Genomic DNA, 144,179 nt, shown 5'->3' on the forward strand with positions numbered 1-144,179 from the left:
TGTCTATAAAAAATAAACATTAAATAAAATGAAACTAAATTTTATCTACTTAGAGATACTGCTGCCTACATTTAAAGAGAGGTAGGGAGGAGTGCCTGGCTGGCTCAGTCTGAGCATGTAACTCTTGATCTCAGGGTTGTGGTTCGAACCCCACATTAGGTATAGAGATTACTTAAATTTTTTTTTGAAAAATAGGAAAGACTCAAATGACAAGCCAATGTGCTGGCATGTCAATCTTTTATTTTCTAACCTATAACGGATACTAGTCTTTAAATGGGAGAAAGTTGAGGACTCCTCTATAATGTACCTGTGATCCCTGACCTTGTGTGGTTTTTGTTTTTTGGCTTTGTTTTCATAGGCAAGAAGGGAAGGTAACTCTCTTTACAATGTAGTGAAAAAGAGAAGATAAGCTTGTTTGTGATGTAAGTGTGAAGTTTTCAGAAACTACTGAAAGTGCAGTGAGACCATATGGGGAGTGTGGGGGTGGTTCTTACCTGGCTGCACACTGGAATCACCTGGAAAGCTTGGCATTTCTCTGGCATCACCCCTGGAGTTTCAGATGATAGTTTTAGAACTCCTGCCTGCCCCCCCCCCAGGAGATTCTAAGGTGTAGTCAGGGTTGAGAACCACTAATCTAGAGACTCTGTACATTAGTACAGAGCAAAACTGTGTGTACTGACTTGCAACCTTTGCACGTAATGATTATTTGGCAAACAAAACTACCATCTCTCCTTCAGGGGAAGGCAGAACTGCCTAGTTATAGTCGTGGTCCTAGAAGCAGCAGCATTCTAATGGGATGATAATTCCATGGAAAATCTAGCAAGACCACAATTTACCTCAACCTTCATAAGCAAGAATAGAATAAGGTTTTAAGAAAAATTGGTCATGTTTACTGCATGGTCAAAGTTTTAAACTGTGGGTTCTGTGCTACCCTGAATGCTGTGGGCAGCCCTCCTGTACCACTAGAACTGTATGTTGTTTGCTATGTGCCCTCATTTATTCATCCAGGATAACCTCTTGGGAACCCATCCCCACTTACACAACCTGATGCCTAGGAGACTGAGCTTTACCACTACCCTAGCTGGGTAGAACAGGGCTAAGCACTGATCGATAGCTTACCTATAGGCAAATGACTTGAGTTTGCATAAAAATCAGCTTGGGCAGTGAAATTCTGTATAGAAAAATCCAAATTAGGGAGCAACAATTAAAGTAAGCTAGTCTGTTTTATGAAGGGAGTACAGGAGACTGCAGCGAGGAGCAGAGGTATGATGAGAGCGATCCTTTGTGTCTAGGGGAGTTGATAGGATAGTACTGATCTCTAGAACAGCCGCCAGCTTTCTTCTTCAAAACCCTAAGTGGCCTTTCGGTGAACTCCCTTTATTTTGAGGTAATTTGAGTTTCCAGTCCTTGCAACCCAAAAAAATCACAGAAGGTGTCAGTATGTTTTTAATATTTAAAGGAAACCAAATATATCAGAAGATTACAAGTAAGCCACTGCAAGTCAAATCAATAATTTTGATAGTGTAACAACATCCCCTCCACAAGTGAAAACTGTGTATATTAATCCTTAAAAGAAGGTAGTGGATTCTCACTAGGTGTGTGGACATAGAGGGTGGGTCTCCCTAGGGAGGTAGTTCTTGCCTGGCTGTATGTTCAAATCACCTGGAAAGCTTAACAGTTCTGCCTTGGCATCACCCCCAGAATTTCAGATGATAGTTTTAGAACGCTCCACACCCCCAGATTTTAGGATGTAGTTAGGGTTGAGAACCACTAGAGACTAATGGTATATTAGTCTGGACATGGAAGTGAGAACTGAATGTTTTCTTGGTGAATCTTTGTTCCAGTTAGTTGAGTATTTTAAGGATTTTTTTTTTTTCTCTAAAGTGAATCCTCATCCGAGGACTTTTATGCGTGTGTGTATTTAAGAAAAAATACCCAACGTGCTAGTTTGTGAATGGTTTGAGGGTGTTGTATTGCACTCAGCCTTCAACACTTTAGGAATAATTGCCCGGGTGTGATCTATTTAGAAATATTGTTTGACAGCACTAACTTCACTTCATCTTACTTTGTTCTAGTTATTTAAATTTAATGAGTTTTATGGGTTACAGGTAGGAGACTTAATTATTACCTTCATTTGGTTTAGGACATACATGACTTATGCTCAGTCTTAAAGCATTTTTACAAATGAACAATCACGTAGCTTTTATTTTTTAAGACTAGGCCCCAAAACTATTTTTTAATGAACTAATTTATTATTTTTTGAGAGTGCACACGAGAGCAAGTGGGGGAGGGGCAGAGAGAGAAGGAGAGAGAATCAATCCTAAGCTGATGGCACAGAGCCTCACGCTGGGCTTGAACTCACCAACCATGAGATCATGACCTGAGCTGAATCAAGAGTCGGATGCTTGGGGCACCTGGGTAGCTCAGTCGGTTAAGCGTTAAGCGTCCGACTTCAGCTCAGGTCATGATCTCACAGCCCATGAGCTTGCCAAGCCCCACGTTGGGCTCTGTGCTGACAGCTCAGAGCCTGGAGCCTGCTTCGGATTCTGTGCCTCCCTCTCTCTCTGCCCCTCCCCTGCTCATGCTCTGTCTCTTTCTGTCTCAAAAATAAATAAACACACACACACACAAAAGAGTCGGATGCTTAACCAACTGAGCCACCCAACGACCCTGGCCCCAAAACTATTTCTATTCACATAGTTTGCTACAAGGTGAGAAAAGCATGGTTTTCTTGGAGCAGCCACTAGTCCAGCACCAAGATAAGCATGGTCCCTGCTACCTGTGATGGAGGGAGATGAAGCTCTAAAACAAGCTTGTTTTAGCATGAATTTTTTTTTGAAAAATTTATTGTCAAGTTGGCTCACATACATTATAGTCTTGAATTCAGGAGTAGATAGATTTCTGTGATTCATCACTTACATACAACACCCAGCTGTCATCCCAAAAAGTGCCTTCAATGTCCAGCACCCATCAACCTTCCCCACCCCCCTCCCATCAACCCTCAGTTTTCTCTGTAGTTAAGAGTCTCTTATGGTTTGCCTCCCTCTCTGTAACTTATTTTTCCTTCCCTTCCCCTATGGTCTTCTGTTAAGTTTCTCAAGTTACACATTTGAGTGAAAACGTGATAATTGTCTTTCTCTGACTTCACTCAGCAGAATACCCTCCAGTTCCATCCACATTTTTGCAAATGGCAAGATTTCATTCTTTTATCATTGCCAAGTAGTATTCCATTGTATAATATATACCACATTTCCTTTATCCATTCAAGCATGATATTTTTTCCCTTCTAAAACACAGTTCATAAAACACCCAAAGTCCTTACTGTTTCTGTACCTACACCAAGTGGAACCCTCATGGAAACTGCCCCCTGCCTGGTGTCTTTTCAGGACTGAAGTCTTGCTTTTCCTATGGACAAGTGTGGCATCCGCTTGGATAAAAGAGATGACCTCAAAACCAAAGTGAGTCTGTGCCATTAAAGTGAGGCTTGGCTACCTAGGTGGTGGGCGTGACGTTTTGTTTGTTTGTTTGTTTCTTAACAGCCCAAATTGGAGGGGGATGATAAATTATGTGCACCTAGAAGACATGATGGTAATGTTTAAATTTGAAAACCCGGGCGGGGAAGGCTTTGAATGAGGTTGTGAATGAGCGGCCTATCGCTTTCTTTCACTTGACAGACTCCGTGCCAGCTCTACCACGCGTTCCTCTCCCGTCTTACACTCTCTCAGAGGCGCCCGCCGTTCTGTACGGAAACATGGCGCCGCCCGCCGTGGGGCGGGCACCTCCAGGTCCCGAGCCACCGCCCACTGTGCCCCCTCCGCAGACCCGGAGCCCACCTCTCGCATCTACATACGGAAACAGGGCGCCTCCTAGACTGAACCACCTCTCACTAAGCACCTTGGGTCCGGACAGGGCCGCGCCTCCCGCCTTTCCGTACAGAAACATGGCGCCGCCCTGCGTGGGGCGGGCGCCTCCCGGCTAAAAGGCTGCCTCCCCCTTCCCGACGCTTGAGGAACGGCCGCTTTGGCCGCTACCCACCGGAGTCGGGTAGGGAGGACGGCCCTCAGCGCGGCGAGGGATGCGGCCTCGGAAGGACAGAGGCTGAAGCGTCCCGTGCTCGCCGCTCATCGCTCCGCGCCTCCTCCCGTCTCATTCCCGGCCGGAGCGGCAGGAGGGAGCACGCCGACTCCGCGGCAGGTGAGGGAAGCGGGCGCGGAGGCTGGCAGCCCTGCGGGGCCCGCACGGGAGGCGTGAGGTGGAAACCACAGGCATTTCTTCGCCTCCTCCGGGGAGGTCGGGTCCCGGTGCTGTCGGGTGGAGGCGACGGAGTGGCAGGGACGGCGGCGTGTTGCGGCGTAGGACGGCCTTTGTCCCACCCCTCGAGGCCGTGCTCAAAGCGCACCCCGCTTCCATCGCTTGCTGCTGGCCCGCCGCCACTCCCTCGCCGGCCTGAACAGTTGTTTACAACGGAATCTGGACGCTGAGAGTGAGTGACACTGGGTGCCAGAGGAAGCGGTTCCCGGCATCGGTGGACAGACCCTCTTTACTTTGCTGAAAGACCCTTTCTGGTGGGGAGTCTCTTGTGGCAGCTGGGGCCCGGCATGTAGCTCGGATAGAAGGTCTCTAGGGCAAGTGCGAGAATGCTCCTACCCTCGGTTCCCTTCTGAGGCGGAGCAGGAGTTAGTGATTGTTGAATGAATGAGCACGCTGTAAGCAATAAATGGTTCCTTGCTGCATCCTGTAGCCCTATAAATATAGCTTCCATTTGTGGAAAGCTTGTAGTGTGCCAGCTGCTGTTATGCACGTTCTGTCGTCTGATCTTCCCCCAAATCGAAGAAGTGGGTAGCTGCGTTTTACAGATGAGGAAACTGAAGTTTCACAGTTAGTAAAGAGCCAGAATTGGAACCCAGGTATGTTGAGGCCAACGCCCATCCTTCCCACAAACGCTGACATCACAGAGATGACACAGCTGTCAACAAACACTTACTGGGTATCTGTTTGGAAGATATACGGATGGAGCATATGTGGGAAATATGGTTGGTCTTGGGCATTAAGAAGTTAAAAATCTAGGTGAAGAGTTTTGTTGTTGTTGTTTTTTTTAATAAAACTAGCAATTTTCCAATCTTGCCCCAACTCATCTTTCCCTCTTCATCACCTGCCACTTGTTCTTCTGTTTATTTTCGTGTGCCTTCACGTGTGCCCTTTGAGTGACATGCCTCCCTTTTCACCTTTTCTCTCCCACTCCGGACATATTTTAATTGGACGAAATCCTGCTCTTTCCAAAAAAAAAAAACAGCTCAAATGTCACCTTTTCCGGGAAGGTTATCCCAACTCCTTACAGGCAGAATTAGTTTCTCCCTCTACTATGTTCCCGTAGTGGTTTCATAATGCCATCAAGGCTTCAGTTTCGCTCTATTTCTTTGTAAGCATGTCTCCCCCTCCAGACCTATTTAAATAAGTATATTTTGAATTGGATCTAAGGCTATGGTGCATGCTAGACACGCAGCAACTAGCCCTACAAGAGTTCAGAGAAAGGTGCAAACACTGTGGGGAAGTGTCCTAAGAGGAGTAGGACTTGAGCAGAATCTTAAAAGGATGGGGTTAGTTTACTGAGCTGAGTATTAGAGACCCAGAAAGCGTGCCTTCCTCCTCACCGTGCAGAATGAGTTACTTCATCCTTTCTGAGCTCATTCTCAGCATGTGAAGAGGATAAAATTAGAAGTGTATTTGTTTGTCCTTTCTCAGAGAATATGCTGGCAATGTTGTCTTTTGGATCTTGGAGCATTTCCAGAGCCTGATAGGATTTAGGACAGAGGAGATGGGTGTCTGGGGTGGGATGTTGGAAGGTAAGAGGGAACTGTATTAAAGAAACCTTCATATTAATAATACAGGCCTAAAAAAAATAATACAGGCCTGGAAATGTCAATTCCAGTAACTTCATTCTATTTAATGGAGGGATCTGAAATTTTAGATAATTATATCAAATGATTCTTCTCTGTCTAATGGGCAAAAGAGAGTCTGCCAGACCTTTTCGAAGCTGCCAACATTTCTTTTGATCCCTGGATTACCCTCCAGGTGTATAATAAAGTCTAATTAGCGTTTATGAAAATGTTTTGTGATCTCCAAGTGTTGATGATACAAATGCTAATTATTTTCAGTATTCTTGTGAATGCAGAAACATTGTGTCTGTCTTCTCCCTTAATTAGGAACACCTTAGGAAGAGAAAACTCTAGGAAAAAAAACTCGGGGAGAAAAGAACTTGACAAAAACTTGTATGGTAAAAAGAGGCTAGTATTCCAGGCCTTTTTTAACTGGCCCAAACCAACACGTTAAGTATTATTCCTGTTCTAACCAGCAACTAAAAAAATTAAAACCCCACCCAACCCCATACATCGTGGTTGTTTGCAACTTCCTACTTACCATCTTTTCCTGCCGGCTGACAAGTTAATAAAAATATTGGCCCCATACATTATTCCTAAATGCTTCATATGCTTCTACCTTCTATGTGTCAGCCCCCAGTATCTTATCCACATAACAGGATCAGAGAACCAGCTCCATGGTCCAGTGTATTCAACTGGAAGCCCAAGTTAAAAGCATGATTTCCAAAGGCTTTTCCTCTCCGCTCTCAGGAAAGAAAGGAAAGAATTGAAGAATTGAATCACTCTTTGATCAAAATAGAAGCAGGCAGTTTATAGTGTTATCTTCCAACAGTGTAAGATCCTGGTTTTGACTTAGGAGTGGGACAAAAATACTCAAACCTGTCACTCTATCTGAGGTACAGGTCCATGAATTTGATAAATTGTAAGTGTCATTTTACAGGTATCTGTTTAATCATTGAGGTAGAATATGATAGCTGGATAAGATCTTTGCAAGCCCACTCATTATTACACATGAGAAATGGAAACCCAAAGAGAATAAATGATTTGCCCAAAGTCAACTGCCAGTTAGTAACAGAGCTAGAACATTTTGGTTCACTTTTTTTTTTCTTTCCTAGGAAAGTGAATAAACTTAATTGAGAATGTCTGAAAACCCTGACAAGCCCAATATAAATGAAGCAGGAGAGTCAAAATCAAGTGATTCTGAACAAGGCCTTGAAGATGCTGTGGAAGGTTCTGATGAAGCTTTACAGAAAAATATAAAGTCGGGCTCTCCCAGCACCCAAAGAATGCAAAGACCTCACTGTAAGCAAATTTAACTTTGGTTAGAAGGAATATTATCATTGTTTTTCAGGTGATATTTTGGTTAGGCTTCCTTATACTTGTGACCCTGAGCTGGGTTCTTATCATATGAGAACATTGCCAATAACCAGCATTTAAGAATAGCAAGTTTCTCAACTGGCAGCCTAGTCACTTGTGGGTTTTCAGTTGCTTGAGAAATTAAAGTTTTAGAATAATGTCCAGAATATTTCTGTCTTCCTCTAGTGTCAGTGACCTTCCACTTTCTCTGAATTGCTTTGAGAACTAGGAGGGTGGAGTGCAAATTGTAGCTTTAATTAAAAAAGCATTTGAAAAGTCTCAGGCAGGTTCCAGCCAGGACTGTGCTCGTGCAGGCTAAAAAAGGTTTTGAATGTGAGTGAGGTCACCACACCCTAACTTCACTGCCTGGGGGCTTAGTTCCCACGAGGTTGAGGGGATTCAGTTTGCGGAATGTATGGTGAAGTCATTTCAGATCCCTGACTGGGAGCGGGCCTCACTGATGAAAGGGTGGCAATTTCCACAAGTATTCCCAGCAGTTGCCCCAACTCCTGTCTTTTATTAAGAATACTTAAGCTTTTTGAAGTGGGTCCAAAAAATGAAAGTTTTAAGAGGGAGTGTCATAGTCTAAGAATGTCAGTGCTGATGTTATCTCTTTAAAGTGTAGATGATGGGTAGTTCTGCATATTTGAAAGAAGTATGAACATTTTTTGGGTTTGAGGTGTGTTTCTTTTAAAATGTTCAAAGCCCTTCTCAGGTAATTTATTAGTCCCCATAATATTCTTTTCACTTTTATTATTTTTTTAAATTAAGTACGCTTAATTACTTAACGTGGGGCTTGAACTCCGACTCGGAGAACAAGAATTACATGCTCTGCTGACTGAGCCAGCCGGGTGCCCCTTAACATAGTATTCTTATAGCAAACATTAGTAGGCCCCATTTTATTGTGGCTTAGTATCACATAGATTTTGATGGATGTATATCTAGGTTCATCCCAGCACACAAAGTATACAAAGACCTCAGTACAAGCAAATACGACCTTTGGTCCTCTTGGTCTCCAATATGTATACTTAGAAAGCTTCTCGGGGCGCCTGGGTGGCTCAGTCGGTTAAGCATCCGACTTCAGCTCAGGTCATGATCTCGTAGTTTGTGAGTTCAAGCCCCGCGTCAGGCTCTGTGCTGACAGCTCAGAGCCTGGAGCCTGTTTCAGATTCTGTGTCTCCCTCTCTCTCTCTGACCCTCCCCCATTCATGCTCTGTCTCTCTCTGTCTCAAAAATAAATAAACGTTAAAAAAAAAGCTTCTGTTTTCCCATTTTTACTTATTTTTTTATTTTTTTACTTTTTATTTATTTGTTTTTAAGATTTTATCTTTAAGTAACCTCTATACCCGATGTGGGACTCAAACTTACAACTCCGAGATCAAGAGTTGTATGCTGTACTGACTGAGCCAGCCAGGCATCTCTGTTTGTTTGTTTGTTTGTTTATTGCTTATTATTTATTATTTTTTAAGTAGGCTCCAGGCCCAATGTGGGGCTTGAACTCGCAACTCTGAGATCAAGAGTCACATGCTCTACTGACTGAGCCAGTCAGCCTCCCCTGTTTTCTCATTTTTAAAATGAGGAAAATACACTTATCTCTTAGATGGTTGTAAAGATTAAATGAATTCATGTAAAGCACTTAGAACAATGCTTGGCATCTAATAAATGTTCAATAAATATTGTTAATACTACATGTCATCTGTTGCATTTAAAGATACCAGGACTGATTGCTGTAATATAGATGAAGATGGCCAACATGATGGTTTTATCACTACAGTTCCTGATAAAGGAGGACCTTTGGTTTAGATCTTTAGTCATTCTTTAATTGATGGCTTTGCCTTTGGCATCCTTTCAGTCTAATGGCATGACTCCAAATTAATATCAAGTCAACACTAGACTACATTCATTATCTTTGACTGTATGTAGGTATGTCCTTAAGGCAAGAGTCCTTACGCTGGGACCCATGATAAGTGTTAGGGGATCCAGGAACAGCCAAAAAAGTTTATCAATATTTGTGTGCATATGCATTTTTCTAGGAAGAAGGTTATGGAAGATTTAATTAAATTCTCAAAGAAGTCCATACCAAAACAGAATATAAAATCAGTGCCGTAAAATATTCCTCTGGCTTCCTTGCTCTTTCTCCTTATAATAATAGGTAGGCACAGGGCTGTGGTAAAGCTCAGGCCCCACAGCCTGGGGGCCACATCAAGAAGCATCACTGTACATATACAGCATAAATAAGAATTTATAAAGTATGAAATCATCTCTGCAGACTTTTTTTTCCAAACTGTGTAAATGAGTAGCTACTGAGTTTCTAGTAACTCTAAAATCCCTTCTGGAATTCTACAAATTAAAATGTAAATAGCAAAGAGACAACCTTTAGTCTTGCAAGTTATAATAGAGTAATATTTTAAGGGTAGAATTGCTATTGGTAACTATGATATTGTGATTAATAATAAGAAATATATTTGGTCTTTGTCCAGTTTCTGGCATAGAGCGCCTTTGGAATTTCCTAAGTGCTATAAGCGTGTCTTTTGTTATGTTAATGAGGCGACTTTTGGAAAGCACCTAGGTAACCTAATGATGGGGGCTGGTTGCCAGGGGACCCAGCCCTGTGATTAGAGGGTTGGAACTTTCAGTCCCATCCCCCAGCCTTCAGCATGGGGAGAGGAGGGGGTTGGAGGTCGAATCAATTGCCCCTGGCCAGTGATTTAATCAATCATGCCTATATAATGAAGCCTCCATAAAAACCCAAAAGGACTGTGTTTGGAGAGCTTCCAGGTTGGTGAATACACAGTGGGTGGTGCTGGGAGAGCGGTGCGCACCCTCAGGGCAGGGAAGCCCTGCACCCTTTCCCCATACTTTGCCCTTATGCATCTCTTCATCTGGCTGCTTCTGAGTTAATATCTTTTTATACTAAACCAGTAAACCTGGTAAGTAGAATGTTTCTCTGAGTTCTGGGAGCCACTCTAGCAAATCAAACCCAAGGAGGGAGTCATCAGAACCTCTGGTCTATAGCACCCATGACCGCCTGGACTTGCAACTAGGGCAGTTTTGTAGAACTGAACCCTTAACCTGTGGGGTCTCACAGTATCTCCAGGTAGATAGTGTCAAAACTCAATTGAATTGTAGGACACCCAGCTGGTTTCTGACAACTGTTTGGTAGTGTTGGGGGGAAGCACCTCACCCCGCCCCTGTACACATTGGGATTTGGGTGCAGAACCTTCAGTAAGTGATACAGAATATTGAAAAAGGACCAGTGGCTTCCTTGTAGGAATTGGCTGGCACTAGTCCGAGGTGGTGCTTTGATTCTAAAAGATAATCTGTTCTGTAAACATAGAGATGTTTACATCTCTAAAAGTAAAGATCAGTCAGCTGCAAATTAATGTCTCCCCTGAGATTCTCTACTTCCATATACTCTGCTCACAAAGCCTGTTCTGTTCTGGTGTTTAATCACCTTTTGACCAGTAGAAGATGCTGTATTCAGATGAAAAACTTCACATTGTTATCCCAGTTAATATTTGCCATTTAGCATTTTGGTTTATTAAATCAGGTCTTTGTGAGTTTAATTAGTATATCCCAGTCATCCTTAGATAAATGGATGGCACAAGTTCTTAATTTTTTTTTAAGCCTATTTATTTAGGTACTCTCCACACTCAGTATGGGGCTTGATCTCGCAACCCCGAGCCAGCCAGCTGCCCGTAAGTTATTACATTTTTTTTAAATGTTTATTTGTGAGAGAGAGAGAGAGATAGATAGTGGGAGCAGGGGAAGGGCAGAGAGAGAGACACACACAGAGAATCCGAAGCAGGCTCCTGGCTCTGAGCTGTTAGTACAGAGCTTTACACAGGGCTCGAACTCACGAGTGGTGAGATCATGACCTGAGCCGAAGTCGTACATTTAACCGACTGAGCCACCCAGGTGCCCCTAAGTTCCTATATTTTTAAAGCTCATGACTAGACTTTGAGTTATAGTGTCTCTGTGTTTAGTCAGTGAGTCAGTATTTATTGAATGCGGGGCGCCCGGATGGCTCACTCGGCTCTTGATTTCAGCTCAGGTAATGATCCCAGGGTGGTGAGATTGAGCCCCGCATCAGGCTCCTTGCTGGGCAGTGCTGGGCATGGAGCCTGCTTAAGATTCTCTCTCTCTGCCTGCCCCTCTGCCCTTCCTCCACTTGCGCTCTCTCTCTTTCTCTCAAAAACAGTATTTTTTTCTATTGAATGAATATTATGTATCAGGGATACAGCAGTGAGTCAGGCCTGCAAGGTCTCTTACCTCATGGAGCTTGCAGTGTAGTGAAGAAGACAAAATAACAAGCAATTTCTACAGCACAGTAAGTTCTGTGGATAAACTTTACCCTTGCTTCACTATGCTCCCTCTATAGTAGTTTTGGGTGATATTTGCCATCTGCCATCCATAAATGTCCAACCACTTGTCTGACTAGAAGTGTATCTTTAGAGTGTATGGACTTCTCAGATTACAGAACAACTCAGTAAGGAAAGGTAGAGAGTAGGAACATTCTGAATTAGGTTTTCATTTTATTTTGAATCTATTCACCAGCTTCCCAAAGGGCATGTTTACTTGGTTTGGTTTTCAGTTTCTTTAACAGGGTATCAGTGCACAAATGCTATAAGGGAATCAGCAGCAGCTTTAGCTTTATATTGCATAGTAAAATAAATTCCAGGGTAAAATACATGTGACCTTACCATTTTTTATGGCTCTTATTACAACTCTTCACAGGTTCTCTTCACAAGTTGAAATGAAACCATGTTGTCCACTAAATTGTATATTTGTGTTCTCATGAAATTGGTAAATTTGAGAATTCTGAAAACAAAACAAAAAATCCCACCCACAACCCTGTAATTAGTATGCAGTGACCAGTTTCTGTGTATGTAGACCTGTAACCTATCCTGATCCTATCTTAGAATTGTAGCTTTTAGCTTTTTTGATCAGGTATCCTTCATTAATAAGTTTGATTAAGTAGTCTCTAACTTGGACAGCTCTGTAAATTTTCTTCTTCCTGGTGTCTCATGTTCTTAGCACTTGGTACAAGCTGTTTTATCCCAAGTGTGCCCCAAATCATGAGAACACACTTGTGTATAATTTGGAAGAGTCTCATCTTCTATGGGACATTCCTTTGGTTTTACTGTCTTCTTTTTGCATATTAGGAAATAATGGCTGTGGAAGATTTAAAATGACTTGTTCAAGGTCACATTCAAGAGTCTGGAGGGAGCTGAAATTCTTCCTTCCTCTCTCCCTTGTGTTTCATGACTAGGTAGCATAAAAACACTGTGTATTTATCATTACCCAAATTCCCTAAGTTGTTGAAAAATGGTAAATTAATTGTCAAAACTTGGCGTGTTTCTATTATTTTCATAAATTTAAGATGATTAGACATTTGAAGATTTTTGCAAAAACCAGGGTCAAAACCAAACTTGGAAGCCCTGATGATGGGGCTTTTTTTTTTTTTTAATGTTTATTTATTTTTGAGAGAAAGAGAGAGATCCCTAGAGGGGGAGGGGCAGGGAGAGGGGGACAGAGGATCCAAAGGGGTCTCTGGGCTGACAGCAGTGAGCCCGATACAGGGCTTCAACTTATGAACTGTGAAATCATGACCTGAGCTGAAGTTGGACGCTCAACCGACTGAGCTACCCAGGTGGTCCTTCTGAATCTTTTTTTTTTTTAATTTTTTTTTTAATGTTTATTCATTTTTGAGACAGAGACAAAGCATGAACGGGGGAAGGTCAGAGAGAGAGGGAGACACAGAATCTGAAACAGGCTCCAGGCTCTGAGCTGTCAGCACAGAGCCTGACGTGGGGCTCGAACTCACGGACCTCGAGATCATGACCTGAGCCGAAGTCGGACACCCAACTGACTGAGCCACCCAGGTGCCCCTGAATCTCTTTTTAAGAGATAAGAACTTGGCATGCCTGGCTTGCTCAGTTGGTGGAGTGCATTACTCATGATTTCAAGGTTGTGAGTTTGAGCCCCACATTGGGTGTAGCAATTACTTTAAAAAAAAAAAAAATCTTAAAAGGGATAAGAACTCTATGTAGTTTAATAATTCCTGACGTTTGATGTTGATATATCACAGTGAAAGTTCCATTTTCTGATACATGGTAACAGAAAATATTAGCTTGAATAAATTTAATAGTATATATATATATATATATATATATATATATATCAAATTCCTGCTAAATGTCTTTGAATTTTTTTTAGTTTATCTATTAAATTTTTTTTAATGTTTATTTATTTTTGAGATAGAGAACATGATCAGGGGAGGGGTAGCGAGGGAGAGAGAGAGAGAATCCCAAGCAGGCTCTGTGCTGTCTGTGCAGAGCCTGATGTGGAACTGAAATCCGAAGCTTAACTGGCTGAGCCACTCAGCCTCCCCTGAATTTTTTTTAAGTTTATTTTTTGAGAGAGGGCACAAGCAGAGCAAAAGCCGAGAGGGAGAGAGAGTGAATGCCAAGAAGGCTCTGCACCACCAGCGTAGAGCTCAACGCGGGGCCTGAACTCACAAACCGTGTGATCATGACCTGAGCCAAAACCAGGAATCCGATGGTCAACCAAGTAAGCCTCCAAGTGCCCCCCGCCTTTGAATTTTTAATCAATTTTATTGAGGTAGAATTTATATATAATAAAATTCCATTTTAAGCATGTAATTTGAGTTTTGACAAATGCATTTACAGTTGTGTCACTACTACCACAGTCCTGCCCCTTGACAGTGAATCTTTCCCACTGTCTTCTGGCCTTTGGCAGCCACTTACTTTCTATCTCTATAATTTTGCCCTTTTTATGATTTCAAATAAATGGAATCATACTGTATATAGTCTCTTATCTGACTCTTTAACTTGGGATAATGCTTTTAAGATTCATCTGTGTTTTTGCATGTTGCAACTGGGATTGCTGGGTCATGTGATAAGTGTATGTTTTACTCTATAAGAAACCAAGAGATTGTTTTCCAAAGTGACTGTACCATTTTTTATTTCTACTGTTTGAGACTTCCAACTGCTCTGCCGCTAGGTCAAGACTTGGTTATGATCAGTCTCTTTAATTTTGGCCATTCTATTATGTATGTAGTGGTATCTCAGTGTGGGTATTTTTTTTTTTTTAATGTTTGTTTATTTTTGAGAGAGACAGAGTGTGAGCCGGGGGAGGGGCAGAGAGAGAGGGAGACAGAATCTGAAGCTGGCTCCAGGCTTTGAGCTGTCAGCACAGAGCCTGACACAGGGCTCAAACTCAAGAACCATGAGATCATGACCCGAGCTGTCAGATGCTTAACTGAGCCACCCAGGTGCCCCTCAATGTGGTTTTAATTTGCATTTCCCTGATTATAAAATAAAAGGAAAAACCTACAATGTTCCACCTGTGTGGGGCAAAACCCAGTCCTTCCTCCTGTGTTTTTCTCCCGGGTGCCTGTGTCTCTTTAGTATTCACATAGGTGGGGTGATTTTCCCCCACCAAGTAATTTCCTGTGATACTACCTGAATTCCTATAATTCAACTCAATTCTGACACTATTTATGCAGAGATAACATCAGATCTCACAGGTGAAGGGCTTAGTCCCACACCCATCCCTCCACTTTGGACAATAGTCACAAATCTAGGTTATTACCTGTGCTTTTGACCAACCAGCTATAGATTGGAGATTCTAGCGTCCCTTTCATAAATTCTATTAATTTACTAGAGTGGCTCACAGAACTCAGGGAAACACTTATGTATATCAGTTTATTAAAAGATAAATAAAAATGAACAGCTAGATGAAGAAATATATAGGGTGAGGTCTGGGAGGGTCCTGAGTGCAGGAGCTTCTGACCCTATGGAGTTGGGGTGCATCACCCTCCTGGTATGGATGTGTTGGACAACCTGGAAGCTCTCTGAACCTTCTACTATTGGGACTTTATGGAGGCTTCCTCATGTAGGCATGATCAATTATTAACTCCATTTTCAGCCCTAAGTATGGAATCCTCTCTGGAGGATAGGGCTGAAAATTCCAACCTTCTAATCATGGCTTGGTCTTTCTAGTGACCCACCCCCATCCAGAAGCCATCCAGGAGCTCAGAGTCATCTCAGGAGAACAAAATATGCTGCTAGTGCTTATCGCTTAGGGATTAAGAAAGGTTTTAGGAGCCCAGTGTTAGGGAGGGGGTCAAAAGCCAAATATTAAAACAAGAGATGCACCTAGTGTTCTTATCACTTAGGAAATTATAAGGGTTCTAGGAGTTTTGTGCCAGGAACCAGGGTCAGAGAACAATATGTATATTTTCTGTTATCTCTCACTGATGACTAATGATGTTGAGCATCTGTTCTTGGCCTGTTGTGTATCTATCTGCTTGAGAGAAATGTCCAGACTTTTTGTCTACTTTTTGCTGGTTGTCTATTATTATAAGAGTTCTTAATATGTTCTGGATACAAGTCCTTTATCAGATTTGTGTTTTGCATATATTTTCTCCTATCTGGCATGCCTTTTATATTCTTTTTAGGAGTCTTACACAGAACAAAAGTTTTAAATTTTGGTAAAGCACAATTTATCAATTTTTTTCTCTTTTATGTTGAGTTTTTTGTATCTTACTCTAAGAAATTTTGCCTAACTCAAGGTAGATTTCACCTGTGCTTTCTCCTAGAAGTTTTACAGGTTTAGCTCTTGTATTTAGGTCTGTGGTCCATTTTGAATTTGTTTTTTACTTATCTTGTTCAGTAAGGGTTGAGGATCATTCTTTTCCATACAGATAGCTAATTGTGTCAACACCATTTCTTGCTTATTGACCACATGTACACGTATGTGTGTATGTATGTATGTATCAGTCTATTTCTAGGTCCTCTGTTCACTTGCTCTGTATATCTGTCTTCATGCCAGAAACACACGGTCTCAATTGTTGCAGTTTTATCGTTAAGTCTCGAAATTAGTTTAAGTCCTGCAACTTTATTCTTTTTTCAAAAAAGTTTCCACTTGTCTAGGTCCTGTGCATTTCCATGTAAATTTGAGAATCAGTTTGGCATTTTTTTATTAAGGTTACTTTATTTTGAGAGAGACAGTGAGAGGAGGAGAGAGAGAATCCCAAGCAGGCTCCACACTGTTAGCACAGAGCCCGATGTGGGGCTTGAACTCATGAACTGTGAGATGACCTGAACTGAAACCAAGAGTCTGATGCTTAAGCAACTGAGCTACCCAGACGCCCCTCAGTTTGGCATTTTCAACAAAAAACCTGCTGGGATTTTAACTGGGATTGCGTTTTATCAGTAGATCAATTTGGCAGAAATAGAAATTCTCAGTATTATGAGGTTGTCAATCTGGGCTCTGATTTTTATATATTCATTATATTTTGCCAGTATCCATGGAGCAAATTGTATTTATTTATTTCTTTAGTATTTTTATTAATATTCTGTGGAAATACAGAGAAGGATTTTTGTTGAGTGTTCCCAACTTCCCCTTATGTGACTGGATAAAGATTTTTACCAAACAGGATATGACCAGCTCTTAGATTTGGTTCCTTTTGTTGTTGTTGTTGTTGTTGTTGTTGTTGTTGTTGTTTGTGAGCAAAAGAAAAAAGTAAAGAGGAAGGAAAATAATTTTTTACTAACCTAAGATCTTCATAATTGTTAAACCCTGTGCAAACTAGGAAATTATTTATCTCATTTTAAGCCCAGATCTTATCACCATCACAGAAAATTAATATAGTCCTCTTCCAGGTCAGTGCTTTTCAAATTACGGTTATAAAACATTCTTAGTATCCTATACAGGGTAGTGGTTTTAGCATTCTCTGAATAGCACTGGTACCCTAGACTACTTGATGAAATTTTAATTTGACAAGGTTCATTCCTGGCACAGTGTTAGTGGTGGAGCAAAATATAAACTGCTGATGGGAGCAAATGAGGAAATCCTAAATCTGGTGTCTCCTTTTTAAAATTTAGAGTAGATAGGGGCGCCTGGGTGGCTCAGTCGGTTAAGCGTCCGGCTTCGGCTCAGGTCATGATCTCACAGTCCGTGAGTTCGAGCCCCGCGCTGGGCTCTGTGCTGACATCGCAGAGCCTGGAGCCTGCTTCGGATTCTGTGTCTCCCTCTCTCTCTGCCCCTCCCCTGCTCATGCTCTGCCTCTCTCTGTCTCAAAAATAAATAAAAACATTAAAAGAAATTTTTTTTAAAATAAAATTTAGGGTAGACAGAAAGCAAAAGGATCAGAAAACAACCCTCAGCGTATTGGGAAATTTGATAGTCTGTGACTTTAAAAGTTTCTCTCCATTTAATTTAATCATTTCCATTGACCAGTCTTAAGTAAAAAGTCCAGATATTTTGAGAATTGGAAATGGTCTCTGCTTTTGGGACTCCAGGTTAAAAGAAAAATGAAATAGGTAAAATTCTGTTGTTTGAAATTGCCAGAATATTTTCATAAATAGAGGCATAGCTGAAGTTATTAGCTGGTACCAGAACCACTGCCTTCTCCTTAGTTTAATAGAAATTTTAATCTAGAGAAGCGAATCTCTTACACTGGGTTTTGTTACAGCTAGTCCTCCTCGATTTGTGACAGTAGAAGAACTTCTAGATACAGCGAAAGGAGTTGCTAACATGGCTCTAGCCCATGAAATTGTAGTAAATGGAGACTTTCGGATTAAACCAGTTGAATTACCAGAAGACAGGTAAGGCGGTTACTGAGTTACCTTGTTTAGTGGAACTCTGCCATTTCCCAGTTCTGGAAAGGTCTTCTCCACTTGATGTCAGTGTATTCAAATGTATTTTTCCTTTTGTATGTAGTTGCTAAAAAAATAAAATGTCTATACTCAGAATTACTAGTGTTTGAAAGTTGATCTCAGGACTACTGCTCCTAAATAAAAGGTCTAGGAAATCTCCTGTGGAAATCTTTCATGTTAGCTTCTCCCTACTGCATAGGGCCTAGTGTCCTATCTTGTGTTTTCATTGTATTGTTTCATTCATTTCTTGTAACTATCACATCATACTATAGTTGTTGGTTTCCTAGTGTTGGTTTACTAGTGTTCTTCACCAGATTATAAACTCTACAAAGACAAAGGATTATGCATTATTCTCTATATCCCTAGCACCTGGTACATATCCTATCAAATCTTAAACTCTATTGATTGTAAAATGTGTCTTTTAAAATGTATTGTCATAATAAAAATCATTGCTCATTATAATTGTAAACGTGCCATCATATGGGGCACCTGGGTGGCTAAGTTGGTTGAGCATCCAACTCTTGATTTTTTGGCTCAGGTCATGATCTATTGGTCTTGATTTTGCTCAGGTCATGATCTGTTGGTCATGAGATCAAGCCCTGTGTTGGGCTCTGCACTGACAGTGGGGAGTCCGCTTGGGATTGTCTCTCTCTCCCTCTCTCTTTGTCCCTCCCCTGCTCATGCGTGTGTGTGCACACGTGTTCTCTCTCTCTCTAAATAAATAAATTAATTTTTAAAAAAGTGTCATGATAAAGATTGGGATTCTGTTAACCAAGGAGGGAGGAGGAATGACTGCTGGGTTGCCAAGCTATACTGTTGCCCACGTGAGTCTTCTAAATATAACTTTACAAGCATTTCTTATATATTCTGCAAAGAGAGTACTTTTTCACATTAAGAATGAAGAATTACCTGTTTTGCTCTTACAATATAAAGATTTTTTTTTTTTAAGATTTTATTTTTAAGTAATCTCTATATCCAACATGGGGCTCGAACTTCCAACCCTGAGATCATGCTCTACCAACTGAGCCAGCCAGGTGCTCTTAGAGACCTGTTTTAATGAGATGTTATATGTTAGTTGTTAGTTTGGTACCTAATTCAATAATTGTCTCATATATCATATAGGAATAGGGTATTTTCTAGAAATAAAGTCCTTCAGCCTATATACATGCTGAGTTGTTATCTTAAACTACTTAATCATAAATATCTTAAGAAACTTTCTGGTAACAGGGAAAATTAAGAAAACAGCTCTGAACTTTCCAGTATGCTTTTATCATATGACCCCTTATATGCTATTAATTGGTCTAAAGTCATCTGTGAAATTAGTTGAAAGTTATTCTGTCCAGTGAGGTACTTACTGAAATAAATCACTAAACTAAAAATAGCTTATGTGACTGGTATAAGTATATCTGGGAAATCTTTCCTTCATCTAAATTATTTTTAAAATTTCTCACCCTAAACCCATAGAATTTGTGCTTTCGAAAGTGATTTGAGCCTCAAAATATTTTGATTTTTTTTTTCTTCCTTTTTTCATTTGCTTCCAGCTTGGAGAAGAGAGTAAAGGATATTGTACATAAAGCTTTTTGGGACTGCTTGAGTGTCCAGCTAAGTGAAGACCCCCCAACATATGACCATGCCATCAAACTTGTCGGAGAAATCAAAGAGGTGAGATGGAGGGCAAATTGTAGTGCTTTTCTGGTGTATTAGGAGTATTCAGCCTGTCTGTGTTACTGTGCCAGAAGACTAAAGAAATTGAAGGATTGAGAGGTTAACATACCTGCTGAATTGTGGATTAAGACTTTTTTTGGCTTAATGCCTTTTTAAAAATTTCAAACAAGCTGTGATAACCCAAAGGCTTTACTTTTGTAAATGAAGGTTTATATTTTTTAAAACAATTATTTAAAGAAAACAAAAGTTATTTGACCAAGCACAGGTGATTAATAAAAATTTTAATCGGCTTAGATATGTTTAATTTATAATGGCCAAAGAGTGACTCAGTCTGTGGGATAGAGAAGGTATTAAATGGAAGTTAAGACTCTTTCTGCAAATACCTTTAGCAGTAGTTGAAAGAGAAAAATGTATCCATGGAAACTGGCATCTGTATTTGGTTCAGAGGCTCACGTTAATTACTGTGTTTTTTCTCACTTTTAACAGCTTGTTCATCTATTATCCTGTTGATTGCTACCTAGACCTTAAACAGAAGCTTAAATAGCTCGTCTAAATGATTTGCAAACGGATGCCTGGCTGGCTCAGTCAGTAGAACATGTAACTCTTGTTCTCAGAGTTGTGAGTTTGAGCCCCATGTTGGGCTTAGAGCTTACTTAACTAACTTACTTAGTTACTTAAATAAATGAGGGGCACCTGGGTGGCTCAATCGATTAAATGTTATGGCTCAGGTCATCTCATGGTATATGGGTTCAAACCCCACGTCCACCTCTGCACTGACAGCTCAAAGCCTGGAGCCTGCTTCAGATTCTGTGTCTCCCTCTCTCTCTGCTGCTCCCCTCCTTGTGCTCTCTCTCAAAAATGAATAAACATTAAAATAAATAAATAAATGATTTGAAAACATGTTTTTCTATAGATTTGTTAAAAGGTTAAAATGTTTTACAGTTGCAATTGTATTATGGTATTACAGTAACTATTGATAAAGCCTTATTTGGGTAATTGTAAATTCCTTTGTGTATAACGAAAAATGATGTCTGACTAAGAAACTTTGATTAAACTTGGCTGTGCTCTCTTGTAGACTCTCTTATCTTTCTTGCTGCCTGGTCACAGTAGACTGAGAAACCAGATAATGGAAGTCTTAGATCTGGATCTGATCAAGCAAGAAGCAGAGAATGGGGCCTTAGACATTTCCAAGCTGGCAGAATTCATTATTGGCATGATGGGGACAGTGTGTGCACCTGCTAGAGATGAAGAAGTTAAGAAACTAAAGGACATTAAGGAAATAGTGCCCCTTTTCAGGTATGGGGATTGTGTTAATCACCTTCAGTGCACTTAATATGCAGAGCCCATTTTCAGATTTAGACTTCGAGTGTAGATACTCATGAATTTTTAAAAAGCAAACATTTTTTTTTAATACAGAAAAGTAGAAAGAAGGAAAAAAAAAATCACCCACGGTTTTACCACCCAAAGGCAAAATCACTGCTAATCATATTGATAATTAAAAAAAATTTTTTTTTTATTTTATTTCGAGAGAGAGCTTGAGCAGGGGAGAGGCAGGGAGAGAGAGAATTTCAAGCAGACTCCACGCTGTCAACATGGAGCCCAATACGGGGCTCCATTCCGTGAACTGTGAGATCATGACCTGAGCCAAAACCAAGAGTTGGACGCTTAACTGACTGAGCCACCCAGGCACCCCCAACTTATATTATTTTTTAAAACTCTCTATAAGCATTTTCTTTTTTTTTTTTTTTTTTTTTCAACGTTTATTTATTTTTGGGACAGAGAGAGACAGAGCATGAACGGGGGAGGGGCAGAGAGAGAGGGAGACACAGAATCGGAAACAGGCTCCAGGCTCTGAGCCATCAGCCCAGAGCCTGACGCGGGGCTCGAACTCCCGGACCGCGAGATCGTGACCTGGCTGAAGTCGGACGCTTAACCGACTGCGCCACCCAGGCGCCCCTCTATAAGCATTTTCAATGGCTGCAAAATCTTCATTTGCATAGATATAGTTAACTATTACTATGTTAAGATGGACAATTAGATTACCTCTAATTATTTACTGTTTAATCCTGCCATGAACATCCTTGTGTACAAAGCTTTTTTCTGTATTTTAGGTTATTTCCTAACTATAAGTTCTTAAAGTGGGATTACTGTATCAGAGGATAAGAACAGTTTTAAGACTCTCATTGCATGTTAGCAAGTTGCTTTCCAAAAGTTCCTTTCATTTTCAGCTTCTTTTATATCATATCAATATTTGGTATATATAAAAATGCTATGCATCATGAAGTTACCTCAGGGTTCAGAAAGCATTGAAAAGACCTCCTAAGAAGGGGTGTGTGGCTTGCTCAGTGGGTAGAGCATGTGACTCTTAATCTCGGGGTCCTGAGTTTGAGCTCCACATTGGGTGTGGAGATTACTTAAAAATAAAATCTTAAAAAAAAAAAAAAAAGACCTAAAAATTGATTTGTTCACTCATTCAACAAGCTCATATTGAGCATCTCTTATGTGCTGGGTATGGTGCTAGACTTTAGAAATAGTAAGAGCTTCTAATTTGGCCAAGTTAAGGGAGGAGTTTCCTAGGAGGTGAGACCTCTGGGGAAGATAGCTTGCAGCAAACTCAACCTAAACATAAATTCCTACTGGGAAGAGAATGGAGCGGGGAGCCTGGCAAAGTGGGAGTACATACACTGTTAAAAGGAGGCAGTTGATTGTGGCCGTGAAGAAATGTGGGTCCATGTTGTCAGATCGTTAGATTTTTTTCAGGAGAGGCTGGAAGTGGAGGTTTTTAAAAACACTTTGTGAGCACAAACATGTTCATGGGTTACTCCAGTCAGTGGCCGCCAGGTGGCAGTTTCCAGCAGTCTCTCATCTGCAGCGGGTGGTTTTGGGGAACCTCTAGGAGTACTCAGAGGAGAGGCAGAATGTCCCCCAAGAAGTGGGCTGTCCCATGTGTTTGGGAGGTAGACAGGATGGCAGGGAAGGGACCCTGAATTGTTCCTCAGACTGTGTGTCCTTTCCACACATAATAAACTCCCACACAGAAGGTAATTGTGTCATACAGTTCAGTCAGTCCCAGAGGGTGTCAGGGGACTCAGGACATTTGACCCTGTTCCCCCTTGTGTGTAGGGCCTCAGCCAAACCTGTACCTTGGGTTCTCAACCACCTTCTGCAAGTAGGTCACTCAGCAGTTTCCCACCTCTGGAGAAATAGCTATGGTGTGTGACCTGCAGGATTGAAGGCATCCTTAGCATCGACTCAGGTCTGCCCACTGGGTACATTCAGAGTGTGAACGTGCAGTTCTGCCACCAAAACTAGAATAGAAAACATGCCCTGAAACTAAGAGCCTGGGGTGAAAGGAGAGGAGAAAGGAGAGAGTTCTTGTTCTTTCTTCCTGGGAAAGTGTGTGAGAGAGTGGAGACCCAAGTGGTCAGCTCTCTGCCCTTGACCTTGGGTCCTGGCTGTCCTTCGTCCGTGGTTGCTGGGAGGGCCGACCCAACGCCAAAGAACAGGTCCCCAGGCAGTGGGGGAGCTGTGTTTGCTTGGGGGCAGGGTGTGTGTGTGGGGGGGAGGGGGGACAGAGGCAGCTTAAAAATCTGCAGTCTTTTCAATCCATTATTTAGATTTTTATGTTTTCTTAATCTACACTCTCAAGATTTTTCGAACTTGCTGCCCTTTCTGAAATGAGAAGCCTCTCTCAGATCAGCTCCCCTCTTTCCTCTAAAACAGTGCTTGCTTTACAAGTGCCTTGTTCTAAATCCTTTTCTTCCTTTTCTCTCAGGGCAATTTTTTCTGTGTTGGACCTAATGAAAGTGGACATGGCGAACTTTGCTGTCACTAGCATTAGGCCACATCTCATGCAGCAGTCAGTTGAATACGAAAGGAAGAAGTTTCAGCAGCTTTTGGAGAAGCAGCCAAGTACGTCTAATGCTTTGTGTGCCCTTTCATTGTGTGTTTTTCCCATTCCAGTTCTGTAGCTTTTTGTACAATGATACTGTTTTCAAGACAAAACTAAAATTTAGTATGTGACCATTCTAATTTGAAGGCTTAAAAACACAAGACTTTGGACCTGAAAAGAAAACTTTATTGACAAGCAAGAGAAGTAAAAGTAGGATATCAGAATAGAAATTTAAAAGCATGAAGTCCGGGGGCGCCTGGGTGGCGCAGTCGGTTGAGCGTCCGACTTCAGCCAGGTCACGATCTCGCGGTCCGTGGGTTCGAGCCCCGCGTCGGGCTCTGGGCTGATGGCTCAGAGCCTGGAGCCTGTTTCCGATTCTGTGTCTCCCTCTCTCTCTGCCCCTCCCCCGTTCATGCTCTGTCTCTCTCTGTCCCAAAAATAAATAAAAAACGTTGAAAAAAAAATTAAAAAAAAAAATAAAAGCATGAAGTCCTAAATTAAATGTTTCTTTTTAAATCTTTTTCTTTTTTAAATGTTTATTCATTTTTGAGAGACAGAGCATGAACAGGGGGAGGGACAGAGAGAGAGAGAGGGAGACACAGAATCCAAAGCAGGCTCCAGGCTCTGATATGTCAGCATAGAACCCAGCGCGGGGCTTGAACTCAGGAACTATGAGATCATGACCTGAGCCGAAGTCGGATGCTTAACCTAAGACTGAGCCACCCAGGCTCCCCAAAATGGGTTTTTAATGAAAACACCAGTTTGAGGTAAATTGTATGCTTGGCCGTGATTTTTAAAACATGACACACTTCTTGTAATTATTTAATTCACTTTCTCCTCTAAGGTACATGAAGAAACTTTACTTTGCCTCTGTTCTATATGCAGAAAATCTTTCTGGTTTTATACCCACAAAAAGTCTCATTTTTATAAGCCTCTCAGATGACTGCAGGAATACAGAGCACTAGAGAACCCAAAACTGTGTTGCCTTTCAAGGGTGCTCTTTTTGGTCTCTGCACTGGCATCTGATGTTATGATTAAATTGCAATCTTTGGATCCTATTTATTCATGTATTAAGTTTATTTTGAGAGAGAGCAGGGGGAGGGGCAGAGAGAGAGGAGGAGAGAGAATCCCAAACAGGCTCTCCACTGTTAGCACAGAACTTGAAGTGGGGCTCAATCTCAACAAGCTGTGAGATCATGACCTGAGCCGAAATCAAGAGTCAGATGCTTAACCAACTGAGCCACCCAGGCGCCCCAGAATCCAATTTATTATGAGTTCTATTTAGCCTATAACTTTGGTGGTCCCAAGATGAAAATTGTGGTCTCTGGATAGATTGTGTTGCCTGACTAGAATAGGTAATGCAGTGTGCAGAGCAGGTGTTCATCCAGCTGCCGGCAGAGAGGGCCGAGATAGTTCAGGAGGGATCAGGGAAGAGCAGAGTAGAAGAAGCAGTACCAGAAGAAGATTGGCTGATGTTTACTACCTACTAGGCATGTGCCGAGGGTGCGTGCGCATTATCATATATAACCCTCACCAGTAAGACTAGGAGGGAAGCACTTTTTTAACACCATTTTGCAAATCAATTTTGAGAACTTTTTGACCAGAATTGATTGACCACATGGTTCACTTTCTCAGCCAGTGTAGTACTGGCCCTCAGGAGGCATCAGGGGTGCAGGCTGAAGAGCCTCAGTGTGAGAGCCCGGTGCCAGCAGCCAGGGCCCAGTGAAGGACCCACTGCTGCGATCCCTGAGCTGGTCAGTCTACTGCTTCCTCCTCACATGTACAAGCTTGTGGGCTAAGAGCCTGCCATCTGCAGAAGGCTATCGGGATGGTACAGCTGGCCACAGAGATCGTGCCACCGCTGTTATGACAGAGCCAGAGGTGCATCCTGCAGCAGCGAAGAGTGGACCCCCATCATACCCTGGGCCACCCCCTTAGTTCGAAGGTGGCCTCCACTGGCAGAGCTGTAGCACATTCTAGGACCTGTCAGACTTTCTCCCATATGGTGGAGAAAAACCTCATCTTTCTCTTGTGTCCCTCAGAATCCTTGCTGCGTTACTCAGCTTAGAAAAGGAGGAAGTCTATGAGAGCAGATGAAAGACACTCCAGGTTCCCCGACAGAACTCCAGACGCTGTGTAGTACACGTCCCCTCCCACGAGGCTGGAAGCAAACCAGATTGACAGGAGACTAAGATCTAGACAAGGAAAAGGCTTCCTCTTCAGCGTGGAGGAGACTTTACACTGGGAAGCTATCCCCAGTGCCTCCTCCCATCTGTCTCTGGGCGAGAAGTTTTGCATCTCCCTGAGCTGGAGTCATCAGAGCTTCCAGCCTCCGCTTCTGCAGCGGTCGGGGTGGGAGAGAAGGGAGTGGTTTGTTGAACATCTGCAGGTGGCAAGGTCTGGCTACATGCTCTGTGTTTACTGTCTTGTTTAATCCTCACAACTGCCTATGGGGTGGTATCGTACATTTCTTTGTAGTAGGAATCTGATAAACCTCAGCTAGTAACCAGCAGTGCTGTGATTTGAACCAAGTTTTATTTGATTCCAAAGTCCGTACTCTATATACACCACACCTTCAGGATGATCTTCCTTAAAGTCATTCCGAGAAGAATTCCTCCTGAGTGTCATAATAATGTTCGTAGCCTTGTTTTTCAGATTCCCTGGACTTTGTCACCCAGTGGCTGGAAGAGGCTGCAGATGACCTTATGAATCAGAAGTATAAAAATGCCCTGCCAGCTGAGGGAGGGGCCGCTGACTCTGGAGACAGTCCCATGCCAAATCCTGTGGCTGTCCAGAATTATGCATACCTGAAGCTTCTGAAATGGGACCACCTCCAGAGACCTTTCCCTGAAGTAGGTGCTCCAGAGCAGTCTAACTGCTTCTTTCTTTCTGTGCTGCTGAACTTTAAAAAAATTATAGTTTTGTTGTAATCCTCTTCCCAGAAAATTGCCCCTTTTACATCGAACAATTCAGCAGTTTTTAGTATATTTACAGCTATACGACCATTACCAATGATTTAATTTCAAAACTTTTCATCACCCCAAAAAGGAACCCTGTGCCCATCAGCAGTCATTACCCTTTCCCCACTCCCCTACCCCCTGGCAACCACTAATCTACTCTCTGACTCTATGAAATTGCCTGATCTGGACATTTTGTATATATAAATGGAATCCTACAATATTGGCCTTTTGTGTCTGGCTTCTTTAAGCAAAATGTTCGTGTATGTTATAGCGTGTATCAGTACTTTATTTCTTTAAAGTTATATTTTTTTACTGTAAAATATACACAACACAAAATTTACCATCTTTTTTTTTGTTTAAAGTTAGCTCTACAGCCCACGTGGGGCTCGAACTCACAACCTCAAGATCAAGAGTCGCAGGCTCCACCGACTGGGGCAGCCAGGCGCCCCAAAATTTACCATCTTTAAGTGCACGGTTCAGTGTCATTCATACGTTCACATGGTTGTGCCGCCATCACCACCATCCTTCTCCAGAACTTTTCCATCTTCCCAAACTGAAACTCTTTAAATACTTAACGCCTTTAAACATACCTCATCCCTCCCTCCCTCGGGCCCCTGACAATCACCATTCTACTTTGCGTCTCTGGATATGAATGGAATCCTACAGTACCTTGTGCCTTTGGGTCTGGCTTATTTCACTCAGCATAGTGTCTTCAAGGTTCATCCATGTTGTGCTGCTGTGTGTCAGCATTTTCTTTTTGAGGCTGGATGATCTTCCGGTATGTGGCTGTACCACATTTTGTTGATTCATTCATCAGTTGATAGACATTTGGGTTGTTTCTACTTTTTGGCTATTGTGAATTGTGCTGCTCTGAACATTTGTGTACAGGTTTTGTAGGGGCATGTGTTTCAGTTCTCTTGGGTAAATACCGAAATACGGAGGATGAGAATTGCTGGGTCACATGGTGACTCTGAGTTTAACACCTGGAGGAACTGCCAGACTGTTTCCCGCCACCCCCCCCTCCCGCCCTGTGTAGCAGCGTAAGGGGCTTCCAGTTTGATTCAAACGGTAACAGCGATGCTGCTTTTCAGTTTTATCTAAGAAATACTTCTCATTCCACGTGGAGCAAGATTTTTTTCCTTTTCTGTTTTTCACAGTAAGTACGTGTAACTGCAGTAGTCCTTTAGGAAGATGACGAGCAAGGGATCTCCCCCACTTTGTCTGTAGACTGCTGGTTTGGTGTGTAGACTGCCTTCTGGTTTTTGAGGGCACTCAGGCCTTTTAGCTCCAGCCTCAGAACATGCTACTTCTCTAAATCGTTCTCATCTAAGTTCCTTATTCTTCCTTTCAAGACGATGTAAGCTCAGGGTATCACCTCTTGCCTCTGAGTTCCCTGTTTTGTGCCAAAGGAGGCTATACAGAGGGTGTTGAGTTGAAGGGATAGAGGGAGGCTCCTTTCCGAATAGTGGCACATTCTCTCCTGGGGGACAGTGCACAGCCCGACATTTCGTTTAAAAAACAGCTGTGAGGAAGATGGTGTTTTCATTGGACACAGATGTCTGCCCTCAGAATTGATCCTTGGAAATCTTTTGTATCCTACACCCAAATCCTGGCGCAAAGCAGGGATGCTGCTGTGTAACAGTGAAATCAAGACAGAGGCTCAGTCTGTTGAAGCATCTCTGTTTAACAACAGGGGATCTTGAATCTTCAAAGATTGTTTTTACTTCTTGAGAAGAATTCTAGGTTAAGACCCTAAATTGTTAATGTCTTGATTTGGTGTGTCAGTCTCTTATAGCAAGATGGTTCTTAACATTTATTTGGTTAACCTGTAAAAATCCAGATCAGATGCCCTATCTCAGGGTCCCTGGCTGGCCCAGTCAGTAGAGCCTCTGACTCTCAATCTCAGGGTCATGAGTTCAAGCCCCATGTTGGGCATGGAGCCTACTCAAAAAAAAAAAAAAAAAAAAAAAAAATCAGCTTTTCCAATGCTCTTCCCCCCATCCCACACAGGGGACATTGGCCTGGCAGGACCCAGAGGTATCTGACATGGGGGGTGCAGTCATGGAAATTCACTCACTGACTGCTTTCTGGGTGGCTTTAGGTTATCAGTCATTCCACCTTTTTTCTACTTACATTTATTTTTCATTTCCTTTATTCACTTACTGATTCTTGAGGGCCTCCTTTGTGCTGGATACTGAGGGGGAACCAAGGTGAATAATGCAGGCTCTCCCTTCAAGCAACTTCTACCCTCCTCCTCTCCAGTGCTCTGGCTAGGGTGACTGGCTGCCTGGTTTGTCCAGGACTTGGGGGCAGGAAGTGTTCACAGGACTTGGGGGTTCCAGCTTTAAAGCCAGGACATCCCCAGACGAACTGGATGAGTTGGTCATTCTAGCTCATTGCCTCATTACTCTTTCCTGTTGAAGGATATAAGTCCTAGTTATCCGGGGTTGGCTCTGCCAATCCCCTTTATATCCATGGTCATCTTCCGTCTTTGAAACAGCCCTGTGAAGCAGGAATCCCCCTTTTGTTGTTGTTGTTCTTTTTAATGTTTATTTACTTTGTGTGTGTGTGTGTGTGTGTGTGTGTGTGTGTGTGTGAGAGAGAGAGAGAGAGAGAGAGAGAGAGAATATGCAAGTGAGGTAGAAGCAAAGAGAGGGGGACAGAGGATCCCAGGCAGGCTCCATGCTCTCAGCACAGAGCCCAACCCAGGGCTCAACCCCAGGAGCCGTGAGATCATGACCTGAGCTGAAATTAAGAGTTTCTCAGGGCGCCTGGGTGGCTCAGTTGGTTAACTGTCCGATCTCAGCTCAGGTCATGATCTCGTGGTTCGTGACTTTGAGCCCCAGGTCAGGCTCTGCACTGACAGCTCAGAGCCTGGAGCCTGCTTTGGATTCTGTCTCCCTCTCTCTCTGCCCCTCCCTCACTCATGCTCTGTCTCTGTCTCTGTCTCTCTCAAAAATAAACATTTTAGGGGCGCCTGGGTGGCGCAGTCGGTTGAGCGTCCGACTTCAGCCAGGTCACGATCTCGCGGTCCGTGAGTTCGAGCCCCGCGTCGGGCTCTGGGCTGATGGCTCGGAGCCTGGAGCCTGTTTCCGATTCTGTGTCTCCCTCTCTCTCTGCCCCTCGCCCGTTCATGCTCTGTCTCTCCCTGTCCCAAAAATAAATAAAAACGTTGAAAAAAAATTTTTTTTTAAAATAAATAAATAAATAAACATTTGAAAAAAAAAGTTGCTCAACCCACTTGAGAGCCACCCAGGTGCCCCAGGAATTCCCGTTTTGCATAGGGCTCAGAGAGTAGAAGAAGAAATTTGCATGAGATTATGCTATTTAAATGTCATTCGGCCTCATGTTCTTAATGAGCATGCTTTACTCCAGCCTTTCTAAGGACAAAGGGGCTCTGAGGAGGAAGGATTGTTCACACAGCCCTCCATTAAGGCTCTGTAAGGACTAGAAAATCCTGAGGGAATCTGTGGAGGCCTGTGTGGGGGCTGTGGCCCCACTGCCCTCTGCTGGCCAGCCTGAGCCTCCAGCTCAGGGACAATTTTTTTTGTATTCACTACAGACAGTTTTGATGGACCAGGCTCGCTTCCAAGAACTCCAGCTCCAGCTAGAGCAACTGACCATCCTGGGAGCCGTGTTGCTGGTGACGTTCAGCATGGCAGCCCCAGGAATTTCCAGCCAGGCTGACTTTGCTGAGAAACTCAAGACGATTGTGAAGATTCTGCTGACAGATGCACACCTGCCGTAAGTGGCTGCAGGCCGTGGGGCAGACCCTGCGAGCCAGGTCGGGGGCGGTGGGTGACAGAGAGCAGACGGGAGCAGGATCTCCTGGCTGGTGTGGAGCAGAATCCGGGGCCACTGCCTCAGAAGTGACAGGAAACTTTACACTCTGGTTTTTCACCGCAGCAGAATTCATTCAGGTTCCTACAAAGAACGTTAGAGTTCACTGTAGGGTTCGCAGGTCTCCATGAGAGTGGCTTTCAGATGTTTAGGACCAGAACACACGGTAAGAAATTCATTTTCCGTTGTGACCTAGTGCACTCTTTAGGCACATGTAACTGAAATAAAAACTTCACAAAGTGAAACTTATCCTAACTGTGCTTAGTACAAAGTCTTAAGACATTAAAAAAAAAAAAAATACTGGTTGCTACCCACTGAATTGCTTTCACAACCTGCTAACAGTTTGGGCAACACAGCCTTAGGGAAAGGTCCTATAAGAAGCAGGAGGTGTTTCCCCACAGTCATCGGGCTGTAAGTACAGATTTTTTCCCTTGGCATGTTCTTCGTGGCCATTTTGTGCTGCGTGTAAATGGATTGTTTTCTCACCCAGCACAAACCCACACCTGTGCGAGGGCAGCTGCTTCAACTACTCCTGCGGTGAAGTCCGATCAGGTGACTTATGTGGTTCACAGCATATAGAATGATGGTTGTAAGTAAACACTATCTGACAAGGTCCAGTTCAGAAGATTCTTCAAGGGGAATGTCCCCCAGACATTCTCATCCTTACGTAACGGAGGAATTTTCCTGCTGAGTTTGCACCAAGCATGCGTGTGTTCAGTATGGTGAGGGGTGTGTGCACATGTTGTGACCAGGGATTCAGTAGCCTTGACTTAGGCCAGGAGGGGTTTGCTGAGCAGATGCCCTTGCACAGGGGTAGCCCTTGGCTGTCAGTGAGTTCTCCCACAGCAGATCTGCTTTGTCTACTGCTTAAAGCTACCAATGAAGGGGCCCTGTCTGGCACCTTCTTAGCAGTCCAGCCTCGCACTGCTGTATCTACCCTGGTACTCGGGGGCTGACACACACCTGGTTCCGGCAGTGAGTCCCAGGGCGTGCACATTTGCTCCCACTATTTAATTGGCCCAGGACACGGGCAATTGCCTTCTTGTAGAAAACCTACCAGCAGGAGGGCTCCCCACAGATACTCTAGGAGAGCTCAAGGGCCCCAGGAAATGAAGGTGCTAGTTTTCTTAACTTTGGGAATTCAGTTTTATTTATTGTTTTAAAGTAGTTAATACACTCTCATGTTTCAAAAATCAAAAGGGATAGAAGGGTATCCATTGAAAAGTTTCTCTCCCACTCCTGTCTCACAACTACCTAATTTCTGGGTTCTTGTGTTTTGTTCTAGTGGTGTTCAAGATCTTCTTAAGCCAAATCCAGGCTTATTTCACCATAGATGCTAGTAAGAACTTGGGTTTTGAGTAGTTAGCCCTGGTATAGCCTGGTGTAGAGCCCTCTCCTTCCCAGTGTTCTTTCTAGCCAAGAGAGGGAGAGGGGGAGAGAGAAAGTCCCCTGAGTCATGTGTACACAGCCTGAAAGGTTAGTGGCAGGGGAGAGAGTCACAGATTTTCTCTTTGAACATGTCAGTCCATGCACTGGTGATTGTGACTCTTATCAGGGCTGGGGCTCTTCCTGGGCTTGAGTTGGGTAGATGTGCACTTTGTTTATGGGCCCTTCTCTGCCTTCTCCTTTCCCTTCTCTGCTCAAGCTCCTTCCATCTGAAGGATGCCCTGACTACCATTGGGGAGAAAGTCTGCCTGGAGGTGAGCGGCTGCCTTGCCCTGTGTGGGCTCACTCCCTTTACCACGGAAAAGGAGACTGTGCTCAAGGGCCAGATCCAGGCTGTGGCCAGTCCCGACGACCCCATCCGCAGGATCATCGGTATGTTTGGGCGAAGACGGGTAGCAGGGATGTCCTTTTGGAGGGCTGGCAGACAGACCCCTCTGAAGAAATCTAGAAGGGTCTGATAGGTTATGAGTGCTGATGAGTGAGGGGGCGAGTGATTAATCACCACCGTGCAATTAGGGCAAGCCAGAGGTCTGGACAAGTGACCAGGCAGCTGTCATTGTTCTGAGGGCTCTGACTTTGGAATCACAGGCTTTGTTCAAAACCCTGCTCCAGAACTATGAGGTAATAGAAAATACATGGATTGGTCTCTGCCCCCGTTCCTGGCACAGAGCCCCTGAAACTCTTGTAATTTCCTAAGTGATAAGAGCACTAGAGTATCTTTTATTCTAATATTGGTCTTTGACCTGGATCCTGACACAGAGCTCTTAAATCCTTTGGAATTTCCTGGGTGATAGGAGTGTCTTTTGTTCTAGTGAGGCAAGTCTGGGTGGGCTCCTGGATGGGGGCTGGTCACCAGAAAGACCAAGCCATGATCAAAAGCTTAGAATTTTCAGCCCCACTCCCTCATTTTCCAAGAGAGGGGAGAGGGGCTGGAAATGCCCATGTGATGAAGCCTCCATAAACACCCCAAAAGTTCAGGTTTTGGGGAGTTTCTGGGTTAGGGAACTTAGCCAAGTAATGGGAGGGTGATGTACTCCAACTCCACAGAAACTCCTGCCCCCCGAACTCTCCCAGACCTCACCCTCTGTGTCTCTTACTCTGGTTTTCATCTGTATCCATATCCTTTATTCTATAGTAAGCTAGTAAACATAAGTATTTCTCTGAGTTCTGTGAGCCTTTCTAGCAAATAATCAAAATCCAAGGCAGAGGAGGTTATGGGAACCTCCAGTTTGTAGCCAAATCAGACAGAATTTGTGGGTGTTCTGGGGACCTACTACTTGTGGTTGGCTTCTGAAGTGGGGGGGGGGGCAGCCTCATGGGACTGAACCCTTGACCTGTGGGATGTGACACTCCCTCCAGGTGGTGTCGCAATTGAGTACAATTGTAGGACACCCAGCTGGAGTCACAGAGAATTGCTTGGTGTGGGAACCCCTCACCCTCAGCCACATCTGGTGCCAGAGTGTTGAGGATGCGGGGTGAGCGTGAAGGAGGGGGCACGGGTTTTCTTCACAAGCACCTGCTGTGGTTCTTGAGCAGGTGACTGGATGCTTGAGACTCCTCATCTCTCAAAGGGGTAATACTGACCACCCTATGCAGTTGCTGGGAGGACTGCAGGGCATGAGATCCATAAAATGCTTGTCATTGTATTGGGCAGCACATCAGAAGTACTCACTAGAGAGGAGCTGTGATTAAAAATATTACTCCATGTGGTAGCTGTTACTTTTCATCATCACAGCAGTAGCACTGTGGAAAATTCTGGTTGATCGAGGAATACAGTGTTCATCTAATTTTGGGGCACCTGACTGGCTTAGTTGGTAGAGCATGTGACTCTTGATCTTGGGGTTGTTAAGTTTGAGCCCCATGTTGGCTGTAGAGATTACTTAAAAATGAAATCTTAAAAAAATGTTCATCGAATTTTTAAAATTCCCATTTATCTTTAATTTTGAAATCATTCTTTAGCTTCTTTATGAAACTAGATAGATGTTCAACATGTAAATGACAATTAGGCTTCAGGCAAAAGCTGAATGATCCATGATTACCAGATTTCAGGTTGGAGTAGAGGCTAAACCAATGACATGAGCCTGCTTCTAATACCATGACTTCTTTTTTATTCTTAAGTAATATTTTATGGAAAAAGTTACAGGGATTGATGGTTTTTTAAGAATTAAATGATTTCATCCCAGTCCTGCGTCGGGCATGATGTCATGTGTGGGTCACTTGGGAGAAGCCTCTTGCAGAGATATAAGGATCATCAGGATTAATGTTACTGACCTTGGTAGAGATGCAGGAAAGTGCAGTAAATAGACCGCTGGCTAATAAGCTACTCTGTGCCCTGCCATCTTGGCTGTTTACTAACAGCCAGTTACAGACCTGGGGGTAAAAGCCAGCCCTGGAGTAGGAATGATATGAGGATCTCCAGGTCTGGGTGAGGCTTCCAGCTCTGAGAACCTTAGGAAACCAAACTAACTTTGGAAGAGGGGTGATGGGACCCATCTGGTCAGCAGTTGCTCTGTCAGTGTGTATTGGGATCCAGAGGTCATTTGCACCTGAGAGGGTGCTGCAGGGCAGGGGGTAGGCATGCAGTTTGAAAGAACCCATTTAACATAAATGCCCCTATTGCTTTTGTAATAAAATCTGCAGGAAGTGTGGCTTGCATATTCTTTTGGTTGATGAGGACAGTGCAAAAGCATCATAGAGAGGAATGGGCTAAAAAAAAAAAATCAACCTAAATTATTTCTCAGAGTAGTCCAAGTTTGCAAATGCCCACAACTCCATGGCCTTCCACTGTAGGCATTATTATTATTATTATTATTTTTTAGAGTTTTTATTTATTGAGAAAGAGAGGGAGAGAGGGTGGGGGGAGAGGAAGAGAAAGAGGGAGAGAGAATCCCAAGCAGGCTCTGTGCTGTCAGCACAGAGCCCGACTTGGGGCTTGAGCCCACAAACCTAGAGATCATGATTTGAGCTGACATCGGATGCTTAACTGACTGAACCTCCCAGGAGCTCTTCTTGTTTTGTTTTTGAACTTGTAATTCCTGCGTTAGTCCTCTCCCACCCCATTTTTTATGGGATCTTCAGTAATGGCTCACGGTGGTCTCAGTGTATCTTGCTCCTTGGAGAGGAGAACCTGTCAACACTCTAGTCTCCCTTTGTTCATTGACGCATTTATTCTTCCTTTCCAAATATATTTTGAGCTTTGAGCTTTTACTGGGGGACAGGTCTCATGCCAGGCCCTGTGCTGGGTGCTGGCGAGGGTGGGGGAGGGGATCGCGAACAAGATGAACGTGCTTCTACCCTCTTGGAACTAACTAACTAGGCAGGGAGAGGAAATGTTATAAATGGGGTAAATGTTCAGAATGGCAAAGTACTGTGGGTACTTGCACTAAGGGTGGGCAGGGAAGACTTGCCTGAAAAAGGGATGTTTGTGATAAACACTGAAGCCTACTCAGAAGTTTGTAAAGTCATCCCGAACAACAACTGACTGCTTTCTTTTCTATCACAGATTCCCGAATCCTGATCTTCTTAGAAAGCTACCTTGCCTCAGGTCATCAGAAGCCATTGCCTACGGTACCTGGGGGATTGGGTCCGGTTCAGAAAGAGCTGGAGGAAGTTGCTGTTAAATTTGTCCGCCTGGTCAACTATAACAAGATGGTCTTCAGTCCCTACTATGATGCCATCCTCAGTAAGATCCTTGTCAGACCCTAACACGTACGTGCGCTACAGTAGCAGTATTAGCCTCTTGATACAGAATACCTGTTCTCAACTATAACGTTGCTTTGGAAAATGGCTATTTAGTACATGTCTGTGTAACATCACTGATTCCAAAAGGAAGAGTATTGTGTATCACTGTTGAAAAGAGCTGTTGAAAAACGCACTGAATTCAATTCTATTTTGCAGGTTTGTATTTATGAGTGCAAGTTTACAAGTCAAGAAACTTCTTGTTATCTTGAGTCTCCTAGGTAGCTTTTACACTTGGCTTTTACACGGTGAACTGCTGTGTGTCCACCCGCACTGTGTCCTGATTGTAGCTGCCTTGTCTCTCCCAGGAGGCTGGGGCCTCTCTTCTGCTATCCGGGTAGTTTTTCTTTCAGACCCCTCAGAGGATCTGCCAGCCACCCAAGAATGAGACACCGAGCCATGACCGTGTTGAGACTCTCCCCCTTCTCTGGCACAGACCCCCAGTCCTCCCCCAGCTATTTTGTGTTAGAAGGGCTATATATAGTTTCCCCGCCTCCCCACCCCCCCCCACCCCTCCCATTTATTGCTTTCTCCCTCCTGGTCTAGCCAGTGCCCCAGAGCCCTTTTGTTCTAGAGGAGAATTAATTGATTTTAAAAAGCTTATTCTTTTATACAGAATTATTCCTGAGCCTGGATGATAGCAGTTATGACTTACAGAATCCAGAGAAAGGAAATTCTTTGACTTTTAAGGTTTGAAAGTTAAGGAGGAACTATTTTTTTAAACAATATATATGTTGGTGTCATGTAAAAGAAGACAAATGTCTGGAGTTTTTACTGAAACGTTCACTCATACAATACGCAGATGTATTGATTGGATTTGAATTTCAGAAATGGATTTAAGTGTTTTCAGATAAAATAGAGTAGTATAAGCTCACTTATTTCTATGATAAGGAAGTCATGGAAAATCCCTGGTTTTTGAGCAGTATTTTTTGAGGAACTTCAGGGACCAGAATTCCTGACCTATCCTGTGACTGAAAGGGTAGCTGGGGTCTCACAGATGACCCACTCTGTTCAAAAAATAAAAATGAAAGGTGTGTGTGTGTGTGTGTGTGTGTGTGTTTTAGACAGGGATGTTATGTTAGAAGCAGAGCCATGAAGCTGGAGTGAACTCCCTAAGAGCTGGAACAGCAAAAAGCAAAATGATGCCAGGAATCCCTTCAAGCTGCTGAGGGGTAGGGTGGGACGGGAGGCAGGTGGGGCAGCCACCAGAGGAACCTTCACTCTGTGAGAGCTGTCATGTGTACAAGCTTCAGGAGAGGGAATGGTTATGCCGGGGGTGGGGAATGTGATTTCTCCAGATACGTGCTACAAACTGTGTTCTAATGGTGTGTTTTACTTGCAGTCAGAAATGTATGCTGTGTTATGTGGTCAGAAGTCATATTATTAAAGTTAATACTCAAGGACAAATCTTCCGTGGTTTCGTTGGAAGGGAATAAAAGTTCAGTAAGTAGAACTTTTAAAGAACAAAACCACAGTCTTTTATAGTGTCTTCAATGAGGTCCTTTCTGGAATTGTTTCCAGAGGTAAGGTTGCTTATTGGTCGTATGGTATCCCCAGGCTGAGAAGCCTGAGCACTCTTTTAAAGTTGGCTACACGCCCAACATGAGGCTTGAACTCACAACCTCGAGGTTGGGCTTGAACTCACAACCTTGAGATCAGTAGTCCCATGCTCTACGGACTGAGCCACCAGGCACCCTCCCCTACCTCAGCACTCTTTTGCCTGCCTCAGCCTCAGAGTGTTTGGGGTTTTGTCCCTCCTGATCCAAGGATGAAGGAGAGGAGCTTTACCCTGAAATATATGGGGTGGATCAGCACTCCTATAGTCATTCTTCCCAAATCTTAAAAATTCTTTTTGCCTTCTTTTATAGGGGTTAATTGTTTACAAGATTTTTTTCTTTCCCCTAATGTGTTCCTAAATCGACAAAGTTAAGTTTGGACCATTTGAAATCTTGATGCATATATTACAGGGACCTGCACAGACTCTCATGCCCCCTGCTACCTTAGTGTCCACTGGTGGAGTTCTCTAAATGGCAAAGCCAAGAATGAAGGAGGCAAAGTTCTGAATCACAATATTCATATTGAGTTGTGTTGTCGCTCTTTGAAGATAAGTGAGCTACTTTCTTCCTAGAATCTCACAGGATTATCACTAAGGGCCAGGAAAATCCATTTAGTTCATTTAGTCACTCAGGAAATGTTTTATTGAGCATCTCCTTGTAATTCCCCCCTACAGCTCTCCCTCCAAGATATGTATCCTTTGGAGGGGAAATTATCCTTCAGAATTGAACCGGTTCTATATAATGCAGTCTGATTGGATTTGACTTGATTTTCTAACAGGTTTGTGGACATAAGCATCTTTTATGAAAGTGCTAAGTTTATTTGGCTGTAGTACTTTACCATGGATAGACTGAGCGCCTTGAGAGTTAGGTCCATTACAGACAGCAAGGCTGTTAGATTTATTTGATGGTCTCATGAATGAATGAATGTCTAGAACAGTAATTGCTACTTTGTCAGCCCTTGGCTGGGTGGGTGGGTGGTTGGATTCCCAGTTTAGATGTTTTTTGAAAATCTCATTACCTTTAAAGCAAGCTGTATAATGTGATCGTTCATGTAACCATATAACCCAACTATAAATATACTTCGGTAAGGATGTCTCACTGATTAAATACAGTAGGCAGGTGCGTAAAAGCCTTTTTGTCTGAAGAAAAATTATTAATAAGTCTGACGTACTAGGTGTGTGCACATACGTGTGCCAGTTCTAAGTGGATTTTTTAGCAGTTCTGTTTTTGTGGAGGTGCTTGTGTTCATTTCTCCAAAACCTTAAGATTTCTGGGCATAGAGAGGGGCGGCTGCCACCACCTTTCCTGCTGCTGAGTTTCAGGGGGAGTAGGTGTTTGCTGTTGGACATCCAGTGACCTTTGGCATGCACCAGTTTGTATGTGCAGAACATTTGTATTTCTTTTAATTTTGAGGCAGGGTGGCAGAGTGGAAAGACTGGGAGCTGTCAGGAAACCAGAGTTGTGACTCCATTTCTGTTAGGTCCTGATTTGCCCCACTTAGTACCTATTTCTGGCACATGTAAAATGAAAGGACTAGACTTGATCTTTAAACTGCTTTCCAATCCTGACCTTCTGTGATCTGTCTTACTGGAGTAACTTAAGTATACTGCAGTAGGATTGTGCACAAAGCTCCTGACTGAGGGGAAGATCTGGGTTGGAGTCCTTCCTCTCTTGCCTTCTTACTGGTTGTGTGATACTGGGCCAGTCATTGTCCCTTGGGCCTCAGCATTTGCATCTGTAGAATGGGAAAATGACTAACCCTTCCTGTGAGGATTAAATGTGATAATGGATATTAGAATGCTTTGGACACGGAAAAGGACTATAAATTGCTTTGTTAACAAAGGAGAGCATATAACCCTCTGCCTGTATTCGACTTTTGGCGCCCAGCCTCCCTGCAGTCAGCACGTTCTACAGGCCTGAGGGAAGGTTCTCCTACCGGCCCAAGACTGATACTTCCGTCATCTCTTCTGTGGTAAAGCTACAGTCTTCCTTTTTCTCCTCTTGCAGCCTCCACCCTGGTAACTTCTCCCCATCCTCTCCTCTGTATTATTTGAACTAAATGAATGCATGAATGAACAAATGAAGGACGGTAGATGATGGGCTGTGAAACTCTTATTTAAAGGCACGATCTCATTGAAAACATAATCTAAATAAAGAACCACCATGATGTTTGCAATTGTGTATTTATGTTGGATTTTGTATTCTATAACTATTTTAATGGATAGCTTTTTTATTCGTAATATTCAAAACAACTTAATGGGATGGAGGAGGAGATACTCTAAACCCATTAAGCTCTTTTACTCTGTCAAATGCTCACTGATCCTTTCAGAAATAGCTAGAGCCCTGGGAATCAAGTGTCAGAAACCTCAACGGGCAGAATGTAGTTACATCTGCCTGTGGTGTGGGTTTCTGTTTACATTGACTTCTGAACCTAAGGACCAGAACTAATCTGTAGGCCTGGTTTGAGTTTGAAATCAGATGTGTCTGATTTTATCTCAACTATAAACACTGAGAACCTTTAAGAGCAATTTTTTTTTAATGTTTGAGAGAGTGCAAGTGGGGGAAGGGCAGAGAGAGGGAGAGGCAGAGTCCCAAGCAGGCTCTGTGTTATCAGCGCAGAGCCTGACTCGGGGCTCAATCCTGTGAACTGTGAGATCATGACCTGAGCTGGGCCTCTGCTCAACCCACTGAGCCTCTCAGACACCCCAAGCAACTTCTGACCTAAATGCAACCCTGGAATTAAAGAAGCTCCCCCATTTCTGTCTTTTTCATTCATGCCGCCTCTGCTTTCTAAAGTGTGGTCTTCCTTGTGCTCAAAGCAGAACTTTGGTCAGGGCTCAGGGAGGAAAATTTACAAAATGGATGAATTGTTTTTCTAGATTTTTATTCCCAAAGCTTGGTAAGATGGCCCTTTTGTTGAATGTATAAGATTTTACTTAGAACAGGAACATGGTACCTGAGTTTTGTTCCTTGGTATGAATTGTCAGGACTTCTGGGATTTTCACTACATAGAGCTTCGCTTGCTGAGTGTCAGGTAAGAGGACCATCAACATTAATGTAGTTTGCTTTGGGAATTATAAAAAATTTATGAACATGGTAGCTATGTTTTTACTATCCTGTAAATAAACTCTTGGTTTTACATGCTAAGTATAGGGAAATAGAAGGTTCTAAAACTACCAAATAAATTAATAGTTATTGACCAAGATTGATATGCTGACAAAAGTGTATTTTTTCATTCTTTCCTAATGGTATGATTTGGTTGTTCAGTTTTACATTTACTAGGTAGTTACAGCCTTTTACTTTACTCGGTGTGGCAACAGATAAAACCTCTTGAAATTCAGTGCTAAAGGCTGGGGTTTCACTGATTTTTGTTTAGGAAGGACATAGAAATCCTTACATCTTATCCAGTTCTAGAATTGTCATTGTTATTTTCCCAGTTCTAGAATTGTCTAGAAAATGTCATTGCCTTGATAAAAAGGAAAAATATGGATCTCTTTTGGAAATTTCTTCTGGGTCTAGCAGTATGGATGCATGACAGTTTCTGCACGTGTGGGACTGGCTGTGGCATGAGTGTCTGCACATTAGATTTCCCAGGGTAAGTTCAGCTACTTGTTCAACTGTGTCTACAAAAGGAAATGTCAATACTCAGAATCCTGTTAAAAACTAAAAATCCATATGTATTTACAGCAGAACATTAGAAAATGATTTCTTTTCACAAATAATCCTTTTTATTTTTAAAGATAACTCTCAGGAGAAAAAAATCTTAGAAATACAGTAGGAATAAATGTAATACACATAATAGCTGCTAGTGGCACTTTTAATCAAGGTAGGGAGGTTGTGTGTGTGTGTGTTTTGTCTTTGTTATGGTGCTAAGACAGTCATTTTTCATGCATTTGTGTAGCTTTGCTTTGCCGTTCATGCAAACATCGTTGCAGATCATCACTGGCATTTGGAGCCATTCTTGTCTTTACAACACTACCCAAAGATAGCACCTCAGGAAAGACCCTGTACCTCTGTACTTTAAAGCCTGCAGTGTATTTGGCATTACTTGTACCTTTCAGATTTGTTGTTGAAAACCATATTTAAAAAACGGCCTAAACACAGCTCTTGAGGACAACAGAATCAGAATTAGAGCCAGCAGGCTTCGAAGATATTTTAGCTTTCATGGGAAAATACAAAAGACACATGCTTGTGATTAATGTGTAAATATTACCTGGCTACGTATACATTTATGTAAGAAAATGATTCCAGGTAACTGTTTTTCTATTATAAGTCAGAGTTTTATAGAAATATTTAAGGCTGATTTTAAAATGTTAGCTATTTAATCAGTTTTGAATTTAATTTCTAAATTGGGTGCCCAGTATGTGAGGATTTCTTTATAACTGTAATACTTTTCCTTTTTTTTTTTTTTTTTTCCTTACTGACTTTTAGCTTTTATTCTGAATCACAGCCCTTAGGCTCAACTAGTTTTCTGTCTAGCAGTTTTTGTTTGTCTTTTTAAGTTTCTATATTTATTTTGAGAGCGTGTGTGAGCGGGGGAAGGGGAAGAGGGAGAAAGAGAATCTTAAGCAAACTCCACGCTCAGTGCAGAGCCCAACACAGGGCTTGATCTCACGATTACAGTATCACAACCTGAGCTGATATCAAGAGTCAGATGCTTAACTGAAAGAGCCACCCAGGCACCCCTGTCTAGTGGTTTTTCTAGAAATGAGTCAGAGGAGGTACTGTTGCTAACAAGGAGTGGAACCTAATTCTTTGGACTTACAATTTAATGCTGTGTGTAGGTCATAAAGAACTTGTTCTTGAGCACTAAGCATTGCTTTTAAGAGAGATGAAAGGTAAAATATCTGCCTCAGATTGGGATAAGTATGTTCATATTTGAGGATTTCTGAAATGTTTAATTTGCCTCCTAACGTTAGATCCCTCATGTTTTCAGTTAATACTAAGACCGGGAATGGACATGTAGTTATGTATACATATAGTAAATACAAGGTGACTTTGTATTGTCCTCTATTTTTAAATGGTATTGGTTGAATAAGTTGCTACTTTATTATTTATTTATGTTTGTTTGTTTATGAGAGACAGGGCACAAGCAGGGGAGGGGCAGAGAGAGAAGGAGACACAGAATCCAAGCAGGCTCCAGGCTCTGAGCTGTCAGCACAGAGCCCGACGCGGGGTTCGAACTCATGAACCGTGAGATCGTGACCTGAACTGAAGTCAGACGCTTAACCGACTGAGCCACCCAGGTGCCCCATAAGTCTCTATTTTAAATACATTCTTCTTAAAAAAAAAAATTTGTGAGAAAGAGTGAGCAGGGGAGGGGCAGAGAGAGAGGGAGAGAAGGAATCCATGCTGTCGGCCCAGAGCCTGATGTGTGGCTTGAAGTCACGAACTGTGAGATCATGACCTGAACTGAAACCGAGAGTCGGATACTTAATTGACTGAGCCACCCAGGTGCCCCTTAAATACGTTCTGAATGGAGGAAGCAGCGGGAGGCATGACATTTTTGAGATCCTTTTATTTTTTAAAGGATTGTTTTAAAATTTTAAACTACAAAACAGATTCCATACATTCTGCCATAAATAAAAACAAACAATAAGGCAGGACTCTACATAAGCAAACCGAGAACAACTGTTTTCAGAAAATGTGATAAAATGCTTTACAATCATAAGCCATCCAGTTTTTAAAATAAAACTGTTGAAAACTCACAAGTCTTCAAGCGGCACATACAAGACACCCTTGAAGAGGGAACAAAATGTGGTTCTGCCATTTTGTGCTGTTCTCACATTTTTGAAAACCTAATTTTGCTTAGAGCATAGGTCTGTTCTGTATTCTAAATTTCACACAGGTTGGTTTGTTTTTTCTCAAGAACCATATGATAGAGGCACCAATGACAATACAACTTTGTTTCCAAGGACCTTGTAACAAAGCATTGTCTCTTTTAAACATATGACTTAAGAGGCAAAAAGGGAATCCTGGATAAGTTTCCTTTCAGAGGCAGGACTGGAGCCGGCTTCACCGAATTCGCTTCTGCTGCCGCGCTCTGTAAATGTCATGAACAGGAGGGACGACAGCTCCCTTTTCTTCATCTTCGTCTGAATCCTCGTTGGGCCTTTTGACAGCCTTGGCGAGTACTGCGTTGCTTTCCACCGGGCCATTGCCCTCTACAGCCAGCTCCGGGGCGCCGCCGGTGATGATCCTCACAGCTTCCTCCACAGCTACGCAAACAAAACGCAAAGGACTGTTGGAGGAGCTTTCAGAGTCTGCTCCTGTGAAAGACTGCCCTGCTATTGGACACTTTACAGTTGATTTCATAGCCTACTATTAGCAGAGCAAGGGAGAGCAGTAGTGATACTACATAATTAAAGACCAAAGCTGCTCTTAAAATTACTTTCAAAAGCCAACTCGCAGTGCATGTTCACATGAATAGAAAAGACCCACTTTTTACTCAGTGACATTAGGATATGAACAAGCCTCTCTGTATCAAAGAGGGTTTGGATCGTTCTGAGGGTTCACTGTACTCCTGCAAGAGGGCTAGCTGGATTGGGAAACCTCAGTGGCAAAGAATAACCATCTCCTGCCTGGGAGATCACGTGAGTTCGGCTCTAGGGTGGAGCTGTCATCACTTACTATTTGGTATCTTGCATCTTCGGAAAATCTCCATCAGTTCATCCACTTGTACAAAAGGACCCTGTTGTGACACAAATTTTAATCCCCAATAATCTGACAAGTTAGAATTGTGCTACTTTACATTTCCCGTGAGACAAGAAAAGAAGCACACAGTTTTTATAACCCATAGAGCAAGCATCTATCAGGAAGACAATAAACAAACCTGGAAGCAGATGGGGGGAGGGAGAAGTTTCATTAAAACGACGGCTGCAGGTGGTACTGGGAATACGCCACCGGGGACCGGGTGTAAGCCTGGTGCTGTGAGAGAAGAAAGGGTGGGAATCAAATAGGATGTAAGAATTTCTATAAACAGCTGAAATAAATCCGTAAGAAGTAATTTATACATAAAGTTCTAGGTCTATGTTGTTTTGTTCTGGACATCTTAAATTGTTTTTAGTGCTTTACGTGTTTGACCAAACTAAAGTGGATGAGACAGAGCAGTCTCAACCCCATGGCCACTGGGAGGCAGAAAAGTTAACAAGTGACTTTGAGTAAGACAACCCGGGGGCTGAGCTTGAGTCAGTTTTTGTCGAAGACCATTTCTAAGCCTCATAAATCAGGTGTTCAGCAATCCTGTTTAAAGTCCATTACTCAACAACATAATTAATCATAAGGGCCTTGTTCACATAGGATCTAGAGGGGCTACTACCCATCAGTAAGTATAAATGATACCAAATAGCATCATGCAGTAAGTTTCCAGTTGTACAGGTAACTTGTATGTAGCAGCATTTCTGAAGACTGTCTAATGTCACTGCCAAAATGGGTTACTAGAATCTGGATCATTGAGGGTTTTTTTGTTGTTTTTAAAGATATTCTTAACTCTTCTTCCTTCAAAGATTAGAGCCAAGTCACTTGTCATGGTCACCCTGAGTCTAATAATTAACCTACAATGGAAAGGTCACATCACTCCCCCACCCCCACCTCTGGATTTAAATCAACAAACAGAGGTCTCAGTACTGGATCTAAAGTCATGGCTTACGTGCTAAATGTCGTGGCTGAAATGGAATCATCTGCTGAGTGTCTGGTTTAGGGTATTCTGGTTTTCTATCCACTTCATCTTTCAGAACAGGCACTATAGAAGGAGCTACAACTGGGTCTGGAATTATAGCTGCTAGCTTAGCCCGGGAGACATCCTGAAAATGCAGAACAGAAGAATCCTAAACCTGAAAAAGGGACTTAGAGTATAATTGTGCAGTTCTACAGTCTTGAGGATACACTGTGAATCACTGGGTTAAAACCACAGAAAGAGAACCAAGAGGGATAAGTAAGAATCTGATGGTAAAGACGGTTAAATACTCAATAAGGAATGCTATGCAGGTGTTTCATAACCTCCCCCTAACCCTGGGTAAGAAATCATTAGACTCCATGTTACCAGGTAGGACATTTGTGGGCTAGATACAAGCTTTTCTGGGTAGATACTTAAGACTGGGCCAGGTAGAGAGTGGGGTAATTTACAATTTTAGGTATTTTTCTGACTCTTCCCTTCTACTAGAATTAAACAGTATGAATTTAAGTGAAGCTGGGTTAAGTGAAGTCCTGCTTTATGAAAGCTAAAATAGTCACTTAGTTATAAGGTTTTGTTAGCAAAATAAAAGATTAGCCCCAACCGATTGTTACAGGGGAGAAGAAATATATATGGAGCAGCCACTATTTGTCCAGATGGTTTTAGCCATTTATTCCCTCTTTGATGAGCCCAATAGTAGCCTCTCCATTTTCTAGAAGGGACTGAAGCTCAAAGAAGGTCTGATATTTTCAAGGTCCTATAGCTAAAAAGTAGAGCGAGGATTGGGGGCACAGGCCTCTGACCTCAAACCCATCCACCATCCTCTTTTATAGTTTATCAGCAATGCCCCACCAGGGCTGAGAACAATTCTCTAAGATGGATGAAAAGGAGCAGTGTGGCCACCTAGCAGTGGAGGCCCTGTCCCCGAGGAGTTCCTCTGCTACAGGCACTGGCATCAGCCTGCCTGACCACAACCAGAAGAGCCCCTTTTGCCACCCTCAACAGGTAGAAGAGCATTTTGCTTTCTCAACCTTTGTTCAAATGCAGTTGGTGGCAGATCTAAATGAGTAGGCCCACTGGGAATTGCTTTTTCTCTTCCCTTCTCCCATTATATATACACTCTAGTACATTTAATCTTTCTCCCCAAAAATGAAAGAGTAGAAATAGAAATATGAGATGGAGAATTCATATTTAAGAAGTAGTTCTACTTGGAAAGAGTAAGGTCTATTTTCCTTCATTTCCATTTTCATCTTGGTAAAGTTGAAATGGTCTTTGCTAATAACTTCACATAGCGGGGTCTTAAAAGGTCTTTTGCTTTTCATTGAGAAGTACTTAAACTAGAAGTAGAACTCAATCATTCCTGAGCAGTAACCCCTAGTTACAGAATAGGGATCTGGGACTGGCACAGAACTGGGGTTTCCATTAATAAAAAGGTCTGAAGTTCATGTATGGGTAATTTTTCTCAAACATTTAAATCTGGTTCAGACACCAGACCAGCAAGACCTGGTGAGGAAATGGAGAATGATAGTCAGGAACATCTTAATGCTGGTTGACATAAAGGGACCAACCTAAGATTCTGTGGCTATAGCTTCCCTTTGGGTTTCCATCTTGGTCTTTGTTTTCATGACACAGTGGGGGGAAAAATCAAGAAATGATAGAATAATATTTTTCTCAGCCAGGGCTATTATTGATGGAGCTGTATAAACCTTAATATCTTTCCCCCTGACCTGAACAGGTTCAGGGCCAGATTTCTTTTCTTATGACTCAGATGTCTATGAAGAGTTCCATTCCTAGATAAGCTAATTTCCTGAAGAGCCCCCCTGAAGTACTGTTTTGAGATACAAATCTCTGAGGGAACTGTACTGATTTATAAACAAGTAGTGAGGGTTCTTCATTATACCCACAGGAACTACATTTGGTTTAAGAGCTATCAAAACATGTTCATCGTTTTAAGAGCTATTAGAAATTTTCTTCCTTCCACAATACCTCCATCTGCCCACCGGACAAAAGATACAGGGTGTTGACAATGTCACGGGAAGGACGTAAGCATTTGTTAAATCTCATTCTTTTGTTCAGTACTTTTGATACTCAGTGTTTCAAAATCAAGAAAAATCCCTGAACTTTTTTCCTGTTTCCTGGAAAACTATTCTGAAACTAATTTCTATTTCAGAATTTGCTTTAGAGGTATGTGTATCCATGAGCTATTCTAAAACATGGGAAAAGTAGGGACACGACACACATCTTGATCCTAAGTACATACCTTATAACCAAGCGCTTTTAGTTCACTTGCAGAGCAAGGATATAAATCCATGAACTTGTATCTGTCCACCAGCAAAGCTGTTTCTTTGCCTTCATACTCTTCTTTGAATGCTGTAAACCGTCTCTTCTCCACTTTCAGTATACTAGCTAGATCACCGATATTGCTTTCGAAAGCTAGAAATCGGGCCCAGATTTCTCTGTAATAAGTATAATCAGTACTTCATTATTCTGGGTTTGGAACAGGGAGCCCATTTACAAAAAAAGCCTTAAGGTCCCTCCTTCCCTTTTAATTACAAAAAGCTCTTATTAAACTATAGGGCAGTATAACAAATACCTATATATCATCATTAAGATTTAATTGTTAATATTTTGCAGTACTTAATCTTACTTTTGATGAAGTATTTGAAAGTGAATTATAGACATCATAACACTTCGCCCTGCACACTAGTATATTTAAGCCCTTTTTTGAGTTTTTGCTTATTTAGCACATTTTCCTATCCCCTGTGGTAAGAGCACATTTGTGGTAAGAGCACATTTGCCTTAAAGAAGGTAAACTTTAGCAGGGAGAGCTGAAAAAGGAACATACACAGATTTCCAATTTCTCCTGAATAATGTGGCTTTTTGTTTAGTGGCATGAATTATTCTGTAGAATACATTCTTCACTCAATGTATGAATAAAAATATATTCTAAAATCTAATATTGCTGTTTTTTCTTAACAGATTATTTGGGACATATTTTTACCTCAGCACTGTTGTAACAGCCAAAATTAATTCTGAGACTCTACTTAACTGTCACTAAGCCCCTTTGTGCTAAAGTAACATACTGAATGCCTACTACATACCAGGAATAGGGCTATCATGAAAAGTCCACAGTGGTAGACATTATTGTTACTCAATGACATAAGGTTTGGAAAGGCCATGAAATCTGCCCAAGGTGTAATCAAAGGGCTGAGCTGGAATTTGAACCCAAAACTCCAAAGCCTTATTTATACTGTAGCTCTACACCATGTTCCTCTGGTAAAACTGATGATGGAGTCAAAAGCATAAACCAGGGATGTAATATGTCTGGTGTAACTTTTAATACGTAAGAGTCACTGCTCTCGAGTAACGTAAAACTTTCAGAACTTTATTTGTTCATGTTAATTTCTAGAGGCATAGTCAAGTAGGAAGATATATTAAAATAATAAATTGCTAACACATCTCTTAAATATGTAATCAGTAGGCAAACACTTTTTAAAAATCTTAAAAAAGAGGGTGTCTGGGTAGCTCAGTTAAGTGTCTGACTCTTGATTTCAGCTCGGGTCATGATCTCATGTTTTGTGAGATCAAGCCCCGAGTCGGGCTCTGTACTGATAGTGTGGAGTATGCTTGGGATTCTCTCTCTTCCCCTCCCACTCTCACACTCTATCAAAAATAAACTTAAAAATCTTAAACAGGTATGAAAATATTACAGGTAGGCATTTGTAAGTAAGCTTCAAGGGAAAAGGGAAACATCTCCTGAAATTATACTCAAGAAATGTTCATCCACAGATCACAAATTCAAGTATTAAAGCTGCCATTAGAACCCAACCAAGTTTTCCCAACAGCTTACCCAGACTTCTCTGGAGGAAGGCTTCCAGATGTTAAAACGCGTTCAAACAAAACTCGTGTATTATTGTCCTCTAGGATATTAAAAAAGATATTAAATATTAAAACTGTTTTATAATCAACAGTGTATTTGCACATGCATGATCTCCTATAATTCTCATAAAAGTCCTATGCAGAAAGGTAACCATTACCCCAATGTTTATAGATGGGTTAACCTGGGGTTCAAAAGGATTGAGTTGATCTGGCTCACTATTACTGAATAACAGCTGTAACTGGAAGCCAGGTCTTTTTACCTGTAGTTCACCCCTCCTTCTGTATATACTGCAGTTATAATGTCTAATGATTTATAACAGTATGATATCTAAATGAGGTATCCCACTGGCCTTTTACAAATAACAAAAATTAGGGGTGCCTGGGTGGCTCAGTCAGTTAAGCATCAGGCTCTTGGTTTTGGCTCAGGTCATCATCCCACAGTTGTAGGGTTGAGACCCATGTCAGGCTCTGAGCTGACAGCATGGAGACTGCTTGGGATTCTCTCTCTCTGCCCCTCCTCCACTCATGCTCACGTGCTCTCTTGCTCACTCTAAGTAAATAAACTTAAAAAAAATTTTTTTTTAAATAAAAATAACTTACATATGTGCTGACATTATGTCAGACTACTGATATTTTTTAAGTACGTGGACTGTGATGGGTGGCACACTCAAATTTATATACTGGTGATTTTCTTATTTTGCAGTACCAGGACTGCTCTCTACATAACTACTTTAAATTCTTATATAGGTACAATTAAAACTGAAGTCTTGGGAGGTCCTCTGTAGCTGGAAGCAGGAAAATAACACTTCTTGTTAAGGGATATATTAAAATTTAAGAATTCAGGGGCACCTGGGTGGCTCAGTTGGTCAGGTCATGATCTCACAGTTTGTGGGTTCAAGCCCCGCGTCGGGCTCTGTGCTGACAGCTCAGAGCCTGGAGCCTGCTTCAGATTCTGTGTCTCCCTCCCTCTCTGCCTGCCCCTGCTCATGTGTTCTCTCTCTCAAAATAAACATTTAAAAAAAATTATTTTTAGGAATTTTTTTAAAGAATTCAGCAGTAAATTTACTAACAATCAATGAATTTTATATTTAAAACAGGTGCACTTATGGTATATAAACTATACCTCAATAAAGTTGTTTAAAAAAAATCCAGCAGTGTCAGTTTTTATTGACTCTAGGTAGTTATTCAGTTTTTACTACATGACCGTATGCAAACTAAAACCAAGAGATTAAAATATTTTATTCTTTTCACTTTAATCCAAGCTTTGCTCCAGACACTTTCTACCATTCCACATAAGTTTCCCACTGCTTTTCATGCTGTGTTCTCTACCGGCAAGAATGCATTTTCCTACATCTTTTCCTGGCTAACTATGTTCATCCTTTAAGACCCATCTCATGTTGCCTCTAGAATGCCACTGTCCAACAGAAATACAATGCAAGCTAACATAAGTATTTTAAATTTTCTGCTAGCCCCATTTAAGAGTAAAAACAGGTGAAATTAATTTTAATATATTTTACTTAACCCAATATATCTAAATTATTTTAGCACGTAATTAATATGAAAAATTAAGATATTTTAATTTTTTTTTCTTTTTTTGGTACTGAGTCTTTGAAATCTGGTGTGTATTTTATTTTATTTTTTATTTATTTTTTTAAACGTTTTATTTATTTTGAGACAGGGAGAGACAGAGGATGAACAGGGGAGGGTCAGAGAGAGGGAGACACAGAATCTGAAACAGGCTCCAGGCTCTGAGCGGTCAGCACAGAGCCCGACACGGGGCTCGAATTCACGGACCGAGAGATCATGACCTGAGCTGAAGTCGGCCGCTTAACCGACTGAACCACCCAGGCGCCCCTGGTATGTATTTTACACTCACACCACATCTCATTTTGGCCTAGCCACATTCCTTTTTTTTTTTAATGAAATATTTTATTTATTTATTTATTTATTTATTTACTTATTTATTATGTTTGAGACAGAGACAGAGTGTGAGCAGAGGAAGAACAGAGAGGGAGGGAGACACAGAATCTGAAACAGGCTCCAGGCTCTGAGCTGTCAGCACAGAGCCCCATGCGGGGCTTGAGCTCACAAACTGCGAGATCATGACCTGAGCTGAAGTCCGGCATGACCCGACTGAGCCACCCACATGCCCCTGGCCGTAGCCATATTTTGAGTGCTCAATAATCAGTAGTCTAGTGGCTGCTATAACTGCACAGCACAGCTCCAGAACTTAAATTGTACTTTCTTCTCTGTGCTTCCAAAGTGCTGTACTTCATTCAGGGCTCTATTATAGCAGAACATTTTTTTATGATTGCCACTATCATCATAACTAGTTCACATTTACAGTATACACACCACATTCCATGTAGAGGTCAACCACATGCAAAAACCCATTTAATCCCCATTTAATCCTCTCAACAATCCTACAAGAGGCACTCTTATTATGACTGGTCTGCAGATGAGAAATTGGAAACCAGATTTACACCTAACCCAAGAACTAATGCTACAATTAAACACCAGACATTGATATAGTTATGTTTACACATTGGATTCCCCCATGAGAATGCTCTGATAGGAATAGAGTCCTAGGCACCTTTGTATTCCTGGACTCTAGTAACCAGAAGGTCCTGAAGGTACTGAATAGATGATGAATAGACGGTTGGATGGACGGATGGATGAACAAATGAATGAACTATGTAAAACACTGATGTTGGAAGACAATGCTGATATCAGATACCGGCATTTAAAAATTTTTTTTAATGTTTGTTTATTTTTGAGAGGGCGACAGAGTGCAAGTACGGGAAGGATAAAGAGAGGGGGAGACACAGGATCTGAGGCAGGCTCCAGACTCTGAGCTGTCAGCACAGCTCGAACTCACGAGAGCGGTGAGATAATGACCTGAGCCAAAGTTGGATGCTTAACGAACTGAGCCACCCAGGCGCCCGGCATCCACATTTTTAGAATAACATATATATACTAGTAGTTATTCTATTTTTTAAAGTTATATTTATTTTGAGATAGAGGGTGTGCACAAATTGTGAAGGGGCAGAGACAGAGGGAGAGAGAGAGAATCCCAAGTAGGCTCTGTTCTGTCAGCATAGAGCCAGGGCAGGGCTTGAACTCACTAATGGTTGAGATCATGACCTGAGCTGAAATCAAGAACTGGATGCTTAACTGAGCTACCCAGGTGCCCCTACTAGTAGGTATTCTAAAAAAATCAAAATAGTTTGCAATTGGTGAGGAACATTAATTCTAGATGAGAAAATTAATTTTTAATTAAATGCTCCATGTCTCATTTTCTGGAGTTCAGTCCTTTTCCAGAGTGTAGAATCACTAAGCTAAAATATAAAATCATTCTTAAGTTTTATTCCTCTCTACTTATATAAAGAATGTTACCTGTATTTTTCTAAAATATCATTCAAAGCATTAATATATACCTGTGATATCTAACTCATTTACATGACACATAATTGTATATTTCTTTATTAAACCAATTTCTATACCAGATCACTGCTGGTCAAGAAATTACATATCCTGGACTGTGGGTAACTAGACCAAATGAGACATCTACATGTACCTGAATCCCCTAGCTCAGTGCCTCGTATAAGGTTGATCTCAGTAAAGGATGGCTACTATTATTAATACAACAGGACAGGGAAATAAAGATGGGAATAAACCTAATGTTTCTTTTTGAAATCTCTTCCCCAGTAAGCTGTAAGCAGTTCACTTTACTACTTTGTCATTTTTGAGTTTTGGTGGCTAGAGATTTGTTTTGTATTCCTCCACCCCCACCCAGGAAACAAGAGATGATTTGCCCAGAGTCGTTGGAGATGACCGTAAATAACTGTGTCTCCCAAGTCTGAATTTGAGGCTTTATCCTATTACTGATGTGACTTCACTGATGACGTATTAAAGATCATTCTGTAGAGTCAAAAGGCACTTACCATTACTCAAATACAAATTCACGGTTGATAGGCAACAGATATTTCTTGAGTGCTTATTAAGTGCCTGGTTCTGGTGTGATGACAGAATTGTAATACATTTGAGAAAGAAAGAAACCCATTTTCAGAGAATGATATTGATGGTTTAATATTACATAGCCAGGGGTGCCCCTGCATGGCTCAGTCGGTTAAGCATCAGACTCTTGATTTTGGCTCAGGTCATGATGTCGCGGGTTTGTGCAATCAAGCCCCGTGTCGGACTCTGCACTGGTAGTGTGGAGCCTGCTTGTGATTCTCATTCTCCCTCTCTCTCTCTCTCTCTCTCTCTCTCTCCCTTTTTCTCTCTCTCTCTCTCCCCCTCTCTGCCCCTCCCCCACTCACACTCATGCTCTCTCAAAATAAATAAATTAATTAAAAAAATTACATAACCATTATAGATGTAGAATTGACTTACCATTGAGGTGAGAAAGATAGTCAATATAGGCCAACACATATTCTGGAATGTCTCCATATTTCTTTAGACCCAGTTCAAAAATTTTAAAGGCAACAGATTTGTCCTAGAAGTAGAGAGGAATGTACTGATTTCCATAAAATGTCAGAAAAGATACTCAAAAGAATATTAAAACTACAACACCTAAACAAGTTACATTAAATATTAAAGTGGAAACTAAAATCATATTAAGTAAAAATTGCTGAGCTAAAAAAAACCAAGGGGCTTAAATAAGGTATAAATAAGCAGGCAGTGGGGATTTGGATGATGTTTCATATAATTTTACACAGACACACTTGGACTTCCTTTATGATATGGAGCAATTAAAACTTAATGACAGGGGGTGCCTGGGTGGTTCAGCTGGTTAAATGTCTGATGTTTGGTCTTGGCTCAGGTCTTGATCTCATGGTTGTGAGTTCAAGCCCCATGGTGGGCTCCACACTGGGCGTGAAGCCTACTTAAAAAACAAAAAACAAAAACAAAATAACAGAAGGGGCACCTGGCTGGCTCAGTCAAAAGAGCATGTGACTTTTGATCTCGGTTGTGAGTTCAAGCCCCATGTTGGGTGTCGAGATTACTTAAAAATATCTTAAAACAAAAAACAAAAAACCTTAATGACAGAAACCAAGACTATCTTTCTTTTAATTAATGTATCTCAGATGAAGGAAATATTTTACCTTTATATTTCAGCACTTACCTTACTACAGTAATACTCCATGAGTGCTGCAGTAACATAGACATGGTGGCGGGTTCTGGTATCTTCTCTTGCTTTTTTAAATATCATTCTTCCAGATTTGATACCTTCTGCTCTTCTCGCAAATTTCATATATTGGATATATACCTATGGAAAAACATTAAAAAATTTTTTTAATGTTTATTTATTTTTGAGAGAGAGAGGGGAGAGAGTGTGAGTTGGGGCAGGGAGGCAGAGAGGGAAACACAGAATCTGAAGCAGGCCCCAGGCTCCGAGCTGTTGGCACAGAACCCGACATGGGGCTTAAACTCATAAGCTGCAAGATCATGACCTGAGCTGAAGTCAGACACTTAACCGACTGAGCCACCCAGACGCCCCAAAGGCATTTCTTTTCTACAGATTAGCCTAATGTGATCCCTATAGCATCCAATACAGTCTCACTTTATTCCTATACTAGTATGTTTCCTATCTAAGAAAGCAATCTTGAATACCCAAGACAACAGAAAGTAAGCTTATAGATAGTGCTCTATTTAAATCCGCAAGCAAAGTTTTTCTGGTATTAAAGATGTGTACAAATAAATATTTAAAAATTGATACATAATTCACATACCACAAAATTCACCCTTTAAAGTGTACAATTCAAGGTGTCTACTATATGCATGAGGTTGTACAATGAACACTACTGCCTAAATCCAGAATATGCAAATTAAATTTTAAGGAGGAAATAAAAGTGAAACTACTAGAACACACTCCATTAATAAATTCCAACACCTAAAAAGGTTTGATCTAATACAAGCATGTTTAATAATATGTCTTTAACTTTATACTTTCCTGGTTTATTGCTTTAAAAGCCCACTACTCTATTTTTCCAAAGACCATATAATGTAACTTTACTGATAAACTATTAATGAGTCATTTTATACTCAGCACCACAGAGTGCTCAACACATGATAAGTATGTCATATTTGTTCAGTAAACAAATGTTTCTGGAATATGAGTAGGGTCCTGATTTGCCCAGTTTTGATGATGTTAAACTGTGTTACCCAGTTTTGACAGGTGGATACATGAATGGATGAACGAACTAAGAGTTCCTTAAGGAAAGAGATTTCCTCCAGTTTGTTGTTATAGTTCTGGAATCTAGCACGGTACACAACACAGAGCAGTTTGCTAAATGAATTTTAAAATGATGAATAAATGCAAGCAAGTACAACAGTGGAATCCCAATACAAACAAAAAAGCAGTGTAGATTTCACTTGAGGCAGAAGGTCTCTAGGGCCACATACATTGGCCTGTCCCCTTCTCCTCCCGATGAAAAAGCTTCATTGCACTTCTATAGAAACTCAGGACTTTGTGGGGCGCCTGGGTGGCGCAGTCGGTTAAGCGTCCGACTTCAGCCAGGTCACGATCTCGCGGTCCGTGAGTTCGAGCCCCGCGTCGGGCTCTGGGCTGATGGCTCAGAGCCTGGAGCCTGTTTCCGATTCTGTGTCTCTCTCTCTCTCTGCCCCTCCCCCGTTCATGCTAAGTCTCTCTCTGTCCCAAAAATAAATAAACGTTGAAAAAAAAAAAAAAATTAAAAAAAAAAAAAAAAAGAAACTCAGGACTTTGAAAATCACTGTTATACAGCAGAATTCAGGATAAAGTGAGTTGCAGTCCAATTCCTTTCCAGAATGTTGGTTTCTCTTGCTTCCATTTATTTAAAAAGATTTATTTATTAGGCAACAATTATGTGCCATAAATGGCTTTAAACTGTGATCATGAGGAATCCCCACTGTTTCATTCTGCTTCATTCAAAACAAAGCAAAACAAAACAAAACAAAAAAACAACTAAGAGAACAGATCAGACTACGAAGGGGGTCACATCATGGAATTTTGCAAGGTGACTGAAGTGTTTTGTATAATTGTGACAGTGGTCCCATGACTCAACGTTATTGGTCAAGATTCACAGAACTATATCCAAAAAAACCAGTGAATTGTAATATGTGTAAATTAAAAATTTGTTAAAGCTGACAGCAAAGGTGTTAAAGACACTTATGATGTTACTCACCAAGGTGGGGTCAATATCCTCAATTGCCAAAAGTCTGTTATATATACTGTGAACTTTCTCATACTTCATGCGACTCTAAGGTGGTAGAGAAGAAGTGGATATAAATATATATTCATAAACAAGCAGGATTTGAGCTCTGAGGAATCCAGAGGCTGTACCCCACAATGGCACCTGCTTTGAGCATAAATATATAATGAGCTGAGGACTAATACCTGTTCATTTTGCATCATCTCTACTAAAAGCAAGATGCCTGGCAAAGAAGCAGCCAGAAAAGTAATTCAGTCCTACAGTAAAAACTCCAATTATAAGAAAGTTCTAAATATTGTTACTGACCTCTTCATAATCTGCATATGCAAAATAAAGAAGCATATTCTTCTTTAATAAAGTGCTTATGGCTCTTTCATATATATTAGCAGCTTCATCACTAAATAATTTGGCATTATTCATATCCTAGGAGAGGAAAAAAAAGAAAGCTCACTCTTCAATAATTTTAATACAGTTGAAAGAGAATGAATATACACACTCATGTATATACATACGGACACATATGCATGTCTGGATTCTAAAAAAAATTCCAAAGACTTCTTCTGTATATTACTTAACATACAGAAGAAACCATCGTTTTAATGCCTTAAGAAACAGCCCCTATAATTTTGACTAAGTACTCTGAGTGTCACTAAGCTTCATACTAACAGAAGATTAAAATTTTCAACACCTATACTTCATTACCAAAATTCAGTATTATATTTTTAGCAAATTATTGCTATATTAAAACCACGAAAAGGCCAAAACGGGGACGAGGAATACTTACCCCCTTTTCTGCAAGCAGTTTACTTGACTGTTCAAGATACTGGGCAGCTTCATACCAAATATCAGGGTGATGGCCCAGTACAAGCAGGCACTGTTCATAAGCAAACATAACTAGGGAAGACATTCATAACATTCAATGAAAATAAATATTATTTATGAAACTATCAATACAAGCATCACAACTAACTTAGTAGGCTAAAACAGGTCCCTCGATAATGAATGATAATTAGAAATACAAGCTTTAGTGATTTCAAGCACCATTATCCACCCAAGCCCCATCTATCCATCCATTATTTTTTAAAGTTTATTTATTTGTGTGTGAGAGAGTGAGAGAGTGTGCACAGGTGTGCAAGCAGAAGAGGGGCAGAGAGAGAGAGAGGGAGAGAGAATCCTAGGGCAGGCTCTGCATAGTCAATGCACAGCCTCATGTGGGGCTCGATCTCAAGAACCATGAGATCAGGACCTGAGCTGAAATCAAGAGTTGGATGCTTAACTGAGCCACCCAGGTGCCCCCATCCATTATTTTTAAATTAGTATTTACCCAGCACAAACTATATGCTAGGGAATGTGAGAGACACTGTGAACATATCAGTGACTAACACTTCCTATACTCAAGAAGTCTACAGTGTGTTGGGAAGACTGATTGTACGGAAGCAATTATAAAAATTAGTAGCTATTATGATGAGGAAAATACAGTGTACTCTTGAACTTACAGCAGTCAGACTTAACATCGTTTAGGGACTCAAGAAAAGCTTCACTAAGGAACTGACACCTAAAGCAAAATCTGAAGAAGGGGCTGATCAGATAAGATCAGAAGAAGAATCTGGTCAGATGAGAGAGTAAGTGAAGTGCAGGAAGAACCAGGAAAATGGTATAGGCAAAGGAAACTACCTACAAAGGCTTATAGGTAAGAGCAAGGCCAGACTGAGAAAAATTCTAGTTCTGGCAGCAGCAGATTTGTTTCTATCAGACTTTCCTGAAAATAAAAATCATAAACCAAAAAATACAAAAAACAACTATCTAAAAGTGCAGGAGAATGACCAAAAGAAACCAGTGGCCAAAACAGAAACCAGAGAAGATTGAGCCCTTAAAAAATCAGAACCACACTGGCCAAGATCCACATTTAATATGGCTTTTCCCCTCAGCGGCAATCCCTGTGTGTACAGTTCTGGGATAGCTAGATCTCAAGTCAAATACTGAAGTCTTACTGGCTAGAAGTAGTTAACAAGGCATTCTGGACTACGAGAGCTGCTAGAAAATTAAGGGGGGAAATTCCCCAAAGGAGACAGCCACAGAGGGTGGAGCCTGAAAATCAGCAGAAATGCCCTTAAATCTTTAGCAGGCCTCTGAAATATACATACACAGAAAAGAATACAAACAGCTCCAGTGAAAACCAAAGCTGGAAGACTGAAAGAGCGGAATAGGTTTCTCAGCAGCTACCCACTGTCACGGAGACCAAGTTTAGAATTTGAGTCCCATCAAGTTAGAGGGTCTGGGTAAACACCTTGAACTTTCCATTCTTTTTTAGGAGTAAAAACTTGGTCCCAGGACTAAGAGATTTACCCTGAGATTAAGGGCAAAACTAAAACAGATCCATCCTAACAAGGTCCAGGTGATCTGCCAGTAACTTAACTCCCTGTTAAAATAAAACTCAACATTTTTCAGAGGCAGATGGCAGGATCCAGTCTTTATAATGTATCATTTGTATATCTGTACAATGTCCAAAAGAAAAAAATTAACTGTCTAGACTATGACAAAACAGGAAAATGTGACCCGCAGTCAAGAGAAAAAGAAACCAACTCCCTGATAGTGCAGACACTGGAATTAGTAGATGAGGACTTGGAACTGTTATAAATATGTTTAAGGACATAAAGAAAAAGATGGTAATGGACATGGAATCTCAACAGAGAAATGGAAACTATAAAAAAGGAACTATAAAAATACAGGGGCACCTGGGTGGCTCAGGTGGTTAAGCGCTGGACTCAATTTCGGCTCAGGTCATGATCTCACCATTCATGAAATCGAGCCCCACAACAGGCTCCGCACTGACAGCTCTCCCTCTCTCTCCACCGCACCCCCACTTGCACTCACTCTCTCTCAAAATAAATAAATATACATTTTTTAAAAATACAAAAATTTCTAAAACAAATTTATGGAACTGAAAAGTATAATATCTGAAACAAATAATTGACTGGATGGGTTTAGCAGCAGATTGGATATGATAAAGGTCAGTGAACATGAAGATAGATCTATAGAACTCATTGAATCTGAAGAACATAAGAGAAAAAAAAGACTGGAGGTAACAAATAGCCTGTGGGATAATATCAAGTTACCTCTTTTTGTGATAAGCGTCTGATCTTCCGTACGAAGAGGGTTGCTCTTTTCCCACTGTATGTATTTCTTCCACATATCCACCTGCTGGGCTTCTTGGGGAGTATTCTGAGGAGGCACTGAGGGAGCATTACGGTCCAAACCTTTCATTACTGTCTCATATTCCTAGACAACAAGCATTTATAATTCTGTGGTGAGCCTAGGAACAACTCAGATATACGGAATTGAATTGATCAGTTTAGAATACTTTGTTCAAAATGCCTATTTTTCCCAAATACCACTTTGTTAATATACTCTAAAAACTAAGAGCAGGGAGAAAGATAACAGAGGAATACTTACCCGTGAACAAGTTCCCAGGCCTGAGTGAACAGAACACCCTGGGCCCTCTCTGCAGGTGATCTAGGAGGTCACTCTCCAGGACAGAGGAGTTGACAGATCAACATGACTGATGATCTGGTGGCATCATTACTGCCATCTTTGGAGACACTGTCTGTCTTTTAAAATTTCAATAGTTGGTATTACTAGGCTATCTTCCCTAACTTCTAACAGTGTCAATGAATGGAAAGGTATGCCCACAAGATAAAAATCTGTCCCTGAGACCTGTGAGACCACAAAGTAGTACAATATTCAAATATGTATGAGCACATAGAAGGGAAGCATAAGAACTGTTTCATCAACTGTAGACAGAACCTTGTCTGTATATCCCGCTTATGTATTTTAATTTTTTTTAATGTTTATTTATTTTTGAGAGAGAGAGAGAGAGAGAGAGAGTGAATAGGGCAGGGGCAGAGAAAGACAGGGAGACACAGATCTGAAGCAGGCTCCAGGCTCTGAGCTGTCAGCACAGAGCCCAACACGGGGCTCAAACCCATGAATCATGAGATCATGATGAGCTAAAGTCAAACACTTAACCACATGAGCCACCCAGGTGCCCCCTGTTTATGTATTTAAAAAAATTTTTTCCAGGGACACCTGGGTGACTCAGTTTGTTGAGTGTCCAACTCTTGATTTGAGCTCAAGTCATGAAGCCAGGGTCATGGGATCAAGCCCCATGTCAGGCTCTGTGCTCAGTGTGGAGCCTGCTTAAGATATTCTCTCTCTCTCTCTCTCTCTCTCTCTCTCTCCCCCTCTCTCCCTCTCCCTCTGTCTCTCTCTTAAAAAAAAAAAATAAAGAAAAAATTTTTTCTAAACTTGATTTATTCTATTTTTGTCCTTTAACATGTATGTAAAGAGGTATTTCATTTCAAATATATCATCCATTCAGACAATGCAATTAACTGTCACTGGTTAAGATTGCTAATAATTGAAAATGTCAAGAGGAACATCAGACAGAGAAAGCTCTTGTGTAAACACCATACTCATCATTATAGTAAGTGCCCTGTCAGAACCCCATACCTTTGCTACACGCCTAGCATTCATGTAATCTCGACTCCGATCTTCAATCATTTTTTTAGCTAAATGAATATTGATACCCTAGGAAAAAACAAAGGGAAATGTATATTATTTTAAAATTAAGTATATTTTAACATTAGCATAATACAGTTAATCTGTTCATTTACTAAGTCACTTTAAATTCTTTATTTTAAAAGACTTTGTTAATAAAATAAAGATTCAATCACATTACATGCTTCAGAGATCAAGGAGGATCTGCTTATATCTGTTAGGAGCTGGCAGTAAGTCTCCATGTATCAGGAATTTCTAAAGATAAGGAATCATTTGGAAAGGGTCAATTATTTCATATAAGATTATACTAATAAAGAACTCTGTACAGATTCATCAGGGTGAACAGCCATCGCTTCACTTTAAAGGTCCTTTTTTAACTAGGTCTGCATAACTTTAAAAACAAATGCCAAAGTAGCATGGAGATACAAAACATTATCTTTCACGCTTAGTAATTCTCAAAAAGTAGTCCAAGGAGTCCTGTTCCCTAAGACCCTTTCAGGGGTTTTCAGAGGCTACATGATGTTATTAATATCATAACACGTTGAATTTAGAAGCAGATATGAAAATCTTCCATTAACTTCTATTAAGTTAGATTCACAAAAATATAAAACAAGGCCACTCTCCTCACTAAATTTTTCTTGCTTTGGAAAAGACAGTTTGTTTTAATGCTATTTATGTTAAAATTTAAAATGTAAGGAATTTATTATTGTGAAATACAAATGAAATAATAAATATCTTGGAAATTTCTCAGTTTTAATCTCAATATGCTAAATACTAATAGATAAAAGCCACATTAAAATTAAAAGTTCTTTGTAATCTTCATCAATTCTTAAAATCCCAAGACCAAAAAATTTGACAACCACTGCTCATGCCTATGAGGGAACAGTTTCAATACCCTACACAGTTCTTCCCCATCACAAGGGACATATCAGAAATTTTGTTTTAACAATAGAGCTTATTTGGCATGTATGTTTACATATATAAGCTGATTAGCTCAGCTGGTTAAAAAATGTGCCAGTGATGGGCACCTGGGTGGCTCAGTTGGTTAAGCATCTGATATCGGCTCAGGTCGTATCTCACAGTTCAAGTCCAGTATCAGGTGAGTCCAGTATCAGGTGAGCTCAAGCCCCGCTTCCGGTGAGCAAGAGCCCCGCTCCTCTCTCTTTCTCCCTCTCTCTCTCTCTGCCCCTCGCTCACTTTTGCCCTCCCTCTCTCAAAAAAAAAAAAAAAAAAATGCCACTGAGACAAAGATCTTGGACTGCAGCCTCCCTGCATGCCAACAATCACAGCACTGTAACTACATGAAAGACAAGCAATGCAACTGATCATTACTACTGGAAACAATTCTAATAAGGTCCCATTTAATAAGAGATGAATGGCAATGTGTATGCATGACCATGTGGTTTAGCACTGAATACAAGTGGTTTTGTAAGAATTGTAATTTCTCCCAGGGTATTCTCTAAAAAATAACTCAGTAGTATTAGGAGACTCTCAAAACCTTCCAAAAACATTAGGAATGGTTCTTTGATTACAATCAATATAAAAACAAACCTGTGTAGCGCTACTATCCAGGCACCTTATACTAACGAGGCCAGAGTCCACAAATCCACAATGCATAAAAATTAAAAACAAAAAAACTAAAAATGGCTTAGTTATAATAATAAACTACTCTGGCCTAATTTACCTCTTCATACTTGTTATAGTCTCTCCAGAGTTGTTCAATATTGATCATTGGATTAACACAACCTCGTTGATAAACTCTTCGGACAGCTGTTATTCTCTGATTTTCTGCATAAGATCCAACAGCTTCCCTGGCATTGGATTAAAAAAATGCTATCAATTATATTACAGCTAAAGCCATTATTCACATGGGAAAAAAAAACTATAAAAATACTTACACGCCTTTTAAGAAATTAATGTAATCCACCCAAATCTAAGAAATAAAATAAAATGTCAGTATCTTTCTTGATATTTTCAAATTTATTATGTGTATAGCATATATATGGAAAAAATTTAAGTCTACCTGATAAGACATAATTTCCATTCCAATTTTATCCAGTGCAAAGTCATATGCTTGAGCCATTTTTTCTCTGAAATAAATGTGACAGACATGTTTTTAAATTATTTATTTTCTAAAAAGGTTTTATTATTATTATAAGATTTTAGTTTTAAGTAATCTCTAATCCAATGTGAGGCTTGAACTCACAACCCAAGATCAAGAGTCATATGTTCTATTGAACCAGGCACCCCAAAATACATGTTAATAATAAACATTCATTTATTATTAAAATATATCTACAAATAAAACATACGGGGCACCATATGTCAGGTCAGAGCCCGCTTTAGATCTTTTGTCTGCACCCCTCCCCCACTCTCTCTCAAAAATAAACATTAAATATATATATATATTATATATATATTTATATATATAATATATATATATTTTTATATATTTATATATATATATTTTTTAAAGACACAATCATAACTTCTGATCATAAGATGAAAACAGCATTTGAACTTTTTGTCTAAGCAAAAATGTAAAGACATTTTTGCAAATATATAAAGTAGTTCTTTTGTGTTTAGTTTGTCAATGTCTTTAATGTATATGCTTTATTTTTTTAACTACTGCGTGTGAGCTTATCAAAACTAAAGCCCATATTTCACTTATTGTTATATTCTTTAAATTGCCTAATCTTACATGTAGCAGATTCAAATGTGGAAATATCTGATTCTCTGATTGAGGAGGTACACTGTGTCTGAAGATGTATTAGCTCTGAAGTAAAATATAGGAAGAAAGAACTTCCTCTTCAATATAAGATTATAAAAGATAATGAGGAACAGAAAATACAGAATTCTAGTTATAGAAATTCTAGTTTGACAACAAGCCTGCCAACAAAGTGACTGGGTGTTAACAAATGTACAGTGTTTCAATATAGAAGAAGGGCTTGGGTGATTTGATTCTCCAGAATAAGACCTACACCAGTGGCTTTCTTTGAAGCACTTTTCCCAAGGTTTACTGACTTCTCAGAGAACCCTGACTTTTCGAACTGTTAAGTCTCCCCTAAGTTAAGAGAAGGTGTGAGTTTATGTGGGGTTGACTGTGTGCCTGGAGACGACTTATTCTTAAGATCTTGTTTTAACTTACTTGTAACTTGGCAGTTTACCCTTAGTTTCTCGAACGTATGAAAGATAACACTTCCATAAATCAATGTGCAAAACCTTCATAAGGCATCTCTGAAATAGCTATAAATACAAGAAAATATTATCAGAATCTATGGTTAGATAAATTTCACATGTATGTGGGTGAAATGGAACATTAAAAAAACAAATTCAGCTATTTTCATTAATTTATTATCTTGTTACAGATAAATGGCAAATTTAACAAATCCCTCCTATTTTCAGTTTAGATAATCAAAATCATTCTCATGATTTCGGTCAGTAGAGTATAATTATTTTCTTTCCCCAAATTTTTATTGTGAACATTTTCAACCATACAAAAAACTCAGATAAGTATAATGAACTCTTATATAATCACTACCTAGATTCAACAATTGTTACCATTTTACTAGGTTTGCCTATATATGGTAAGTCCTGAGTTAAACTTTAGCATAAAATTCAAAGTATGTTTATGAGAACTCACCTTTTCAACCTTGTCATAATTTTTAGCTTTTATCTGAAGAGAAAGAGAAAAATGTAGAATTAACATTATTGTTTTTAGAGTATTAAAACACCATGCCTGAGATTTTTGACTAATCTTGCAAATTCATCCTTACACTTTCCTAATTCTGCCTTACAAAAATAACAAATAGAATTTTGAGTGCAACATGGGTAATTATGCACTGTAAATGTGCCTTATGTAAACTGATTCTACACAGATAGCTTTTCATCAACTATTTATGTTTAAATTTTATAAATTTCAAAGTGTATAAGTCACAAGGTGAATACAGAAATATATACAAGACATACAGAGCTTTATGTATCCAATGAAGACAAACTTAAAGCTTTATTTTCCTTGAATAGCTAATTACTAGAACAATCTGAGTACAGTTGCAAAAAGATTTGCTAACTTCGACTACAATTAAATTTCAGTCACCCAGTCAACCTCCTATATTCTAGGCACTGTGGTAGGAACTGTGGCTACCACAGTGAACAAAACAAGCATAGTCTGCCTGTGTCCTCATAGCACTCACAGTGTAATGGAAAAGTATGTCAAGATGAGGAAAATATAGGGTGCTCTGGGTGCATTTAGAAGAAGCCTAAAACTCAGACTTGAGTAGTTGCAGACAATTTCCTGGAAAAAGTGAAGATGTTAAGGATGAGGTGTTAGGCTGGTAAAGGGAGGGAGGACTTATTCCAGGCAAGAGGAATAACACGTGCAAAGACCAAGGTTAAATATGATTAATTTCCCTTTCTCTGAATATTTTCATTAGATGGTAGGTGGGATCAGTTGCTCAACTGTGATGTATCAACAAATCTTTTTCACCCAGATAGGTGGATAATTTGATTGGTTAGAGAAATCCTGTGGTCCTTTTCTCTCAGCAGTATGTATACATTTTCTATTTTCTGCCTTATGGTGATGCCGATGAGAACTTTGATGACAAGCTCTTTTTCTTTTGCTGATAACTTGGCTTTCTCTCTGGAACTTGTAAGATTTCCCCTTGATCTTCAGAGTCCATAAATTTTGAGAGGATATGCCTAAGTCTTTCTCCACTTTGAGGCAGTTTAGTCAAGGCTCTGAAGTCAGAACTCTCGGGTTTACACTGACTATCCACTTAACCTCTTTTTTCCTTATCTGAAAAACAGTGATAATAATAGCTATTTTCTAAGGCTGTTGTAAGGACTCAAAGAGTTAATAATTGTGAAGCCGTTAGAACACTGCCTGGCAAAGTGAGCACATAGTAGGTGCCATTTATTATCCTATTAGCACAAATTCTGCGTGGAATTTAGCCTGTCCTTTGAAAAATAAAGGTATTTTTTAGCTCAAGAATTAAAAAAAAATTATTGCCTCTCTTCCATCTGTTCCTTTTCCTTTTAGAACTCTTATTATACACATTACATCTCCTTGTTCTATCCTCAAAATCTGTCATTTTTACCCTGTCTTTTGCATTTTTGGTCTAGGCTTAAGATTATTTCTTCCACTAGATTTTCCAGGCCAATTATTTAGGTCTCCATGTTACCATTCTCCTCCATTTGACTTATCACTGTAGTTAGTTAAAAAATAATGGGTTTTGGCTCATTTTTTAAAAATACTGCACTTTCAGTGTCTCTGTATTCATATCATTTTGTAGAAGTTGTTGTCTCCTCTATTCTGTTGGGGGCTGTCCCCAAGAGTTTAGTTAGCATCCTTTTTTGTTGCTGGATCCTTAGACGTGTAGTTGTTTTTTCTGTCAGTTCAATGAAGCTCAGTGTTGGCAGACTTAGTGTAGCAGGTGACCCTTTCTCTATTGTGACAGCTATGTAGCAGGGGTAGACAGCAAACAGGCTGTTCATGGTCTTTGGACAAAGAACCAGAAAGAAATCTTTGTTCAAGAGTAGGGAGGATTCAGCCTGCTGGTTCTACTCCTTTTTGGTTTCTTGGAAGCCACGCTGATGTCAACTTTCCTCTGGGGGTAGAAAGGCAGTTGAGGGGTTCCACATATTTTTATGGGTTACTTTCTTACTCTTTGCCTTAAGCTCTCCACTAGCCCTCTTCTTTGAAGCTGCCATAAAACCTGAGATTTCCTTGCGTCCACCTGCTTGGCTCGGTAGAGGTAAATAAGTTGAGCTGAAAGTGGAAGTGAATTCACCAGCTTCCCAAATGCAGATGACAGACTATATAAAGTTCTCACAACTGGCCAGGAAAACCAATACTCACAGAGAAAATTGGCAAAGGATACGAATAGGAGATCCCCAGAAGAGAAAATGCAAATGGTTAAAAACAATATGGCAACACATACAAACTCCCAAGATGGGAAAAACAAAATAACAGATACCACTTTGTACCAATTAGTATGGTGAAAGTTTAAAAAGAATATTATTACCACTACTGAAGTGGTAGGAGGAAAAGAGAGTTCATACACTGCTCAAGGAAATATGAATTGTTATGGCCCTTATGGAAAGCCATTTGAATGGCAAAAGCTATTCAAATAAAAAATATGTATCTTTTGACCTAGCAATTCTACTCTCGGATCTATACTACAGAAACAAAAGCACCAGGATATAAAGGTGTTAAACAAGGTTATTTACTGCTAAATTTGCAGCAGGAAAATTAGTTAACAAAGTAAATATCCAAAACAAATTACCTGTTATAGCTTTAATTCATTTTATATATACCAATATATATATAATATATATATATATAATATATATATATACCAATATATACCAATATATTATACAATATATACCAATACAATATATTGGTGTATATATATATATATATATATACACCAATATAATGGTATATATATATTTTATATATATATATATTTTATATATATATACCAATATATTGGTTTATATTGGTATATATAAAATGAATTAAAGCTATAACAGGTAATTTGGGAGAATTTCCATAAGATTTTATTGAATGAAAAAAGATTAAAATGTGTATAATATGATCCATTTTTATAAAACAATGATCAAAAATAAATCTTATTTGTACATATATATGTTTGCATATGATTTTATGAGCATGGAGAAAATATGGAATACAAAGTTGGTGATATAGTTATGGTGGGCAGAGTTGTATGGATAGGAGGAAGAACAGAGACAAAAAAAAAAAAAAAAGGAGACTGTACTGCAGAGACCGTACGTATACGATTTCATTATCTATTTTTGTATAAGAAATAGAAACCAAAGAATCTGGCTTTTGTTTACATAAATTGGTCCTATGTCTTGGATTCATTATTTATTACTTCAACTGGCATGATGTTCAATACACATATGTAGAAAAACTATAGAATTCTCTGGTCTTAAATACCTGGCCACTGTCATTCATTAATTCAATCAGTAAACATTCGACAGCCCCTCTCTAAAGCCTACACTTATGGCATTAACATAGCAGCCATAATCTCATTACTTCTTAAACATCATTCAAAATTTTAAAGTATCAACCTGCTTTGGTAAAGCAGTGTGATAACAAAAGAATTTAATCACCTGGTATCAAATGCTGAATTTCTCCCAGCATCAGTATTTCCATTCATAAAACAGGGATGATAAGAACATGTACTATAAAGTTTCCGAGGATTGAAAACAAAATAAAGCATCTAGACTTTCCAGATGCATAAATCATACAAATTTACAAAATCATGACCTAAAAGAGCAAACACTTTTCATTACATATTCTCTAAACAGATCTATATAAACCAAGTAACCAAATCGAGGACTATTATTATAATTGGCCCCATTTGAGAGAAAAACAAAGGTTATGCTGCAGGTCATATTCAAATTGTTTTGGTGAAAAATTTCATATTGGTGAAAAACCAGCACAAGAATATGTCAACACCCTGCCTTTGGTATTCCTACTAGGCCATTTTTCTTCTTCAAAACATTATTATCCAAGGTATTGTTTACTAATATTTACATGAATACATCTAGAAGTTAAATATTCTTAATATTTAGCATAGTTATGTAGGCTTGTACAAAATCTACCTGATAACAAAAGCTTGGTTTAAATTTTTTAAATAATAAAAAGTTCTAGATACTGCCTTGAACTTTGACATCAGAGATTCTTGATCTATTGTTAACCAATGGAAAATGCCTCCATTTAATTAGCCCATTAATATGCATACACATAATTTTACAAAGCTCACTAGAATTTGGCTCATATCTTATATACTAAAAGTATCTTATGGGAGCACCTGGCTGGCTCAGTTAGTAGCACATGCATCTCGGGGTTGTGAGTTCAAGCCCCACATTGGGGTTAGTGTTTACTTAAAAATAGAAAGTTATGTAATTTTGAAATGAAACTAACAGGCTCTTAAAAAATTATCTTTTGTCTTCAGCTCCCAAACTTTAATGTGCAAATGATCACCTTAGATGATGATCTATCAAATGTGGATGTCTGGGGACACCTGCGTGTCATGATCTTGTGGTTTGAGGGTTCGAGCTCTGCATTGGGCTCTGTGCTGACAGCTCAGAGCCTGGAGCCTGCTTTGGATTCTGTGTCTCCCTCCCTCTTGGCCCCTCCTGCACTCGCGCTCTCTCTCTCCCAAAACTAAACATTCAAAAAAAAATTTTTTTGTAAAGAAATGTGGATTTCTGTTTTATAACAGGAATCCCAAGTTATACTAATGCAAAGATTTCTTAAAGTGGTTGGAAATATGCTAAAATATGAATAATTTATGTGTGTGTGACAGAATGACATTTTTATCACAATATCTGATGTGGTTACATTATATATATATTTTAAGTTTATATATTTTGAGAAAGAACACAAGTAGGGGAGGGGGAGAGAGAAGGAGAGAATCCCCAGCAGTCTCTGCACTGTCCGTGCAGAGTCCTCAGCACAGAGCCCGACAGGGTTCGTGATGAGATCAAACCATGATGAGATCACGAACTGAGACAAAATCAAGAGTTGGATGTTTAACAACTGAGACACCCAGGTGCCCCTAATGTGGTTGTGTTATTTTTATAATTTAAAAAATCACTATAAGAAAAAATTAAGGATAATTTTTAATACTTATCCTTCTGATATATCTACTGTTTATCTATAAGAATTTGTCATTCAGTTACAATTTTACCAAGACAAGAAAAGTTGCTGTGGAGGGAAAAGAATAAAAATTTTATAAGTGTCAGGGTGCCTGGGCGGCTCAGTTAGTTAAGTGGCCAACTCTTGATTTCAGCTCAGGTCATGATCTCATGGTTTGTGAGGATCTGACAGCACATAGCCTGCTTGGGAATCTCTCTGCCCCTCTCCCGCTGTGCGCTCTCAAAAAAAAAAAAAAAAGATGTTGCATAAGTGTCAACTTCCTACTATTTTTATTTAATGAAGGGGCGGAGATAAGTGAAATATTTTAATTAAACTTTAATTGAATTCAAATGAATGGTTTTTGGGGCAGAATAAAACAAGTGTAGAATATTGAGTAAACATAGATCTGTGCCTAACACTTTTGAACATTTATTTCTAGTCCTTTCTTAATGTCCACAATTATTTCTCCAGCATTAATGAACACTGTCTTTTGGAACTAAAACTATCCTCTGAGTAATTATTAGAAGTAATGATCACTTGCAACAGATTATGCATTTTGGCCTATTTCCTCAAATTTAATTTTTTTTCTTAGAATATACCTTGGGAAAACAAATCCCATATAACATCAGAATTTAAAAAATATATTTGCAAATTTGTCAGTTATAATAATCATTAATAAATAACTGTATAATTAATTTTAAATGGCTCAAAAACATATTTGACAAATAAACCCAAATGACATGGTAACTCCATAAACAAGCAAACCAATATGAAAGAAAAAGTAAATCTCTATTTTCTTTGTTTAGGTTATTTATTTATTTATTTTTAAGAGAGACAGAGAGATGGGGTTGGGGGGGGAGAGTATGAGTGGGGGAGGGGCAGAGAGAGAGGGAGACACAGAATCCAAAGCAGGCTCCAGGCTCTGAGCTGTCAGTACAGAGCCCAACACAGGGCTTGAACTCATGAACCATATCATGACCTGAGCCAAAGTCAGAAGCTTAACTGATTAGCCACCCAGATATCCCTACTTTGTTTAGGTTTTTATATAGCAACAAATTAAGAAAAGTCAGTGCTTATGGTGTTTTTTAAGATTTTATTTTTTTTGCAATCCCTACACCCAATGTGGGGCTCAAACTTACAACCCCCAGATCAAGAGTTACATGCTTTACTGGCTGGATCAGCCAGGTATCCCAGTGCTTGTGCTTTAAGACACTACTGGACTACACAGCAGAAGCAGGGCTAGGGCCTCATCTCAAGTGAATTTACACAGCAGTTGCTTATAATAAATGTGATAAATAAATGAATTAATTGTAAACCTATATTCCTAATTTGTATCTTTTCCAAAGTAAAGCACATGCACTTTTGTGGAATTTAAACTGAGTTTGAGCTACAAAAGTTGCCTCATTCTGCTTGTCTTAATTATCCAAAAGGTTTGGCCCCAATCCTAAAACCTACAAGCAAATGGAATCCTAATTATAAACCCCATCTTCCATTCTTTTACTCTTTCCCTACTCTTTTCTGGTGCTCTCCAATCTCATATCCTAAAAAATAGGTGTTGGAAGATTACATAAGATACATAGTTTTTAAGTTGCTGGAGTAGCTGAAGTCCTTTGCACCACCTAGTTCCTATATCAGCAAAGGACTGTCTATAAATAAATTCATTTTTTTAAACAAATAATTGTGTGTCTATGTGGTAGGCTCTATTCTAGCACTGGAGATACAGTGGTGGATTAAACTAAGTTTTAAAAGTCATGGACTTCTATTTCAGTGAGGGAGTCAGGTAAATAAAGAAACTAGGCAGTTTAAAAATTTTTTGCTCATCTGTACTTCCTACTTTTCCTACAATAGATTATATTATTTCTACAATTTGTAATTTTTCTACTAAATATAGTTACAAATGATGTCTATATATGCATATACAGAGTTAGATAAACCTGTTCCTGTCCCATAAATTTTCAATTCTCTGAGCACTTAAAATGTGTCACAGAAATAATATATTGTTAAATATGAGTAGAAAGTATAGACCACTGTTACAGTCTCATTATGAATACAATTAAAATGTACTTAGCAAAAATAAGATTACCTTCAGTTCTAGATTAAGTTTATATTCATTTTGATTCTTCATACTAACCAAATTAGGTATTAATTGATCTCCCATTTTTCTGAACCAACTAAAAAGTATCTTCAGTGTGTGCACAGGATTTACCAAATGGATACAAGAATATGAAACTTAATTCTATTAACAAGCTTATAATCTACTTGAATACATAAAAGTAATTATTGGAAAGAACATAAGACTAAATTTAAATTATTTTGTATACATTCCATGTCCTATAAAATTCAGAGGAAAACGAGTTCTATGCAAATGGAGTTACCAAAGAAAGTTTCACTTAGCAGGTGGAATCCAGGCCATTAATGAGAAAAAAAGGTTTGTGTAAATCAATGACATGAGTTTCTGGAATTTTCTGTGGAACAGTGAAGACATCCACACATGAAAGAATAAGTATTAGGAAAGTAGATTGCCTAATTGTGGTAGAGGTCCACTACAAAGGGCCTGAGCCAATCAGAGTTTAAATCTGATGCACAAAAAAATTGTCACCCAATAATGAAAGTACAGAAACTATGGCTTATCCACATTAGGGTGGGAGGTGGAGGTGAGTAAGACTGAGATGGCTTTAGTGCTATGGGATGAGGCAAGCAGGCACTAGCTGAGAGAATAATAGCTAAGAGGCTGTTGCTGTATCCTTAAGTAGGGTAATAATGGCCTGATCTTGGGGGAGAGGAAACAGGGAAAGAAAACCAGTAATACAGAGGGAAGGACAATGGAGGTGTTTTTTTTTTTGTTTTTTTTTTTTAATGAGAATAAAAATAAAAAATGTTATGGTAGTTGCTGTAAAATTTACTTTTTTTTAGATCTAATATGAGATGGCCATACAATTTCTACAGACAGAAACTGGTTAAAGTTAGGAGATAAGGTATTTGTTTTCAAATTAGACTGGAATTAAATAATATTTTTATCAGTCATTTGTTTTAAATGAACTTACATACATACCCAGAGTATATAATGCCTAAGACATTAGGAATATTGTCTAAAGCAGAGAATATACACAATTTTGGAAAAAAACATGTATTACCAGGCAGAAAAAAAGAACAGAACTAAAGAGTACATAAGATGAAAGAAAAAGTACAAAGTCCCATTTAAGAGGTCAAAAACATTATAAGAAAGAGAACTGGTGGATGGTAGGATATGCCACAGGTCAAAAGGAATGTGGGTTTAAAAAAGATCACTAGATCTGGTAATAATAAAGTTATTGCTTACCTTTTTACAAATTTAAATTTCAAAGTGAAAACAATTCAATTTCTTAGAAGTTGAAATCAATGACAAAATACTAATACTAGCAGCATTTATTAAATACTTAATGTATGTTAAACACTACTCTAAGAAGAGTTTATATGTATTAACTCATTTAATCCTAGAACACCACTCAAGTAAATAAAGTACTATTATGATTTATTACTTAAAGATGAGAAAACCAAGGCATAGGAAGTTTTAGTAACTTGCCCACGATTGCACAACTGAGCTCTTAGCCACTACACTATTCTGCTCTTCAGGAAGACATATGTATGAGGATGTTCCCCAAAAGAGTGCTTCTAATACAGAAACTTGGACACTTAAATGACCAAAGGCAGAATAAATTATGCTTTGTCTAAACAAGAGCATAGGGTATATACATATGTACATAAAACTTTAAAAGCAGTGACATATATTTATAATACTAAATAGAAATAGGTCTACAATATACTATTTTAAAAAGTAGAACTTAAAAAATATATACACATTTGCTATGTTTACCCATCTACCTCTCCTCCTTATTGTTCCCCCACCACCTATCCAGAGTACAAGAGATATAAACTAAGGAGAAATGCACACAAAACTGTTGGTCAAAACTGTTATCACTGGGAGAATTCAGATCTGTCTCAGTTACTATTTCTGTAACACATTTTCTATTAGCACAAGTTTACCCCAGCAGAGATTGGGTTTTTGTTAAGCGAAAAAGAAAATCATAACTTATTTGGGGCAGTAAACTCCTCTTCTGAGTAATTAATTGATATTTTTCCCTGGCTATAAACAATCTCCATTTTAGATTCATTTTTAAATGCTTTGAAATTGTCAGTCAGGCCTACAAAGCTAAAAAAGTTAAATAATTTATAGGTAAATCAGGCAAAATTGTTTTCAATCAAAATTGTCAAAGGTAAAAAGTTTGACCTATTTTGATTTTGCCCTAATTTACAGGGCATCTGTCAGCAACCATCAATTCCCATCTATAGAGCCAGTCTGTTTTACTATCTCAATTCTTTGCTCCCAGTAAAAACATTTTGTCAACACTATGCCAAACACTATTTTTCAAAAATAACTAACCTTCAGATTTTGAGTAAATCTTGATTTTGAGTAAAATAGAGCAGGATATTTTACCTTTTGAGGAAAATAATTTGGTCTGAAGTATCAAAAGTCACTAATCATCAATGCCTCAATTGGTTTGGCTACTCTAACACCACTACGCTTCCTCCCATCACTTCCCCAAAATTGTGTGGCATAGAAATTCTTTCTAAACAGTACATTAAAACCAAGAACGAGAAATATGTACAATCGTTTGAGATGTTTAAGCTCGTAGAGGAACGTCAGAACACCAAGTTTATAAGCTACTGATCTCAAAAACAGTATCAATTCCATGATGCACAGCATGAGTTGTGCTCAAGCAGATGTACTGACTTGACTCATTTTCCCCAAATGTCTTAACAGTTTCTTTCCAATCTATTTATGCTGTTTTCTACCCTGCTACCTTAATTTTCAGCTTTTATGAACTGTCCTCTTAATGAAATGGAAATCCTCCAGGCAAACTGAAAATACTACTCAATAATACAATTTCTCTAAGATTATGTACCTTAGAACATATCTCAGTCTGCTCTCATTTGCTGAGTTAATCTTCCATTAGTATAGTCATACAACCTTTCTTTTTTTTTTTTTAATGTGTGGAGGGGAATTTTTTTTTTTAAGTAATTTCTATGCCCAATGAGGGGCTCAAATTCACGACCCCGAGATCAAGAGTTGTATACTCTTCGGACTTAGCCAGTCGCTCCTGGAGGGGAAAATTTTTGAAGTGGAAAACCATTTACGTAAAACTCTTTACAGTCCTTTCTTTTCTTACTGTACTTCTCACTACATTTGCAATGTCACAAATTGAGAATTGCTATTTTTAAAAATTAACAATTGAATTATCACTGGACAAGAGCCAAATTTTAGACACTCCTCTACTGTGGATCATTCTAGTTTCACTAATCAATTTCCTTCCCATTTTGATAGATTCCTATCAGAATACCATTTCACTTGCCAATTTTCAATGGCATCATAAATTTTTCTATGCATGTCCTTGTCACTAATTCTACATATGATTTTACATTGCTAAATCACATATAACATTTATACTAGATATGTACATATCATGGATAAAGCTTCATCCAGATTTTCTCAAGATCACTTCTGGAAAAACAAGATTAAGCTTCCATAATGAAGTGGATACAAATTTAGTGGATTACATTTCTCTACTTTTTGAACAACTTGCCTCCTCTTCCAGGATCTCCTTATCAACACAGATCCATGAATGTGGAAAAAAAAATCCATTTCCTCATTCTACAACACTTACAGTGCATTCCTCAGACTAAAATATCACATTTTTAAAAATCATTGCTTCTATTCAAATACTCTTAATTTTAGATCAGAAATTATAATTAAATTTGGAATTCTGCCCTTCATACCCTTATCATTTTATCCAAAAAAATAAAATCAACATTTGTATTATGACTCAATTCCAGCTTTTTCAATCCTACATGCATAGTTTGTTATCAAAATGACCTAATTCCACACTGCATTTAAAGTGTTCACCAAATAATCTCCTAATCTTTTCCACCAAAACTGTACACTTAATTTTTTTTATCTCTACTCTTGGACAAACTATACAGTGGTCATTTTTACTAAAATTCTGAAACAATTTAAAAGAGCATTACCTGGCTCATTTGAAAGATCATGCCAGCAACGTTTGATAATGAAATATCAATTCTGAAAAGTTGATCTAAAAAAATTGTTGTAAATGTATAAAGGTATTTAAGTAAAATCATATTTATATTAATTTCTTATAAAGCCAAAAACTGGAAACAATATAATGTACAACAATAAAGGGCTGGTTAAATAGCATATTATCTAGAATGGACTATTTTGGCATATTTAAAAGCAATTTTGTATAAGTAACACAAAAATATGCTACCATGTGGAAAACATAAGTTACAAAAAGTTTCTTAAGATTTCACAGACAACTATATCTAGAGAAGCTAACAGTGGTGAAAGGTAGTGGGAATAAGCATGCTCCACACTCAGCACAGAGCCCAACATGAGGCTCCATCCCATGACCCTAGGATCACGACCTGAGCCAAAATCAAGAGTATGACGCGCAACCAACTGAGTCATCCAGGCACCCCCCAAAATACAAGCTTTATTTTCCCTTTTAAATAATGACAAATTCATTTTTCCTCTCATCTATCTTCTAACTTCCATTCATTTGATGCCACTTCATTATGCTCCCCTTTTAAAATTGAACAATTTAATTCCAAAATGTTTATTCACCCACATATTTAGCTTCAGTGACAACTGTACATAACGCCTACCATAATAACTCTTATCTTTTCAGTATTCCATCTAGATATTATTCCATTGGCTCATCTGAAAACAAATGCATCAACATCATTTGTGTGAGTGCCCACAAGGGAACTGACCATCAGTTTAATTCATAGCAATACTAGAACACTAGAATACTGCCTAACATATAACATTCAATAAACAGTTGCTAAATGAGTGTAGATATACCTAACATCGATTGCATATTCAAAGTTAACTTGTGGAATTAATATTATACTAACAAGTATCCATGGAAATGTAAAAATATAAAATTTTTATTTATTAAAACTTTAGCTGGAAAATCCCACCTCAATAAATGGTTTAGGAAGAATATTATCTTGTCAATTTAGAAAAACAATTTTATAAAATTAGATTAAGGACTGAATAAAATGCTAATGTGGATTTTGAAAGTAGATTTTCACATGGTTTAGACAATTCCATGTGAACACCAAAATTATTTTCTCATTAATTCACTTAAACAGTTCCCATGTAACACTGCTTCAAATAATCACCTGAAAGATGAGAAATTGGGACTCTGAAAATAAGCTTAAATAAGCAGACATAGCTAACAAGTGATAAAAACCAAAGAAAATGTTCAGGCAAAAAATACTAAATTCCACAAAGAATCAAGAAATAAGATTGAGACCTACATCTTCTTCCTCTGTGATAGACATGTTCCAAAATTCAAATTATTGCTCCATTTTTATGAGTTAAGTCCTGCTTTAAAATGTTAAGTGTTTATAATCTCCAGAATGTTTATAAAATAATCTAACAGGTACTTAAATTTTAAAGCTTTTCCCCTTATTTCCTAAGTATATTTCTCCAAGCAGGCCTATAAAGCCTTCACAAAAGCATGCCCTTTATTCTCTGCAATTTGATTTCTATAGTTTGAAATGTTTGGCTTATATTTCATATTTTATCTCCTCACAAATATATTTGTGAGGACACTTCCCAAAGTGATACCACCAAAAGTAAAGAATTAAGTTCAAAGTCTATATGGAACACTGCCATTAAAGTTTCAGTAGACAAGAACAAAATAAGATTGTACTCGCACTCCTGCTATAAAAAAACAGGCCCTCACTGTGCCGTCACTTAAATGTAAAGAAAGGTGAAGGGGAAAAATGCTGAGTAGCAAGCTCTGGATAAAAATAGTATTTTAGCTTATATATTAAGTCTGGAGGAAGGCTCCTGTAATCCAATAAACGGATGGCCATTCTTTCTAGTGGATTCTAATATACAGGTCTAATTTTGTCCACTCTTTATATACAGGTTAAGGCAGCACTCAGATTATCAAAATTGGTGACATATAAATAGTAAGAAAATAAGTCTCCTACTGCCCAGTTTCTCTAAGAAGCTGAGCTGACAGCCCTTTTCTAACCACTACCTAAACCTGAGGGAGGACAGAGGGCAGGGACAAGACCATTGACATTTTCCTCCCCACATTGCCCTCAAGCAATATGCACACAAACAAGTCATAAAATAATGTAAGGATGGACTTCCAAATTGCTACATCTGAGATACGTTGTTGGATAGGAGGACATGCATGTTGGAAACCCAGATTTTATGAAGTGTTTAATTACTTCACCACTGGGAACACTAGTTGAAAAATGTTTAATGTTAAAAAATAAATAAAAGACAAAAATAAGGCGTGCCTGGGTGGTTCAGTCAGTTAAGCATCTTGATTCTTGATTTCAGCTCAGGTCATGATCTCAACTGTTGGTGAGTTTGAGCCCCCAGTGCTGTGTCCTCTGCGCGGATGGTGCAGAGTCTGCATGGGATCCTCCCTCCCTTTCTCTCTGCTCCCTCTCCCACTTGTTCTGTCCCTCAAAATAAAGAAACTTAAAAAAATAATTAAAAAGTAAAAAATGTTTAATGTTAAATAATACAAATATAATCTGTATATCAAAATTTCACTTCAAAGGGAACTCTGCAGGGGTGCTTGGCTGGCTCAGTCAGCTGAGCATCCAACTGTTGATTTCAGCTCAGGTAATGATCCCAGGGTTGTGGGATTGGGCCCCAGTTCAGGCTTTCCACTGAGAGTAACACCTGCTTTAGATTCACTCTCTCTCCTGCTGCCCCTTTCCCTCACTCACATACACTCTCTCTAAAACAAAAAACAAAGGGATCTTTATAATCCTTGAAAGTGCCTTTTTAATTTTGATGCCTTTTTAATTAATAGCTCAAGAAAATTTGTACTGTGAATTGAGAATGTTCTTCACAAATATTTTACAGTCAGATCAATATAAGCATAAAAATTACATACCTAGCAAAAGTATACCTTTATAAAATCTACTTAAAACTATTATCATTACATACAGGTATTTAAGTCTTCTCATGTCTTTCTAATGTTGAGCTGCAAGAATATGTTAAGTTCAAGACATGAGAAAAATGATTTGCAAACCTAAGATTTAAATGGGAAATTATAGGTTTGATCAACTAAATGAAAATCTAAGCACAAAACATGTATTTGAAAAAAGTATTGAGAACAAGCCAAGAACACAAACAAGGAAAAATATTGGTTTTTCATCTCAGAACATATTTATCATTCCTTCCAATCGGACACTGGGAAGAGCATAAGCAATAAAGAGAACATACAATTTAAAGGTTTTGTCAAAATTACTTCAACTTTAAGGGGTGCCTGGGCAGCTCAGGAGGATAAGCATCCAACTTTTGATTTTGGCTCAGGTTATATCACAGTGGAGCCTACTCAAGACTCTCCCTTCCCCTCTCCTTCTGCCCCTCACCTGCTCACGGGCACACGAGCACATGCTTGTTCTCTCAAAAAAAATTTTTACTTTTAAATAGCAAATTGTGAAGTTTCCCTTAACTCCCCTAATATATGGTGTTTCTGCAAATAAGAAAAACAAACAGAAAACGGGATAAAGATATCAGGTCTCAAAAAAAGAAATCCAGAGTCTTTAAACATGCAAACATGCTCAATCTCATTCATAAGAGAAATGCAAATCAAAACCACTCGGAGATTGTTTACCTATAAATACTGGCAAAAGTTTTAAACATTGTATAAGAGAATGTTGAGGAAGTGGGGTTTTTCAAGGATTGTCAATGGGATTTTAAATTGTTATCACCTCTGTTGAAGGCAATTTGGCTGCAGAAAAATTTTAAAAATCCCACATATTCTATGATCGAACAATTCTTCATCTAGGAACTTAATCTAGAACATAGTCACACAAATGAAAATGACATGTAGAAAGATATAAAGTGCAGTAATGTTTGTAATAAAACAAGTCTGGGAAGAACTCAGTAGGAGTTGTGTTAAAATATAAAGTACTTGTAAAAAAAAATAATGACCTTTAAAATTTACTTTAAACAAAAAAGAAAGAAAAAGCAAAATGCAAAACAGAACATAAGAGGCCATTAGTCATGTAAAAGGAGAAGAGAAAACATAGGTTGAACATTTGTCACTGGGGAGGGGAACTGGGTGGCTCAAGGAAAGGTAGATGAAAAATTTCACTAGGTCCTTTTGGTATCTTGGATTTTTGAACCATATTTTAAAAAAGATTATGCATTTTAAAACTCTAAACAAACCCTCCAAATACTCTAAAAATGTACAAAAGACATGGGATATGTATTATGCACAGAGAAATAAGATGTATAATATTAAACTATTTAACTAACAATATATTCTAAGGCAAAGGATTACTTTTGCAAATCCTAAACACCTAAGAGAATTTAGGCATTTTTAAAAGAAATCTATCTTAACACAAATACATAAAACAAAGTACAGAAGTACTACTCTAAAAGTTTAACTCAGATAATTTTCAAACCTAGAAATGGGTGTTAACTAATGAAATAAAACACTGGTGTAACTCAAGATTTAAAGTGTTTTATAAGGTATTTATAACATTTAACAATATTACTGAAATGATTATACATGGGTAAAAATATGACTGGAAGTTAACACTTAAGAAACTGTTGAATACCATAAACTTCACAAAATTCAAGCACTATGCAATCAAGTAAGATCTACCAAATTTATTTTATAAACAAAAAACTAAAATTCGTAATTGCTTTCTCCTTAAGAAATCAAACTATACATATATAATTAATTATAATTCTAATGAAGGCCCATTCACTTATGAGAACTTTCATTAGAACAGAATGAATTTGGGGGAGTGAATTTAATAAAACAAATATCCAGGATAACTTGATGGATACTTTACTAAAGATTCCTTAACATATACATATTTTTTGAAGCTTGAGGAAACTCTATAAGTGTCCCAAAACACACGTGTATCTCTGAAATGCCAATGTTATTTTATTAACCTTGCCTCAAATGTCTTTTTAAATCCCCATAAAGACTTCTTTTCTGGATATAGAACTTTGACAGCTATTTTCTTTCAGCGAATTGAAGTGGCAATTTCACTGTCTTCTGGCTTCCATTGTTGCTGTTGGGAAGTTATCAATCTGCCATCCCTTTGGTCATCTGTCTTTTTGTATCCAGCTGCTTTGGCGATTTCTTGGTCTTGTCTTCTATAGTTGCATTTTCATGTGTCTATGTAGGGAAATTTTTCTTTTTTTTTTTTTTTAATCTTATTTGGGATCCATTGAGCATCCTGAATCTGTTAATTCTGGAAAATTAGGTTTTCTCTCTTCAAATTGTGCTTCTGCCCAATCTCTCTCCTCCACTTCTGAAACTTCAATTAGACACGTTTTCACTCTATGCTTTGTGACTCTTAATCCTCTTTCATATTTTCTTATTGTCTCTTTAAATTCTAATCTGGATCTCTTCAATTCTCTCTTCACTGTGTCTCATCTGTTTTAACTCAATTCAGTTTTAGCTGAAGTCTTGGCAGATCTGTTTCTGTTACATGTGGTTTCCTTACATGCTTAGTTTTTAACAATTAAAATCCTTTTCCTTGGAAAAATATTTGTGGAGATTATTTTGTGGCTTCTGATGAAGGCACATTCCTCTGGAAAGGGTCTGAGTAAGTTTATCAGTTTATTAAAGCCTAACTCAGGTTGAGTCCACCTTATATTCATGGTTTTTTTTATTTGGTTGGTTTTTTTTAACCACCAAATGATGTGTGCTTGGATCATGAATTCAGGGCCAATTTGGTGTTGTAACATACCAGGCCTACCCCATTCCATTCCGCTCAGAATCACAGCATATTTCCTCAGTCTCCTAAGGTTAGGAAGGTAGCATATTTTTCTGCTTCATGGTCACCCTGAGTATTGCCTGCAGTTTTAAAAGGGGAGAATGTCTTATTGGGCAGGACTTGGGCTTTGACTTCTGCTGCATGAGCTCTTAGAAGCATTCAAAATCACAGCTTAAGTTCTCCCAGTGTGGCCAAGATTCTCAGGGTAAAAACAGCCAAGGTATTCTGCTTATATCCCAGTGTTTCTATTTATGATTTTTTTTGTATTTGCTTTCCAATTAGTTTTTGGGCTGGCAATTCCTTACTGTACTATCAGTTCCTCAATCAAGCTTTTAAGATACTTTTCAAATACAGTCCAGCAGTCTTAGTTGCTTTCAACTGAGTGAGCTGATCTGAGTAACCAAGTTTACCATCTTACCCAAATCTACTTTAATATATTTTATTAACATCTAACTTTCAAAAAACTTGAGAAAATATTTTCTATGCAAACTCTTTAAAAGTAACTTAAGGGTATGCCTGGGCAGCTCAGTCAGTTGAAAGTCCATCCAACTTCAGCTCAGCTCATGATCTCAGTTCATGGGTTCAAGACCTGCATCGGGCCACTGTGGTCAGCGCAGAGCCCACTTCAGATCCTCTGTCCGCCTCTCGCTCTCTCAAAAAAAAAATTAAGTTAAAAAAATATATATATACATATATTTTAAAGGTAACTTAAAAAACTTTAAAATCCAAAGTTCATTGAAAGACTAAATCCCAAAGGTTAAAAAAATTGTAGAATTCAACTAACCAAATATATTTCCTATATGATAGAATTCAGTTCTCTGAAACACTTTGTGAGTCTAGCAATTTGAGTTTACCTTTAATGTTTGCTATGCCTAAGCAAGTGAAGCTTGGGTGGAAATCACAAACAAAAAGTAAAATGATAAATATTTAACATTGAATTCTACAGCTTTTATAAAAGACAAAATCTAGAGTAATTCATCTTTTATATTTGTTTTTAAAAATAAATCTATATAAAAGTTAAGTTTATGGATTAAAACATATTTTAATTTTGGGGTGCCTGGGTGGCTCAGCTGGTTAAGCATCCAACTCTTGGTTTTGGCTCAGGTCACGATCTCACAGTTTGTGAGTTTGAGCCCTGCACTGACAGCGAGCGCAAAGCCTGCTTGGGATTTTTTCTCTTCCTCTCTCTCTGCCCCGCCCCCACTCAAGCTTTCTCTCCCTCAAAACAAATAAATAAACTTTTAAAAAACATTTAATTTTAATTGCATAACATCCAATATCTTAATATGAATATAATTTGATATTTTAATATTTGTAAATGAATTCCCACCCATCAATCAGATGCTGGCATTGTGCACACACACATCAGTCAAAGTTGTGAAAGGGGATGGGGAAGAATGAGAATGTCTATGCTTTACCAATTTGACAAAACTACCTATGAAATATGATAAATCAGCACGTGAAAACTCGAGTTTTCATCTCATATATACACAAACAAATGTCTCAGAAATTTCACTCCAGTATAATACACCTAAAACTTTACTGTAACTAGTCAGGCCTTTATCTTGTATCAGATTTTTAAGTTTTATCTGAACTGATTCAGAATCACAACAATTAAAAAAATAGGTACTTCAAAATGATAGCTAAATTAGTAATGGCCTTTAATTTGAGTAATTGCTTAAAAACACTTTTGCATCATAGATCAAGATAATTCTAAATGTCAATTAACTTATTCTATAATACCTAAATATCTGGGGTATCAGACAAAAACACTTTTGTATTTTTAGAAAAACTATAAAAACAATTTAACCTGTTAACAGTGTATCTATCAGACTTATAATTTTACAAAACTATGGTCATAAATTGGTATCATACTCTAATTCTTAGAAATTAAAATTTAAGTTGTAAAACAATATGATAATCTGTTTTACTTCCCACTGCAATTTTTCATCCAACAAATATTTAGAGTGCTACTATATGTCCGACATTGTTCTAGGTTCCTGAAACATCAGAGTATAAGAGACAAATTATAAGCACAATAAGTCAGTCATTCAGTATATTAGGAAATGATTAGGTATTACAGATGAAAAAAATAGAAGAATGAGTTTTGACATGTAGGGAATTTTTAAACATGGTTCCCATAGATCTCACTGAGAAGACAACACTTTTGTCTTGAAGATTTGAAGATTTAGTTGGCAACTACCTGCATAAACATCTTTAGAGTAGGCAAAAAAAAAAAAAAAAAAAAAGCTAAAATAAAGAAAATATGGGAATATCTATAACATTTAAGGAGGCCAGTGTGACTGAAGTAACTTTACTATGTGAATGATCTACCATACAGATCTCAAGCACAAAATTTTATACTTAATTTGGTATACCAGCATTTACTCGTCACAAATTGATTAAAAACTAATCAACCTATCTGAATTAAACTAAGAAATAACTGACTCCTGGGGGGCCTGGGAGGCTCAGTTGGTTAAGTGATCACAACCTGAGCCGAAGTCAGATGACCTGTGTGAGTTCGAACCCTGCGTTGGGCTCTCTGCTGATGGCCCATAGCCTGAAGCCTGCTTCAGATTCTGTGTCTCCCTCTCTCTCTCTGCCCCTCCCCCATAGTGGTGTCTTCCAAAAATAAATGTTAAAAAAAATTGTTTTAAATAACTGATTCCTAAACCTATAAAATTTACAGATATAAATGCATTTAAAATTTATGAATTTTTTCATTACTATACCAACATCCACTTGGAAGAGAACCCTGGTTATTCTAATAATTTTGAAGATTCCAGAAAGTAGCCAAACCCAACCAAGAACCAGAACTAATTCAGTGATCAAAGTTCCAGAATAATCCTCAATTATTTTTACAGCTATAAAAACAGCATTATTTCATGTAATACTATTCTTTTTAAAAACATACATTATCATTATCACATCAATGCAGTTCTTATTAATACTTCCTTCATTAATTTACCATATTGCTGTAGGTAGGTAATGTTCCTACCCTAATGGATTTTTGGACTTTACAAAAACTTGAAAACTTAAGAGACTGGCATATGTTTACCAAATATAGATCTTTGGAAACCAGCTCCTGTGCTCTTGTTTTTCTTCATTTTAGCCAGGCTATAAGTATTCCAAAAATATTCACAAGACATGAGGACATTAGTTCCAGGGTTGTCTTCAAAACTAAGTTTCAGTCTTTGGTATTAAATCAATACGAGTATAAGTGGCATTTAAAAATCTCGGTTAATTGTCCCTCTGGTACAATTGCCACTTTTAGTGCACACTTGCACATTAATCTCTATGTTTAACCAAACTGAGGGAGTAAAGTATCATAAATTCTTTTCATTAATAAAATTCATACAATAAATGAGCCATCTTTTTGTACCATGCATAAGTAGTCTGGAAACTGTGTGTTACTGAATAAACTAGACACAGGCATATGGTGTCCTAGGACTGGCATTAAGAATGTATTTTATTTATGGCAGAAACTTTTCTAGGAATCTGTTTAAAATAACCTCTCAGGTTTTATCTACCTATAAAAAAAATAACTAGTTTTACCTTTAGAAAAATCTTTTTTCTCTTTGAAAATGAACACACTAGCCAATTGTTGCATTTTCCTCAAACTAATGAAGACTATTTAAGAGATTAAGAACTCTCATATCTTAATTCTATTAGTTTCTTAAGACTTAAATGCCAAGTAAAAATTAATGAAACCAAAAGAGAATTTCTAACATGCAATTTTTCTTTGAAAAGTAAACTTCCACTCAGTTAAATTTATGTAGGCATGAGTTAAAACGAGCCCAGAATTATCTTTTCTCAATTTGATTTTCCTAGAGCAAAATTACATTCACCTTATTATTCTAGTCTCAGATATTCAGACTTTTTTCTTCAGTTCTATTTGCTGACAGCTTGGCTGCAATTCTTAACTATCAAGCTCATATGTTTTCTGTAATTAAGACATATTCCACCTAACAGTCACAAGTCATCTGCTTAAGATAGTCGGGAGGGCTAGAAGCAAAATTCAGCTTACCAAGTATCAAGCTGTTTCAACCCTTCAAATAAAGCATGTTTTTTCTCGCCTTTGTTGAGGCCACAACACTAGTGGTTCTTGTTGCCTGGGATTCTATACAAATTTCAGGCCTCTTTAGAAGTCTTGCTGTTCTATTTCCTGGACCAACCCTCACATATTCTCCATTTTCTCTATCATAGCATCTACCAGTCATATTGTAATTTCCCTACTTTATCACTGAGTAGGTGTCCATAGCATCTTAGTGCCCAGGATGCATTTATTCAGTACATACTTGAAAGTTAACTCCCCCATCTTCTCCTGATACACGAAGTGAAAGCCAATAACCTGAAACAACACTTTTCATGTTTTGCCGAAGTCACATAAAAAACTATGAAAATATACAGATGGTGTGGGGCCTGAAAACATACCTGATGACTTTTGAGAATCTATAAATTCAACAGTCAATTGTACTACAGAAAAATAGTATAACACTTTGGGCGATTTTAACTGGATATAACCCAGACAAATACAACAATTGATATCTGTCAAGTCTTCATTCTAGTATACATCCACTGTTTTAGAGTACTTTTACAGACCCCACATGTAAAATTACTTGCCAGAAGGGTTTGCTAACAAAATTCTGCATATTTTAATCTGCATAGAATCTCCTGAAACTTAAAACTAGTTTATACTTTGCTCCTTATTCAAAAAGGATTAGAATAAGTATCACTGAACACACTGACGTGAATGTCTACAGTTCTTCAATTATGAGAACCTTAGAACTGCAAACAAAACTGGGGCATCTGGGTGGCCCATGAGTGTCCAACTCTGGATTTAGGCTCAGGTCATGCTCTCATAGTTGTGAGATCAAGTCCTGCTTGAAGCTCACTTAAGATTCTCACTCTCCCTCTGCCCCTCCCCTGCTCACACGCACAGTTTCTCCCTCTTTGAAAAAAGAACTACAAAACTGTTTTATAGGTAAGTAATTTGAATTTTTTCATAATGGTTGTTTAGAATTATTTAAGCAGTATCAGGAACCTGAATAAAGATTTCAGTATTCAATGACACAGACTAGAGATGTACTCATAGTTCTTAAATTTCTAAGTCCAATAAACCTTAAATTACAAATAACTGGAAATGTTGGTCCAGTTTCAATAAATACGATTTTCCCACTAACTACAGGAGTCAAGATCCTCTTTCATGATTTTTTAAAAAGATCACTAAATATCATTGTGCCCGTCTGGCTTCAATATTTCATTTTTACTTTTTCATTAAGTTTTTTTCATAATTTAAAATACAGGAAAACCTTGGTTTGTGAGCACAATTCATTCTGGAAACATGCTCGTAATCCAAAGCACTCGTGTATCAAAGCGAATTTTTTTAAAATATTTATTTTTGAGAGAGACAGACAGCGTGAGCAGGGGAGGGGCAGAGAGACAGGGAGACACAGAATCTGAAGCAGGCTCCAGGCTCTGAGCTGTCAGCACAGAGCCCAATGCAGGGCTCAAACCCACGAACTGTGTGAGATCATGACCTGAGCCAAAGTCAGAAGCCTAACCCACTGAGCCACTCAGGCAGCCCCTCAAAATGAATTTTAAGAACCACTGGCTCAGCTGTGATCATGTGATGTTCAGCATCATGTAGTAGTCATATTGCAAGACATCACTCATTTATCAACTTTATTAGAAATGTTTATTAGAAATGTTTGCTCACTTTGCGGAACACTTGCAGAACTTACCCGCAATCCAAGGTTTTTACTGTCTTTTAAAGATTTCCCCTCCAAAAAAACCCACAATGAATAAAATAGTCTATCCTGTCAGAATACTTATTTTGCAAGACTTCTACATTTCTATAATTCAATATTCTTTACTAAATCTTAAATTCTGACCTTAAGAAAATTCCATCCCAGGGTGGCCTGGGTGGCTCAGTTCATTTAGTGTCTGACTCTTGATTTCAGCTCAGGTCATGATCTAAGGGTTGTGGGACTGAGCCCAGCATCAGGCTGAGTGTGGAAGCCTGCTTAAGATTTCTTTTCCTCCCTTTGCCCTTCTCCCCAACTCACGTGCATGCACATGCTCTAAAATTTAAAAAAGGATTTAAAGAATATTCCATCCTAATAAAACTCACAATTGCTCAATAAGAACTAGAAGGTAAAACGTATTGTTCTCATATTAATGTTGAATATAAAGTTTTAAATGAGTTCTTATAAATTAAAAAGTCCAGAATTACTAAGATTTACTGTGTTCAGAAGTCCTTTCTGCTACTTGAAATTAGACCCAAATATGTATTGCTAATTTTTTTTTACACTGTGAAGAGTAACAAACAACAAAGTAAGATTTTACAAATTGTAAGATGAAGCTGGATTTAGGCTTCATGGAAGCTATTGTACCGTGCTTCTTCAAAAACATTTCTAACAACTGTATGTGGTTGTGAGTGGCTATACATTATCTATTTTTTTCAAGGGACTAGGAGCCCAGAACCAGGAATTAGAATACTTGACTGGAAGCCCCTTTCCCACTTACTTAAACATTAATTTTGTTGATCCTAAATCCAGTAAAGCTGACCATCTGAAAAAAAAGGAAGGATAATACATACCTACCTCAAAAGGTAAACTGTGATTAATCAGATATCCCATATAAAGTACTGAACACAGTACCAGAATATGTTAAAGGACCCATAAATCTGAGCTATTCTCGTTGGGGCCAATAATCAGAATATCGAAGGAAAAATTCACTATCAACAAGATACAACTGAAAATCAACAACGGATTTTTAAAATGGAACCTGAACTTTTTCCTTCTAAAAATTTTAAGAAAAATCTTTTACCTATAAAATATCTTCCTCATTTACTTTTTTCCTTTACATAGTGTCCATACCGAATATTGTTTTCCATAAAATTTAGTTTTTGTAGATCTACAATGAAAACGTAACATAATTGAAAAAACATTTGCTTACTTTTAAGAACTCAATTCAATTCCATGCATATTTCAGACTATAATCTTTAAGTTACTGCAAATGTATTTAAACTTAAAATAAATTGCCTCTTGGGGCACCTGGGTGGCTCAGTCGGTTAAGCGTACAACTTCAGCTCAGGTCATGATCTCACGGCTTGTGGGTTTGAGCCCTGCGTTGGGCTCTGTGCTGACAGCTTAAAGCCTGCAGCCTGCTTTAGATTCTGTGTCTCCCACTCTGCCCCAGCCCCGCTTGTGCTCTGTCTCTCTCAAAAATAAATATTTAAAAAAAAATTTTTTTTAAAGTTGCCTCTTAGTGGTAAATAAAAAAATTCCCACCTACTCCTTAACATTAAACAGTTCTGGGGGCCCCTGGGTGGCTCAGTCAGTTGAGCATCTGACTTTGGCTTAGGTCATGATCTCACAGTTCCTGAGTTGGGAGCCCCATGTTGGACTCTGTGCTGACAGCTCCGAGCCTGGAGCCTGCTTCAGATTCTGTGTCTCCCTCTCTCTCTGCCCCTCCTCTACTCATGCCCGCTCTCTCTCTCTAAAAATAAATAAACATAATAAACATAAATAATATAAAAACATAAAATAAACAAACAAACAAAATAATAATAAACATAGTAATAAACATAAAACATAATAAACATAAAAATATTTTTTTTTTAAATTACAACAGTTCTAAAGACAATTCTTGTCCGGAATGGTTAATGGGACTTTTCCATTTATATACAGATTACTGGAAACAACACTTGGATTCACATTAGTTTTTCCTATTCACGTGAGGAAGGGATAAGAGTGAGAAATAATATAAAATCTAAAATTTTACTTAAAACACAAAGCACAGCAGAAAAAGGACCATAAGGGCATAAAATTCAAATGATCTCATCCATCACAGAAATGGAGAATTTTAGTAACAATGAATCTGGGACAGTTGAAAAATGTAAACATGAGCTGCATATTAAATTATATTAGAACACCAAGGTTCCTTTTCAGTATAATGGTTATTGTGGTTATGTAGGACAATATATAAACAAGATAAAGCATGTATGGCAAAACATAACATTCAGTCAAGGAAGAAGGTATATAGGTATTTACTATAATATTCATGCTATTCTTTCAACTTTTCAGTTTCAAAATTTTCATAATAAACATTTGAAAAGCAGGGAGGTGCCTGGCTGGGTCAGTTGACTCTTGATGTCAGGGTATGAGTTCAAGCCCCCCCTTGGGAATGGAATCTACTTAAAGAAACTAAAAAACAAAAATGGCTTGCCTAAGATGACAGGAATTCAATAGAAGAGCTTAAAGTATAAAATCCTAGGTCACCAGATTTCAAATTCTGGGCCATTCTTATTCCTCCATACTACCCTTTATAATCTGCAGATTTCCTGCATTTCTTTCAAGAAACTACCAATTCTTCAAATATATCTTTCCTGCACTAATCAAAAACTGATGCTACTGCTGCAGTAAAAGAATTCTGCTGTTGAGACACATGGCAAATAACCCCCTTTCCGCTATTAAAAGGATATCACAGACACTTATATAAATAAATTCTTTGGACTTGGAATGTCTGTTCTTTAATTATAAATCTCACTTTCTGTTAACTCAGGAAATTCAAATTTAATCAAACAGCCTGCTTTTAGGAAAATACCACTACCATGGTGTAAGCGATCTTTAATTGCTAGTAGAGAAATTATTTCCTTTAAAGTGGTAACTTTCTAATTTGTGCCTCAGGCAGCAACGAAATTATTTAAGTACTTTAAAGATACAGCATTTGCAAATACAGTATTTATCTAGATGATTTTCCCCCTTACTTTCCAACCTGTTTTAAAGCCAAAGACCTAATGATTTTTTTTAAATATAAAATTATTTGAAATAATTTGCCATTTGGCCAGCTAATAAATCAATAAAAGACACTCATTTCCTATGGCCTCCAGCAGTTCTTATAAAAATATAGAACTAGTTAAGTTTCTATAAACCTAATGAGTCAAGGAAATGTTATCTTTCCCCTATGTGATTTATGATAGAATTTAAAGGCATTACTAATAGAGTATACGATCTGGAAAACTTGCTCCTATCATAAACCACTGAAATCGTATAAATCATCACCTTTCTAACAACCCTTACTACTACTAACCTGTTTAAAATGTGGAAGGAAAGAAAAGCTACTACTTTCCAGTAGTCTTCAAATACAAAAAGGCTTAAGTTTGAGTCATCAATATAGAGTACATATTTACAACACTCAACGATAAACATACCAAAAAAACTAGGTAATGTCAAAAAAAAATCAATGATTCCTGCAAGAATTGTTAACAATTTCAAAATGGGGTAACTGTTTAATGAGAAATAGGATTTTTACAGTTGCAAAGTATCTCATTGTTTTATTAATTATGAAAGCAGTAATAGTGACTACACAGTGGAGAAAATGGGCACCAATGACATCACCAATAAGGGGTAAATAAACATCATGTGCCTCTGGATGAGAGAGTGAGAACACACACATCATTTGCAGCTTTTCAGCTAATATGTATATTTCCTGAATGAGGAAATATCAAACTTAAAGCTGAGGAACTGTTCAACATCAAAGGAGGCTAAAGAGGAATGGCAACTATGTACAACTTTGGATTAGATACCACTAATTTAGAAGAAAACTGCTATAATACACTGAAAATACACTGAAACTGTATGTTAAACTAAAATTTAAATTAAAATAATAAAAAAATTAAATGGAAAAAAAAATACACCAAAGTATAAAGGTTGTGATGTATGCAATCCAATCTCCTATGGTTCAGGAAAATATAGAATTGATAAAGTGTATGTGAAATCTTAAAAGCTGGCCAATCAGGGTAAAGCATATATAAATTCTTTGCATTGTTCTTGCAACTCTAAGTTTAAAACATTTTTTAAAAATGCAAAAATGTCAGTTTATTACCCATAAAAGCTCTAACTTGCTATTCAACCCATAAGAAAGCAGATTATAAACCATGTGGTCCCCAGTGGTTGGCATACAATCTGAATCTTCAACTCTAAATAATCCAAATAGTGATGCTTTAAGCATTTCTCATCTACTAACATATCCTAATTAAGAGAAGCACAAAACCTCAAAAATTCACTTATTAAACAAGTTAAAGGATTAATAATAGTAATAATAATGGTAGATGAGGGGATTAAATGTACAGGGGCAGATGGCTGGCTCAGTCAGGAGAGCATGCGACTCTTGATCTTGGAGTCATTAGTTCAAGCCCCACGTTGGGTACAGAAATAAACAAAGCTTTAAAAGATAAAATTGGGGTGCTTAGGTGGCTCAGTTGGTTAAGCATCTGGACCCCATTATCTCATGGTTCGTGGGTTCAAGCCCCGCATCAGGCTTTGTCCTGTAAGTATGGAACCTGTTTAGGATTCTCTTCCTCTACAATTCCCACCCCCCCCCCCCATAAATGTACAGTGCAGGAAACAAAGTTTTTTGTTGACAATCTCCCCAAATACTTGTAAGCTCCCTCCTATGACAGTGTACATTTTCACAAGGTATTTCATCAAGGTAATGTTATTTTTGATATTTAAGTTTTATGAAATTTAGATATACTACTCCAGTTCTTCTACGAATATCACTGCTGCCAAAATTCTCAACTATCAGATGGAAATAAGTCAACTCTCCTAAGGACAGGTATCAACCAGAAATACTAAAATCACCATTTGTTAAAAGCCGTATTTGATTTAAAAGCTATCAAAACACACTAAGGGAGACATTTTTTTTTTAAATAAGGAAACAAGAGTTAAAAATGGTTGAGAAACACTGCACTCCTCTGTGGGGTGAAAAATTCAGAAACCGGACTACAGAAATAGCTAGGAATAATGACTGGTTCTTTGTTAAAACACTCCATCATCTCCCATCTCCCAAAAGAATGAGTAGTACTTACATATATTCAAGTGCTAACTAAATGAATGGATGGTTAGCTAATAATCTGAAAAGAAGATGTGGTATTCATGTTTAAAGACTCTCTCAAGAGTTAAGGGTGGGGCACCTGGGTGGCTCAGTCAGGCAAGCATGAGTTTGGCTCAGGTCACAATCTCACAGATCTTGAGCTGAAGCCCTGCACTGGGCTCTCTGCTGTCAGCGCAGAGCCCATTTGGGGTCCTCAGTCTCCCTCTCTCTCTGCCCCTCCCCAGCTCACACTCTTCTCTCCGTCTCAAAAATAAACATTTAAAATAAAAGGAGTTAAGGGTTAGTTATCAAAAAAAGCTGCAGTAATTTTAAGCCATATTTTCCGGTTTAAGTGGTCCTTCCTGAATACATGACACTCTTATTTGCTACTTAAGTAATTACATTGTGTTTTTTGTTTTTTTTTTTAAGTTTCCAGGACTAGAAAATTGTGTTTCAAACCCAGGAATTAAGTCAGCAACTAAAAAACTGTCAATGTTCAATAACACTACCATTATCCTGATCGCAGATCTAAGAAACAGTCACCACACTGTTAGGAATACTACTAAGCACACAATGCATGCTTCTAAGATTACTTCTAGATTGATTATATATTGAGTGATCTATCACAGTGTAGTCAAAAAAGCCAGGAGACTAATAACTTCATAATCCAGGCAAATAAAGGTAGTATTCTGTGAGATATGAAATATACTCACAGCAACAAGACTCCTTTATTGTCTTTTAAAGCCTCAACTCCAAAACTAGTTGCCAGAAACACCGAACAGTAAGTTTCCATGTGCCCATTCTGCGGAGATGGAGTCGGCATTAATGGTATGCTAATTGCCAAGCTTGCAGGTTTTAAAAGCTTCCCAGGTGATCCCATAGCACTATAGTTTCTAAACTTTGATTCTAAGGTAAAAAAAAAATTAAAATTAAAAAAATAAATTAAAAAATTAAAAAAAGCGGGGGGGGAGGGGCACCTGACTTCACCTCAGGTCATGATCTTGCGGTCTGTGTGGTTTTGAGCCCCGTGTTGGACTCTGTGCTGACAGCTCAGAGCCTGGAGGCTGCTTCGGATTCTGTGTCTTCCTCTCTCTCAAAACTAAACATTAAAGAAAAATTTAAACTTTGATTCTAAGGGATAATATGTTGCTTTATGTCACTCACATATGAAGTGGCTAAATTAATTCACCTTCCCACTCTGAATTTCAGATTCAAACTTAATATCCTTGGGGCGCCTAGGTGGCTCAGTCAGTTAAGTGTCCAACTCTTGGTGTCAGCTCAGGCCATGATCTCATGGTTGTGAGTTTGAGCCCCACTCTGGACTCTGCACTTCCAGTGCAGAGCCTGCTTAGGATTCTCTGTCTCCCTCTCTCTCTGCCCCCAACCCACTTGTGCTCTCTCTCAAACTAAACCAAAAAAAAAAAAAAAAATTTAAACTTAAGGTCCTCTTTGGGTTTAAATATACAGCACTAGGAGGGGTGCCTGGGTGGCTCAGTCATTTAAGCATCTGACTCGATTTTAGCTCAGGTCATGATCTCATGGTTCATTGAGTTCAAGCTCTATGTTGGGCTCTGCGTTGACAGTGCAGGGCCTGCTTGGGATTCTCTTTCCCTGTCTCGACTCCTCCCCTACTCATACTCTCAAAATAATACTTAAAAAATAAATATACAATACTTGTATATTCAGTTGTTGAATTTCAAGGAAACCATCATGGCAAAATGCTCAACACTCCGTTTTCTTAAAATTCAACATGAAAGGGGCGCCTGGGTGGCTCAGTCGGTTGAGCATCCGACTGACTCACGTCATGATCTCACGGTTTGTGAGTTCCAGCCCCACATCGGGCTGTGCTGATAGCTCAGAGCCTGGAGTCTGCTTCAGATTCTGTGTCTCCCTCTCTCTCTGGCCCTCCTCCACTCATGCTCTGTGTCTCTCTCTCAAAAATAAACAAACATTAAAATTCAACATGAAAAAGTTAAAAGAAAATGTCACCATAAAAGACCTTTTTTCTTATCACTGTGTGAGGTGATGGATGTTAACTAAACATTGTGGGTATCTTTTCACAGTATATACATTTATCAAATTGATATATTGCACACCTTAAACTTATGCAGTGTTATAGGTCATTTATATCTCCACACAACCAAAAGAGAAAAAAGACTTTCCCATATAGAAATATGTAGACAAAGACTTACAATAATGTTATCTGTATATGCTAGAGCTAAAATTTTGTATTTAAAAAAATGTCATAATGCAGTATCACATAAATAAATGTACTAGAAAGCTTAAAAATAGCTTTTGGGACAGTTATACTGGCCTTACATTTTGAAGTATTATTCCAAAACCACATGTCAATCCTTTCTTTGACATTAGATTTTTGTTTTTAGAACTATCACTTAACATTACCAAATACAAAATTTTTCTTTGGGGGGGGAGGGGTCTCCTAGCATACAAAATGGTAAAACTTACCCCATGTTATGCTTCCCTGAGCCTTAGAAAAGCCGTTTAGTTTCTCAACAAGTTGTATTCAAAGCAAATATTCACAATTTTGTTGGAACTGCTGTGGATTCTGAATATGTGGGGGAAAAAATTTATAGACTTCAATGTACCACACCATCATATTAACCACTACACCACCATATTAACCAACTGTTTTCCACTCCAAAGTTGCTGAGAGCAAAACTGTTTAGTAATAAAAATTAGTTCAAAAGAAAATTATTTACAGGAAGAAAAATGCATTCTTGTCCACATCTCGAAATACAGCTTTTAATAGACATCATCAGTATATTTTAGATATCTTCATTTCTTGGAAGTGCCTTGAATCAGACTCATTCAAAAAGGAACAGCTGTTTGCAAGTAGAAAGAACACACTAAACAAAATAAAAAACAATGAACCCATTAGAAAAAAACCGAGCCTTAGACTTTAAGATTTCTTTGTTTTTTAAAAGAGAAAGTCAATTAATTGCCACCTGGTTCCTTTATGCTCAAGTTAGAACCAAAAATGCCGAGCACCCTCAAAAGGCTTTTCTGTTAAGATTATTTCCAGTATGGAGGTTTCACTTCATAATATTATGAAGGGCTTATGTGTCTGTGTTTATTCATGGATGCCATATTGGAGCATAACTAATACCTCCCAGAATAGGGGAAGTGGGTCATATACCAAAATAATCCCCTAAGACCTTACTGATTACAATGCCCCATGATTTAAAAAAACAAACAAACCACTAAATATTAGGTATTATAATATTAAGTATTGTTATTCCATAAATGCCCAAGAAACTTAGGCTAGAGCATTACCCACAGGGAAACTTAAAACTACATGATCAAATAGCCCTTTTTGTTCCATAATAAATTTGAGAACGTGTGTACTTTTTTATTAAAATCTGGTCAGAGATGCCTTTTCCACATTTTCAGAATATACCATAAATCTTATTACACGCAATGAAGTAGAATATGAAGAAGCTATCTTAAAAATCTGAGTCTTCGCAAAGGAAAAAAGAGGACCATTATTTTTTTAATTTGTGTATCAGTGACTGCAGAGATTATAATTTTCCTTTATAAAGTGGAGAAATATAAATATACAGGCAATTAGGCTGATTAGTACAAGGTTTTGCTTGAAAATAAATCACTACATTTCACATAAAATACTAAATTATCTAAAGACAAAGAATAGAAAATAAGATTTTTTTAAAAAGAAATTTTATCTAAATTAGCTATGTCCTTTTGCAAAACAGTTTTATTATACAATGCCTGGGTGAAGAGAAAAGGCCTCAAGGAAAAAAAATGTATAGATCAAGTTAGTATCACTGACAAAACCTAAACATCTATGCTACAATAATGGAAGGGAATATGGACAGAATACGGTATTTCAGTAAAACCTGAAATAGAAGTTTACTAATAATAATAAACACACAAATATTTCCTTTGGTTTAAAAAATAGTATGTAATTATTCAAAGCACTTTCAGATATCTGATTACTCAGTTCTGTGTTTGCAAATCAGTCCTGTTTTCTTTTATACCCCTACACTACATTTATACATGCATTTAAGAAACTATAGATTAAAGAGCATGTTGCATTTTAGAGTACAATCTGAATAATCACACAGACATGGACCAACATTTATTACAAACAGGAAAAGAGCAGATCTATAAGAAAAGAGTACAGATGTTTTTAAAAAGAGACTGCAAGTTGAAGTATAGAAAAGAAATAATTTATATGATAATGCAATAATTTTATCTGCATTTAAAAAATCACATTGCTCAAAATATACAAAACATTATAACAACAGTAGTTTGAACTGCTACTTAGAGATATTAAAACAGTATCGACAGTGGAGAAGTTTATTTCAATTTAGGTCATTCATGTTCCATCCTGAGTTCACTTCCATTTTCCAAGAAGAAAGGTATTTTTTAAGAGTCATTTTTCCCAAGTAGAAAGGTTATTTTGAAAAACTGAAATGTATACTTTACAACCCATTTTAATAAGGATTCATGTTTTTAAAATCTTTTAAAATAAAAAGCCATCAATTCTCTATATACTTTTATTAAAGAATTACAGCTTTCACAGATAGCAAGATACATTGTTGCTATTACCAGCAGCATTACCTTCTTCATTTCTCCTTCAGCTACCAATAAAAACCATCATCCTTTTGTAGAAAAATTTCTTATGAATGTGGCCTAATTCAAAACAAATTACTCCTAACAGTAAAATATTGTAGCTTATGTGCTGTCACATTGATTACCTAGCTATATGAATAGCTACAGAAACCACAAAGGGAAAAACAACTTAAAGAATATGGCAAAACTATAAATTTTCTCAGTTTTGTGATATTTAGTAACCCTTTTAACCACCCTAAAAAGTGGGTATTTACAGAGCACTGAGGCTTTGACTGGTTATCCCACTTAACCTCTGGTGTTTCTACAGAATTAATATGTACAACACTCAAGTCATCTGGCTTAATTCTGAAATTATATAATTACAACAAATACACAGATATTGATTCTAAGTGCCCTTTCATTAGAACAAGAGAATTTATGTCCAACAGTTTCTATGCTTTAGCAAAAAATTAAAAGTGGGTAATGAATTAAGGATGATAGTTCAATAAAGCTCAAATTTTACACAAGTAGCTAGGTATTATAAATGCCACTGATATGAGAAAAGCTGATATACTTGCAAATACTGAAAATATCAGATTAGTGTCACTAACTCCTTTCCTAAAAATTATTTATATTATGCTCTCATTTGCAACTTATGTTTCAAATTTAAAAGCAAAAAAACAAAAACAAAAAACCCCAAAACCGAAAAACTCGTTTTTGCTACTTGTTCTTAGTAGGACTTACAACTTTCTCTGGGGAATCACATTATCTGTTGTTATTAATGATGCATGTATTTTCATTAGAAAAGTACTAAATGTATTTGGACTCACACACATTGGTTTAACTGACCATAAATAAACAAAACATAATTTTCCCGCCATGAAGTACTGAGTTACAACAAATGTATTAAAAAAACTTTATTTTCTTGAGAGTGCATACAAAATGTTATGTAAACACTGTTAGTATTACCTTTAAAGACATTCTAATTATTACTTCAGATTTTAATGTATTATAAAGAGGTTATGTGTCTCCTCCAGAAATATTAAAGGCCACACTGGGTGAAATGACCAAAGAAAACTTTAGCCTCTTACAGGCTAAACAAAGTACAAAATGTGAAAATAAAAAAATAAAGAGCAAATCAGGAAAAGAGAAAAACACAGCTCCGGGTATGCATTTCTAAATCAGCAATTTTAACATTTTAATTCCTAAACCAAAAATGTAAATTTTACAAAACACACATATATATATATATATATATATTCTTTACCATTTTTCTCAAAAGATGTTTTATACATACATTCATATTTATGTGTGTGTATGTGTGTGAAATAACTGCAAATCTTACCAATTAAATAAATCGGGCAACTGCTAGCAGCTCTGAAATATTAAATGAAATGAGCCTATTATTTAGACAATTTCAGCCTTGAAAGAACATCTGGTCCGTCTTAGAATTCTTTTTTATAATGCATTTCATATCTTTAGTTAGGAAATGGGAGAAACAGACTCATTCAGTTCCTACAGAATGGAGTATCCGCCAGTTTCAGTTTAACTTATAATAAAATGCACAAATACCTGAATATTTGAGAACTTTCTAAAACTAAAGTACTACTTCATTATATAAAAACTACTATGCATCAATTATGTTCATGTCTGATGAGTTTGCATATAAGTTAATGTGTTTGTAAAATCAAACCGGAATGTAGATCAAGTACAGGTGATCCAAAGTTCCTTGATTTAATGAGTATTACAAAGCAGCACTGGGTTCAGCACACTTCAGACAGGCCTATTCACTCACCTGGTGAATTCCATGTCAGTCTACTCTGATGATTAAATATATTAAGGAAAGAAATGGTCCCAAAGGGTAACTGATGAAACCTTAAAGTCTTGGGCCAAAACCACAACCAAACTCCATGTAAGGTACAATCTCTCTCACACATACAAACACACATACCACATACACAACCACACACAAAAAATTTAATACACACACACAATGTTCCTGTTATTGTCCAGTAATCTCCCCTCACCCCAAAGTAATATACTATAAACCATAGCACAAATACAGTAAGTACACTGTAGCCTCAATTTAAACTGGCTATTGGTTGGATCCATTATGAGGAACACATCACAGGTGACACTGTGTTGTGTTAAATTCTGTTTAGTACTGCTGATGACTAAAGCCCTTTAAACAGGTCCAAAACAGACCCATAGATCATCAAATTTCAGTTATCAGGGAGAACGTTAAGATGAGGCTGCAGTGTATTTGATTATGTTGAGAATTTATAACATTCAAAATAAGAATACTTCTTAGTATTATAAATTATAAAAAGAAATGGATAGAATTTTCAGCGTAATGTGGATATCAATTATTCCCATCTCACCCCTTCCATCCCATTAATTTATAATCTGAAAGATGATTACTTGGTGCTATTGTTATCGATACATTAATGCTTTATTATCATCTTGACTGCTAACCTCAGTTGTCAAAAATGAACATTTCCCTTCTAATCATAATCAAGAATGAGGCCCTTACTCTTTAAAATAAACATGCCTGACTTAAAATTTCAAGACAGTTAGAAAGCAAGGAAAAAAAAAATCAAAGTATCACTGGGTGAATTATGATTACACAAATTTGAATCACATTAGCTTATTCCCAAATAATGGAAACTTTATCCCCTTAAAAAACTTTAAATTACTGAAGTGCTTACATTTATTGACAAACCATGCATTTTCACAAAATTAAAACCTGAAACACTTTTTCACCTACATGTTTCACCACTCAATATACCCTATAAAACTAAGTTAACATTTCCATATTTTCTCATAGTACCATTCATATTAGTTTGTAAGTAGGAATAAAAAGAAAAATGAGTTCTAAATAAATGACACAGGAGGCAATAAATTGACACATGACAAGTAAATAAAAGGCTAAAGCACTCCAATACCATTGAAACTGTTTTAATGTTGTTGCAACTCCAAAATGCAACAATCATCAACTTGTAAAGACCCAAATTTCAAAAATTCACTTTAATTACTCCTTCATACCTATTTTACAAAATAAAGGCAAGAGACATTTAAATCCTCCTTGTCCTAGTTGTGCTATCTATGTTCCTAACTTGTTTTCTATCACACTAGTGTATGCTGCAATTCCCATCAGATGCTATATAAGAAAAAATAAAATAAAATATTAACCTCTGCTTCAATGTATAGTTTCCAGAATCTGCCAGAACTGGGGAACTGGGCAACAAGGCGTTCATAAGTCTTCCGTGCTTTGTCTATAGGTTGATTCTAAAATTGAAAACCAATAAACAGCATTTACAATGTTAGGATTATGAAAATATTATTTACTGCAGAACCAAGTAGTGTGATTGGACCCATAGAGAAGGAAATGTAATCCTATATCACTAAACCTGTGCCTCTCGAATGAGAATGCTCCAAGCGTCAAGGTCATATGGATTCTCTTCTAATTTCTTTTCAGCTTTCTTCACCTTCTCTGGGACATACTCAGCTGCCTGGGGGAAAGAAAAATAACAAACTGATGTTACTGTTTTAAAATTTTCATGCCTAAATTAATCCAAGCACAAGATTATCAGTCTCTAATATAAAAGCATAAAAATGTCCTCTTACAAAAGAGGCCTGCATTTTCTATAATCTATATTATGCTATCATAAGTCACCTGCATAAAAACAAAATCTAATGATCACATACTTTTAAAAAACATTTTAAAATTTAAACCCATTTTTCACATCAAATATTACACAGCAGCCATTCTCAAACTCTGTGGTCTTAAGACGGACCCCTTTTATACTCTTAAAAATTACTTAGTACGCCAAAGAGCATTTCGTTTATGTGATTACTTCAGTATTTACTATATTAGAAATTAAAATGGAAAAATGTTAAATATTTATTCACGTACAAATAATAAAATTATTTGCATGTTAACAAATACTTTTAAGAAAAATAAATTTAAAAATTCAGTCAATACCCTTGTATTAATGTATTTGCAAATCTGCTTAATGTCCAATTGTTCTAAATGTAGCTGGATTTTTATATCTGCTTCTGCATTCTATCTGTTGTGATAGCACATGTAAAAATTCCACTGTACTCTCATGAGAGATTAAGAGTGATAGGGCAAAAATGTCTTAGATTTATTATGAAACAGTACAAACTCACAGAATGAACCACTGAAAGTCTTAGGAATCCCTGGGGTCTGTGGACCAACTTTGAGAAACACTGCTATAGAGCATTCATCCTGAGCCACAAAAAGGAAAAGCATGAAATGACATGGAAATTTTATTTTTTTATTTGAGAGAGAGACAGAGACAGAGAGACGGAAGGGCGGAGCGGGGGAGGGAGAAGGAGAGAGGGAGAAAGAGAATCTTAAGCAGGCTCCACGTTCAGCATGGAGCCTGATACAAGGCTCAATCCATGCCCCTGGGATCACGATGTGAGTCAAAATCAAGGAGCAGGCATTCAACCAACTGAGTCACCCAGGTGCCCCTGGAAATTTTATTTTGATGTAAAGATTTTAAAAACAGGACTCACAAATGACTTATACAGCATCACTAAAACTATAAAAGAAACTTGCAATAAGAGATTTATAAGACTGTACTAAAATGTCTAGTGGTCATGTGTGGGTGATGGGTGGTAGTTTTATTTTTATTATAGAAATATAATCTTAAAAAAATTAATGCCTAAAATAGTAGCTAGCACCTGAAGCAAAAATACAACTACTTCTCAAATTGTTGTTCAGAATACTACTATGTACCACAAAAAGAAACTGATATTCAAATAAGTCAGATACATGTTAACCTATAAAAGTTTTGTCTTTTTGCAGGACTTCTTGAAATCTGTAATATGGCAATACACAATAATGTTCGAGACACACAGGGAAACACTGCCGCTAAGAGCTTTCTTTTTTCCTTTCTTCAGTGGCAATTAATATCTCATGGAAAATTACTGTCAAAACTCCATTTGGGAAAAAACACTTTAAATTATGAGTTTAGAAAACAAAATTACCAAGGAGAAATAATACTCTCTTCTTTGGAATAAATTATTTAGAAAGAAAAACATGTTTTAAAAGATTAATGTAAATTTATATCAAAATTATGATGTTTTACTAATATACAAGAGCTTCGTAAGCAGGCCAGCTTAAGAAGCTAAAACTGGAAAAATTTAATGAAGAGGACTACTGGCTCCAACCATATGTTATAACACAAAATGACAAGGCAAGTTTGGTAATGGTGACAAACCAATCACTGGTTCAAGATGATTAAGAAAGAGAATGATATATGGAAAATGAACAAAGGTGATATTTTAAATCAGAATGGTAGATTATTTAATGTACAGTGTTAGAATAACTGCAGTCAACTTTATCAAAATAAAGTTGAATTACTATTTTATCCTTTCTACCAAAGTAAATTTCAGATAGATCAAAGATTTAAACACAACAAAAAAAGAACTAGAGGAAAAAATAACTGAAATGTATCTGTGCATAGAAAAAACTTTTCCGGGGCGCCTGGGTGGCTCAGTCAGTTGAGCGTCCGACTTCGGCTCAGATCATGATCTCGGGTTCTTGAATCTCTTGAGGTTGAGCCCCACATGGGGCTACGTGCTGACAGCTCAGAGCCTAGAGCCTGCTGCGGATTCTGTGTCTCCCTCTCCCTCTGCCCCTCCCCTGCTCATGCTCGCTTGCGGGCTCTCTCTCTCTCAAAAATGAATGTTAAAAAAAAAGAAAAAGCTTTTTAGAAGCCTCTGAAGAGTAAACTTAATTCAGTGTAAATTTGTGCATGAAAAAGTATTACAAAGTCAAAAGACTAACCTAAAAAACATCCCAACTTATTTGGCATAGTACTAAATTTATTAACGTACAGTCAATAAAAGACCAGCAGCTCAGAAAGAAAATGGGCAACGTACTGAAACAGTTCCCAGAAAGAGAAGTTAACAATGACCTTTAAACACTCAAAAGAAATACCAATGTAAACCGTAAGACAGAGACCAAAGTGTTTTACAATCAACATTGCACTGGCAAGGGTATATAAAAACACATTCTCACATTGTTGGCAGGGGCAAGTAATCTGATCAAAATTTAACATGAATGTCTGACCCTGAATTCCACTCCTGGCAACTTCTACTGCACACATGCCCAAAGATGTGTACTAAATAAAGAGTCAAGTACTTGGCTCTTTGCTGTTACATAAAACTAGAAGTAATTTAAATAATCATGTATACAACAACTGGCTAAATATAGGAATTTGCAGTCACTAAAAAGAACAGAGCAAGACAAGTCTATAGATAGTAACATGGAACTATTACCATAATACTGCATCAAAAAAAATTGGAGGTGAGCTGGGGAGAGACAGACACACACACACTTACTTTACAATCTATATACTCTTCTACTGTTTAAATTTTTACTATTCACCTTAAAAGTATTTGCTCAGTGCTTAATATGTGCCACACATTGTTGACAGGACACTTGAGATACAACAAATAAAGACTTTTACTTTCAAAGGATTTATTTACTTCTTGAAAAAAAAATTAAAAAACTATCTTAAAACTAGGAGTGGGGCACCTGGGTGACTCAGTTAAGCACCTAACTCTTGATTTCAGCTTGCTTCAGGCTATGTGCTGACAGAGGGAGCCTGCTTGGGATTCTCTCTCTCTCTACCCCTCCCCCACTCACATGGACTCACTCTCTCTCTCAAAATAAATAAACGTAAAAATAAAATAAAACTAGGATCTTAGTTTGTAAGATACCAACTATAATAAAGTGTTAATGATAAAATAAGAAGTAAATCTGATACAAGTACTTTAAATCAGCAAGTAAAAAACAACTAACCAATACCGGTTTTAGTTAAATCAACACTAACAATTAGGGTTTCAAAGCAATCTGATGGGAAGGCAAATCAGGATCTGAAAATTAACCAACCAAATTAGATAATGTATATCACAATCTGTAAAACAGAAGAGAAAACTCAGGAAATAGTGTCTAATACTCAACCACCAAAATTGCAGCAAAAAGCATAAATGTCTCCCTGCTGAATAAAACAAGCCATTCCCTTAGTGATTCTCAACCCTGGCAGCACATTAGAACCACCTGGGTGAAAGAGGATTTTAAAAAGATGCTCAAGCCCCACTATCTAGATCAATTAAATCAGAATCCCTAGGAACTGGCCTGGACCATCACTACTTTTATTTTACTTAAAAAAATTTTTTTTAATCACTACTTTAAAAAAATTCCCCAGATGGTTCTAATGTGCAGTCTCAGTTGAAACCACAGCTCTCTGAGGGTTTCATAACCCTTTGTAGTACCCCAGAACTTTCTTACAGTCTAGTGAAGCCTGTGGGCTCTTTCTCATAAGTGTTCTTTTTTTCCCCCCCCAAAGTAGGTACTACACCCAACATGGGGCTTGAATGCACAACATCAGAAGTTGTTTCCTCTACAGACTGAGCCAACCAGGCGCCCCTCTTAAGAATAATGTTCTTAAATACACAAAATAAACAGATACCTCAAAGGAAACCAATTACATTGAAATATAATTACTGAAATATTTTTAAACAAAGTTTTACACGATAACAGACACAACACATTAAATAAGATCTAGCAGTCAGTCTAATGATAAGGGCAACAATATTTGGAATATTTATGTCCAATTACAGCTGTTGCTAACACTGCTAATGTAAAGGTATCTTGCCTACATTCATAAGGAAAGGCTCAATTTCAGTTAGACATTAGTAAAAACAAAGAGTTTTCCATACAACTTCATAGAATCCCTACAATTCTATCCAGACACCTGGGGGATGGGGTTACAATGGACTAAGAACCGATGCAAATGATGTTGAAGATCAGATGTAAAAAAGTTTTTGAGCATCTACAATGTAAAGCATTAATCATTCTTTGTTAATAACCCCATTTCATAACAAGAAATATAAACTACATGAATCTACCCAAAGTCTAGTTAGAATCTGACAGAACCATAGCTCAGCTCTTTTCAGACTGTTACACCCCTAAATATTTTCCTCTTGCCAAGGATGCAGTTAAATGTTCATAAAATAATTTACATAGATAATTCTCAATCAACTATATTAATTAACAAGAAAGCTACCGAAAATAGCCAAGAATATAGTCTAGTAGTTTTGCGCAATAGATAGCGCATTGGACTTCTAGTACTTTGGGCCACATTTAATTCCTACAATAAAAAGTCATTCATCATCATGAACCAGTTAGGTGGCCAAAGGCACAATATTTTTGTTCTCTGGCCTGGGCATATTTCCATACGGCAAAGGAAAATTGAACAGTTTTCTACTATCCACAAGGAGACTGGACCTCCACAAGGAATGGAATTGTGTTACTATTTCCTAAATCTTTTGCCCAAAGGAATAGGTCACTTTAAGAAAACTTAGGACAAGTTTCCAGTGCTCACTTGTAATGGAATGAGTTCAGAACTCAGCTTGCTTAGTGTAGCAAAAGAACAGGTGTCCCATAGTTACATGGCCCCAAAATTTATTACTATAAGAAACTCTATTACAAATCCAGCTTTTGCCTTTGGAATAAACTACAATCCTATTACCATTCTTTAAGAATGGTAATGGGCAGTGGGATGGAACCCCAATAAGCAGAACAAAAGATGGACTAGTTCCCAAGGCATGCACATTACCAATGATACCAGAACTTTGAGAACTCCTTTGATAGGCAAAATTTTAAAAATCAGAAAAATCACACAATTGTATGGAGTATATGGAGATACATACCAACACATACTATTTCAAATGGGTACAAAACCCAGAAAAATTATGAACTAGATGATAGATTTTTTTGTATAGGGACAAGATGTTACTCAGGAACTGTCTCTAGCATCTGTTCTATGAACTGTTTTTCTAGTAGTAGCATACTGCTAAAATTAACAACTTATTTTCTTTGGTTACAACAGTAACCAATTTACAACTGGCTAAAAGTCTGAAGGCAGGGTAAATCCATTATGTGTTCAATCTTAAAATTTTCTTTAATAATGGCTTTTTGGAGACATAATCATATATAATTCACTCATTTAATATATACAATTCACAATAAGTTTTTTAAAACATTTTATCACCCAACAAGAACTATACCCATTAGTCATTACAATTTCCCAATCCCCTAGTCCTAAGCAACCACCAAACTATTTTCAGTCTCCATAAATGTGCGTGTATTTCATGTGAATGAGATTACATAACGTGTTTCTGACTTGCATTTTGAGTGTTTTCAAAGTTCGTGTTTTATCACGTATCAGTACTTTCCTCTCTAATGCCAAATATTTCATTGTATGGATAATCCCACATTCTGTTTATCAGTGACGGCCATTTGGATTGTTTCCAGTTAAAAAAAATTATTTTGCGGAGGCGCCTGGGTGGTTCAATCAGTTAAGCATCTGATTCAGCTCAGGTCATGATCTTGCGGTTTGCGCATTCGAGCCCTGTTTCAGGCTCTGTGCTGACTGCTCAGAGCTTGGAGCCTGCTTTGAATTCTGTCTCCCTCTCTCTCTACCCCTCCCCCCATTCGTTTTCTCTCTCTCAAAAGTAAATAAACATTAAAAAAAATTAATATAGAAGGATTTTTTTAGGTTTATTTATTTTGAAAGAGCCCGTATGAATGAAGGGCAGAGAGGAGAGAGAATCCCAAGCAGGTTCTGCACTGACAGCAGGGTTCGATCCCATGAACCATGAGATCATGACCTGAACCAAAACCAAGGGTCGGACACTTTACCAACTGAGCCACCCAGGTGCCCCGGATTGTTTCCAGTTTTTGAGTAGAGTTCATTTTGTGTTTTGTTATTCTTAGAGATACATGTATACACACACACATACACATACATACACACACACACACTCCTACAGGTAATATTGTTAGGTTATATGGGAATTCTATTTTTAACATTTTGAAGAACTGTCAGACTGTTTTCCAAAGTGATTGAACCATTTTACATTCCCACCAACAGTGTATGAGGGTTCCAATTTCTCCACAACGTCACCAACAGTTGTCTTTCGATGATTATAACCATCCTACTGGGTATGAAGTGGTAACTCATGGTGGTTTTGATATACATTTCTCTGATGGTGAACCAAGTTCAGCATTTTTTGATGTTCTTATTGCCCATTTGCCTTATCGGCCTACCCAGATTCTTTGCCCATTTTTAACTGGGCTATCTTTTTATTGTTGAATTGCAAGAGTCTTTTGTATATTATAGCTACAAATCCCGTATTAGATACCAGATTTACAAAAATGTTCTCCTGTTAGGTGAGTGTTTTCACTTTCCATGCTTAACCTTTTGTTTGTCATGTGAAGCTAACCCAGAGAAAGAGAACTTGACAAGACACCATGCACTTTCAATGGTCCTCAAACTTTTTGTAAAGCCTTAGTTTGCATTCTTAAAAATCGAAGATCCAAAGAAAAAATTTTTACATGTGGGTTATATCAATATTATCATTAAAAATTAAAATGGAAAAAATTTGTTAATTCACTTTAAAATAAAACAATTTTATTTAAAAATATTTTCCAAAACAAAAAAATAATTAGTGGAAATAATGGCGGTTTTATGTTTTTGTGATTCTTTAATGTCTGGCTGAATAGAAGACATTATCTGCTTCAGCTTTCAGTCTATTGCAATATATTGTTTTGGATGAAATATGACTATGTAACTACAGTTATGAAGTACATGACTACGTATGTAGTTGGAAAAGGGAAAAGCACTTTTAATACCATTTTTGAATCATTGGTAGTCTCTGAGAAACTAAATTAAGCTTTACTAAAACTGCAAACCAGTTTCTATATGGCAGCTTAACTAATTAAGGAGGTTGGATAATTGGGGATGGAAGGGGGGGAAATGACAAACACGATTAACGGTTGAAAGAATAAAGTAATCTAATTTCTTCCTTCCATTCCCACCAGAAGTAGAAATATAACTTTCACAGGGGAAAAAAAGGGAAGGGGGGATAGGTCTCCTTCAAATAGCTATTTTCATGGTAAATAGGAAGGGTGTTATGCTAGAGGTCATACCAACATTCAATTAAAATGGAGACCAATGAAAATTTAATCCACCTGATAATTATCATAAGTACGGGGAGAAGGTGGTAAAATTAAAAAGATTTAAACCTATGTAAATATCTCTTGACCATGACCAACAGAACTAGAGGATGAGTCTCAAATACAGTTCTGTAATGAGTATTTTCCACTAATAAGGGTAATGGCTAAATACAGTAGAGGGAGGAAAATTTTTGTAAAATAGTATCAAACTAACCATCCTCAAATAATCTGCAATATTTTTCTCCACTTATTTTATCAAGAGTGTACTGGGGCGCCTGGGTGGCTCAGCTGGTTAAGCGTCCGACTTCAGCTCAGGTCACGGTCTCGAGGTTCGTGAGTTCGAGCCCCGCGTCAGGCTCTGGGCTGATGGCTCAGAGCCTGGAGCCTGCTTCGGATTCTGTGTCTCCCTCTTTCTCTGCCCCTCCCCCGTTCATGTTCTGTCTCTCTCTGTCTCAAAAATAAATAAACGTTAAAAAAAATTTTATTTTATCAAGAGTGTATTCAAAAACAACTTTTAAGGGGCGCCTGGGTGGCTCAGTCGGTTAAGTGTCCGACTTCGGCTCAGGTCATGATCTCAGAGTCTGTGGGTTCGAGCCCTGCATCGGGCTCCATGCTGACAGTTCAGAGCCTGGAGCCTGTTTCAGATTCTGTGTCTCCCTCTTTCTCTGACCCTCCCTGTTCATGCTCTCTCTGTCTCAAAAATAAATAAATGTTAAAAAAAAAAATTAAAAAACAAAAAAACCACAACTTTTAAGGTTCAGGTATCTTTAACCCATAAGTGGTTTGCAAACTTTCATTTACATAAAAATCACCTGTGGTACCTGTTTCAAATGAAGATTCTCAGCCTCACTAACAGAATCTGTTATACTAAGTCTGAAATTGGGGTGTAGGTACCTATACTTGAATAAAGCACCATTAAGTAATTATGATTCAATGGACGATGAACTCCGTTTGGAGAAATACTATCTAATCTACGTGTCCTGTAATACATTTTTCGAAATGTTGTTTCCTTAAAAATAAAGTGGCATCAGACCTAAGTCATTCCATTTTTTTCCTAAGACATAATAAAGATGCATGGACTATACTATCTATATGAAGTCTTAATTCTCCCTTGGCAGTTAACCTTTATTTATAATTAAAAATAGACTAGAGTAACCCTTTGCAAGACTATCTGCAAGTAGTAACCAAGAAGATTCATACGCCTAGACAATGAAGCAGTTTATATGACAGGTGATGTTAGGACTGATTGCCAGCTTACTCCTGTGTGCCTTTACCAGTGCAATGGAACTCTACCAGATTTTTGGTATCCTGCATATAATCCCTTCAATCCTTCCAAAGACTAAAAATCTAAGAAACATGTAAACAATTCAAAACTTAAGAAAAAGTAGGCTAAAGATTATTGGCCCAAATGACACATATCACATTTCCTTATTAAATTTGCCTATTCATTCCCTAGGAAACAGATGCAAACTACAAATAAAAAATTGAGTCTTTTAGAATTTAAAAAATGTAGCTTTAGACCAAATGTAGCCAAGATATTAATTCTCTAGATTAAGTAAAATGTTAGAAAAACATCAATTAAGAAATAGTTTTGTCCTTCTGGCTTTAAGTATTTACTGATTATAAGCTATCCACTAATCTAAAAATTTACTAACTCAAATTCCCCTTCCTTTTTTTAAAAATACATTTTAAAGAGAAAGAGAGAGAGAGAGTGCATGCGCTAGAGTGTGGGAGACTGACGGAGAGAGAGAGCATCTCAAGCAGGCACCACGCACAGAATGGAGCCCAATGAATGCAGGGCTCAATTCGACAGACCCTGGGATCACGACCTGAGATGAAATCAAGAGTTGGATGCTCAAGTGACTGAGCCACCCAGGCGCCCCAAATCTCTTTTTACATCAATTCTCACACCATTACCAACTGTCCAGCAAAACAAAAAGACTCAAATTCACAGCAAGGTCTTGGCTAAAGAGAAATAAAGATTTAGAGACAATGGTAGAAAAGCTCAAAACTAAGAATTGTGTTTGGCAATGGTCCACTTAATAGGTACAAACATCTGAACACAGATTTTGCAACTCTGGGAAGTCTATCTGGGATGTAAACTATACTCCCTGAAACGCCTATATTCTTAATGTTGAAGGAATGCAATCTTTCTTAACACAGCACCTTTCTGTTGTACTTCTAAAGAAAACCAATACTTCCGTAAATACAGATCAATCTCACTTAGGAACAATGACTGCCAACTATGGTATTCTACATAGTCGAAATATTCACAATAAAGACGAATTCAATTTTAGCTGCCCAAACTGTTATACTAAGTAACACAACACGAGGGAGGAAAGTAAGAAAGACTATTACAGAAAGATTGTTAAAAACAGAAAAGAATAATTGGGCCCAAGAACACATCATCTAATACACATACCTGGCCTTTCCCCCTCCCTATTCCTAACTGCCGCCCACATCCACTTTGGCTTTGAAATTGTCCTGGTGCTATCATTACCTTTCAACCACTGGTAAGTATTAATGGTACTCAGCAAAGCCCTAAACAAGGTTTCAGGCTTCAACACTTGTATATATTTCATCTTTCTTCCTTCATTAATAAAGCAAAACAAGGATTAATCTTTTTAATTACTACTGGTAATTATGCTTCTTCAAGTCATGCAATTTTTCCAAAGTGAGGATCATTTTGTTTATATTATAGGCCTTCCTAATTCTAGGTAGGTTATAGATTGTTTTAAAAGTGAAGTCTTATTTCTATTTTTTTTTTAACATTTATTTTTGAGACAGAGCGCAAGTGGGAGACACAGAATCTGAAGCAGGCTCCTGGCTCTGAGCAGTCAGCAAAGACCCCAACGTGGGGCTCAAACTCACTGTGAGAGATCATGACCTGAGCCAGTCAGACACTTAACCCACTGAGCCACAAAGGTGCCTCGTGTCTTATTTCTAAAAGACGAGTGTAGAAACAGAATTTTAAGGATTTAAAGGTTCATATGAATTGGCCTGGCTGAGAACATCTCTCTCCATCCTCTTATCTAATAAAACTTTAGGAACCACCACTTTTACACCCAAAATATTTTACTCTGTATTATTTGTCCATCTGTCCTCCCAAGATTAAACTCTTTGAGAATTTGTACTGTATTGCACAGAGCCTAACTGCAAAATTCATCCATTCATTTATCAAACACCTTTAAATATCAAAGAGAATTTCCTAGATTCCTAGATGCAAGGATGAATAAATAAGGCCACCCCTTCAACTCAGGCCTAAACCCAGTGGAGGAACTCTAAACAATAGCTAAATGCTGTAAGGGTAGTGCACAAAGTAAAATGAAGCTAAGAAAGAATGAGATAAAAAACTGAACCAAGCAGTGAAAAAAAACATATGCAAGACAAAAAAAGAGCCATAATTCCACACAGGAACTAGATGTGTTTTCATTAGGGAAGGGGGGGGAGGGGACTTACAAACAAAGTTTTGTCACCACGGAACTGGCAAAAAACGGTAATCAAGAATACCCATGAAAACTGCTAAGGTAATTTAAATAGCTCTCTATATGCAAAATGGAACTTTCTCACAAGAGTTAAAAAAAAAACAAAACAGAAACAAAAACCAATAAACCTTAGCAGCGATTTTGCTTGTCTACAGTCATTTTCCTCCATCAAAGGGAAATCTAGAGATTCAGTACCAAGAAAGAAATGACCATGCATAGTTTTGAATAACTAAGGTATCAGGTTTATTCAAAAAAACTTTTTTTTGCGCTTCAATGCTAAAAGGGTAAAAGAAATCTACACCTCCTATCTTGCCAGATTCTTTGTCCATCACATCTCTTGGCATCTTTCTAAAGCAAATGCACAATTCAGAGTGGCTTTGATTTTTTCTTACTAGTCTTCAGCTTTGTTTGGTTTCTTTTTCTTGTCTATCATTTTAGGTACTCTCTTTTCCTATAAATATTCACTGACCAGTTAGAAGGTTACTGAAGAACACAACATCAACCCACAAATTACTAATTGCAAAGGGGAAAATAATCCTTCACAAGGAAGAAACCCAGCAGTCATCACCCTACCTAAAGCAAACTAGTTGATTTGTATTGTCAACAAGGTCACTATTGAAGGTATCATTTAATTACCACTTCAGTTAAAGTTGAATAGTACAATCTCTGGGATTTGCCTGAAAGCAATGAGGATGGGGAGAGTAAGTGAAAGTATGGGGGAAAAAAGATTAAGTCATCAGTTACAGCTCTACAATAGAAACATCATTCGTTACACTATTTTTTTGCACGTTTGAAATGTTATCATTACAAACTAAAAGAAAAGATAGTATGTGTTTTAGGTTGATGAAAGAAAGATACAGGAGCCACCATAAAGGTTGGGACAAGTTGAGCATCAAAAAGAAAAATAGCTATCGCTTATTTTTTTCTTTTAATATTTATTTTGAGAGAGACAGACAGAGACAGAAATGGTGCATGTGAGGGAAAGGCAGAGAGAGGGAGACTGAGGATCTGAAGCAGGCTCTGCGCTAACAGCAGCAAGCCTGTTGTGGGGCTCGAACTCATGAACCACAAGGTCATGACCTGAGTCAGATACTTAACCCAATGAGCCACCCAGCTGCCTCACTGCTTAACACAGTAGATACAGAGAAACCCATGAATCCATAGTGATCTCTTTTATAAAGAAAAACAAAGAAATTTCTTCTTTACAGAAAAGTATGAGCCAGTCAGTAAAGACATAAGAGAATTTTCAAAACACCATTTGCCACCTCCAATATAATAACTGATTTATTCAAGAATTATCAATTGACGACAAATAATAACTAGTTAAAAGGTTACTGAGGAACACAATACCAACGCACAGATTACTAACTGCAAAGGGGAAAATAATCCTTCACAATGAAGAAAGCCAACAGTCATCACCCTATCCAAATAAACCTATCCATCACTAATAGTGGAACAACCTAGCATGAAGTGCTTTCTAACATAACACTCTAAGTTACTCTACCCAAAAATATTTAACCCAAATATTACCAAAGCTCTCAGTTTAGACCTAACCACACACAATTTTCAGGAAATAACACAAGATGAAGGGAAAAGTTAAACAACACACACAAAAATCAAATCAACTCAGAAAATTAGAAGTTTTACTAGAAAATTGTCCTGGGTTCCTCAAACAATAACCCTGGGGAGAAAAATGGGGGAGACTATTCAAGAGACGTTAACTAAATGATGCCTGTAAATCCAGATAGATTCTGCCTTAAAAAAAGGAAAAGAAACCCTACGAAACATATTCTTGGGACAACTGGGGAAATTTGAACACAGACTGGGCTTTAGAAATGATAGTATTACTATTAATTTTCTTAGGTGAGAAAATGGTATGGTCGTTAAATAACTGCATCAATGTCCTTACATAAAAGAATGCTGAAATACATGAGGCTGAAATATGTGTTGGCTTACTTTCAAATAAATATGTATGGAGAGATACAGCAAGTATGGCAAAATGGTTAACAACTGTTGACTGTGGGTGAAGAACTATGTTGCAGGCATTCATTGCACTTTTCTTTCAACTTTTCTCTATGTACTAAACTTCACACTAGAACTTTAGGGTTAATTTTTTTTCTGTAAGTTTTAACCATCTCTGCCATTTAAAACACCACATATCTGAAATATTCGAAGTCATGACATTGCAGTGTCTACAATTTTAGATAAACGAAAGAATTAACAAATTCTGGAAATTTTCAATGAAACCTTAGGAGATCACTCCTTGACTTTCAGGTGACAAACTATTAGCCCAGAAAAATGGTAGGTATACATAAACAGATCTGATAGAATTTTGAGACTTTTCATTCTTGGGCATTCTGACAACATGTAAAATACAAGCACAGAAGATTTCAGTACTGAAATCAGTCAACAAGCAAACACAAAATTTAATTTAGGAAGCTTTTCCCGACCTAATGAAATTTACAATCATACAGACTATTCAAGAGGAACTGCAATTTTGCCTCATCTCTGTTAACCTCCAAGAACAGCCTCTACCTTCTAAGCTGGGGACTTAAAAAAACAAAAACCTAAGTGTAGTTCGTTACCATGGCAACGGGAAATTTCAGGAAATTGAGACCCTGTAGGCTAGCTTGCCTCCATTTTAAAAACTATTTACCTGAACATACCATCACTTTAAGTCGAAAAACAAATTGAATGGCATCTTTCATAAAATACCAGTTTCCTCTTTCAAACTAAAAGGTAAATACTACCCTACAAAATTCTGAATTAAGAGCAAAAGAAACAAATTATTTATTTAAATGTCTGAATTTTAAAATATTTACATGTCACTTATGTCCAGTACTAAAGCAGATGCGTTTATTCACAGTGGCCAAAACAGACTCATTTCCGATTTATCAAATTCTGCATTATGTGTCGGTTGAAAACCGAAAATGAAATGTGGACAGAGAAAGAAAAAAAAAGAAAACCACAAAATTCCCCAAGTCTCTGCATAACCATGCTCTTACTCCTAGACTGCTTCCTTCTTCATTCGCTCTGGCAAGACACTATTTCTCCAGATGAGTTTCATCTCAAATTATTTTTCAAACTGGTAACCTATTTCTGCGTATATCGGAGAGGGGGAGGAGGAAACATTGACAAGTTTTTCGAGAACAGCGAATACACGTTAAAATAATCAATTCCCAAACACCCTAACATCAAAACAAAATGTTATCAAAGGAAGGCATCCCACAGGAGTAGTCCCACGAACCTAAACAGGACGAAGCAGCTTCCTGGCTATTGTCTACATCAAGTATTTGTTCACATTAACGCCTAAGACAGAGAAGCCAAAAAATAACTTCAAATCTCAGTCAGCTCTTGCTCCCCATTCCCGCCATTCTTCTGTACCCGGTCCTCTGGGTTCATTAGACCCCGATTCCTTCCTCAGGCGAACATGGCTGGAGTACTCGGACGAACAGAGACGTGGAGAGAAGAGGTCGCCACGAGGCCCCACCACTCTCTTTCCTCACCTGCTCCGGGGCTCCGTCTCCTGACATGGCCTCAGCTGATTAGAAAGTGAGAACTGGCCCGCGATGCGAAGCTAGAAAAGAAAAATTAAACTAAAAGCCACCCAAGCCAGTAAAGTTACCCCCAGCCCAGCGGAGCCAGACCGCCAACACGAATCGCCACCGCCCACTCAGATATGAATTAAAATGGCTGCGCCCCTGCTGGCCGAGGAGAGAGGTGTGGCTTCTGCATTAACTTCCGGGGCAGTGGGAGGGGTTAAAAGCTCAACTCCCCAGTTACTTGGCCGCGCAGAAGCAAAGAGAACCAGAGGTGGGCCCAAAGCCTGCGCTGACGTCACGACTCCGGGTTTAGGGAAACTGTTGTTGAGCTGGCTACAACCGGCTGGGAGGCGGGAATCTGGTTAGCCTGGAGGTTTGCGCGCCTTTCAGAATTTAATTGTCAAGCTTTGAAACCTGGTTCTTCACTTTTTTTTTTCTGAAAAATTTATTTTATTTTATTTTTGGGAGTTAACAGTAAATTTTATTTATTTATTTTTATATGAAATTTATTGTCAAATTGGTTTCCATACAACATCCAGTGCTCATCCCAACAGGTGCCCTCCTCAATGCCCATCACCCACTTTCCCCTCCCTCCCACCCCCCATGGTTCTTCACTTTTGAAGCCTGATTACCAGTCAGTTCAGGCAAACTGGCTATTTTAGGGAGCAATGCTAAGTTTAAATGCCTTCTATGTATTGGAGATAAGGAATACATCGAGGTCTCAGCTAATTTTTCTATGCTTCCTACGGATGAGAGGAACCGATCAAGGCTTATTTCTCATTTTCCTTTTAATTGTGCTTTTATGGGTTTTCTTGGTGGGGGTTTTCTTGACAGGAGGTTGGGTAGAGTTATTTTTGGTTATGCAAAAAAATTTTGTTTGAATTGTTATGTAGTAGAATCTATCAATCTTATTGCTCTGGATTTGGGGACCAAGATAGAAGGGCTTTCTCCATTCCCAGATAATAAATTCAATCATGGTTTTAGTACTTCCTCGGTTTCATTTTTTCCATTTAGATAGTGTTGCTAGAATTGGCAAATAAAAATACAGCACAATCAGCTAATTGAATTTCATACAAATAATTTTTTCTATAATTATGTACCAAGGGGTTAATGTAGGCAACTGTACATTTTAACTGGTAACCCTACATTTGGATTTATGATCCATTTAGAGTTTAATCTGGCGTATATTACACAGAATGGATCCAATTTTATCTTCTCCCAAATACAAATTCCATTTTCAAAAATAAATTTTAATGAAAGAGTAGTCTAAAATAAATTAGTGACAATATGACATTTTGCTTCTGAATGCTGTGCTTTGCATCTTTCAAGAATGAAGAATATTTTCTGCTTAGCCAACATACTATCATACCTAATTAATCATTCTTTAATATTATCTAATATATACTACATATTCAAATTTTCCAATTGTCTCCAAATTTTCTTCACATCTGGTTTACTTAAATCAAGAGCCAATCCAGGACCACACATTATGTTTGGTTTTTCTGTTTCTTATATCTCTTTTAATCTAAGACAGTTGCTTTTTTCACAACACTGATGTGTTGAAGAGACTGACCAAGCCAGTTAGTTGTCTTTTAGAATGCATGTTCCACCTTATGGATTTGTCTCATTGTTTCCTCATGATGTCATCCCGTAAGTTTCCTGTAAAGGTGTGGTTATTGCCCATTAAGTAACATAAAACTTAATACTGGATTAGGGTGGAGACAGACCGATTCTGTTATATTCTTGCAACTAGAAAGTAATTGTTGGAGCATCTGGGTGGCTCAGTCGGTTAAGTGGCTGACTTTGGCTCAGGTCATGATCTCACAGCTAGTAAGTTCAAGTCCTGCCTCCTGATCTGCGGGTACAGCTCAGAGCCTGGAGCCTGCTTTGGATTTTGTGTCTCCATCTCTCTCTGCCACTCTCCCACTCGCGCTCTGTCTCTCACTCTCAAAAATAAACATTTAAAAAAATTATTTGATAAAATTCCACCCAAAGTTATGATTTAAGGAGACAGAAGTCTCCGAGCAGGGCAGGTCAGGGGCAGCCCCAAAGAGTAGGAGGCGAAGGGGGAGCAGGTGCCCTGGTCTAACTGTTGTAGGGGCGCACTTTGGGCAAGATTCGGGAGCAAGAGACTGCAAGGCTGGGCCTGGGAGCAATGGCGTCCAAAGAGGCACAGTCAAAAATTTCAACATGGAAAATGCCAGCCAGGAAAATGATTTAAAAAAAAAAAAAAAATGAAAGGAGCAAGTTGCTAATAAAGGAGAGCCCTTAAGCCTCCCTTTGGAAGCTGGTGAATATTGTGTGTCCAGAGTAAATCCTAGGCCCCTCTGTGTTTAGTCAGCCCATCCTTCAGTATAGGTGGGACATGATTCAGAGGCTTGCAGAGCCACAGGCAGGGATGAAAGAAGACAAGATGGGAAGGATTGGGAAGGTGAGAGAGCTGATGGAAAAGCTGAGGGAAAAGCAATTCAGTCATAGTCTGCAGGTAGTTAGCCCTGATCCTCCTCACCGTGACCATCATGATGAGTTTTGCCTTATGCCTCCAATCCTGATGTTTTCCCTGAAGTTAATGATAACACACACCTGCTTCCTAAACTTACATGTTCTCCGTATACCTTTGTTGTAAACATTGTGGGTCTCCTATTACCAACTTCTAAATGAATGTTGTATTTTGACCCAATCTGTAAGATTCTGTCAGCGGGGGAGTTTTATCCTATTGCATGGCAAAATGCTCATTATATATTGTGAAGTTAATAAAGCAGTTTAAAAAACCAAGAGAGAAAGAAAGAAAGAAAGAAAGAGAAGAAAGAAAGGAGGAAAGAAAAGGAAATCTCTAACAAAGTAGGAATGGAAGGAAACTTCCCTGTTTGATAAAGACTGTTTCCCAGAAATCTACAGTAGGCCATTTTAAATTATAGTAATGGTCACTTTCTTTTTTTTTATGCTCTTTTTAAAATTTTTACTTTATTTTTTTAATTTACATCCAAGTTAGTTAGCATATAGTGCAACAATGATTTCAGGGGTAGAGTCCTTAATACCCCTTACCCGTTTAGCCCATCCCCCCTTCCACAACCCTTCCAGTAACCCTCTGTTTGTTCTCCATATTTAAGAGACTCTTATGTTCTGTCCCCCTCCCTGTTTTTATATTATTTTTGCTTCCCTTCCCTTGTGTTCATCTGTTCTGTGTTTTAAAGTCCTCAAATGAGTGAAGTCATATGATATCTGTCTTTCTCTGACTAATTTCACTTAGCATAATACCCTCTAGTTCCATCCACATAGTTGGAAACAGCAAGATTTCATTCTTTTTGATTGCCAAGTAATACTCCATTGTATATATATCTACCACATCTTCTTTATCCATTCATCCGTGGATGGACACTTGGGCTCTTTCATACTTTGGCTATTGTTGATAGTGCTGCTATAAACATTAGGGTGCATGTGCCCCTTTGAAACAGCATACCTGTGTCCCTTGGGTAAATACCTAGTAGTGCAATTGCTGGGTCATAGAGTAGTTCTATTTTTAATTTTTTGAGGAACCTCCATACTGTTTTCCAGAGTGGCTGCACCAGTTTGCATTCCCACCAGCAGTGCAAAAGAGATCCTCTCTCTCTGCAACCTTGCCAACATCTGTTGTTGCCTGAGTTGTTAATGTTAGCCATTCTGACAGGTGTGAGGTGGTATCTCATTGTGGTTTTGATTTGCATTGCCCTGATGATGAGTGATGTTGAGCATTTTTTTCATGTGTTGTTGGCCATCTGGATGTCTTCTTTGGTGGTCACTTTCATTTCTACTGCTTAACACTGCACTGGAGGTCCCAGTTAATGCCAAATGAAATATTAATGTTAGAAAAGTGAGACAAATCTTTCAATATTTTCAAACAATATGACTTTCTACCTAGAAGACAGAAGTAAATCAATTGATAAACTATTAGAAATAACAATAAAATCCAGTAAGGTGTTCAAATAAAGGATCAACTTATAAAAATTAAGAGTTCCCTATACTCCATCAGCAATGGATTAGAAAAATGTCATAAATGATAAAATATACTCATGATAGCAATAGAAACCATAAAATATCCAGGGGCACCTGGGTGGCTCAGTCAGTCAAGTGTCTGACTTTGGATCAGATCATGATCTCATGGTTCATGAGTTCAAGCCCCATGTTGGGCTCTGTGCTGACAGCTTAGAACCTAGAGCTTGCTTCAGATTCTGTGTCTCCCTCTCTCTCTGCCCCTCTCCGATTTGTGCTCTGCCTATCTCTGTCTCTCAAAAATAAATAAAAACATTACAAAAAAATTAAAAACAAAAAACCCATAAAACATCCAGAAACAGTTCTTCTGCTGGTTACCTATGACCTCCCAATTACCTAATGCTGTGGTCAGTCTTACTTGATCTACCAGCAATATTTGACAACACAATCACTCCTTTCTTTTGGAAACATTTTTGTCACTTTACATCCAGAATACATATTTCTTAGTTTTGCCACTATGTCATTGGCCAAATTTAAACACACACACATACACACACATACACACACACATATGTATGTGTGTTATATGTGTATATATATGTTATACATATATATATGCATATACATACATACATATATATACACATACGCATACATATATATACATATGTATATATACATATATATGTATGTTTTATATATATATATATAACACACATAAGCCAACATTATTCATAAAATAATGACTATTAACACATATATTGTAACATTTTATTACTATGAATTTTGCCACTTGCAGTGTTTCCATAAATCCCCCAGGTGGCAGACAAATACAATTTCCACTTGATTAAACAAACTTGGTAAGAATGTTATTTACTGCAAATCAATTGGAAATATTAATCAGAATTCTAGAGTACAGGCCAAGTACACTTCCCATATGATTATGGAATTAATTTCTTATAACTTACCTTAGAATTTCATTAGGAACATAAATGGCATTGTTAAATTGCTGAGCAATCATTGTAATTAGGCACTTTGTAAATATATATTCCACTTGATCCACCATCCTAAACACTTAGAAATGTATCTACTGGGGATGGAAGTTAATACTGGTCCTTTGGGCTCTGAAAAAATCAATTAAGCATCACTGGTAATAAAGCAAAAGTTCTGTTAACCAAGTAATTTTTTTTTTTAATCTTTATTTATTTTTGAGAGAGAGAAAGAGAGAGCAGGGGAGCAATAGAGAGAGAGGGAGACACAGAATCCGAAGCAGGCTCCAGCCTCTGAGCTGTCAGCACAGAGCCTGACCCAGGGCCCAAACTCAGGAACCACAAGTTCATGACCTGAGCCAAAGTCGGACACTTAACTGACTGAGTCACCCAGGTGCCCCCCAACTAATTGGGTTTTTAAAAAATCTTTAGAGGGGTGCCTGGGTGGCTCGGTCGGTTAAGCATCTGACTTTGGCTTGAGTCATGATCTCGTGGTTCATGGGTTCAAGATCTACATCAGGACCTCTGCTGTCAGCACAGATCCTGCTTTGGACCCTCTTTCCCTTTCTCTCTGCCCCTCTCCCATGAGCACTATCTCTCTCTCTCCTCTCAAAAATAAATAAAAACATTTTTAAAAAATTCTTTAGAGATTTCTACCATTACTCCCAATTTTAAACTCTTGACAGTTAAAATTGGTCCTAAAAGTCTGCGTGTTTGTTATACTTGGTATAATTTACCCACTTGCTATAAATACATTAAGCGTACTCTACCTCCTCACACTCACAGCTATATTTTTCTAATGTTTCAGTATGCTTTCTATAAAAAAGGAGCATGATCACAGCTGTGCAGAGGGATGGGCAAATAGTTTAAAGGCTTGTGTGAGAAGGACACAAATATATCTGGGATTTTATTTTTTAAAGTATGTATGATACTTCCAAGTAATGAATTCTCTATGTACATGGAAAGTCTGGAAAGACTATTGACTCATCTTAAATTAAAATGTTAATGAAACACATCTCTTACCCATTTTCTAGATGTAATCTGACTCTACTGCTGGCATTTAAAATTATTTGAAAATTAAAAAAAAAATAAAGGTACTCAGTTAAAAACCATCTGGGCATTGTTAAATTTTATTTATTCTAAATATTTATTTTTTTTTAAGTTTTAATGTTTATTTATTTTTAAGAATGAGAGAGCTCAGGGGAGGGTCAGAAAGAGGGGGAGACACAGAATCTGAAGCAGGTTCTAGGATCTGAGCTGTCAGCACAGAGCCAGACACGGAGCTCAAGAACCATGAGATCATGACCTGAGCCCAAGTCAGATGCTTAAGTGACTGAGCCACCCAGTTGCCCCAATTGTTCTAAATATTTAAAAAACTTTCTTAAATTAGTCAAGAACTAGAACAACAATATGGGCAAAAACTGAGGTGGGGGGGAGGAAAGCCAATTATAATCTCATCTCTTTGAAAAACAGTTTTTATTTCATACAGTCCCTTTTTGTATTCACTCATATGCATACATTTTTCCCATTTTAGAAAACATTTCATATATACAATTTAGATTTCTGTGAAGAGCTATTTTTCTGTTTTTAAAAATGTGGGGCCAGGGCACCTAGGTGACTCAGTCATATAAGTGTCTGGCTCTTGATTTCAGCTCAGGTCATGATCTCATGGCTGTGAGATTGAGCTCCAGGTCAGACTCTGCACTAGGTGTGGAGTCTGCTTGGGATTCTCTCTCTCCCTCTCTCCCTCGCCCCTCCTTCACTACCATATAAGCAAAGCAAACACGCTCATGCATGCGCTCTCTCTCTCAAAATAAAATAAACTTAAAAAAAATGTGGGGCCAATATTAACTAGTATGACATAGACTTTATCCTGTCTCCAATTGCCTTTTAAGAGAAGCTAAACACTTTTGTCAGGGATAGACACCTAATAAGAATCTACCCTGTAGATAGACTCCACACTGATTAATTAAGTAATCCAATCACATGTATCCTACTTGAAATGTTGGAGAAAGCAGAGAGACACTAGGAGAGAGAGAAAGAAAAGCCATGTGGACTCTGGTGTAACCAGTCCTTGAATTGTCTCAGTTATGAAATGGCTTAATAATTTTAAACCACACATGCCCTTTCAGTTAACCCCCTTTTCCCTTAAGACTGAATGAAATTCTGTTCTTTGCAACCTAGAATGTGATACAACCACATTTTGATAAATTATCAGTTTGTGTCCTGTTTCCCCTTCTTATTCTGTTCCCTTGCCTTTTATGTGAGCTTGTTCATTTGAAGTAGAAATAAGTTTTAAAAGCAGATTTTACCATCTCTAAAAACAACTTGATGTTGCATAAAAGTAAAGAGTATTTTATAACTTTGCTTCCACACTTTCATTATTGTTCTTCATCCTGAAAATTGTATAAAAGATGTATTCATTTTCTAGGAGAAAAATCCACAATCTCCATAAATTTATGTTAATCTAAAATTCCATGTCTGTTTTCAGGACATGAATTTGGCCCACAAAAGACTCTCAGTAAAATATGTATGCCTCATAATCTTTGGTGTAATAATATTCTGCACAATAGTACAATACTGCCACTATACTCTGGTGCTTTTCATCCAAAAACTCTTCTAAATTCCTTTTATGAGGCAACACATACTTAGACTCTATGATGGTCATTTCATTGTTTACTGGTAATAGTACACAGAAGGATGGAATGTGCTATCCCTGGCACAAAGAGTTCTGCTGGAAGTTTAGAGAGAATAAAATGTCTTCATACTTCAGTGACTACAGAGAAAATACTTGTGGAAAAGAGCAAAGTTCCAAGACGTATATATTTATTATCTCTGTGCTGGTTAGTTGGAACTCTTCATCAATGAGATCATAGTTTTAATCCTAATGTGGCTCATTTATCTTTCCTAGCACCCTTAATCTTAGTGTGTACCCCCAGCCCTGGCCAACTGCTTGACAATGTCTCTTCTTGTCCAAAGGGGAACCTGTTAAGAGAATAAAATAATCTGTGCAAATCCACCACTATAATTGGAGAACTAATTTAAAATGCTTGCCAGTTGACAATGGGTTAATAGTTATCATTTTCATCTAGATACTAGTTAGTAGTCATATAGAAAGGCACTGCCTATATATACATAAACAATTCCTAAATGATTAAAAAAAATTTTTTTTATAACGTTTATTCATTTTTTGAGAGACAGAGAGAGACAGAGCATGAGCGAGGCAGGGCGGAGAGAGAGGGAGACACAAAATCCAAAGCAGGCTCCAGGCTCCGAACCAACAGCACAGAGCCTGATGTGGAGCTCAAACCCACAAACTGTGAGATCATGACCTGAGCCAAAGTCAGACGCCCAACTGGCTGAGCCACCCAGGCATCCCCCTAAATGATTTTAGATGAACAATTAATTGATCCATCTTAATAGTGCTGAGATTTCCCAAATATGTTTCATTGCATTTTAGTATACAGATAGAGCCTTATTTATTATTTTTTAGATTTTATAATTGGAAGCTCGTACCTCTTGACCATCAAGACATGGTATTTGTCTCTCTCTTTCTGACTTATTTCACTTAGTATATGCCCTCAAGTTCCATCCATGTTGTCACAAATATCAGGATTTCCTTCTTTTTTATGGCTGAATATATATATAATCTCATGTTTTCTTTATGCATTCATCAGTCATTGGACACTTAGGTTGTTTTAGGTTGTTTTCATGTCCTGGATATTGTAAATATTACTGCAATGTACATGGGGGTGTAGATATATTTTCAAATTAGTATTTTGTTTGCTTCAAATAAATACCCAGAAGTGATTGCTGGATCATATGGTTGTTCCATTTTTTATTTTTTTTTGGAACCTCCATACTGTTTTTCATAGTGGCCGTACCAATTTACATTCCCATCAACAGTGTATAAAACTTTCTTTTTTTCCACATCCTTGCCAATTCTTACTTTTAAAAATTTTTATTTATTTTTGAAAGAGAGACAGGGTGTGACCAGGGGAGGGACAGAGAGAGAGGGAGACACAGAATCTGAAGCAGGGGTGCCTGGGTGGCTCAGTCCGTTAAGCATCTGACTTTGGCTCAGGTCATGATCTCATGGTCCATGAGTTCAAGCCCCATGTTGGGCTCTGTGCTGACAGCTCAGAGCCTGGAGCCTGCTTCAGATTCTGTGTTCCCTCTCTCCCTGCCCCTCCCCTGTTCATGCTCTGTCTCTGTCTCAAAAATAAATAAACATTAAAAAAAAATCTGAAGCAGGCACCAGGTTCTGAGCTGTCAGCACAGAGCCCAACTCGGGGCTCAAACTTACCAACTGTGACATCATGACCTGAGCAAAAGTCGGATGCTTAACCGATTAGTCACCCAGGCACCCAACCAATACTTATCATTTCTTGTCTTTTTGATAATAGCCACTCTAACAGGAATGAAGTGATATCTCATTGTAGCTTTGATTTTCATTTTCCTGGTGATTAGTGACATTGGACACCTTTTCACATACCTGTTGGCCATCTGTATGCCTTTTTCGGAAAAAATGTTCAGATCCTCTGCCCGTTTTAAGATCAGGTTGTTTGTTTTCTTGCTATTGAGTTGTATGAGTTCTTTATATGTTTTGGATATTAACCCCTTATCAGATATATCATTTTCAAATATCTTCTCCCATTCTGTGGATTGCCTTTTCATTTTGCTGATGGTTTCCATTGCTGTGCAGAAGGTTTTTAGTTTGATGTAGTCCCATTTATTTTTGCTTTTGTTGCCAAGAGTCTTAATAAAATGAAGGAAACAAAAAATTTTAAAAGATTAAGAGTCTTCGTATTCTAGCCTTACAACAAATTCATTTGTTTGAGGACGCTGAACTGGTTTGGTCTGTAGAGCATGTGACTCTTGCTCTCAGGGTTGTGAGTTTGGGGTCATGACCTCAAGTCCCATGTTGGGTGTAAAGATTACTTTAAAAAAATAATAAATTTTTGAAGATGGTAAAAAAACAAAAAACAACAGGGGTGCCTGGGTAGCTCAGTCAGTGAAGTGTCCAATTTCAGCTCAGGTCATGTTCTCATGGTTCATGAGTTAGAGTCCCATGTCGGGCTCTATGCTGACAGCTCAGAGTCCAGAATCTGCTTCAGATTCTGTGTCTCCCTCTCTCTCTGCCCCTCCCCCTGCTTGCACTCTGTCTCTCTCTCAAAATAAATAAAACATTAAAAAAATTTTTTTAGGGGCGCCTGGGTGGCGCAGTCGGTTAAGTATCCGACTTCAGCCAGGTCACGATCTCGCGGTCCGTGAGTTCGAGCCCCGCGTCAGGCTCTGGGCTGATGGCTCAGAGCCTGGAGCCTGTTTCCGATTCTGTGTCTCCCTCTCTCTCTGCCCCTCCCCCGTTCATGCTCTGTCTCTCTCTGTCCCAAAAATAAATAAAAAACGTTGAAAAAAAAATTTAAAAAAAATAAAAAAAAATTTTTTTTAAAATAAAAGTATCTAAGTGTTAAAATGCAACTATGAAAATGAGGGCAGGGACCTTGCTGGCAATATTAGACTTATTAAATATGAAGTTGTCAGTTATCCCCAAATTGATCTGTAGTATCAAGACAGTTATAGTCAAAATATAAGCAAAATTTTTTTAGGATAATGATGAGCCAACTCTAAAGTTTATGTAGAAAAAGAAGAACAAAGTTGAAGGTCTTACACTACCTGATTTCAAGACTATTAAGACAGTCTGATATTGACAAAATCACAGACACATGCCAATGGAACAAAACGGAATCCAGAAATGAATTCATACAATTTGTGACCAAAGGTCATTCAATGGGGAAAGGATAGACTTTTTAGCATATGGTATTCGAACAATTGAGTATCTATGATCTAAAACTAAATCTCAACCTATACCTTATACAAAATTAACTCAGAATGGATCACAGACTTCTAGGTAAAACTATAAAAGTTTTGGAAAACACAAAGGAGAATTTGGTTTTTTTTTACCTTTGATTAGACAAAGAATTTAGATATGATGCCCAAAGTGCATTTAATCCACAGAAGAAAATATTGATCAATTGGACGTTGTCAAAATCAAAAAGATTTTCTTTTTGGAAGACACCATTAAGGGGATAAAAAGACAAGCACAAACTGGGAGAAAATATTTACAAATCATATATCTGACAAAACAGTTGTATACACAACATATAAAGAACTCCTGAAACTTAACAATAAGGAAATAACACAATTTAGAAAATGAGCAAAAGATTTGAATAGCCACTTGACCAAAGAACATAAACAGATGGCAAATAAGCACACGAAAAGACGCTCAATTTCATTAGTCATTAAGGAAAGGCAAATTAAAACCATGATAGGTTATGGCTGCAAACCTACTGAATAGCAAAACAACATCTGATAATACCAAGTGCTGATGAGGATGTAAAGCAGCTAGAATTCCTTTTTTTTTCCTTCTCTTTTCTTTTCCTTCCTCCCTTCCTCCCTTCCTCCCTTCCTTCCTCTTTCTTTCTTTTCTTTCTTTCTTTCTTTCTTTCTTTCTTTCTTTCTCTCTTTGTATTTTAGAGAGACAGAGAGTAGGGAGGGGCAAGGAGAGAGAGAGAATCTTTAGCAGGCGCCATACTCCGTATGACCCTGGGGTCACGACCTGTGCTGAAATTAAGAGTTGGTCGCTCAGCACATTGAGCCATCCAGGTGCCCAAAAGCAGCTGGAACTCTTCACATTGCTGGTGGGAATGTAAAATGGTACGGACACTTCCTGAAACACTTTGGTGAGTTTATTAAATAAATAAATAAATAAATACCATATGACCCAGCAATTAATCCCACTGGTAAGTTTTCCCCAAGACAAATAAAAATTGTCCTCACATGAAAACCACATACAAATGTTTATAGCAACTTTATTCATCATATAAAAATACTAGAAACAAACAAAATGTCCATCAGTTGGTGTTGAATAAATGAACTGTAGCACATATATACTAAAGAAATGCTAATCCAGCAAATAAAAGGAACAACTATTGATACTACTGATATACAGAATAGTGCGGATGAATCTCAAACACATTATGCTTAGTGAAAGAAGCCAGACTCAGACCACATATTAGTTGATTCCATTTATATGACTTTCTGAAAAGGAAAAGCTATATGGGTGGAAACCAGATCGGTGATTGCCAGTTAATTTCACCAGGCAGTTGTGACAATTCTAAACTTGTATCATCTTCCTTTGTCTCTTTTGCTGAATACTCCTTATCTCCCAAATTTAGAATGCTCTGGGACTAGTTACTGGAGCTTTTCTATCACAGTATTCTTTGGTGATCACATTCAATTCCATAGCCTCAAATACCAACTGTATGCTAACTACCAAATTCAGGCAATACCTCTATTCTGCCCTCCAGACTTATTAAACCCATAGCCTACCTGACATTTCCACTTGGGAATCTAGTAATATCTCATACTTGACATATCTAAAACAAGCCTTCTTTTTTATGTAATTAAAAAAAATTTTTAATGTTTATTTATTTATTTTTTAATTTTTTAATGTTTTATTTATTTTTAAGACAGAGAGAGACAGAGCATGAGTGGGGGAGGAGCAGAGAGAGAGGGAGACACAGAATCCGAAGCAGGCTCCAGGCTCTTAGCTGTCAGCACAGAGTCTGATGCGGGGCTCGAACTCACAAACTGTGAGATCATGACCTGAGCCGAAGTCGGACGCTTAACCGACTGAGCCACCCGGGCACCCCATGTTTATGTATTTTTGAGAGAGACAGAAACAGAGAGAGTGTGAGTAGGGGAGGAGCAGAGAGAGGGAGACAGAATCTGAAGCACGCACCAGACTCTGAGCTGTTAGTGCAGAGTCAGATGTGGGGCTCAAATTCATGAACCATGAGATCATGACCTGAGCTGAAGTCAGAAGCTAAACTGACATAGCCACCCGGGTGCCCCCAAAACTAGTCTTCTGATCTTATTCCCCAAACCCTGTCTCTCGTAGGCTTTACCATGTCAGAAAATTGCAACGACATGTGTTCAATTGCTTAGGCCAAAAACAATGCAGTTACCCTTGACCTCTCTCTTTTTCTCTCATCCTATCCTAGCAGCAATTCTAGTAAATTCCATCTTCAAAAAACAAAACAAAACAACAACAAACAAAATCTAATCACTTCTCTCCACCTCTACTGCCCCCACTCTGCTCCAGGCCACCATCATGTCTCACTTGGAATATTGTGATTGCCTTCTAACTGGTCTCCCACTTCTGCCTTTGACCCCTCTATTAGTTCTCCAAGAAACAGATGCCAAGACATGATTAAATGTACTAGAAATTTTTCATGAGAAGCCCCTGTGGGAGAAAGCGAAGAGGGAGTTAGGAGAGGCTAGAAAAGCTGTCAGACTGTGATGTGAGTTTAGGTGCAGATGAAGTGAAGGAAGTTTGGGTGGGACACTCTTAGGCTGCTGTCCAGTTAAGGAAATCTTCGTGTCAAAGTCATCTGTCAAAGGAGTCCTGTGATTCTAGGGAAGGGTCCTGCTTTAGTATCGCTGCTACACTCAATCATTGGCTGAGAGCAGCCAGGGCAAAGCATGCCCTTAAAATGCCACATTTGTGACCCTCAATCAATTATGCTTTCTGCAGTAAGCCACTGAGAGTGTTTTCCAGTACCTACCACATCCCCTTCAGTCTGTTCTCTACACAGTTGTCAGAGTGATCTTGCTAAAATGTAGCTAGATCACTTAACTCTACTGCTCAAAACCTTTCAATCACTTCCCATTTAATTCAGAATTAAACCAAACTCCAAACATGGGCCACCCATTACTATAAAGAGGTGAGATCAATAGGTCCTCAACTACTAAACTGAAATATTTGTGACATATGTGGGGTTATCTGACCTAGTAGTGTGCTGTGACCAGATTTGGTAACATTTGGAAAGTCAGAAAGTACAAAGAAAGTACTTAGAAAAAATACAATTTGACTTCTCTGGAACCCTGTTATATGTTAGACCACCTTCTCAGAGTGTTAGATCATAGGATAGAGAGGGGATTGTATCAACATAAAACACATTTAATTCCAGTGAGAGAATAGGGAAAGTATGCGTGCTTGAGGTTTTCTTAAAGAAGTATACAAAGATTCATCTATAACCAGGACTCTTAAAGTTGTAAGCAGATTGGAATTTCTCTCCTAGTTTCCTAACAAACAATTTAACTCTGCTTTCTATTCATCACTCCTGGAGGACAGAGATGACTCTGGAATTTATATACAAGGACAGTAAAAGGAGCAAGGGCTCCTTGGAGAAATGGTCAATTCCAAGGCTGGGGTAGGAAAAGACAAGATGAGTTGGGAACATCTTATAGTATCAGAAATTAAGGAAGTGCTGAAAAACTAAGGGGACATAGGAGCCAGCTTGAAGGGGGTCCCACCAGTCAAATATTGGTCAGTTTGAATAAAAAAATAAATAATGACAGGAATGGGTTATTGTTCATTGATTAATAAGAAAGAAGCCATGAGTCCATGTTATTACAGAAAAAAAAATCACTATTTTATTGGCCCTGTAATAATTGACTCATATAAGAATCATCAATAAATACTAAAACTATTATGTGAAAGACTGTGGGAGAGCATGATATTCATGGTCTCAAACTATCACTCTGCAGAATACTTCCTAATTACAAAGGGAAACGATGTCTTTCAGAGAAATTCAGGAGGAACTTAATGAAATGAACAAAGTTAACATCAATGATGAAGCAAACTAACTGTAAGACTCCCTTAGGTTTGATGATTTATTGGAAGGACTCAGAAAACTTTAAAACGCTGTTATCCTCACAGTTACAGTTTATTATAGCAAAAGGATATGAATTAACATCAGCAAAAGGATGGGGCAAAAGGAGCATGGGGCAAAGTCTGGGACAAACTAGGAATAATCTACTAGTTGTCGTTTCTCAGTGGGGTCACACGGACAGCACTCAATTCTCCCAGCAACCGTATGTGACTATATGTGTGAAGTGTTGACAACCAAAGAAGCTGACTCAAGCTGTGGTGTCCAGGGCTTTACTGGGGCCACTAAATAACTGTCCAGGGCCAGTTTTAGAAGCATGTATCACCATATGACTGACCTTAGGTACCCAATTACCAGATTCCAGAGGTTGAACCCAAGCAGCATGGACCAGGGCCTGAGGCATATGAAAACAGCTATTCACCATAAATCAAATTGTTAGCATAAATTATCTGGTCAAACCGATACAGGATGGCCCAAGGCCCAAGATATACAAAAACACTTTTTTTCAGGCAGATTCTAAGGGCTGAGAGGTTATCTCCCAGGAGCTGGTCAAGGTCTAACCCTTTCTTTGGAATGTGCAGAGTTTAAGCAACCAAGTCTGCTGAGTTAACCCTTTATGGCATACCACAAGATAGGAAAAGAGCACAGATCAACAATGTATCATCCTGCCAAATTTTTAACTTAGATCTAATTGTAAGGAAACCATCAGAGACATCCAGATTGATTGACATTTGGCAAACAATTGTCCTGATTCTTAACTAATGTCAATGATATGAAAGAAAAAAAAGAAGCAAAAAAAAAAAAAAAGAAGGGATGCTATTCTAGATTAAAAGAGATGAAAAGAGATGTCACAACTAAATACAATGTGTGATCTTTCATTGGATGTCCTTGGTCAAAGCAAAAAAATATAACACACATAAAAGACATTATTGGGGCATTTGAATAGGGACTGCATTGCAGATAATAATACTGTATTCAGGTTAAATTTCTCAGATATGACAAAGACTCTATCTTTGACCGAACTTGAGTCAGGTTCCTCTGAGTCCTGTTTCTCACGATGCCCCTGACCTTGGACTCTGTCATTGGCCCATCAAGTATAGTTTTAGCAAGAATCCTGCTGGGTCAATATATGGAAAATCTGCCACCATTGGTATCTGACCACTCTTGATATCTGATTAAATTCTTCATCTCTTATCCTGCATATCTTATCACCCTGGCCTGCCTTCAGCAGGATCTCATCCGGTTTATTTATTTTATTTTTTATTTTTTTAAGCAATCTCTATGTCCAATGTGGGCCTCGAACTCAAAACCCTGAGATCAAGGGTTGCATACTCTATTGACTTAGCCAGCGAGGCACCCCCATCATTGAGTTTAGCCACAGTCTCTCTGATGTTTCGTTTTAGTAATTTTCCATCAACTAACATTCACCCTGCTCCTTCCTTATAAATTCCTGTTTGTCATTGTCAGAGTTGGAGTTGAGCTCAGTCTCTCTCCCATATTACAAAACCCCATTGCAGTAGTTCTCCCTGAATAAAGTCTGCCAGTCTGCCTTATCATCTTGAACAGTTATCATGAATAATTTTTTCTTGACCAAGTGTAATAATATGTGTAATATTATGATTATGAAGGAGATATCCTTATTTTTAGGATACATAGGCTGAAATATTTAGAATTGTTATGAAGTCTGCCACTAACCTGCAAATAATTTAGCAAATACCTATATATATATATGTGCGTGTGTGTGTGTGTGTGTGTGTGTCTATGTATAGATACGTGTGTATATGTTATATGTATACGTATATATGTGTATGTGTGGGAAGACAGGCATAGAGAGCGCGCGCGAGAGAAAGCATATTTGGCAAAATGTTTACAGTTAAATGAACCTAGGATGAGTATTCAATATCCAATTCTTATGAGTTTTATGGTTTTTAAATTTTTTAAGATTTTATTTTACTTAAAATTTGTTTAAGTTTATTTTTTTAATGTTTATTTTTGAGAGAGCCAGAGACAGAACACAAGCCGAGGAGAGGCAGAGAGAGAGGGAGACACAGAATCTGAAGCAGGCTCCAGGCTCTGAGCCATCAGCACAGAGCTCGACACAGGGTTCGAACCCACGAACTATGAGATCATGACCTGAGCCAAAGCCGGATGTTCAACCAACTGAGCCACCCAAATACCCCTAAAGATTTTATTTTTAAGTAATCTCTACACCCAACATGGGATTCAAATTTATAACCCCAAGATCAAAAGTTACATGCTCTACTGACTGATCCAGCCAGACACTCATCTAGGTTTTCTTTAATTTTACAAAATAAAAAGTTGGAAAAAATAATTCTGTAAGGGGGGGAGGGGGGAGAAAAGTATTAGAGGAAGAATTTTGCCAGGAAGACAGCTATTGGGTTTCCCTGTGTTGACATTTATTTATTTATTTTATCGTGGTAAAAGACACATAACATTAAATTTACCACCTCAACCATTTTTTAAAAAAAGATTTAATTGTTTTTCTTCCAGCTGACCATGGGGTTGCTGCATGCACGAAAGGACACAACCAGCAGAATTGGTTTCTTTTGCAAGATTGAAATCCTGGTAGGTCCAGAAACTGAGGCCCAATTCCATTTCACTGGTATCAAAAAATATTACAAGTCTTATACTCTCACAGGGAGAATGAATTGTGTACTGGCCACATACAGAGGTATTGCTTTGATTGTCATATACTTCAAATTAAGGTCTAAAACAACACCAGCTGTGAAAGCAACACAAATGGATTTTAAAGTGTATCTTATCTTCTAATTTCCCATGCCTGGAGGAACTAATGTCAACTCGTCATGTGATCCTCAATTTGTACAATAAATTATGAACCTGGAAAACAACAACAACAACAACAGATTTCATTTTAAGTAATCTTTATACCCAGTGCAGGCCTCCAATGCACAACCTCGAGATCAAGAGTCACACGCTCCACCGACTGAGCCAGCCAAGGACCCCCACCTCAACACCAAAGTGTTCAATTCAGTAATGTCAAATATATTCACTTTGTTGTGTAACAGATCTTTCCTACAACTTTTTGTCTTGCAAAACTGAAACTTCATACCCACTAAACCCTAATTTCTCCCTTCCTTTTTCCCCAGCCTTTGACAACCATGTTTCTACTTATTGCTGCTAGATTTTGAGTACCTTAAGTACCTCTCATAAGTGGAATCATACAATATTTGTTCTTTTGTGGCTGTCTTATTTCACTTGGTATAATGTCCTTGGCATTGTAGTATATAATAGGATTTACTTTCTTCTTTTTTTTTTTTTTCCCAACTTTTTAATTTATTTTTGGGACAGAGAGAGACAGAGCATGAACAGGGGAGGGGCAGAGAGAGAGGGAGACACAGAATCGGAAACAGGCTCCAGGCTCCGAGCCATCAGCCCAGAGCCCGACGCGGGGCTCAAACTCACGGACCGCGAGATCGTGACCTGGCTGAAGTCGGACGCTTAACCGACTGTGCCACCCAGGCGCCCCTACTTTCTTCTTTTTAAAGCTGCATAATATTCTATGTATGCATCACATCTTCTTTATCCATTTATCCATTGATGGACATTTGGGTTGCTTTCACCTCTTGGTTACTATGAATAATGCTGCAGTAAATGTGAGGGTGCAAGTATCTCTTTGAGATCCTGCTTTTAATTCTTTTAAATTCCCAGAAGTGGGATTGCTGGATCATATGGTAATTCTATTTTTGATTTTCTGAGGAATCTCCATACTGTTTTCCATAATGGCTACACCATTTTACACTCCCATCAATAGTACACAAGCGTTCCAATTTCTCCACATTCTCGCCAACACCTGTTGTTTTTTTATTATCTTGATAGTGGCCATATCTCACTGTGATACTGATTTGCGTGACTCTTATGATTAGCAATGTTAAATATTTTTTCATATATTTGTTGGCCATTTGTATATCTTCTTTGGAAAAATGTCTACTCAAGTCCTTTGCCCATTTTTAGTTTCATTTTTTTTTTAAGCTTACTTATTTATTTTGAGAGAGAGTACACACAAGAAGGGGGAGGGACAGAGAGAGAGAGAGAGAGAGAGAGAGACAGAGAGGAGGGAGAAAGAATCTAAAGAAGCTCTGTGCTATTAGTACAGAGCCAAAGATGCGGGACTTGATCTCATGAACTGAGATCATGACCTGAGCCAAAATCAAGAGTGTTTGGAGGCTTAACCAACTAAGCCACTCAGGTTCCCTCCTTTGCCTATTTTTTTGGATTATCTGTTTTTATTGTTGTTGAGTTGTAAGAGTTCCTTCTATATATTTGAATATATATTTGATTTGCAAATATTTTCTCCCTTCCTATATAGGTTGATTTTTCACTCTGTTTATTGTTTCCTTTGATACACAGAAGTTGTACAGTTTGATGTAGTCTCATTTAGGTATATTTGCTTTGTTGCCTGTGCTTTGGTGTCATATCCAAGAAATCATTGCCAAATCCAATGTCCTGAAGTTTTTCTCCTATGTTTTTTTCCCAGAAGATTTATGTTTCAGGTCTTACATTTAGGTCTTAATTTTGAGTTAACTTTTGCATATGGTGTCCGTATAGGATTCAACTTCATTATCTTGCATATGGACGTCCAGATAGCTATTGGCTTTTAAACTTCTTTTTACTGAATGTTTGACAACAATCTTATTATAGTATCATAATATATGGGTTACTGAGAGCATGATAGTGGTCTTTTCTTTTTTGGTTTTTCAATTTAACTTGATTAAAAAAGTTACCCCAGATTGATTTTATTTTATTTTATTTTTTTTAATAAGTTATGTATTTTTTTCAATTTTTTTTTAACGTTTATTTATTTTTGAGACAGAGAGAGACAGAACATGAATGGGAGAGGGTTAGAGAGAGAGGGAGACACAGAATCCGAAACGGGCTCCAGGCTCTGAGCGGTCAGCACAGAGCCCGACGCGGGGCTGGAACTCACGGACCGCGAGATCATGACCTGAGCTTAAGTCAGAGGCTTAACCGACTGGGCCACCCAGGCGCCCCACCCCAGCTTGATTTTATAAAAGGAATGTGTGAATTTTCTCTGAAATAGATTTGAATATATAAACAAGTACATTCTTATACATCTTAAAAAGGTGTAAGAGGAAAAAGTCTGAGCAACTCTAATAATAGTACTAATAGAACTAACAGTACTCAGTAAATGCTAATATAGAAAAGTCAGTTGGCTAGAAAGAACAATAACAATAGGAAGAATGTAATTTGCTAGTTAATTTGCTTTCCAAAACTTACACTGTATTAAGAGGGCTTTGCTTAGAAAAGCAACATTAAAAGCAAACTCATATGCTAAGTGTTTCTCTGGAAAAAAACCGATGAATGTCTTAGGTAATATGATAGTGGAAGAGGAGACAAAACAAGAGGCAATTGGATTAATTTAATTAGTGTCCTGTTGAATTTAAGAATATAGTGTGCTGCACATGCACAGACATAGATCAGTAGCAGATTTAGGGAAGCACTATTAGACTGCACCTGTTGGAGTCCTCAGTGAATCCAGTCCTTGTGTAAGGCTTCCAGTTGGAGCTGGCAGTTGTTGTAGGGATTAAATTATTTAAAGCCTTCAGCTGGCTAGTGTAGGCAAGCAGTAGCTTAGAAAACACTTAATCTATTTTTTAAAATCTGTTCCTAAGTTTGCTTTGCTCAGGCTGTAAGACTACATGCACCACCCACCTGCCACATTCTGGAATCTTTTTGTGAGAGAGGGTAAATTTATCCAAGAGAAAGAATGATCTGTAAGGAATATCTATATTTTAATACACTATGCTTATTTTGAGCATAATTTATTTGTAATAAATATTTTGCTAAGCAACTAAAAAGCTATTGTTTAAACTTATGTTCAAAAGGGAATTACCAAATGACTTATTTCAACAGCAATCTTTTAAAGCTCCATTTTTAATTATAGTCAGAGGGGCTTTTGGTACCAATGTATTGGTCCTTTCAACAGGATCGTTTTTAAAAGGCAGCTCCATGTATATTAAGTAATATGGCAGCCCATTGCGATATATTTAATTTTGTTTAGAAAACTAGCATTACTTAATAACTGCACAGTGACTTGAAGTGACCTAACAAGGAGTTTGGATAAAACCTTCCAGATAATTCTGAGGCAGAGGATTTACCAGGCAAACTATATGTAATTAATCATTACCTAGAGGCCCCATGTATTTTTTTCTCTGTATTTTTTTTTCCAGAGATTTTTTTCTCAGGTTTCTACAGGTATCTTCTTTCCTACTATTTTCTATAAAAATAGAAATTTTTATTCTAGTTTGGGTCTCTATAATTTGCTAGAGGCATGATAGATTAGATTAATACATATCCAAAACAAAGAACTATGTTTCTGACATCATTCACTTGTCTGAAGTTCTTTCTTGGCTGCCTCTATAATAACTAAACTGTTGGGGCACCTGGGTGGTTCAGTTGTTGAGTGTCAGACTTCAGCTCAGGTCATGATCTTGTGGCCATGATCTTGGGTTTGAGCCCCGCATCGGGCTCTGTGTTGACAGGTCAGAGCCTGGAGCCTGCTTCGGATTCTGTGTCTGCCCCTCCCCTGCTCACACTCTGTCTCTCTGTCAAAAATAAGTAAACATTAAAATAATAAAACTGTTATTTTTCCAAATTGCTAGGCATGGAACTATGGTGGACAGATGCTCTTTTTTTTTTTTTTTTTAGTTTATTTATCTATTTTTGAGAGAGAGAGAGGGAGAGCATTTGGGAGGGGCAAAGAGAGAGGGAGAGAGAGAATCCTAAGCCGACTCTGCACTGGCTACACGGAGCCTGACCCCTCGAATCATGACACAGTGGAAATCAAGAGTTGGACGCTCAACCGACTGAGCCACCCAGGCACCCCTGTGGACATATACTTTTATCTGCCTGAATTTTGTGTATAGAATTTTTGAAACAAACACCACCCAATGAAATAGCAATAAAATATTGAATGTAAAAGTCTAAAGTTTTCAGATTATAGGTCTTGAGATCTCTTACTTGTGAAGCTAACACATTTCATCAACTTCTTCCTTTTCTTCTTTAGAACTTTTCATTACTTTATTTTTAGAAGCTTATTTTGGGCATGAATAAGATGAAAGCAAAAATTTAGATATGTGGCAGAGGAAGAAAATCCATTTAGGACAAACTGCCTCTTAAACAGAGAAAATAAATAAAGCTATTCTAGTGCAATTTCTTACTTGGCTGCAAGCATGACCCTTAAAGAAGAGTGGAATGTGATTTCATGCTCAATGGTGCCAGACATTGGAGAGTCAACTTGGGCCAATCAAACTAAATGACCAAAACATTTACACCAGCCACATTATCATGATTTTTATTTAACTAATTTTATTCAGCCAGGCAAAGCTTCATATTCTCTCCCATGCGGTTGCTTTAAAAATGTTATCATTGGGCACTATCCCAGAACCCCATGGGCAAGTCTGTCAAGAAGTGCCAGCTCTGTTCCCATTTCTAGGCCACCTCCCTCAGAGTCTCTTTCTTGCTTTCAGCAGGCTCCCTAGGGATTCAGCCCTCATTCCTCTACTCCTCACAGCTGTCACTGCCTGCTCTATTTCCTGGGGTTCCTCCCCCACCCCATCCCACCTAAAACTGGTTGTGGTCTGACCCACTTTCTTTAGCTACCCCCCTTCCTTTCTGCCTCTGAAAATAAGTATGAAGCCTGTTTACACACTAAAGGAACAAAGTACGTGGAGGAACTTACAATCCAGCTGTCTCTGCCTTTGTCATAAACATATCCTCTGTGGGAGACCCATCAACTCTCACGTGGCCACCTTCCCTTTAGAATCTATAAGGAATAAAACCAACATGTTTATTCAACTTCTCTTTCAGCTATTTGCCTTTCAGCTAGTACCACTTTGCCACTAGTGGCTGCTTACTACATACACAAGGATTGTTGGCATGAAATAGTTAAGAATTAAACTCCTGTGACATCAAAAGGGAATATGCACCCTTCACCTGGCACCCCTGGACCCATTACAGCCATTTGTGGTCACCAGCCTGGCCTCTGGAGGCATCTGAGTCTTACCTTCCTACCTTAGGTTTCTCTTGGCTGAATGCTTATCAAGATCAGCCAATCATGTCTAAAATTTCTAGTGTGTACTATTAAAAAAGTACTATCTGGAGTATGTTGGACCCTTGATTTCCCATATATAAGATGGGTCAGTGTGACCTTCTCCAGGTTTAACTCTTTAACTCTTTGACTCTTCTCATCACACCCACACCCACGCCCACACCAGAGGCCACTGGTAACAATCCATGGCCACCACCCGGACTCTTAAGTAAGGATTCAAGATCTCTTTCTTTTAGTCTCCTTTGCACCACATCACATGTTAGCTCTCCTCCAGATGTTAGCTCTCCTCCAGTCCCAAGCTGATTGAATTTGCTTTCTGGCTTTTTCTTATCTTTCCTCATTTAGATTTAATGATCAGGTTTCCTTTTTTTCCCCCTTGGAACTGACCTGGTAACTCCATAGAATACTGCCTCTGGCAATTTCTTTGGACTCAACAGGGAAATTAGATTAAATCCCTTCAAGAGCGCAGGGCATGTTGTATCTATCTTATCCACAATGGTCTCCTTTGGGTAGTGTGCACTCATCATCAAAGTGTTTTTAATGATGATAGTGTTGAAGATTATGGCTTTGACAATGCATCCTGCTTTAAGAAAGCATTCTGTATGATGAGCACTGAGAAATGTATAGAATTGTTGATCCATTACATAGCACATCTAAAACTAATATGTTGTATGTTAATTATATTCGAATTCTTTAAACAAAATTAAAAAAAAAAAAAGCACTCCCTAGGTCTTTTTCCTTGCAGTGATGTGACAGACTTAGAATCAGCCTACAGGGGCACAGCGTGGTATAGTGTCCATGACCATGAACTCTGGAGCCAGACTTCCTCTGTTCAAATACTCGCTCTGTCACTTTCTAGCCATGCAACTTGGTCAAGTTACTTAGCTTCTCTAGGCCTCAGTTTGTAACCTGTTCCTCATCTGTAACCTGAGTGGAATACCCTAGGTATTCCTGGGGTTCTTATGACAATTACCTGAGTTAGCATTACTAATGAACTTAGAACAGTGTCCAACACATTACAAGCACAAAACTGTTAATCAGACAAAAAAAAAAGAGATTTTTAAAATAAATAACCAATCTACTTCTACCCCCCCAGGTAATGTTAAAATATTATAATGTGGAACAGGTGGAAAATGTTTTTATGTGGTTCAGCCAAGTTCCAGAACGCATTTTAATTTACTTATAATCACTTTGCTTAATATTGAATGCTTTCAATTCAGCTTTCAATCACTAATGCCAATCACCTAGTAGATAACTAGGTGGATAACCTAGTGGATAACTCTAAAGCTTTATGATAAGGTTTTTTTGTTTTGTTTTATTTTTCTACAAACTGTCTCTAAAGTGGAAATATCTTTCACATAAAATAGATACTTAAAAATGTGTGTGTTTATTTAAATATAGTTGAGGGGTGCCTGGGTGGCTCAGTTGGTTAAGTGTCTGACTTCGCCTCAGGTCATGATCTCACGGTTCATGGATTCGAACCCTGCATGTGGCTCTGTGCTGACAGCCTAGAGCCTGTCAGCCTGGAGCCTGTCTCTGATTCTGTCTCACCCTCTCGCTCTGCTCCTCCCCAACTTGCACTCTGTCTCTCTCTCAAAAATAATAAATAAAAACACTTATGGGGCACCTGGGTGGCTCAGTCGATTGAGCGTCCAACTTCGGCTCAGGTCATGATCTCACAGTTCATGGGTTTGAGCCCGGCATCAGGCTCTGTACTGACCACTTGCTCAGAGCCTGGAGCCTGCTTCAGATTCTGTGTTTTCTTCTCTCTCTGCCCCTCCCCCGCTCACGCTTTGTCTCACTGTTTCTCAAAAATAAATAAGTGTAAAAAAAAAATTTTTTAAAAGATAAATAAGTAAAAACATTCAAAAATTAAAAAAAATATATAGTTGAAACAAAGTGTTTTACATTTTCTTCTACATTTTTCTTTATGGATTAAGACTTACTCATATATTGCCAGCACCCTAAAAGGGAATGGTTAAAACAAATCACTGTACATCCTTTAAATGGTCTACTATGCAGCTGTTTAGAAGAATGCAGCAAATTTGTATATACTAATATGGAACAGCCACGCAGCTATATTACAATAAAAAAGGAAAGTGTAGAACAGTATGTATGGTATGCACATACATGGCAACACTCAAAATAAGGTATAAATAAAAAGCAACTTCATTCTTTCCCTTCCCTATCCCGTTAAACCTTAGAGAAAAGTTTGTGGAAGATTTTAACCTTTCTGATCACTCTTAGAGAAAAAAAAAAAATTAAAAGTCCCCCAAGCACTTGAATTTCCCGGAGTAGTTTCCTTTCTGTCATTAAGTTGGCCACTCCAATGAAATGACTGAAACTCTAATAAACCTCTATATAAATTAGAGCTCAGCTCTGCTTTGAGCCCTGGGAAAAGGCCAAGCCGGGCAACTTCTTACCTTCTCAGCCTTGCTCTTCTGCAGCCTCTCCCCTGCTTCTCTAAACTCCTGTAGCTCCTCCAGGTTTGAGAGAAGTGGGAAAAGTAAAGGACAGGAAAGGTCGCATCTGACTGACAAACAGGTAATTCTAGTTGGGACCTTTTAGGAGTAGCAGATCCTGGTTCTGATTCTTGATCTCTTCTATGATTTTCTCAGAGACACCCCCCCCCCCCGCCCCCAACTAGGAACCTCCAATTGTAATTCCTGAGATGTGGTTCGTGCTTTGCTGTGGCAGGCCATTTCAACCTCTGACCCTCAGCCCTTGCATGTCTGATGATGACACGCTCTCTGTCTGTCTGTCTGTCTGCCTCTCCCAGGGTCTTATGTCCCTCTGGGCAGCCCAATTGGATAATGTTGTTTTTAAGCCTGTTTCAACCTGTTTTTGCCCATAAATCCACTGGATCCTCACGTCAACGCAGCTCACTTCCAGGGAAGCTTGGCCTCTCCATTCTCTGCTTCTTTTGGGCCTAAATCCATAGCTTCTCACGTTAGATTTCCCAGCTGCGCGTCAGATACCATTCCACCACGCCCTCCAAACTCTGAGGGCTGCTCTCCAGCCCAGCCCCAGAAGCGATCTCTTTGAAGGCTTCTTTTTGGTTTAAGGTAAGGGGAAACGTCATTTTGCTAATCCTCGCGAGCATAAAGGAAACACACACAAGAATAACACAGTCCTCTCCAAAGAAATCCGCCTCTCTGTCCACTTCAACTTCAGGTCTTTCATACCCTCAAGACTGGCCAAGGTTTGCAAAGCCAGTTTTTGATTCTTGCCATTCATTGTAAGTCCTGTTTGGAAGACAGTCACAGTCCTTGGAATGTGAGTGTGTGTGTCAGCTACTGTTTTCTCTCAACCTTTGAGGATACAGCCGAAACTAAGACAGAAAGTGTCTCATTATAGCATCCTACTTAACTTATGTGTCTGGAGAACATCTTTCTTCAAGAATACCTAAGAAACAGGTGCTTGCCTCCAGGGGAATGAAGGGGTGGAAGAGAGGGAGACAGTGGGAGACATTTTGCTGTGTAACCTCTGTGCCTTTTAAATTTTATACCATGTGCCTTTGTTACCTGCTCTGTATGTGTAATAATATCCCAAGATGCTTTCTCTTGTAAAGTCAGAGCAAGAACATACTGAAGAATGATGGTTTTTAAAAAAAAAAATAAAATAAAATAAAATTACAACTCAAGGCACAAAGTGAAGAGTTGATGTAATTATAAAGGTTTCCAAGTCAAGAAAGGCACTTTATCTTTACTTCTCTGTGTATTTTAGTTCTTTGTTCTGTTTTGGTTTCTGTGGACTAAATTATATTGTCTCAATTCTTCATTGCTTATGTCTGCCTTCTTGGTACCACCGAACTGATAAATTATGGTTGATTCAGTTTTACTTAAATTCTGTTTAACATTTCATTTTGAGTCACGGAAGAGTCGCGTTGAAAGGAAGCTTAAAAAGTATTATTTGAATGTTCCTCAGGTGTTGAATGAAGACACTGAGGCCCTCATATTATGTCATCACAGCAAAAACATACTCCAGGAAACCTCCTGGAATGCAGTGAATCCTGCCTGTTTTTTGTCGTGTGTGCGTGTGTGTGTGTGTGTGTATGTATGTATGTGTGTGTGGTTTTTTTTTTCTTCTCTTTTATTTTAAAGCCAGTGTTGAAGATAAATGAGAGTATTTACTGCATTATATAACCCAGTGACAGCCGTTGTTCCTGCCTAGTGTTACCCTTAGGGCAGGACTCAGTACTTCTCATTATATCTCAAAATAAAATCCATTCTACAGGGCACTAGAGGGAAAATTTTGTAGAGAAGATGGATTGGAGGATTACATCATGTAGCACACAATAAAATTTAATAAAAATCCCCATTAACTAGCTCTGTTCTCTCCCCAAGTTCATTGCCAGACAACAGTTATCTTCTCTCCCTTGTAGCCCTTTTATCAGGCAGACTTGTCAGGCCGTACCTGGTTACTATCACCTTCACAGCCTCTGCGATCTTCCCTGTGAGCTCCCAAATCTTTCCTTTTTCTCCCACAGAGCAATTCAGCTCTTTTCTGGTTTCTTCAATTTTGTGTCTTCACACCTGAAATCCTGTTGAGCTAATAATGCACTTTCATTAGAAGAAAGCAAGCAGTAAATGACATTTTTATTTTATTTTTTTATTTTATTTATTTTTCAAAATATTTTTTATGCTTATTTATTTTTGAGAGAGAGACAGAGTGTGAGTGGGGGAGAAGCAGAGAGAGAGGGAGACAGAATCAGAAACAGGCTCCGGGCTCTGAGCTGTCAGCGCAGAGCCCGACATGGGGCTTAAACTCATGAACTGTGAGATCATGACCTGAGTCGAAGTAGAACGCTCAACAGACTGAGCCACCCAGGCGCCCCAGTAAATGACATTTACTTTGTCTCAAAACAGAATTTCTTCCTCTCCCATTAAGGAAAGCAACAAAAAGTACACATTGAATCCAGCTTTATATCATTAAGGACATTTGGTGTCACAGATCCCCAGAAAATTAGACGTAAAGACTTCGATTTAAAAGATGAAGAAGCTGATACCTAGAACAAGATCCGTGGAAGTTTGTTAATTATCCTCCAAAATCTGTTTCCCCCTTTTCCATCGTGATAGATTTATAGCTTGGTGTGGCCCCATGACTAAACTGTCATCAGTGGAATGGAAACAGAGGTGCCTTGTGCAGCTTCCAAACCGCTTGCTTAAAAAGAATTTGCTTGTTCTTCACTTCTTCTCTTTCCTTGTCTGTTGAGCTGGAAATCAGACTTGACAGTAACACAACTCAGACCATCCACATAAAACCAATGCCCTAGCATCTTGCTCCTTTAAGAGTGTGGTCCATGGGCTAGTAGCATCAGCATCAGCTTGTTAGAATAGGCCCAACTCCAGATGGACTTAATCAGGGTGTGCAGTTTAACAAGATGCCCAGGTGACTCACATTTATATTAAAGTTTTGAAAGAACTACTTAGAAGATAGAGGAGCCATAAGATGGAAGGAATCAGGGTCCCTGATTGTGAGAAGCTGAACTACCCTGAAAGCCATCTATGTTCCCCCAACCCCCACGCTTTGTGTGTGTGTGTGTGTGTGTGTGTGTGTGTGTGTATGGTAAAATACACAACATAAAATTTACTATCTTAACTATTTTTAAGTGTACAGTGCGGTGCTATTAAGTACATTTGTATTGTTGTACAACCGTCACCGTCACCCATCCCTGGAACATTTTTGATCTTGCAAAACCGAAACTCTGTACCCATTAAACAACACCTCCCTATTTTCTACTTCCCCTAGCTCCTGGGAACCGCCATTCTACTTTCTTCTGGACCCACCTACTTTGGGGCTGTTAAGAAAGAGAGAGAGAGAGAAAAACTTCTAATTAATTGAAGCCACTATGTTTTGGCACGTACTGCTCAGATTCCCCTGCTATAGGACTGAAACACCTATTTTTTTCAGCTGTTAAGAGTAGTTGCATAGAGTAGGGCGCCTGGGTGGCTCAGTTGGTTGAGCGTCCGACTTCGGCTCAGGTCATGATCTCACAGCTCGTGAGTTCGAACCCCACATCGGGCTCTGTGCTGACAGCTCAGAGCCTGGAGCCTGCTCTGGATTCTTTTTCTCCCTCTCTCTCTGCCCCTAACCCACTCATGCTCTGTCTCTCTCAAAAATAAATAAACATTAAAAAAAAAGAGTATTTGCATATAGCACCCTTAGCTCAGTCCCTATCCAGAAACTGCCTTGGCAATTTGTGGGTGAGAATTTGGGTGACATAACTTACCCAAAGTCATTCTAGGGTCAGGTGTTCTATATCCAGTGGATTCAGGAGTCAAGGCAATACAAGCCCCTGCCCCAATTTCAGATAACTCAGAAAAGTCATTCCAACTACAAAGCTTCCCTGGGGTTATTGTGATTACATCACAGTTATACCTTTCCCTTTGCCTAATTCTGCTTCCTCTATTCCCCCTGCCCCCGCCAAGGGTTGATCTCAGGACTACTCTCCAATAAATCTGGTATATAAATAAATTTGGTATCCTTGGCCTAAAGATAAGAGCTATCATAATGGGGAAGGCCATACCACTAAAACTACCAAAGTAATAAATAAAAAATATCATATTCTGGAAACCAATTTGACAATAAATTTCATATATTAAAAAAAATAGGATAACATAAAAAATATCATATTCTAGGGGTAATGATAGAGATTGTTGGTTTTATAAGGCCACTTGTTTTTCCCTTTTTAAAAATGGAAGTATAATTAATATACAGTGTTATATTAGTTTCAGGTATGCAATATAAAGATTCAACAATTCTATACATCATTCAGTACTCATCAAGATAAATGTACTCTTAATCTTTTTTATCTATTTCACTCATCTCCCCCCCCCAACTTACCTCCCCTCTGGCAACTACCTGTTTATTTTCTGTATTTAAGAGTCTGATTTTTTTGTTTGTCTCTTTGTTCCTTTGTTCATTAGTTTCGTTTGTTAAATTCCACATATGAGTAAAGTCATACGGTAT

At 38.3% G+C, this 144,179-nt stretch overlaps 3 protein-coding genes across 5 annotated transcripts; 2 read left to right on the top strand and 1 right to left on the bottom strand.

Moving 5' to 3' along the window:
• The first annotated feature begins 4,107 nt into the window (after positions 1-4,107).
• Positions 4,108-39,193, top strand: TCP11L1 (t-complex 11 like 1). Of its 3 annotated transcripts, none has more exons than XM_047071307.1 (10): positions 4,108-4,194; positions 6,992-7,178; positions 17,737-17,869; positions 19,462-19,582; positions 20,661-20,881; positions 23,361-23,497; positions 26,133-26,329; positions 30,000-30,181; positions 31,923-32,095; positions 35,226-39,193. In XM_047071307.1, exons 2-10 carry the CDS (start codon positions 7,016-7,018, stop codon positions 35,426-35,428), a joined length of 1,530 nt encoding a protein of 509 aa, XP_046927263.1. In that variant the 5' UTR covers positions 4,108-4,194; positions 6,992-7,015; the 3' UTR covers positions 35,429-39,193. The 3 variants fall into 3 exon arrangements, with proteins under 3 accessions (XP_046927263.1, XP_046927264.1, XP_046927265.1); XM_047071308.1 differs by lacking the exon at positions 4,108-4,194 and adding an exon at positions 4,407-4,483; XM_047071309.1 differs by lacking the exon at positions 4,108-4,194 and having other exon boundaries at positions 7,094-7,178; positions 17,741-17,869.
• Positions 39,194-42,518: 3,325 nt separating this feature from the next.
• Positions 42,519-114,557, bottom strand: CSTF3 (cleavage stimulation factor subunit 3). Its single transcript, XM_047070216.1, has 21 exons — positions 114,367-114,557; positions 99,724-99,825; positions 99,506-99,601; positions 63,965-63,997; positions 63,470-63,567; positions 62,345-62,411; positions 62,220-62,254; positions 62,006-62,132; positions 60,274-60,351; positions 58,881-59,043; positions 56,549-56,658; positions 56,071-56,187; positions 55,738-55,812; positions 53,697-53,840; positions 52,964-53,066; positions 48,540-48,609; positions 46,950-47,145; positions 44,666-44,819; positions 43,850-43,944; positions 43,648-43,708; positions 42,519-43,235 (listed from the first exon to the last, which is right to left on the bottom strand). Exons 1-21 carry the CDS (start codon positions 114,391-114,393, stop codon positions 43,033-43,035), a joined length of 2,154 nt encoding a protein of 717 aa, XP_046926172.1. The 5' UTR covers positions 114,394-114,557; the 3' UTR covers positions 42,519-43,032.
• A 17,057-nt stretch (positions 114,558-131,614) lies between these two features.
• LOC124506007 (ATP synthase membrane subunit K, mitochondrial-like) lies at positions 131,615-131,887 on the top strand. The gene has a single exon (XM_047072031.1). The coding sequence runs from the start codon at positions 131,615-131,617 to the stop codon at positions 131,885-131,887; it is 273 nt and encodes a 90-aa protein (XP_046927987.1).
• The last annotated feature ends 12,292 nt before the right edge of the window (positions 131,888-144,179 follow it).

The sequence above is a fragment of the Lynx rufus genome, unplaced genomic scaffold (assembly GCF_022079265.1).
Source record: "Lynx rufus isolate CCGP_SWC_20201006 ecotype Redwood Valley unplaced genomic scaffold, mLynRuf1.p SCAF_9, whole genome shotgun sequence".
Lineage (NCBI taxonomy): Eukaryota > Metazoa > Chordata > Mammalia > Carnivora > Felidae > Lynx > Lynx rufus.

Excerpts from the sequence above, each read along its gene's own strand:
- TCP11L1 (XM_047071307.1), top strand. The coding sequence starts at position 7,016 with ATGTCTGAAAACCCTGACAAGCCCAATATAAATGAAGCAGGAGAGTCA. Across the intron at positions 19,583-20,660 it reads TTGTCGGAGAAATCAAAGAG|ACTCTCTTATCTTTCTTGCT; the intron begins GTGAGATGGAGG and ends GCTCTCTTGTAG. Across the intron at positions 30,182-31,922 it reads CTGACAGATGCACACCTGCC|CTCCTTCCATCTGAAGGATG; the intron begins GTAAGTGGCTGC and ends TCTCTGCTCAAG.
- LOC124506007 (XM_047072031.1), top strand. The coding sequence starts at position 131,615 with ATGGGGTTGCTGCATGCACGAAAGGACACAACCAGCAGAATTGGTTTC.
- CSTF3 (XM_047070216.1), bottom strand. The coding sequence starts at position 114,393 with ATGTCAGGAGACGGAGCCCCGGAGCAG. Across the intron at positions 53,841-55,737 it reads AGGATATTGACCCCACCTTG|GTATATATCCAATATATGAA; the intron begins GTGAGTAACATC and ends GTTTTTCCATAG. Across the intron at positions 44,820-46,949 it reads TAAAAGCGCTTGGTTATAAG|GATGTCTCCCGGGCTAAGCT; the intron begins GTATGTACTTAG and ends CTGCATTTTCAG.